This window comes from Malania oleifera, chromosome 8 (assembly GCF_029873635.1).
Source record: "Malania oleifera isolate guangnan ecotype guangnan chromosome 8, ASM2987363v1, whole genome shotgun sequence".
In the NCBI taxonomy this organism is placed as follows: Eukaryota; Viridiplantae; Streptophyta; class Magnoliopsida; order Santalales; family Ximeniaceae; genus Malania; species Malania oleifera.
This window is the reverse complement of record NC_080424.1, coordinates 93,927,346-94,071,524: the sequence shown is the minus strand read 5'-3', so window position 1 is coordinate 94,071,524 and position 144,179 is coordinate 93,927,346. Positions and strand designations below refer to the sequence as shown.

At 35.7% G+C, this 144,179-nt stretch overlaps 4 protein-coding genes across 6 annotated transcripts; 1 reads left to right on the top strand and 3 right to left on the bottom strand.

The window, feature by feature from the left end:
- Positions 1-36,789: 36,789 nt before the first annotated feature.
- LOC131162275 (uncharacterized) lies at positions 36,790-45,361 on the top strand. The gene is made up of 17 exons (XM_058118582.1): positions 36,790-37,389; positions 38,516-38,872; positions 38,979-39,119; positions 39,368-39,500; positions 39,629-39,742; positions 39,841-39,914; positions 40,003-40,077; positions 40,362-40,454; positions 41,188-41,248; positions 41,579-41,911; positions 41,999-42,125; positions 42,509-42,608; positions 43,104-43,173; positions 43,264-43,416; positions 43,545-43,640; positions 44,029-44,348; positions 44,606-45,361. The coding sequence occupies exons 1-17, from the start codon at positions 37,297-37,299 to the stop codon at positions 44,864-44,866; spliced, it is 2,601 nt and encodes an 866-aa protein (XP_057974565.1). The 5' UTR covers positions 36,790-37,296; the 3' UTR covers positions 44,867-45,361.
- Positions 45,362-47,831: 2,470 nt separating this feature from the next.
- Positions 47,832-48,962, bottom strand: LOC131161864 (pathogenesis-related thaumatin-like protein 3.5). Its single transcript, XM_058117856.1, has 2 exons — positions 48,838-48,962; positions 47,832-48,744 (listed from the first exon to the last, which is right to left on the bottom strand). Exons 1-2 carry the CDS (start codon positions 48,884-48,886, stop codon positions 48,059-48,061), a joined length of 735 nt encoding a protein of 244 aa, XP_057973839.1. The 5' UTR covers positions 48,887-48,962; the 3' UTR covers positions 47,832-48,058.
- A 14,667-nt stretch (positions 48,963-63,629) lies between these two features.
- On the bottom strand, positions 63,630-86,886 carry LOC131162366 (probable 1-acyl-sn-glycerol-3-phosphate acyltransferase 4). Of its 3 annotated transcripts, none has more exons than XM_058118771.1 (5): positions 86,609-86,886; positions 72,040-72,250; positions 71,297-71,911; positions 70,627-70,757; positions 63,630-64,101 (listed from the first exon to the last, which is right to left on the bottom strand). In XM_058118771.1, exons 3-5 carry the CDS (start codon positions 71,866-71,868, stop codon positions 63,656-63,658), a joined length of 1,149 nt encoding a protein of 382 aa, XP_057974754.1. In that variant the 5' UTR covers positions 71,869-71,911; positions 72,040-72,250; positions 86,609-86,886; the 3' UTR covers positions 63,630-63,655. The 3 variants fall into 3 exon arrangements, with proteins under 3 accessions (XP_057974754.1, XP_057974753.1, XP_057974755.1); XM_058118770.1 differs by having other exon boundaries at positions 72,040-72,364; positions 86,609-86,860; XM_058118772.1 differs by having other exon boundaries at positions 72,040-72,216; positions 86,609-86,860.
- Positions 86,887-117,469: 30,583 nt separating this feature from the next.
- Positions 117,470-119,366, bottom strand: LOC131161866 (elongation of fatty acids protein 3-like). The gene has a single exon (XM_058117858.1). The coding sequence runs from the start codon at positions 118,986-118,988 to the stop codon at positions 118,065-118,067; it is 924 nt and encodes a 307-aa protein (XP_057973841.1). The 5' UTR covers positions 118,989-119,366; the 3' UTR covers positions 117,470-118,064.
- Between the last annotated feature and the right edge of the window lie 24,813 nt (positions 119,367-144,179).

Genomic DNA, 144,179 nt, shown 5'->3' with positions numbered 1-144,179 from the left:
TCCAAAAACGAGACGTTGAGTTGGTTTATGTTCCCACCGAAACCAACTTGCCGACATTCTAACTAAGCCTCTCAATGAAGAAAGATGCCACAAAATTCGACATACCCTAAGAATGTGCACTCCTTCAGACATACTATAGGATCCTCATGTCAGCTCCTACCCCTTGGTCTTGCTCACCATACTCTTAAACTTAGTTTTTCCCCTTCATCTCTGTTAAATTCGTCGATGAACACAGGGGTCTCATCGTTGAATTTGCCTTAAATTCGTCGATGAACACAGGGGTCTCGTCGTCGAATTTTCCTTAAATTCGTCGACGAACATAGGGATATCGTCGTCGAATTTGCCTTAATTTCGTCGACGAACACAGGGCCTCGTCGACGAAAACTGTCAGGATACTTATTTCTTTCCATTTCAACCAGCCAAACCCTAGCCCCTTCTCCTTTCTCTCAGCCCTGTGTCCCTCCTCTAACCCACCTTGCACCACCTCCTACCTCTCTCGCCACCACGCATGACTATATCTCCACCACATCCTCACCTCATTCCCTTCCTCGGCTCTCCCATTTCCCCAGCTCTCTCATCCTCTCAGCCATCCCAGCTCTTTCCATCCCTTCGTACCTACAATGGCTCCCCGTCCAAAACGCCGCCACCTCCAAACCGAAGCTAGCGAAGGTTCATCTCATCGCCCTACCTCCGGTCCTCCCACGCCTGCCCCAGCCAATCCCGACCCCCGGTTCATCTCTCCCGAAGCCGCCTACCGCTATCAAAACGAAATTCTCAAGCGACACCTAGTCTACGGAAAAACCGTGCCCTCCGATTTCCCTTATTGGTTGTAGTATGCTTGAAGTAAATCCCCTACAAATGGACAAAGATATATTCATTTGATAAAATGATTCTCAATGTTGTATATATGCTTAAACTTTAAAATTTTTAAATACAACATACCTTGTCCATCACACAGATTAGAGGTTTAGGGCATTAATACTATATATATCATATTATCCTAAACTCATCCTTGAGCTCAAACAATAAAATTTTTTATGATAAATTAAATTTAAAGATTTCATAAGCTCATCCCCATTTTAGAGAATACTAGTCATGCCAAATATTGTTAATTGAACATAAATCCTTGGCTAAAATCTTAATGATTTGACTGCATAATTGAGGGGAAGTAGCCTTGCTTAAAATTCGTCCAATAAACATCTTAAATTTGTGCTTATACTTTTTGGATGATTTGTTGTTGAGCTGAATGCAAATATCTATTTGTGCTAAATGAATATATTTTCTGATGGATGAATATTTTTTTATTTGATTTTCTTTGAGTTGAATGCCTCTATCCATCACTTGCAAAATGAGTATATTTTCATATGGATAGTTTATATCATATATGAATTGTTGATGTAACTACTGAATTGCATGTTTGTACTAAATGCCTCCTACATGACTAATGCAGTGATGTGAATTGCATGTTGGTAGTGGATATAGGTTCTCGCATGCTCAAACTGAATTACTATGATTTGCCTACTTGAATCTATCAAGTTTTAGTGCATAATTTTTTTAGAAATGTCCTATTTATAGACGACATGCTGCCGAAATTTTGGTAGACTTTCCCAACATAGTTAAAGAATATAAATTATGCACTAACAAGATAATGAGTTAATGCATGCTAAGATATTTTTGAAAGGATGAGTTAATAATAAATGGAATATTAATTCTCATCGTTAGTTGAAAATGCATGCACAAGAACATATAGGGAAAGACTGCACTAGTTACATGATAAAATGTTTTAATAGATAACTAGTGTAATTACGTTAAAATGAGTGTTTATACTGTCTGGTGTACTTAGTGAAATTAATTTTTGATTAGTATAAGCAACACATTTCCCTTCCTAGGATGCACAGTAATTGCATAGGTTAGTACATATAAAATCCAAATCGCTAGATATTTTGAAGACATGTACACATTTTTTTGTGTCTTAGGATGAACTTAATTCATGGAGACCATTTGGTCCAAATCTTTGGGTTATGTACTCTCACTCGGGACCTAAATGGTAAAGCACCATCATTGAAATTAAACGTCGCATGCTCTGATGATGGTCCATAAACTAGGGGAGTTGCATGACTTAGGGGGAGTTTTTCATTTTGCACACACTCATTGGTATTGTGAGTTGTGCCATCTTTATTTTGATCCCCTATTGCATACCTATTGAGTATATTCTCGATTGGCTATCGTGCCTTAAATTGAAATGCAATAAGCCATGCTTGTATGTGCTAAAAGGCCTATATTTGCTACATGCTGAATTCATTTGAAAGGATAAACATATGATTAATATTTTAAATGACTATCATCCTTAAGGTAAAATTCAAGTAAGCATGTATACAAATATACAGGGGGAGCTTAAGCCCCACTTTTAGGAAAAAACGAATAAGAACTTAATGCCTAAAATCTCTTACATGTTAAGTAATATTAAGAAGAATGAACACATGTTGAATGTGCTTAATTGAAGCTTGAGATTATACAGGGGAGGATAAGCCTCAATCTTAAGTAAAATAAAAATCACCTGTCCCATGGACTCACACTATTATTGTTTCCACTTTTTAAGTCCGAAATTCTTTTTGGAACCTTGAACATCATATCCTTCACCTATTGAATCAACATTTGATATGGATTGTTCTTGAGGCACAGAACACGGTACATGACTTAAAATGTTAAAACTTCTGGTGCATAAGTGTTCTAAGACTTATACTGTTCAATTGCTTAACAAATTTTCATTATTAATAAACTGTAAGGACCCGAACCCGAATGGGTTCCTACATATAAATTTTTCAGCGGATGCAAATAAAGTAAATCATTTTTATTATTAGAGCACTAATTAGTTTTATTACAAATATATGTCTAAACTATTAAAATGTAAAATTTTAAAATATACAAACATATTCTAAATTGTATTACACTAATTTTTTTATTCTACTCTACTCTTTCTACTTCCGTCCATGCACTTACTACTCCAGATTTCTGATACGTTCCTCAAAATGATCTGAGATGTAAAATAATAATTATGGTGAGACGACGCTCAGTAAGTAAATAAAATTATTATTAGTGTGTGACCAAAATGAGCTTTCAAAATATTTTAATTTCGTAAAATAATATTTAATACTATAACTTTAAAACTGCTTTAAAAATAAATGTAAATTTTAAAAAATCTGTATAAAACTTTTACTATTAGTAAAATTATATAATAATATACTATAGCTGTTAACTGAACTTTTTAACTTTTAAAACTATAACTATAATACTAAATCATGTATATATATAAATATAATTTTCCTTACTAAATCATTATCTAGGCACAAAAATGCTCCCGTTTACATAAACAAACACTTTTCCTTCAATTCATCAATAACTCTGTATACGTAATTAAATATGTATATACACATACTGTAAAAACCACCCTTAGACCTGTTAATCGTAAGTCATATTTACCCCCATGACTAGGTTGTGCGGTCCGAAAACTAGACTTAACTGGCTGGCCGGACAAATTAAATCAACGTACATCATCATTAAGTGAGATTTTCCCTATTAAACTCTGGTCCGACCCAGGCGTGCACTCAGGAGAAATCCACTACTATATAAAACCACTCTGTAAACAGTGTGGATGCACTTTGATCCGTTTAAACTTTAAGTTGCGGTACCGAACATCTGTAACTTTGAACTTTCTTTGTTATAAAGGGTTTTAAAAATATTTTTATTATATAATTTGTACAATTAAAATAATATCATGAAAATCTTATTTTTACTCATATTTTCGTGAAATATGTAACGTAAAAAAAAAATCAATTCATGTAATCTTAACTCATATTTTCGTGAAATATGCAACGTATAAATAAACTCATGCTACACAATTTTCGTATTAAAAATATTTTCTTGAGTAGAAATTAATGATGTAAAATACTCGAGGGGTTTAGAACATTTAACTCAAAAATAAATACAAGTATATTAAAGATAAAACTAGTATAATTAAATATGCGTAAAAATAAACTCAAGAGAATTTTATGAAACTAATTAACATAATCGAAATTTACTTACAAATAAACTCGAGTATGAATTTTAAATAAAAAATCTAATATAATCAAATTTACTTACCTCTTATTTTATCTTGTGCTACGAATACAATGAATATTTCTAAGAAATGAAATCAGAAAGAGTGGGCGAGTGAGAACTTACTTAAAAATTCTCTCTTCACCACTAATTCTTTACTCACTAATTATTCTCTTCATTTGAAATTTTTTGTGAAAAATGAAGGTTGAGAGCTTCTTATTTATAGGAAAATTTTTGGGAAGAAATAAAATTTATAAAAGTGTGGGGAGAGGTGTGAAATTATAATTTTTTTAAAATTAAAGAATGGGCAAGGGATGGACTATGTATGAGTTGAGTATATAGGATAGGGATGGAGGTCATGTGGGAGTGCTTGCCACCACTCCCCTTTAATTAATTTTTAATTAGTTATTTTATTTTTTTTAAATCACTATTATTATTATTATTATCATTGTTATTATTTTTAAGTCATGTTTTAGTATTATTTTTTTTAAAAGAATTAAATTAGAATTTCGAAAACTCATGTGGGCCCCACCTGGTCTTGTGGGCTCCACACAACTTCGAAACCCAAGTGAGTCATACGTAACTCCAATAGTTCTCACATGGTTTTATGAGACTTACATAACTTCGGAACTAATGTGGACCCCACACAGTTTTGTGGGCCCCACATAAGATACCTAGATTATTATCATTATTATTATTTTACCATGTATTTTTACAAATTATATCTCTCAATGTATATGTACTTATTTACGTGTACAAACAATATCTATCCTGTTTATCCTATGAAATTCCATTTTGATCAAGCCGACCTCCAAAGAACGACTAAGCCGCAATAGTCTCTGAACACTCGCTAAGATAAGGTCTTTCTTAGGCATCAAATATGGAATCAAGGATCCTACAGAAAGCACTTCTGTATTGATATTAACTTAATGACCATTTTTATTATTTTATTACTATTATTATTATGCTTTAATCGTATATATATTTTTGGGTCATCATATTCTCCCCTCCTTATAAAAATTTCGTCCTCGAAATTTCTAATTTAAAATAAGTACTGTATAATTGGTTGCGCTATTTTGACAGAGCAAATTGATGAACGATTTGACTAAGTCTTAGAATAGATCGATGGTCAATTTGGCGAAATATTTTATTTTGGGAACTAAAGTGTGAATCGTCGGTCTAATAGGGGTTGAAATGGAAAAGAAATTCAGAAGACGTGGAAAAGGATAATTATATACATATACATATATATATATATATATTATTCATGTCCTAAAAATTAAAAATATATATAAAATGAAACGAAATCTGGCCTTTAGAGCCTTAGATCAACGTCAACATCTATCGAAGTGCTAGCGGTGTCACTGCTAACTGTCTGGGTTCTTTCTTGGTGGAGTTGATCTCTTGTAATGTCGTCGACTTGGGTCGGAAAAAGGGAAAGGGAGAGAATGCCCGTTTGTTCGGAGAGGGAGGAAAAGCTGCCCTTTTCCCCTTATGGCCTTTGGTAGGGATGATCATAACGAGTCATCGGTGGCCCGTACATGAGTCTCAATGTGTATTGGATGTCTTTGCAATGGTGGAGTAGGCCAGCATTATCCGAAACCCTTAGTGTGGTGACTACGATACTGCCATTGTAAGGGGTATGACTCATTGGTGTGATGTTAGTTGTGAGTTTCATAAATGGAATATTGAGGGTACAAGTGGTTGGAAAAATGGCAGGGGCGCTGCTCGGGGCGGTAGTGGCGAAGAAGGTATGATGGATAATTGGTGGGGCAGTAGTTGAGATAGTTGCTTCTTTAACTGATCCCCCCCTACGCCTATGATTCTCAAACCAAAAGCGTACTTTTCTCGACTCGATTGGACCATACCGTTGGAGTTGTGTTGCAAGCAAAAAGCCCACTCCACAGAAGGGAGTTCCCCTTGACTGTTGTGGAAGGCATACTTTAAAATCTCCAGTTATGCCTTATTGGGTTTCCATCTTTGGATCGACGATCTAGTGCTACTCTTAGCAATTTGGGGAGTTGGGTGATTTGACAACATTTTCGAGTAATGAGACAACTAAGAGACAAGTTGGGAAGAGCTAATCTCTGCAAACCAAAATGTGATTATTCAAGATGATAGAAAGTTGTGATGCTTAGAGTTCAAGGAGGGCAGATCCTTTTTATAGGGGAATGGCCACGTGTTGTGGAAATTCAAAGAGAGAGCGACGTGTGCCGTAAGAATCGAGAGAGAGTGACGCATGTCACGGATATTAAGCGACGCGTTTTGCGCAAATCGAGGGAGAGCAACGTGTGCCACGAGAATCAAGAGAGAGCGACGAGTGTCACAGATATCGAGCGACGCATTTTGCACAAATCGAGGGAGAACGACGTGTGCCGCGAGAATCGAGAGAGAGCGACGCGTGTCACGGATATCGAGCATGTGTTTTGCACAAATCGGGGGAGAGCGATGTGTGTCGCGAGAATAGAGAGAGAACGACGTGTGTCACGAATATTGAGCATGTGTTTTGCACAAATCGAGGGAGAGCGACGTGTTCCGTGAGAATCAAGAGAGAGAGCGACGCGTATCACGGATATCGAGCGACGCGTTTTGCAAAAATCGAGGTAGAACGATGTGTGTCGCGAAAATTGAGAGAGAGCGATGCGTGCCTCGAGTGACGCATTTTTCAAAAATAAAGGCAGAGCGATATGTGTTGCGGAAATCGAGAGAGTGACGCGTGCTGCGAAAATCGAGCGAGCGACACGTATTGCAAAATTTTCGGACTCAAGGTTCTGTTCATGTTTCTACATCTTTATTAATGTCTTAACTATAATTAATTTCATACTCAATTCACCACTTGGGTAGGTGGCCTAGTGGTAAGGAATCGGTCGTGCATCCATGTGATCACGGGCTCGAATCCCCACTATACCCAAGTGGTCTTATGCCCTGACCTTACTTCAGGGGAAAGTGAGTTATAGCCGATGATTTCCACCCATAAGGCTATTTTTTTTTTTTACTACAAGAGTACCCATTTTATATACATATTTATATTCCAATATTATTATTATTATTATTAGATCAAACATATATTGGGTATGTTTGACCGATCGATGATTTGACATTGGTTAGTTATTTGAACAAGATTAGTTAACTTTTATATTGCTTTCATTAATGAAATTTCTTTTTCTATATAAAGTTTTTTTTAAAATTTTATAATATAGTAAAATTTAAGTTGTATTTATTTTTATAAATTTATGCAAAATAAAAATTAAAGATTTTGTGAAAATTTGTACTCCTAAATCACACTAGAATACTTGATGGAAATTGAATATGCAATGAAAAAAAAAATACATATTCATATTTAACTTGCACATGCTAAGGGATTTTTTTTATTTAAATATAATATAGTAACATTTAAATTATATTTAATTCCTTATAAACTAATAAAAAATTAAAATTAAAGATTTCTTCAAAATATATATTTCTAAATTAAGCTTGAATGTTTTGATGAGAACTGAATATGCAATGTAAAAATACATATTCATATCCAACTTGCACATATAAAGAAATTTTGAGTAAATATAGATTTCAGAATAAATCGTTTGTTCATATCTATTTGTATGTGTAGCACTTCCAAATCTAGTAGGGTCTTATGTGCTACTTCTTTTATTTTTAGTGAAAATAATAACAGTGAAAATAAATAAATCTCGGATATTATTATATTATTATATATGAAAATTTTAAATTATTAATGCATATGATCTATCAATTAATTATGAGTCATCAATATGGATACGTATTTCTACAAACATAAATAACATATTTAACTTAATTAACCTATCTTCAATAATACTACCATTTTTCTTAGAGAATATAAGATTGTTACTTGTCCTTGGGAGCCTTCATGTTAATCTAATTTCCTCCAATGTTACTGTCTTTAGGATCCATTATTAAACAATGATCAAAAGTTATTTTAAAATCATAAATCTATAACAAACTAAAATAAATATTCTAAACTACTCAATCCTACCCAAATCCTAAGCTCTGGTAAAATCTTTATGCTAGAGTATGCAGAACCTATATCATATTCTCTGATATCAATTGTAAGGATCCGAACCCGAGTGAGTTCCTATATATAAATTTTTCAGCGGATGCAAATAAATCTAAATCATTTTTATTACCAGAACATTAATTAGTTTTATTACAAATATATGTCTCAATTATTAAAATGTAAAATTCTAAAATTCTAAAATACGTAAACATATTCTAAATTATATTACGCTAATTTTTTTATTATACTCTACTCTTTCTACTCCCGCTCATGCACTTGTTATTCTAGATTTCTGGTACGCTCTTCAAAATGATCTGAAATGTAAAATAATCATTGGATGAGACGACGCTCTGTAAGTAAATAAGATCATTATTAGTGTGTGGCCAAAATGAGCTTTCAAAATATTTTAATTTCGTAAAATAATATTTAATACTATAACTTTAAAATTTCTTTAAAAATAAATGTAAATTTAAAAAAATCTGTATAAAACTTTTACTATCAATAAAATTATATAATCATATACAATAACTGTTAACTGAACTTTTTAACTTTTAAAGCTATAACTATAATACTAAATCATGTATATATATATATATATATATATATATATATATATATATATAAATATACTTTTCCTTACTAAATCATTATCTAGGCACAAAAATGACCCTGTTTACATAAACATACATTTTTCCTTCAATTCATCAATAGCTCTGTATACGTAATTAAAAGTGTATATACACGTACTGTAAAAACTACCCTTAGGCCTGTTAATCGTAAGTCATATTTACTCTCATGATTAGGTTGTGCGGTCCGAAGACTGGACTTAGCTGGCTGACTGGCCAAACTAAATCAACGTACATTATCATTAAGTGAGATTAAACCTTGGTCCGACCTAGGTGTGCACTCAGGAGAAATCCACTACCATATAAAACCACTCTGTAAACAATGTGGGTGCACTCTGATCCATTTAAACTTTAAATTACGGTACCGAACTTTTGTAACTTTGAACTTTCTTTGCCATAAGGGGTTTTACAAATATTTTTATTATATAATTTGTACAATTAAAATAATATCATGAAAATCTCATTTTTACTCATATTTTCATGAAATACGTAACGTAAAAAAAAAATCAACTCACGTAATTTTTACTTATATTTTCGTGAAATATGCAACGTATAAATAAACTCATGCTACACAATTTTCGTGTTAAAAATATTTTCTTACGTAGAAATTAATGATATAAAATACTCGAGAGGTTTAAAACATTTAACTCGAAAATAAATGCAAGTATATTAAAGATAAAACTTGTATAATTAAATATGCGTAAAAATAAATTCAAGAGAATTTTATGAAACTAACTAACATAATCGAAATTTACTTACAAATAAACTCGGGTATGAATTTTAAATAAAAAATTTAAATAATCAAATTTATTTACCTCTTCTTTTACCTTATGCTATGAACACAATGAATATCTATAAGAAATGAGATCGGAAAGAGTGAGTGAGTGAAAACTTATTCAAAAATTCTCTCTTCACCACTAATTCTTTCATTCACTAATCATTCTCTTCTTTTGAAAATTTTTGTGAAAAATGAAGATTGAAAGCTTCCTATTTATAGAAAAATATTGAAAAAGAAATGAAATTTATAAAAGTGTGGGAAGAGCGGTGAAATTATAATTTTTTTTAAAATTAAAGAATGCGTAAGGGATGAGTTAGGTATGAGTTGAGTATGGGATAGGGATGGAGGTATGTGGGATTGCTTGCCATCACTCCCCTTTTATTATTTTTTAATTAATTACTTACTTAATTAATTATTTATTTTATTTTTTAAATCATTATTATTATTATTATTATCATTGTTATTATTTTTAAGTCATGTTTTAGTATTATTTTTTTTAAAGAATTAAATTAGAATTTCGAAAGCTCATGTGGGCCCCACCTGGTCTTGTGGGCCCCACACAACTCCGAGACCCAAGTGAGTCATACGTAACTCCAATAGTAATCACACAGTTTTATAAAACTTACATAGTTTTGACACTCATGTGGACCCCACACGACTTCGGGATTCATGTGGGCCCCACATAAGATACCTATATTATTATTATTATTATTTTACAAATTGTGTTTGTCAAAATACTATTTTATGTATATGTACTTATTTACATGTACAAACAGTGTCTATCTTGTTTATCTTATGAAATTTCATTTTGACCAGGCCGACCTCTAGGGAGCGATTGAGCCGCAATGGTCTCTAAGTACTGCTAAGACAAGGACTTTCTTAGGCATCAAATATGGAATCAAGGATCCTACAGAAAGTACTTCTGTATTGATATTAACTTAATGATCATTTTTATTATTTTATTATTATTATTATTATGTTTTAATCGTATATATATTTTCGGGTCATCACATAAACAGTATAAGTAATTAACCGGATCTAAGCATATATTCAAATTGATAAAGAGAGTCTTAACTAAAATTCTATCTTGTTATGCTCACCAACACTATAGGCTTAGATATGTTTTGAATTTATTGTAGCATGTGTTTAAATGTGATGTTTATATCAAAAATTGTTTGAATTAAAATGATCATTGGCCACAGTTCTTTGTTTTGTCATATGATCCCTATTTTTAAATTTATTTAATATCTTTAGATCTATTTGGATGCTTTTTTTTGGTACTTAGTGATTTGTGCTTAAATCATATACCAGAAGAACATTATTTGCTCGAACTTTTATGTTAAAGTTTTTTTTTCAACAAGCATTAGTATCAACCTCCAGTATTTATCAAAAATTTTAAGGGGATATATTTATATATATATATATATATATATATATATACATTTATAAAAGCAAGAATTGAACTTATATAGAATATTTTTATATCTTACTTATGTGCTTAAATGTTTTTATGACTGTACTTGTATTGTATTGAAATTTTATGTCATGAAATTATATTGTTTATAAATTTTTTAAGGGTGTTGTATAACTGGTTCATGGATCATATATGAAATGCATACGAACTAGTTAAATCATTTTTATGCTCAAACCAATTTTTATGTGCCGCATGCTTTTAAACTCCAATCTTTTGCGGGATCTTATGTCTTGTTTAAATTGTCATGATTTGTGGATAATTCTGATCTGACCTTATTCATCATGTCATTTTTATCTTTCAGATGACCAGTTAAACTGATTTGTGCGCTTAATTCTTTTTAAAAAAATAGTTCAAAATTTTCTATGCCCAAATCTTATATCAAAAAGAGAGAGTGTTTTCTAAGAAAAATAAAAGCTTTCTTAAAAAAAAAAAGGAGTTCTCTTTGCTAAATCTGCTTTTAAATGAAAAAATTATTTTATACTTAACCCTTTTTGCTAATGCCAAAAGGGTGAGAACTTTGGGAGTAAAATGTTTATAACCACAAGGGAAATTTTTTTTAGGGCAAATATTTTGGGGATAATTTTCTGAGTTTGTGCTTTAATGTAAAAATTTAAATGCATAATTATTTATAATGTCTTCTTTATTGAATATGCTTGTACTACACTGTTTATTTTTTAATTATGCATATTCTTAGGGGAAGCCTTTTTAGGCTATACCCATTTTTCTCTGGTGCGTTTGTCATCATAAAAAAAATAGAGATTGTTGACTTTTTGAGTCTGATCCCTATTTTGAGGCTGATAAAGCACATATTTCTTATGTGTGTATTTAGTAATTGAATAAGTTATAATTCAACACACACATAAAGAGACTGGTAATGGAAGCCTTGAAGGACGTAAAGACTATACACTCAGGCGCATTCCATGATGTCAGAAGAGCGAAGAAGAAGACATATTTGATTTAATTTGTATATGCATTTAGGGTTTTATATTTTGGTCTGTAATAAATACATACATCCTGCATGATATGACTTAATACTCAATGACCATAAATTGACTTTAGATCCCCATAAATACTTTATGAAAAATCCCTTATAACTTAAAAGTTATACCATTATTAACAAAGGTGAATTCTAATAAGAATAAGGACATAAAGTGAACTTTAAAAGGGCTTCGACCGACCGAACATAGGGTGTTAAAAATGCGTTGGTCGACCGAACTGGTAAAATGTCAATACTTTGACTTGGTTCAGGCGATCGGTCCAAATTTGAACTAAAATTCCATGGTCGACCGAACCTTGAATGTTGACACTTTTTATCAGTCCCGGCCACCCGAACCTCTAGTTCAAAATGATCCCAAGGGACCGAATAACTAGAACTGGAAACCTGAACCAAGCTGTAATGACCCGAATATTAATGATATTTAAATAATAAAGAGAGAGGGAAATGAAAACAGAATAGAAAGAGGCAGCAGACTTCGTCGACGAACGCTTTGCGTTCGTCCACGATGTTGCACTTTGGGCTCGTCAACGTGGGTGAACTTCTTTGACGAGTAGATACAGAGAGGATACCTGGGTGACTTTGAATTTCATCGACAAGGGGGGGAAGTTCATCGATGAGTTTCCTTCTTGACCTCATCGATGAGGTGACATGGCTCGTCGACGAAGGTCAGTGTATAAATAGTGTTAAATTAGGATTTTACGCAAATATTTTCAACAAAAAAACCCTCTCTCTCTCCTTTACAATTCCTCTCTCCTCTGTCTTCGATTTCGGTCCTGTTAGTCGCCAGATTGACAATCTGAGGCCACCATGATGCTCCTGGGAAAGTTTTCTCCAAGTCTGCCGGAGCGGATCGTTGGTGGGATGGAGTTGAATTTCATCCCAAGTTCAGGGTAACGTCTATTATGCAATATTTGGCTTTCCAGCAGTTATAAAAATTGTAATAGTCGAAGAAATAGTGATATTTCATTCTGGTAAATATTGTTTTCAAGATGTTAAGTGGGAAACCTTGTGGATGTTGGACCCGCCACAGTAGGAGATTTTAGCAAGAGTCAGGTAAGAGAAATATGCAATGTTAGACAATTTTGTTATGATTTAGTACAAAACATATGATTTTGGCAAATTATTATTCAGACCCTATATATAGTTTTCAGAGCCTGATAATATTGATATTTAGTTGTGTGGCATGAGTTTAAAATTAGATCAGTATAGAATTTATATAATTTCCAGAATACCATGATTTATAGTAAACGTACAGAAACTAGTATTTTACAGTATTTTCGGAATACTATGTTATACAAGCCATAGAATCATAACATTTAGCTAATATAGTTAATCAGATATTTTAGTTATTCAGTTATGTAGATATCTTAGATATTCAGTTATTACAGTTTATTCAGGTCGGTTTATATAATGTTATGATTATTTTAGTCATTACAAAATCATGGTAAAAGCGGTATTTTAGAAATATCAATTATTTATATATAATATCAGACCCTGATGGACCATATTCAGCTAGCAGAGCACGGTACCGTAACTATATTCAGTTCAGAGTGCAACCACTACTCAGATAGTATGTGATATTTAGAAGTCAATCGTGCCTATGTGTGGACAGACTTGTGACGGCCTGCTTAATTTTCCACATTTTTTTATATAATAATAAAATCAATATCACATATTCTAGCTCAGCAGATCATAATCCACCTGGACCCGTGGGTACCAAAGATACATCAGAACACAAAACGGAAGCCTAAGTAGCAGGAAACATACAATCACAATATTATAAATACGGAAACATTCATCACATTACTATAAATACCAGAGTCATTATATCCACTGTATTTCCATATATATACATCCCAAAATAAGATTTAGGGACATTTCCCACAAAATCTAACTGTTCTTACATAAACTTACCCTTCACAAAGGACAGATAAACGACACTAGATCAGTGGGGCTTTTCCCGCTCTCCTATCTGGGGCTCCTAAAAAGTTTATAAAATTTTGGGGTGAGACACCTCTTAGTAAGGGAAATAAACTAATACCAGTGTGTGGCAACATGAGTATTTCGTGTTATACATATACCATACATAACATATTCAGTAACTGTTTTGTCAATTTGGGAAAACATATATATATATATATATATATATCATCAAAACATGGCAGAACATACTACATTTTCATAAACATATCTCATCTCATATAATAATAATAATACAAAACATTCCTGGTAGGTTAACTGGCTGTTGTCATGTATTACCCCCACATGACTAGGTTGTGTGACCCGAAAGCGGTACTTGACAATGGTTGGTCAACCATTGCCAAGTCAAAAATACAGTCTGTAAGTCTGATGGGTCTGCCTGACCTGGTCCGTACACCAGGGGCGATCACACACTTCTTAAAAATCACATCGACCATCCAATATCACATCACTTCGTACAGCGGCGTTAACACAGATATCATGATCACGAAGACCATGGACACATAGCAATGGTACCGTGCAAATGCTAGCTTAGACCAAGCCAACTAGGTTCTGATATCATATAACATATACTGAAACTGTGATACATGGATAACTCATATCATTAATTATCAGATCAATCATATCATTTTGCATATGTACGTATATCATGAAAAATCATTGGCCCGTACGCCGGTATTTCACATTTTACCATAGCTCGGACCGTACGTCGGCAAATCATAGCACAGCCCGTATGCTGGCAAATCACATCCATAGCACGGCCCGTAGGCCAGGAAAATATATCCATAACTCAACTCGTACGCTGGCAAATCATACACATAGTTCGGCCCATACGTCGGCAAATATATATAAAAATCTCGGCCCGTACGCTGGTTTTCCATTATCAAAATCTGTATCATAATCACATTTCCAGAAAACAGTATTTCATAACATTTTATACTCATGCCACACTAACAGATTTTTCACATATTCAACATACAATCATTTTCACAGCATTTTCCTAAATATAAATCATATATAAAAAATTTTTATTTTCCTGAAACCAAATGCTATAACGATATACATATTTTTCATAAAAATACTAACTTAGTTTATCCCCTTACCTGATTCCTGAAAAAGCCCTAAGAAAATCTGTCCTGCACCTGCAAGGTTTCCTACTCAACACCTTGAAAACAACATTCCTCAAAACTAAAATTCAGTATTTCTACGTGTATAACACTTTCCTTAACTGTCAAAAATCCAAATACTGAGTAGAAAGTCTTACCCTGGATTTGGGATGGTTTCCACCTTACTTTCACCAACGATCCGCTCCGGCAGATTTGGAAAGAACTTCCTCAAGAGCGTCGTGGTGGCTTCAGATTGTTGATCCGGCGTAAATTTAGCCCAAAATTGATGAAAGAGAGAGAGAAAATGAGTTTGCTTAGTTGTGAAGTAACAAAAATCCGGATTTTTATATTTATAGAACTGGATTCGTCGATAAGCCACATCATTCGTCAACGAATCCTTTAATAATTTTGTCAACGAAATTCAGTCCTCGTCGACGAATTCTCTTAAACCCTCGTCGACGAATCCCCTATATTCGTCGACGAAGTCGACTTCCTCCTTCTGTTACTGTTTCTATTTCCCTTCCTCTTTATTATTTAAATCCTGTTATTATTTGGGTCGTTACAAGACTCCCCATCATATATGGGTGAAAAGGGCCGATCTGACTGTCGGAGTTCAGTTGACTTACTCTAGTCGGCCAGCTAGGTTAGGTCCCGCCTTCGGGCCGCACAACCCTGTCATAAGGGGTTAAATCATGACTCTCAGTTATCCATCTAAGAAATTTTTCAGTTATTATATAACTGTATGATCAGATTTACAGAAAGTAGTCATACCTATAGATATTAGCAGTATTATGAATAAATATTCGAAAAAATCAATTTATGTTAAGCAACATAGGTATGATTTATATTGCAATAGGTATACAGGTTTGACTCAGCTTTGTTAGATATGGTATTTTCCTAGTCAAGATTTACAAGCATGTAACTCACTTGCCACACACTAGCGATAGCATATTTCGTCTTACTGAGCGTTGACTCACCCCATTATTTTAACATTTTTCATGTGAGCCAGTTAGGCAAGTGGATCAGGCTCGTAGGTAGAGGGGCTACTGTACTGCCCTATTAGTAGGGTGAGTATTTTTGGGGGATTATTTTGTATAGCCTCAGTTTCAATTGAGGGTATTTTTGAGAATAGTGTATATGTATATTTTAGGGATATTCTGGCACCTTGGTATTGTATATATATATATATGGTTTCAGTCATATGAATTCGGCTTCTCGTTGCTTAGGTCGATAATTTCGTTTGAATTAAATGGTATCAAAGTAGTGTAAATTTCAATATATATAAAATAAAATAGTAGGAAGCAGGTCGTTACACAAGCATTAGGTGCCCGAACCTACGAAGGTTGGGAAATCGCCTTGGCTTTAGCCGACCGGTCATTGCCCACGGTCAACCGAACCCGAAAAATCACTTTTACTCTTTATAAGTGTTCGGGCGACCGACCCTAGGCGTTGGGCGATCGAACCTCTTGGGTTGGGCTTATTTCCAGCTCTTAAACACGCTTAATTTTTAATTAAATATTTTTAAAAATACCGAGCGTGTCCCTAACGATCATAATTTTTAGAAAAATTATAAATACCTTTTATTACTCCAGATTAGCAACTTTGATTATCAAACTTTTTCTCTCAAATTTTTTACTTAATCAAAGTTCCCCCATCTACTCTTTTATTTCAAAAATCATTCTGGGGTTAAATTTGTCATACTCTCCAACTCTCTTTGTTACATTCTTTGAAGTATTTTTTAAAGAGAGTATTTTGTTTGGGTATTTGTTTTTAATTGTATATATTGCAATATATTTTTGAGCTTAAAATCCCAGATTCTTCAAATATTTTTATTTTCAAAAATCTTTATTGGAGAACGTATTTATCATATATATATATTCACATATATTTTATTTGTGCAAAAGCTATTTGAAGAGCGAACCCTAAGTTCTCCTATACTTGTATTGAAATATATTTTTGGGAGAAGATTTTAATAGGGTCACATCTTTGAGTATTTTATCATACACATCATTTCTCAAATATTGAAAATATTGTTTTGAGAAAACAGCCTTTCTCTACTGAGCATTACTGCATATCATATTAGAGTGCTTGTATTGAGTTTAAAATTTTACATCTATGCTTATATTTAGAAGCATATATTTTGTACAAAAAAATATTTTTAATGTACTGGTTGGGTTCAGCTCGTAAATTAAACTGGAGAGTCTCAGTCTCGTATGTGAAACCGATTGGGTTTAGCCCGAAATTGAACTAGAGAGTCTCCGCCTTGTAAGGGAGACTAGTTTGGCTCAACTTGGTAATCAAGCTGGGGTTTACCTCGTCCCGCAAGGAGAGGTTGTAACGGCTTTTGTTTCGCCCGTTTAAGTGAATAGGGATAATGTAATCCTTGGGGGGTATGCCCAAGGTGGGGACGTAGGCTAGTTTGGCCGAATTTCGATAAAAAATATCGCGTGTCTCTCTCTCCTTATCTCATTTATTTTCTGCACCTAAATTTCCATATATGTATGCTTGCTTGTTCACTACTATAATTATTTGCATGCACACATTTAATTTAAATGAGATATGTAGCACACGTGCATGTCTGCACTGATAACTTAATCATTTTACATACACATTTTTAATATTGAATGGGAAATGCATTGTGGTGAATCGAAATGTTTTAATTAGTTGAAAAGTATTTAAATATCCAATTCACCCCCCTCTTGGGATCACACCAACTCCAATAGAACGTTAACTGAAAGAGCCAGAAACATGTGTATATAGTCAGGCTTACCAAAGCAGTTCTAGATAGAAGCATTTAGCACAGTAGCATACTTGATTAACAGAAGTCCATCAGTACCACTGGACCACTGTCTACCAGAAGAAGTATGGAGTGGAAAAGAGGAGAGACTTTCACATTTGAAAGTTTTTGGTTGTGTTGCATATGTACATATTAGTGATCATGTCAGAAAAAAGTTTGATCCAAAGTTTCGGAAATGCACCTTTGTCAGTTATAGTGAAGATGAGTATGTGTATCTCTTTTGGGACGATGAAAACAAAAAGGTGATCAGAAGCAGGGACATGATCTTCAACAAAAAGGTGATGTACAAAGACAGATACAAAATAGAATCCATAAAATCGGTTCAAAATGAATCAACCTATGTAGACAAGGATGATGTCCTAGAAGGTCCAGGGACACAACAGCAAAATGTTGAGAATCCTCAGGCGGTGGAACCAATGGAGCAGATTGCGCACCACCACCTCATACTCCAGCTCTAGAGCTTAAGAGATATTCTCAACCCCATGTACCAAATAAAAGGTATATGGATTATTTACTTCTTACAGATGGAGGAGAGCCCAAATGTTATAGTGAAGCATGTCAGGTGGGAGATTCGAGCAAGTGGGAGCTTGCGATGAAGGACGATATAAAGTCCCTAACCTCCAACAAAACGTGGGAACTAGCTCAATTGTACAAAGGTAAGAAGACTCTTCATAACAAGTGGGTGTACAGGATCAAAGAAGACTATGATGGCTCCAGGAGGTTCAAGGCCCGATTGGTAGTCAAAGGCTTCGAGCAGAAGGAAGGAATTGACTACACCGACATCTTTGCACTAGATGTGAAGCAAACAACCATCAAATCAGTCTTGAGCATTGTTACCTTAGAGGGCCTACATCTCGAGCAGTTGGATGTGAGGATGACATTTTATTACGTTGATTTAGATGAGAAAACATACATGCACCAGCCAAAAGGATTCTCAGTGAAAGGTAAAGAGAATCTTGTGTGCAAGTTAAAGAAGAACTTGTACGGTCTCAAACAAGCTCCCAGGCAATGGTACCGAAAATTTAACGACTTTATGCACAAGAATGATTTTCAAAAGTGCAATGCTGACCATTGTTGCTACTTTAAGATGTATAGTCTAGTTATATCATTCTATTGTTATATGTCGATGACATGCTAATTGTAGGACCAGATATAGAAGAGATTAGAAAATTAAAGCAACAATTGTCAAAGGAGTTTGACATAAAGGACTTGGGTTCAGTGAAGCAGATACTTGGAATGCAGATCTCCAGAGATAAGCAACAAGGAACGTTGCAATTATCTTAGTCAGAATACATTAGCAGTGTTTTATAAAGATTCAACATGAGTAGCGCCAAAACAGTAAATACACCATTGGCCGGATACTTCCGCCTATCCAAGGATTAGGCTCCCCAGACAGATGAAGAGAAGAACTTCATGACTAAGGTACCTTACGCCTCTGCTATTGGAAGTCTCATGTACACCATGATTTGTACCAGACCAGACATTGGCCAAGCAGTGGGAGCTATCAGCAGGTTCATTGTAAATCCAAGGAAGACTCACTCATAAGCAATGAAGTGGATCTTGAGGTACCTAAGTGACACTATTGATAAGTGCTTATGTTTCGGCAAAGGAAACTTAAAAATTAAAGGGTATGTAGATACTGATTTTTCTGGTGAAGTTGATCACAGTAGAAGCACCACCGGATATGTGTTCACTATTGGCACAGCAGTTGTTAGTTGGATGTCGCAGATACAAAAGATTGTTACCCTATCCACTACAAAAGCTGAGTATGTAGCAGTGATAGAAGCCAAAAAAGAGATGATTTGACTTCAAGATTTGTTGACAGAGTTTGGAATAAAGCAAGAGATGAATGTTTTGCACAACGACAGTCAGAGTGCGATACATTTGGAAAAAAACTCTGCATTTCATTCCATAACCAAGCACACTGGATTTCGTTATCATTTCGTCAGATCTCTATTTGGGGACGGAGTGTTGGCCCTTAAAAAAATTCAAGGTAGCAGGAATCCAACAGACATGTTGACGAAGGTGGTGACTACAGAGAAACTGAAGTTGTGCTCAACTTCAGTTGATCTTCATGCTTAAAGACAGATATGAGCACATCATTTACCTATACACTAGTTGAGATGGTATCTCCGTCTCCAAGTAGGAGATTGTTGAGTTGCAGAAGGTGGAGTCGTCGGTAGCCACCAACCCATCTGCTTTTGTTGAATTTGGAGACCGGCGGCCACCAACCCTGCCCACCTTCATGGAAACTAAACCAACTACTATTGACTTCCACCCCGAATCCATGGCTATAAATGAGATGTGTGTGTGTGTGTGTGTGTGGAATTGTATGTGCAGAACAAGGCTGCATAAAAGTGTGTGTGAGGAACATAGCGTAATATGTGTTGAGAGAGAGAGTTGAGTTGAGCAGTGTCTCCTCCTCCTTGTATTTATTCTTCCAGTTATAGTGAGATTGGTGTGCTCCGTGGACGCACGTTAGATTGGACCGAACCACGTTAAATCTGATGTTCCATTTTTGTTGTTTATATTTACTTGTGTGTGACTATTATTTCTAAATCCCCCAACATTTGGTACATGTGATGATTATTGAAAAGTCTCGTTCAAGTAAAAATTAAAATTTTAAAAACTAAATCGTCACGATTTATACTTTGAGAAGCACAGTGCAAATAAGTAAAAAAAAAAAAAAGTTTATTATTAATTTATTTTTATGTTGTTTCTTAAATTCATGTGCTTTTGGGGGAGGCATATATTATCGTCTCGTCCACATCAAGTAACATGCAATGGATTGACGATTGTTACATCCCCAAACACGGCCTCGTGAACCTTTTATTGCCTTTTTTCTCTGTAAAATGTACTTTTGATACGTGGAGACCCCTTTGGCCTTTGTTCAAAACAGCCTCCTTAAATTGCATGTTGTACTGCTCCACATTAATTATCACCGAAAGATACTGAAATTTTGTGTGGTCACCACTGACCATGTTGGTTTCGTCTTCCCCACCTTTTCAATTTTCATGCATCTACTAAATCCTAGACTTAAATAAATTAATCACAACTAGGGTGATTATAATTATGTAAAGAAAGATTGAAAAAAAGTTTTTTATTGATCTGTCGAGGAGAATTAAGAGTTGAAATTAAGTACTTTAAATCCCATTTGATTACTGATCCAAGATTTCCGTGTTGATTTTTCGAAAATGAAAATGTGATCGTGTATGATGTATTTTTTTATTATTAAAATAGGCATTTGGTTAGCTATTTGCGAAATTATTTTTTGACATGAAAATTATGAAATTATCATGGATTAAATTTAATCCAAGTGATAATTTATTATTAAACTAATAATTATTATTATTAGTAGTATCATAATCATTATCATTAATGTTATTATTAAAAATTATTAATTTATTAATGTTAATTTTTAAATTGTCAAATTTGATTTTAACTTTATTAAAATTGTTTCAATTATTAAATTATTAAAAAAATTAAATTTCATCATTTGTTAGCTATTCACTCTTTTATTCCATTTAATTCTGAGATTGATGATAAGAAGCGTTACAACAGGCAAAACAAATAGTTACATAAACAAAAAAACAAAAAAAAAGCTTAGAGCACTAAATGAAGCGTATATGCATAACATAAGTTCTTTTAAGCCGAAAAAAGTGTTACATCAACCAAACTTCCCTATTTATTTACTAATTTTAGAATTTTTAAAGTTCATTTTATTGCATATTTGAAAAATTATGAAATGATTCGTTATGATGCAGAGGAGATGAATTTTCGTTTGTTTGGGGTTTTTTTTTTTCCCCTCAATTTGTTAGTTATTTGTGTGTAGGGTTGCAAATGGGTTGAATTGCTCTTGAACTATTCGGCGTCCACATTAATAATGGTTCGTTCAAATTCATTTATTAAGTTAAATAAGGTGAGCTCGAGCTTAAATTTTGAACTCGTCAATTAAACAAGCCGAGTTCAAGTTAGTTTATATTCAACTTATTAGGCTTGTGAGCCGACTCGTTTAACACTTCATGAGTTGGCTCATTTATCAGCTCCTTTATTAGTTTTTTAGTAAATCATAAATTAACTCGATATTAGGCTCATGAACAAACTCAAAATTAATCACATTAAATATTTAATTTTAAATTTTTTACTTTAAAATACATTTTTTCTCAAATTATATTTATTAATTATCAATTAATTTAATTAGTTTAATGGTTTGATTTGTTTATTAGTTTAAAATGAGCTTCAATCGAGTCGAGTTTGAGCTCAAGCTTGACTCATTTCTACGTAAAATGACCTTTAGTTGAGTCGAACTTGAGCCAAACTCAAGTTATATATATGCTAAACAAGTCAAGCTTGAGCTCACCACAACTCGGCTAGTTTGCAGCCCTACTTGTGTATAGTGTTTGGTCAAGCTTTCACTATAGGAACTGGGTCTCTTTGAATGAGTTTATATATTTTTTTTATGAGCTCTTAGGCATTTTTTATTAATGTTGCATTTGGGAGCTTGAATTTTAGATTTTAAATTTGGATTTAGTTGGGTTTGAATAAATTTCAATATAATTCTATATTACATATCATTCAAATCCAGTAATAATCCAAATTCAATGTCTCTCCAAACATAAGGTAAATGAATTGGTAGTCTCTTTGAATTTAGGGAACATTAAAGTTGTATGCAATTTAAAGCACATAAATAAGCTAGGGAAAGAGGGTGTTCAATGTTGGTTTTTTTTGTAAAAATAAGTTGATAATAGGATGTAGATAAAGTGACCAGAGTAAACTTACCAGCTAAGGTATGTATAACAAGAAGGCTCGATGACATGTACTGTCAATATACAACAGTCTTTTTTAAAGATGATGTAAGAAATCTAAATGTTGCTATTAGATAAACATAAGATCTTCATTAGATAGGACCAGAAGAACCCATGGGTGGGCTTGATACACATAGGTGAACACCAACTTGACCTAAAAGCTTAAGCTTATTGGGTTTTGGGTCCAACCATGTATACAAGCACCCATCATCCACTCTAATTTTTCAATGTGGGACAAGCTCACAAGTGGAATTCTCAACAATCTCCCCCTCACTTGTGAGTTGTAATTGCTCCCCTTTGAATGAAAATCATCTCCCTTTTGGGAGTAAGCTTAATTCTCCAACAGTTGCTCAAGTGGGCCTTACCACTGACGCCTTACGTGCGTCAGATTGCATTCCACGTGCCTCCGAACCAATCCTACTTCTCACGTCTTGACCCTATTCGGATTCATCCGCAGCCTAGATGATCCTTATTGGCCTCAGCCACACACTTGGTCCTCCAACTATTAGCACGTTCGGAGAATTAGCTTCCCGTCTCGACTTTTATGACGTCACTCACCTAGAGTTACGAATCATCGGCTCTGATACCACTTGATAGGACCAGAAGAGCCCATGGGTGGGCTTGATACACATGGGTGAGGAGCACCAACTTGACCCAAAAGCTTAAGCTTATTGGATCTTGGGCCCAACCATGTATATAAGCACCCATCATCCACTCTAATTTTCCAATGTGGGGCAAGCTCATAAGTGGAATTCTCAACATCATCATCATGATCTTCACATACATGTATAATCTATAATATGAAAAACATAAAGTATACATACCAGGATCGTTCATGGCAAATATAAACTGATAAGAACACTTGTAGAAACCATAGAAATCGTTTGTCTCGCTTCACCCTTGTTACCCCCCGAACCCGGAAATGAGACCCAGGGGTGAAAATGTAATCTAACCTGTCCCTATATATAATAAAACATCCAAAGATACAGTACAAAGGATGAGGGTTCGACCCAGAGGGGTGCCCAGGCACCCTAAACACATCCAAACACAACAGAAAATACACGGCGGAAAAGGTCATTCTATATATATATATATATATATGCAATACTATACCAGATTCTATACAAGAGTAGAACAGGCTCTATCATACAACGTACAACTGGGTACCCAACACATCCTAAAATGGCAACCCATCAAAATACAGTCCTAGTACTTACCCAAGTGCTAACCGCAGTACACTGGCCACTACGCTCCCTACACTAGGACGCTAGTTCCGATTACTCGAAGGACCTGTAAAAATGTACTTACAATTGGGGTGAGACACCTCTCAGTAAGGAAGAACACAGGTTATATCGGTGTGTGGCATTTGAGTGTTATCATGATGTAACATACATGCAATTAAATGCAGTCCAGTACTAATTTTACACATTGCATACATGCACACAACACACATGATCAGCAATCCCGGTGTCGTCACACCCATCGGCTCAAAGCCGGCCCGCGACATACGATGTTGTCCTGTAGCCAACCCGCGTAACACGACGCCACCGACACATGGCTAGTCCCCGACTCCCATGGCATCGTACCGGCGCTAACTGGTGGATCCACACCCTTCGGTCTAATCTGCCGAAATAGGCTCACGCCCTTGGATATAGAGCCGAACCTCTGCCAATCTATGGTTAGCGATTTCATACGCCCTCGGATATAAAGTCGGACACTCTCAGTACCTGGAACAATTCGGAACCGCGTTCCTACTAGCATTTCAACATATCATACACACATGCATGTTCATATAACCAAACAACCCATACCCATTTAGTAATCTAAAATCATGGTTTTCCAACACATACAGTTTAAAACAAGTCAATACATGATCATCCCTATAACACATTATAAATCAACATATACATAGGTTTTCAACAAAACTAGGGATGCAGCCCGTCGCCCCCTTTTTTCCAAAACTGTAATCATGAAAAACTCATAGTTTTCCCCGTTAGATCCCCTCAAATGAGTAGCCAAAACACACACAGGACCGTGAACCACATTTCTACCGAATCCGATTTAAAAAATAACCGATATAAACACAATTCCCCTTACCTTTTTCCCGAATAGCCAATCTCGAACTCTAAGTTCCCTAAACAGTGAACTGAGTTTCCAAACCTACAATCAACAGTATAGAATATACTCACAACACTGTTCCCTACAAAACTACCAAATCAGAATTGAAAACCAAGCCTTATCTCGATTTTAAGCCGAAACCCGAAAATCTCCGAAACAAGATTCCGATTTGTAGAACTTGTAAAGAATCCTTCCACGATCCTCGTGGTAACTTCAGATTCACGATTCTAACGACGAACGACGAAGAAATCTAGAGAAAGGAAGTGTAGGGAGAGTTCTATGGAGATAGAGAGAAGATGTTTGAGTTTCTTAATGGTTAAGCAATGAGAAATAATATTTATAGCCCTTTGACTCGGGTAAACTCGTCGACGAAATGGTGTCCTCGTCGACGAGGCTATATAGTCTTCTCGTCGACGAGACGGTGGATTCGTCGACGAATCCTGATATCACTGGTTTCTTGAAACTCCTCGGCTTCTCCTCGTCGATGAGCCTTTGCACTTCGTCAATGAGAGATGCATGGCCTTCATCGACGAACTCTGACTTCGTCGACGAAGCCTGTTCAAATTCCAATTTTACCCCTCTTATTTATTTAAACCCATTTATCACAGTTCGGGTTCTTACAACCCTAATCTATTTCCGTACTCCACCAGATTTAAGGGAAAATGACTGATGAATAGAGAGCTAAGGCAGAGAGAGGACATTTGTTATATGTCTTACTTTTAATCTATTCTATTACTTTGCAGAATATCTTAACTATCATACTACTTCCCATAACAACAGCAATAATATGGATTCATAGGAAACTCTTCAACTTCCAGCCATTATATCTCACATTAGTTAATCCATAGATAAGACTTTTCATTTTAGATAAGACCTTTCATTTCCCTTATCATATGGTGCACTTATCTTTCATGTGTTATTCATGTGGGACATAACCTTTGGGATATAACTCAACATTCTCCCACTTGGCCCATATGAATGACTTTAATTTAGATTAACCATATAACCATCATATGTGCACAATTGTTAGCTTATACATACTTTTAGTGAGATTACCATAATATCATAATTAAACAACCTTCTAACACAAGTCATGACGGTAAATATCATTAAAGTGACATCTTCCCTTCCATGTACTACTATGCTAGCAAATCATTTAACTATAATTCATAATAGGAAGTAACCATAATGTCCCTGTAATGCTTTTGTCAAAGACCATTCCTGTCAACAATGATTCATCTCCATAATTACGTAATTGAGGGTAAATAGGAAACAATGTTCAGAAACACCATTAGTGATATCAACATACATGTTATAAAACAAAACATAAAGATCCACAATTATACATCAGACATTACAACTAAGATCCATGTGATCAGCATGTTCCCTAAATGTCTTTGGTGCCAATCCCTTAGTAAAAGAATCTGCTATCATGAGCTCAGTCCTAATATGTTCTATAACCACAGTTTTTTTTTTTTTAACTTCATCCTTAGCGGCCAAATATTTGAGCTCCGTGTGTCTATCAGATCTAACAATTTTCACTTTTCTGTCTAATTGCCTTTCAACTTCATTTACATAAATCTCCAAAGTGTTTACCGCTTGAGATTTATCATGTAGCAAGTAGACATATCCGTAACGTGAAAAATCATCGTTAAAGGTGATGAAATATCTATCATTACTGAAGGTATTTATGTCAAAGGGTCCACATAAATCAGTGTGTATAATTTCTAGAAGTTGAGTGCTCCTTGTGGCTCCTTTCTTTATGTGTCTTATCTGCTTTCCTTTAATACAATCTACACTAATGTCAAAGTCAGTAAAATCCAAATCTGGAAGAATTTCACTCTTTACTAATCTTTCCAGCCTTTCTTTGGAAATATGACCTAACCGTTTATGCCACAAGTAAGCAGATCATTCATTCACTAAACTTCGTTTAGTGCCAATACTATGATGCGAGGTTAAAAGTGTTTCAGCATAACGATTATCAAGTTTTAACTTATATAATCCATCACAAAGCATACCACAACAAACCATACAAGCATCCTTAAATAAACTGAAAAAAAAAATAACTTTATTAAAATTACAAGTGTACCCAGAAACATCCAATTTAGATAATGAAACTAAATTCTTAGAAATACTAGGAACATAAAAGTCTCATATAAATCCAACCAATAACTAGTATCTAGGATTAAACGATAAGTCACAACAACTTCAACTGACACTTTTATTCTGTTCCCCATGAAGATAAACTTCTCATTCGGGTTTATGTTTCAGATTGTAAGAAATCCTTGCATCATATTAGAAACATGAGTTGTACATCCAGAATCAATCCACCAAGTATTATAAGGAAATTCAGCTAAATTCGATTAAAAACATATATAAGCTGTAGGCTTACCCTTCCTTTCGAACCAAGCTTTCTGTTTCAAGCAGTACTTCTGGTAATGTCCAGGTTTTCTATAGAAACAATATTTGTCCTTACTTGATACCTTATTCTGGATATGAGAAGAGGATTCATTATCTTTCAAAGATCCTTTCCCCTTTCCATGCTTCTTTACTTTCTTTTCAACTCCTTGATTGTTCACATAATGAATAGAGTGAATTCCTTTATTGTTCAGTCGTGTTTTTTTTCTTGAACTAGCATACTGTGCAACGTATGCACATTCCTTTTATCTTTCATGGTGTTATAGTTCATTTGAAACAGTCCATACTCAGTCGGTAATGAGTTTAAAATGAATTGAAAAAGAAAATTTTCATTCACATCCATTCCCAAAGTCTTAAGTTTTGCTGCAATATTTGTCATTTCAATAACATGCTCATGCATAGTACGCGAATCATCAAACTTCATGGTGGTTAACATACCCATTAATGTCCCAGTAAGAGACTTATCTGCTGTTTGGGAATGCTCTCTCACAAACTTTAAAAACTCTTTAGTACTTTCAGTTTTGGGAATAACTGTCTTGATGTTATTTGCAACACTCATTCGCATAAACATCAAACCTATCTTATTTGATCTTTCCCAATTATTATAATAGGTTATTTCTTCAGCACTACTAGAATCAGTAATACTAGCAAGCTGATCACTTAAGAGTGTCAATTCAAGATCCAATACACTGGTGAAATTGAACTTGTTTACTCCAATTAGCAAAATTCAACCCATTAAACATTGGAACGGATGAAGCATGCAAGTGTAATGATCTAGGCACAGGTATTGCAAAAATTAACCATACTTAATGCTTTGAATGAAACATTTATGAGATCACAAACATAAATATATTAATGTTTTCCTTTGGGAAAACACTAATGTAAAGAGCTTTAAAATGATGCTAATTAAATTTTAAATTTTTAACATTACTTTGGTAACATTATATGCACTCATTATAAGTATTTATTATCTTTGGATAAATAGATAAATAATAATAATAATAATAATAATAATAATAATAATAATAATAATAATAATAATAATATTACCGAAACATTATCCTTATATTATAAGAACAATTAATCAACCTTTGGGTGATTCTTGATATCTTATAACAATTTAATATCATTCTAACATCAAACATATTAGTACTTTATTTAATGATTTAATCACTTTGGTGATTAAAATCAAAATACTTTATAACATCAAAATATTAAAATATTGTGAGTAACGTAAACATGTTAATATCATTCTATATATTTACTATCACATCAGACATTTTGTGTCATCATTATTATTACATAAAGAAGTATCGTGGTAGAATAGAATTAAACACAGTACACATAAAATAAATTTGGAGATGTGCTACATCAGGAAATTTTCTTGTGATTGTTCTGCAATTGGTTCAATGGTGATATTTTCATTACGAAGTGACACATCACCAGATTCTTGTTCAATGTTATCATAATGTTCAATAACTGAAGGAACAATAATATCTGTTAAAGGTCTTGATATCGGAATAGGAACCCGAGTCTCTTTAATGACCACATATGTGATATATCACTCCCACTAATTTCATCATTCTCAAGGAACTTTGAATTACCAGTTTCAACAATTCTCATACTGTGATGATGCCTTTGGCTGAGGTGATGCTGATGACGTGGCAGTGGAGCCCAGTGATGATTGTGTTAAATTATACTAGGTCAATTCGAACGTAAGTGGGGAGTCACAATGGACCGCTTAAGTCCCACTTTCCTAGATAGAATTTTCCTTAGATACGTAATTAGCACAATATACCACAGAATCGGCCATAACGTAAACGATCGGCCATAACGTAAACTAGTCTTTAAAAGTAGATAATTAATCATACGCGCTTAGATACAATTATTCACCCAACTATAAGAATTTTACATGCGTACTTTTATGTAAAATTCGACAATTCATGCATGCATAAATACAATTGATCACCCAATATGAATATGTAAGTGACCCAAAGCCAAGAACCATGCATTTTTTTTTCCCCAAAATTCTCGCATTAAAGCATGTGATTCAACAATAAGACTTTATTGAGCAATTGATCATATCTTTTGTTCAATTCACAACTAACTTAATTTACTCCCCAAAATACTAGTAGAATCCATCCGTAAGTATTGAAATTACTACAAATTAAAATTTTAAATCCGCTAGAAAATAAACACCCAGTAATCACTTTACATCTCGGGTAGCGAGATTTAGAGTCATGATATTAAGAATATAAAATCTCATAAATCCAACAAATATCATATACATTTTTTGTTTAATAATCATATGTTATATTAATTTTTTTTCGATTCCATAAAAATATAATGAACACAAATTTTTATACGAAACAATAACTAGATCGTAAGGGGTTAACGAAAACAAACTTTATCATGCAAGGAAGATCACAATAATTCCAACATGTCTCTGATACCACATGTAAGAAATCTAAATGCCGCTATTAGATAAACACAGGATCTTCATCATCATGATCTTCACATACGTGTATAATCTATAATGTGGAAAACGTAAAATATACATATCGGGATCATTCATGGTGAATACAAACTGATAAGAACGCTTGTAGAAACCGTTTCTCTCGCTTTACCCCGATCTCTTTTCATACTCCACCAGATTTATGGGAATATGACTGATGAATAGAGAGCTAAGGTAGAGAGAGAACAATTCCTATATGCCTTTTAATATATTCTATTACTTTGCAGAATATTTTAACCATCATACTACTCCCCATAACAATAGCAATAATATAGATTCATAGGAAACTCTTCTACTTCTAGCCATTATATCTCACATTAGTTAATCCATAGATAAGACTTTTCGTTTTAGATAAGACCTTTCATTTCCCTTATCATATGGTGCACTTATCTTTCATGTGTTATTTATGTGGGACATATCCTTTGGGATACAATCCAACAATGCACTCATGGGTCGAGAGAAACTTGATAATCTAGAAAGACAAGAATAATGATTGCTAACGATGACAAACATGCAATCAAACGAAATTGTAGTCTACGATCAGGAAAAAAAATCAAAATAAAAGTACGGAAACAAATATCTAAATTGATCTCTCACTACAAAGATAAAAACCTAAATCGGTGTAAAAGATAAACGACTGAGATTAGGACAAACACAAGGACCTCTCTATTTCAATTGTAAAGCAAGTAATCCAACTCCCCAAAAACGAATGGACAAAAGCCTTGCTTAATGTTCGCATGGGTGAGTATAGGTGCTTAATTATTCACAACTCCACATAAGAAATCCCATAGATTACGTTTTATTAAAAATTGATGTACTCAATCAACTCTTATTATCGATAATAAGAAAAGTATTGACTTTCCAATTTGCTCGTAATGATGGAGTGTTGATATATTCTTTGACACACCATCCACTTAAAATAATTCAGATATTCTCTCATCACAAAATTAAGTTTTGTATGTATACAAGTTATAGGTCAAATTAAAAAAAATTATTTTTCATTGTCATTGATCAAAACATTAATACGAGCAATGACCGCATGAACCGTATTTGTAGACCACTTGTTACGTAAAAGTAGAGTCTACTGCATTGTACGTACTCACACTACTTTAGGATAAATTATGAGTATATATATACATATTATTTTGTTCTATAAAAAAACTATTTTGACTTTTTTTTTGCTAGTTATATACTATTTTGACTTACTCATAACATACACTAAAAAATTCTTGGAATCTAGATATGAACCAAGTTTTGATACATTCTATTCTAATTTTAACTCTTTGCCAAGTAAAATAGGGTTTTTCAAAATTTAGAATTTTAACTTTTCCCTATTTGGTATTAAACCGATAACAAATATTTCAAAAATATTTTAATTTAAAGTTTAAAATAAAATTTCAGAGACAAGAAATTATTATTTTTCTTGAGCAAATGAGATTAAACATTTTAAAGTCATTTTCTTCCTTATAATTTTAAATATTTTTCATCGAATCAAATTAAATTGTGTGCGCGCGCTCTTATCAACCCCATGAATGTAGCCAAGGACCATGGAGTCGAATAAAGAATAATGAACACTTTGTTCTCATTACTAATAAAATTTATATAATAATTATATAAGTAGGCATGCACAAATTTATCGTTGCTGTAGGACCGGTAAGGAAACAAAATAAGGTTTATAGCTTTACGAATTATATATAGAAAATTTTTACTTAGGGCAAGTCCTAGGGATTGGCACAGTGGCAGTGACTGTGTGGGAAAGGACTGAGAGATCCTGAGCTTGAGCTCCCTCTGAGTAATCGCATAAGAAACCGTACGATGTGTACCTGAATCAGAGCGTGTGACAGGGACCGACCACTGCTCTCCAGGTTTGATGCTGCCCGAGAAGGCCCAAAGGGTTTGCCCAAAAATAAAAAAAAAATCTCTTACTTAGAGCACCTTTTAATTATATATATATATATATATATATATTTTATAGAATTACAAATAATTTAAATTTTATAAGAAAGTTTGTATCATTTAAATTTTGTAGCTTAAAAATTATCTTTGATATATCCAAAATATATTACCTACCTAGAGGAAATCAGAGCGCGACATTAATGAGGAGAGTCATTGCCCAAGTCCATGTCGGAGCAATTGATGCTGACTTTATAATGACCAGAGTGATCTACACTAACAAAGTAATAACAAGAACGATTCACGTTCACGCCATAACTCACCAATAAATAGTGTATCACCCTTGCGTCAAATTCCTTCATTATAAATAGGGTTTTGAAAAAGAGGTTAATGTATCTTATTTTAAATTTTACTTTACTGTTGCATAAAAATCTCTTAACCTAATCCTTAACTTAGGCATCGGAGAGATCTCCCGGAATACACTCCGAGTTCTTCAAGTCTTATTTATTTATTTATTTTTCAGATGAGAATCGTGAAAGTCGTTCAATTTTTAATTACAACAGTTATCAATCTAATAATCTTGTCAATTTTATATAATAACTTCATTAACAAAAAAATATTTATCATGTCATAAATATTCACTTTGAATGTAGTACGGTAGTCAAACATTAATTAAAATATAAATTTATAATTAAGAAATTAAATAGTATTTTTAATTGGAGTATGTACATTTTTATATATGGAATCACAAAAATGATTAAATATAAATTAAAATCTAAGAAAGATCAACTGGCCCTACCAATTTTAAAACCCTGCCCTACCGCCGCTGCATTAATTAATTATCAAACAGATATACAACACAAAAATAATTAGGGCAAAATATGCAACATTGTTCACGGTGGATGAGCTGTCCTCTTGGCAAATATTGGTACGCAAGCACATTTGACGATAGGGATGGATTAACCTTGGTTACATCCAATGTGTAAATTAATCAGCTTTGACAAAATAGGAAAGAAAGTCGAACAACATTGATCAACATTGATATCACACACACACACACAGATATATATATATATATATATATACATAATATTTAATTAAATAATTTATTTATTAAGCCGCAGGTCAGCCACAATACCAAACCCATCTGCCCCCTCTTACCTTATTGAAAGTCATCACCAGTTAGGGTTTCTTTCTTTCTCTCTTTTCTTTTTCTGGGATTATCTTTTGCTTCTTCCCATCCATGATCTAACCTTTTTGGGGTTTGACCTTGAATTATGTGATGGGATATAACCCGTTTCATCTCTCTCTCTCTCTCTCTCTCTCTCTCTCTCTCTCTCTCTCTCTCTCTCTCTCTCATTATTATTATTTTTTAAATTTTGAATACAAAATTCAATATAAAAAACTTAAACAAATATTCTTTCTTTTTTTCTTTTTTTATTCTTTTTGAAATAAAGTAAGAAAGTGGTGGAGGAAATTAAATTTGAAAATATTTAACGTTTCGAAAGTGATAGCAGAAATCTCCAACTGACTCAAGAATGTACCATAGATTTGAATGTAGCCCCGCCTCTCTGAATTGCTAGAACACACATAGATGCCACTTTCAAAAAATTTAACATGATTGAATTAACATATTTTTATTGAAAATTTCCATCTTTAAGGTTGAAATTTGTAAAATTTTAATAGATGGTTGCTTGAGAAATATCCTAATAGTAGTTAGTGCTTGAACTTTTCTTAACAAATTTTGAATTCAAATATGAAGAAGAGATGGAAATTGAGAAAGGTAAATGGACTATCTTACATTGTATAACTTAAATGTACAAAGTCTCTAATTGATGCACTCAAAGATGTCTAATGAATAAAATCAATGTTGATATAAGTACATACAAATATACATATATGTATATATATACATATTATAGTATAGTCATATAAATGTAATATTATAGATTAATTCAATAGTTGAATTGAAATGATTAACATATCTAATTAAGTAGGGATGATGCTTGATGAGACCAAATATCATAAAGTAACCTGACACATTTGCTGTATTTTTTGTTTTGTTAAGTTTGTCGATAGGCTCTTTCTTAGCTAAGTATAAGCAGAGCATGGAAAGTGAACTAATGCTCACTTGTAATTGCAGAAACTTAATTATATCAATGCAATTCCATCAAAAGAGATTTTTGAAAAAAAATATTTAAATTTCCTCATGGAAAAGAAAATCTAGGTTGAAACTTAATCTTCCATGTATACTAAATAAGTGCATATAATATGTATAATTTTTTTTTTTACTTGGTTTGAAGAAAAACTATTATAATTCTCATGCACAAAATAAAATATTTTTTAATAAATAAAAACTAAAATAGACAAAGAGAAATAAATTATATTTAAATTAATCTATTTAGTCGATTCTATTTTCTTTTGCTATGTATATTGCTAATGGAGTTTAAATTGTACATACACAGAGTGCACATATATACATACATATATATATATATATATATATATATATATATATAGACTAACTTTTTTAAAAAGAGTAAAGACAATTTTCATATGTGCTCTTGTTTGTTTTATCTTTTATTTTAGTAAAAGAAAACTTAAAGATTTGTATACGTGGTTACTTTGGAAATAAAAGTAAGTTCTTGTATACCATAAAATGAGTTAAAGTACAAATTGTCGGATGTATTTTGACTAGTTAAATTGTATATATCTTGACTACTTAATTTTCTCAAAAAATAGTAAAGGTAATTTTCTTAAAACACACTATTCTTTGTTCTACTTTTTTTTTTTTTTAGTCAAAAAATCTTTTAAAAAATATAATATATCTTTGCATTGAAAACAAAAGCACGCATTTCAATATTATAAAGCGAGTTAAAGTACATGTTTTCGAATGTATTTTGATATATGCTCAGGTTTTTAAATAAAATAAAATAGAAACAAAATAAAACGTTCTCGGACGATACTTTAGCCTGCAACAGTAAGAAAATTTTCCCTAAAAAAAAGCTTCTTTTTAATAAATTATTCAATATGATATAATGTTGTTAATGGTAGCAAATGCTAGTTATAGGAGCATGTGCTTGACTCTTTTTGTTAATTTATTTGGAAATATTTTGAACCTTTTATTGAATTTTTGTTGTAAAAATTTTTAAAAAAACATTTGCATCTTTTTAGCATTTGCAACTTGACATAAAAATCATATTTTTTTTTAAAAAAAATGTATAAGAAGTCAAAATATGTAGTAAATAACTTTAAAAGTTGTATTTTTTTTTTTTGGATTCTCGTGATTTGCTACACGTAAGCATAAACGTATTTGTATATGATATCATAATAAAAAATAAAACAAAAAAAATAAAGATAACATAATTTAATTTATGTTAACAAAAGTCTTCGTATACTATCGGAAAAGAAAACAGTACAACATGGTATTTGTATTTTATATTATAAGATCATTGGTTGCCAGGTTGGTTACATAAACGATGATGTAATATAAAAGGTTGATTACTACATTACACCATTTTTAATTTGATCAAGTGACGAAATGTTTTCAAAAGTGAAAAAATAAAAATGAATATATTTTTTTGAAAAAAAATAGTTGGCATGGTGAAAAATTAAAATAAAATTAAACATGAAGAAAATATGCCTTTGGAAATATATTTATTATTTAATTTATTTTAATAATTATTATTTTCTAGTTCCTCAAGATATCATCCTCGTAAACGGGATAATTCATACACTATGAATTCTACATAGTGTCACATTTGGTGAGAAGGAATCAAAATTGTGTCATTTTTTTTATTTTGCTTTTTAACATTATTATAGCAATCTGAAAGAAGAATGAGTATTCTCAGTCACCTTGTTGTGAACACCCGATTTTGAAAAAATTATTAAAGAGGATAGTTAAAATTGTGGCATTTATTTTTCATTATTATTATTCTTAATGACTTATTTTTCCTAAGTAAAACATTGTACAATAGTTTAAATGATAAATGAGAACTCGAACTATACCGTTGAGAGTAATTTATTGAGAGAATTAGATGAAGTATTTGTTGTTGCTTTGTCATTAAATAGAAAGTCACTTATTAATGATTAGAGTATAAAATTAATACAAAATTTTATTGAAAATTTGTTTTTCTTGTGCTCTCCAGTGTAAAATAAATTGCTTTGGATATCCTACATGTAAAAATAGTGTTTTTTTTTTTTTTTTTCCGGTCTCTGAAACTCAAACTAGGCATCTAAATCCTTCATAATAATTCATGACTCATAATAATAATGACTATAAGATGAAAAAGTTAAGAACTACATATAATTAGAACAATTTAAACAACTTTTATTCTAAATATTTGATTTCAACAACAAATCACTTTCTTGTACCAATTTTATATTCAATATTAAGCCAAATTAAATTAAAATAACTTAAATTTAAATATATTTGTTACTCCAATTATTGCAGCAACTGCATTTATTTGTTTGTTTTTTGAAGAGTAAGAAAATAAATTTAAAATTGGTTCCTGTTGTTTTCATTTTGCTCCATCAGGATCGAGTTTCATTATACTAAATTGAATTATTAACTAGCAAGTAATTTTAAATTTGAAATATTTTAGGTAATTTGTCTTATTGCATTTAATATGCGATACTGACGTAATTATGTGATCTCTTCCAACCATTTCTTAATAATTACTTTAATAATTATAATTTTTTTTTAAAAATAAACAAATTACATAATTTTGTGAAATACATAGTAATAAAAAATAATTCTTTTGCTAATATTATGAAAAGAATCATGATAAAAGAGTATCAAAACGGCTATTACCATAGATAAAATCCATCCCTATTTATGGGTCTGCCTATTTTCAAAATACGGTAAATATTAATATTTTATTTTCGCAATAATAATAAACTAACATTTGAATTTTAATAATATAATAACCTTCTTTTGAGTTTTGACCTAGGCACGCATTTTCTTGCCTATTTAGTATTTACTATTGACCGTGAAAAAATATGTAATTCCCATGAAAAAGACTTTTTTGTGCAGAGAAAATTTAAAAAAAGAAAAGAAAAAGTTGGAATAAAAAGAAAAGAAAGGGGTATTTGGAAGTGAAGGGGAGGAGCCGAGGGCATTTATTATAATGGCTCCGCGATATTTGATTTCCGTAATCTTTTATATTAAGGGAAAATTATCACCGGTCCACCTCCTCCACCACCACCACCACCACCACCCACCACCACCGAATCTGACTCGCTTTTGGCCCCACCTTAACCCCTCTCTTCGTCTTCATCTCCTTCACTTCTTACTGTTCTAATGTTTGTTTTCGTTTCTCTTCTCTCCCAGAGCACCAACGCCTTCTCATCCTTTCCCTCCCTTAAATTTTTGTCTCTCAGCCGCTCCCCTGCCCCCGCTCCCGCTGCCGTCGCTGCCTGAACTGTACATAGATAAACGTATCTTTTTGGGATTTTTTCTACTTCGCCGCCTGCTGGAGTATACTATCTGCTTGAACGGCTGTTCGCCTTCTGTTTCCGTTTGTTTTGCTTGTGAATTACTGGTTGAAAGAGCTGAAATGCGCCTCAGCCTGCGGGTTTTCTTGGTCTCGGAGGGGATCGGAAAATCACCGGCGATCTGATGGAAACGACGTCGCTGGCGTTCTCGCCAAACACCGCCATTCGATGGAGGTGAACGGTCGGACTAGTTCATGTTTTGCTTCTTCTGCACTCAGGTTCCGGCCTAAGAATCGATTCGCCGCCGTCGTCATTTTCGAGGTAACTTCTCGGATTTCGGTATAAACTTTCAAACGTGTAGTGGGGTTTTGGGGTTTTTAGTTGTTCAAATTTTTTAGAAGAAAGTAATTCCGTGGTTGAATATTTGGGGAAATCAAGTCCGAAAGAAGAAGTCTTATGCTTCGTTTGGATTTTTAAGACTCCTTCAACCAGTTGGTCCAGTTCTCAGATTTCCAATTCAGCACTTCATTAAAAATAAAATTGGGGCTTAGGGTTTATTTAAGGTATTTTCAGGAGATATGGGATGTCTTTTGGACGTTTAATGGTTTCCTTATTCTTCTCCTTCTCTATCTTTTTCTTTCTCTCTCTCTCCCTCCCATCCTCTGGAAAACTATTAGGAAAGTGCTGAAATTGCGAGAGCGACCCTAGTTGCATTGATTGTCAAATTTTTTGCTTCGATTGTTAAATTTTTGTTGATCGCTTTTCTTCGTGAAAACTAGTTGGCGTTCATGGTCCTCGTGGATCTAGGCTTTAGGTTTCACCATGGTGGTACTTAGGTTTGGTTAGATTCAAGAAAATTTGGGTCAACAAGTAGCACTCAGTAACTATTTTTTTAGGTTGAGGTCAAATTAGCTTATGGAGTTCAAAGATTTCGCCTTTTGCTTGGTATGGGCTGATATGATTTTGAGTTCATATATATAAGTACTAAACCTGCCCTTTTTCTGTTGGTAAATACTTGCTGGAAATTTTCTATTTTTCAAAAAACTTTTTTCTTCGTGCTTCCATTAATCTCTATGCATAATTTGCTTTGAATGTTTGGGGAAAATTCGTCATGTCTCTTACATTGCTTCATTACGCAAAAAGCCTCTCTACTTCTTAAATTTATTCTTGTTTAAAGGAAAACGTTTTCCTTAAGTTGTGTTTAGGAGTATGAATTTTAGGCCTTGGATTTGGATTTGTGTGGATTTGGATGAAACTCAAATGTGATTATACTGCATTTTGTCCAATTCCTCATCAATTCCATCCAGGGTCCAAATTCCAAGCTTTCCAACATATGGTAAAGGTATTGTTTTGAGAAGTCTAGAGGGAATTCCTTTATCTTTTGTGGAACCATAAAGTGGGATGCTTTTTGATTGTGCTTACAGAAGCTTTTATTTTTCATGTTTAGGTGGTTCTGCTAGTGGTATGCTTTAAAGCTGCTAAAGCAAATTTGCAAGAACATCGATTGCAATGGCAAGGCCAGGAAAAAGAAAGTGAAAACATTGCTTCACATTCTTGCATCCACGATCAGATACTTGAACATCGGAGGCGACCAGGTCTGAGGGTGTATTCTGTCAGTCCACAAGTGTATGAGGAGTCTGCTGTCTTGAAACCCTTACACCGCAGAGGAAGGACATTGCTTGAAATTTCAAAATTTCCAGAACTACAAAAGGATGTAAAGCAGCCCATTAGAATATATTTAAATTATGATGCTGTCGGTCACTCATCTGAGAGAGACTGTCAAAATGTTGGTGACATTGTGAAGGTGAGTGTTGACAATCAATCTATAATTTGTGGTCTGTACCCAAGTCATCGTGGAGCTAACATCGGCTTTGTGTTCATTTTTATTTTTTATTCTTTTTTTACTCCAGCTTGGGGAGCCTCCTGCCGCTTCCTTTTCTGGTAAACCTTCTTGCAATCCTCATCAAGATCCTCCAATTTTTGCTGACTGCTGGTATAACTGCACTGTGGATGATATAGCTGGGGAAGATAAAAGGCGTCGCCTTCATAAGGTTTTATTCTAAAATATTTTCTTCTTTTATGATGCTGTGCAAATCCACATTAACACCATATGTTTGTGCATCTCTATGAGGTCTTAGCTGAATGCATGGTTTGGCATTCTGACCTCATAACTCAAAATTAATGCTGCCTAACAAAACGAACTGAGAAAAGAGTAGCTCGTTTTGAAATCTCCGAAGGTGGTACTTTATGGTTTTCTTGTCAAAAATTGATGCTAATGTTTTACAGCAACTTAACACAGGCTTTAGGACAGACAGCCGACTGGTTTAGAAGAGCCTTAGCTGTCGAGCCTGTAAAAGGGAACCTGCGTTTGAGTGGATATTCTGCATGTGGACAAGATGGAGGTGTACAGCTTCCACGTGAATATGTAGAAGGTAACTTTGTTATGTCACATTCATCTGTATTGCTGACCTATTTGTTGTAACCATTTGGCCGTTTAATTATGCTTTTAATTATTGTTTATATTTTAAAACTAACATTTAAAAAAAAAAAAAATCATCAGAGGGTGTTGCTGATGCGGATTTAGTTCTTCTGGTAACTACAAGGCCAACCACAGGCAACACTCTTGCATGGGCAGTGGCATGTGAGCGTGATCAATGGGGCCGTGCAATTGCAGGTAATCTTATGATGGAGCATTGTATGATATGAATCATTATTGTGTCTGTCATGCATCATAGCCTAATATCAACTATTAATTTATTATTACATTTATAGGACACGTGAATGTTGCTCCTCGCCACTTGACTGCAGAAGCTGAGACCTTACTCTCAGCTACACTCATTCATGAGGTCAGATGGTTTCTTAATGCAGTAAAATAAAAAAAAAAAATATAAAATACTTTTCTTGTTGTGATTGGTTCTTTTTCCAATATTCCAGGTCATGCATGTTCTTGGTTTTGATCCCCATGCCTTTGCACATTTTCGGGATGAGAGGAAAAGAAGGCGCAGTCAGGTAATCCATTTGAAATTATGATGCAAAACCATCCCCCCCCCCTGCCCCACAGTATGATGTTCTTTTTTTAAGAAGTTATCAGAAGATAAAATGGATTACTACGTAGAATATTAAAAAAGTAAAACGCAGATTTTTGTGAAATTAAAATTTTATTTTGCTTTTAATACTATCTTCCATGTTTGTCAGCTCACTTAAGCATAGTGTTCATCAATTATTTAGCATTCACACGAAATTTTTCGTTGCCGTCAGTTTGGAACTTGTGTTATGTGGATCTCTGTTTGTAGGTCATTGAACAAGTAATGGATGAAAAACTTGGGCGGATGGTAACACGAGTGGTTCTTCCGCATGTTGTCATGCACGCACGATATCATTATGGGGTAACTGAATGCATCTTTGCTATGCTGCAACATTTTTTATTGTAAAAAATTCAGTTTTAGAATTTTTTTTACATTGCATTTGGAAATTGGAATTTGAGGCTAAGAATTTGAAATTGTGTGAATTTGGATAAAACTCCATATTATGTATTAATGTTTGTCTGAAACCAAACATTTCAAATTTTTTCAGTTCCAAATTCATATTCCTAAAATGCAATGCTGAGGTCCTGTTTGGTTAAGGTTTTGGATGCAGTTTCTATATCCTGAAACACGGGATACAAAGAATTCACAAAATTCATGTTTGGTTTAGTGTTTTCAAAAAACTGTTTTTTGGAAACGCATCCAGAAACACCTTTAAAAAATGTAGATTTTTAGGAATGATCTTAAAGTGTTCCCTTGTTTTCAGATAAAGTTTTCCATATGCAATGAAGACATGGGTATAACCCATTTTTAAATAATAACCGTAATTATTATTATTATTATTGACAAATTGTCACTTGGATCAACCTCAACTAAGTTTGGCTGTTTTCATTTTTGGGTGCAATTTGTATACAACTAACCAAATGTGTTTTTTAGTGTAAAAAAAACATGATACAATCCCCTGTTTTCATTTTAAAAAATAAATGAAATTTGTTTTTGAACCCTTAATTAAACGGGCCTTAAATTTTTTATGTGGTCATGATTTCCAAAAGCAAACAGACGAAGAAACCACTCTTAATGAGTGTTTTTCTGGCAGGCATTCTCTGAGAATTTCACTGGTCTAGAGCTAGAAGATGGGGGAGGCCGTGGCACATCAGGTTTTCCTCCTCTTCCTTTATTTGTGTTGGCTATCATTAACTATTAGATTTTGTCACTGACGCATGTACGAGTTGTGTTAAACTGATTACATGTTCCATAACATGATCTATTGTGATTTTGGGTTAGATGATGCAAGATTAATTTGTAGGCAAAACTAATATCTAGAGGCAAAATATGAGAAAATGAAGCAAATGCATACTTTTTTATACTTACATTTTGTGAAATTTATTTTGAGTGGTGAACACTAGCATTTGTTAGCGCTTGACAAATTCTTTGTGGCAGCATTAAGCAGTTTAATAGTTGCTGTGCAATTCATAATATTCCTGCAGGATCCCACTGGGAAAAACGGCTTCTGATGAACGAGATCATGACCGGATCGGTTGATACAAGATCAGTCGTTTCAAAAATGACGCTGGCTTTATTGGAGGACAGCGGATGGTATGAGGCCAATTATAGTATGGCAGATCGTCTTGATTGGGGTCGCAACCAGGGAACTGACTTTGTTACCTTGCCTTGCAATCTCTGGAAGGGTGCATACCATTGCAATAGCACACAGTTGTCTGGCTGTACGTATAACAGGGAGGCAGAGGGTTATTGCCCAATTGTAAGTTATAGTGGCGACCTCCCTCAATGGGCCCGGTATTTTCCACAGGCTAACAAAGGTTTGCTCCTGATGTTTTTTACCTTCATTTCAAGTGATTTGGGCCTTTACCCAATCTTGCTTTAGCTTCTGTAACATGCTGTTGCAGGTGGGCAATCATCTTTGGCGGATTACTGCACTTACTTTGTGGCTTACTCAGATGGGTCATGTACAGATGCTAATAGTGCCCGGGCACCTGACAGAATGTTGGGTGAAGTGCGGGGGAGTAGCTCCAGGTTAGATATGTAGTGGGAACTTCTTATGGTAGTAATGTGCCACCACATGATGCATTGATAGATTATAAACATTGGTATTAATTTCAGTTAAATTGATTTGCGACACAATATAACAATATAGTTTTAGTATAAGGAGAAATAGCCATGGCTAGAGGGAAGGATGTTTTGGTAGAAGTAACCAGTGATACTATTTCCTCAATATCCCTCATCTAAGTGGATCTAGAGAATGCCTTTTGGAAATTTTGGCTTAATTGGGACTTTGGAGGGTAGCCACCTAGAGAAGTAGGTAGTTGATGTTCTTTTTCTATACCATTGTAGATCTAAGGTACGGTATTTCTATAATTTTGTACAATTTTGCTAATGGTTTTTTTGTAAATATGTAGGTGTATGGCCTCATCATTAGTGCGTACTGGATTTGTACGGGGCTCCATGACCCAGGGAAATGGTTGCTATCAGCACAGGTGTATAAACAATTCGCTAGAGGTATTGGAGCTCTACTATTTTTATGGTTTCTTTTAGGGCTTTAATCTGTATCATGCATATTGATTGTTGGACTTGCTTCCTGGTTGATTTAACATGAGCTAATGCATGATGCTATGAGCTTGTGCTGAAGTAAGGTGGCCACAAACATGTCAACTGTTGGCATTTAGTGTGTGACGGTGACCACCCTAAGGAAGCGCTATACTACCTAAACTTAGGGTCCAAGAATTGCTAGGCACACTTGCAATGTAGATTAAAGCAGGCTTGCCTGTCTATATTGAGGTTATGCTTATAATTTTTCTTTATTTGTTAAAATATAAATAATATGTCAAGTGAGCGGCTATCTTTAGATATCTAAGATTCTCTGACCGTGGTCAGGCAGGATGTTCTTTTGCTTGTCTTAACCAAGCAAGATGAGTGCTCTTCTGAAAATTATAGCGATCCTCTTTATATGCTGCAATTTTATTTATAATATAATTCTGATCATGTTCTTGTTAGGTTGCTGTGGATGGTATTTGGAAAGCATGTCCTGAAGCTGGTGGGCCAGTTCAATTCCCTGGCTTCAATGGTAACTCTGTTGTTTGATCTGCCCACTGTTGGTAGTATTAACTTCTCCCTCTAGATCTTTATACATTCTTCTTTTTTTCTCCAATTGTAGGTGAACTTATTTGCCCGGCTTACCATGAACTCTGTAGCACGGCCTTGGTTCCTGTATCTGGGCAATGTCCCAATTTGTGTAGTTTCAATGGGGACTGCACTGAGGGAAGGTGTCATTGCTTTCTAGGGTTTCATGGGGATGACTGTAGTAAACGTGAGCTCTTATGATTTCCCCCCAACACATTCTATACTATTTTAGTTCACTGAGCATTATTTTAAGAAATTCAACAGAAAACTATTTTTTTATTGTAAAATTCAAACTGTAAACTTTACCATGTGCAGGTTCCTGCCCTAGCAATTGTAATGGACATGGCAAGTGTCATTTGAATGGGATCTGTCAATGTGAAGATGGGTATACTGGCATTGACTGCTCTACAGGTAAGTTATATATTAAAGGTTATATTGCTGTTCAATGAGTTGTACTTTTGGTATTCTTTTGTTGTGATAATGGTTGAATAGCAGTCAACTGGTTTGTTGATGCTGAAAATATTAATAATTAAGTTACTAGCTTGTAAAGCGAACTTTTTCAATTGTTGTGTTACCTCACGGTGAATGGCATCATTGGCATGTGCATGAGGCTACATGTTAGCTGATCCTAAACTCTGAATATTTTTTAAGCTCGTCTTTTAGACATCATTGTTGATAATGTAAACTAACTGGCCTTCTCTGAAATTGTGCCTTGCAGACGCACGTATAAATATTAGTTTAAGTGAGTTATTTGTAGTTTCTTTTCTCATCCTGACATTGTGCTTGGGGCCACATGCAGCTGTCTGCGATGAACAATGCAGCCTTCATGGAGGGGTCTGTGATAATGGAGTTTGTGAGTTCCGTTGCTCTGATTATGCAGGGTACACATGCCAGAACAGCTCCCTTCTCCTCAATGGTCTTTCAGTCTGCAAAGATGTGCTGGAGGCTGATCTCTCGGGGCTGCACTGTGCCCCTAGTGAACCAAGTACATTGCAGCAGTTGGAAGATGTTGTGGTTATGCCCAACTATCATCGGTTATTCCCAGCTGGTGCTCGGAAGTTATTTAGCTACGTTGACAATGGCTACTGTGACACTGCTGCTAAGCGGCTAGCCTGCTGGGTAAGTTGCCTGTCTCTTACTTGACCATTTCTATTCATTACCATAATTCCATTTCAAAGCTAAAATTTCACACCCCTTCTTTAAATGCAAATCTGATTCTGGAAAAAAAAAAAAATGTACGCTGCAAAACTCATTACCCGCTTCAATCACCAACTAAGGTTAGAAATTATTTCCATTCAGTGGAATGATCTCTCCAGGGACTGTTCTTTGTCGTTGTAAATTGAATAAGAATAATTATTTCTATCCATGCTTTCCAGATCTCAATCCAGAAGTGCGATGGGGATGGTGATAACAGGCTGAGAGTATGCCATTCGGCGTGTACAGCTTACAACTTGGCATGTGGAGCATCACTTGACTGCTCAGACCAAACCCTATTCAGCAGTGAAGAGGAAGGCCATGGTCACTGCACCGGCTCTGGTGAGATGAAATTACCCTGGTTTAGTCGCTTGTGGAAAGGGTTTGTTCCTTCTAGGGACAGTTCCTTTAAAGGAACAGATGTAAAAAGTCGGCAGGTCTAGTTTTTTTTTTTTTTGTCTTTTTCCCATCTCCATTTTGCTTGTAATTTTTCTAGTTTTTTCCTCTTGATTATTGTCTTAGGAAAAGTTGGCACGTACTATATATGTGCCTGTAGGTGTAGTTTTTCTTCCACCCGGTCTTGAAGTGCATTGAAGGAGAAGAGGATAGGGTGGGGCTGTTTTCTGTGTTTGCACTTTCGAAGATGAAAGTCAAACTGTAGGGGAAGTTGGCAATGTATGGAAAATTCGTCAATTAAAAAAAAAAAAAAAAAAAAAAAAGCGGAGGAAAGAAATTAATAGAGGTTTATTGAGATTAATGGATATCAGATTTGGCCAAAGGCTCCCAAGAAAACATAAGGGAAAGCCTCGTGTTCTTGTCATTCTTCCTCATCTCATGTTGGGTTTGTGCCTTTCCCTCAGTTTTAAATGGGAAGAGGGCGTGCTGTAGAAACTCAGTCTAAATGCAGTAATGGTATGGTATGGTTCTATTTGTTGTAATGCGTTTTGGCTGTTGGTCGCTGACTAGTGAAAAGATGGATATTATAGCTAGTCCAGTTTCAAGCCCAATGTTGTGGAAATATATACTATTTGTACCTAGGCATGAGACACACGGTGGGCAGTCGATCGGGCCAATCCAGTTTGCGAGTTATTTGCAATTTAAGGTTGGCTCAATTTCTATGCTGGTTCTCTGTATAATTTTACCCCCCCGAGATCGAGCCCAATTGGGAATGAATGTGTAGGTTTAGCCCAAGTATGCCTTTGATGATCACATCACCCATTCAGCCTATATTTCTTGACATTTAACTTGTTGAACTTGCCAAAAAGAAAGAAAAAATTTGCAATTCATTCCTGACTAACAATTATCCTAAATTTTGTGAGTTCACCATTTATGGGTTGATTAGTAGTAGAGTTCATTTTTGTGGTCGACCCAATTCTTATTGGAATGTTGTTCATTTTTAGCCTTTATATAGGCAAAATATCACAAAATCAAGTGTAGCCAACAAGAAAAAAAAGAAGAGCGAGGGCAGTCAACAGTCAAGTATGAAATTGCAATTTTTTTTAAAAAAAAAGTTATGGCAATTATGTGCCACGGTCCATGATTTGAATGAAGCATATGTAAAATTATATTGGGTTTTCTTCAAATCCACACTAATTCAAGTAGAGGTTTGAAATTCATACTCGTGCATAAAATAAATTAAAATATAATTATGATAAATGTTCATAATTATGGGATCAAGAAAACCATGATAAGGTATGGTCTAGTGTAGGTAACATTAGGAAATGTAAGATCTGTTTTTGTAATTATTCTGAATAATTAGAATGGTGTGGCTTCGGATTCCTTAATAATCGCACCTTCCAGGAAACTCTTAAACCTAATTACCTCCAAACAAGTAGGATGGGAAAAGTTAACAATCATTTGAACCGACAAAATGTACCATAAAATAACTTGCTAAGCCAATCCAATTGTTGATTGATGGATTCGCCCAATTATGGCAATGCTTAAGACTCCTTGGAGCCACATGACATTGAGGCAGTGTTTGGTGTGAAAGCAAGCAAACTAGGAAATAGCAAAATGGTGAAGAAAGAAAATGGAGGAAAGTGTGGTTTTAGTGTAGGTGAACAAATGAAGTGATCATTGCTCAATTTCTTTTTTAAATTGTTATTCAATCCATATTGAGGGAGAAGTGAGACGGGTATATTCGAGTTGGGTCAAGTTTATACAGTAAAACACTCAAACTTGACTCAGCTTTAAGTTATTAAAACTTGAGTTTAACTTGATTAAACTCAACTCAATTATAAATTAATATTAAATACAAGCACAAATATGTGTAAAGTATATACAATAAACTTATTTATAAAATAAATATTATATGTCTTGTTAATAAAATTAAAAATCTTGATTAGGCTTGAAACTCGACTTGAGTACTATTACCAAGCTCGAACTCAATTCATTAAAATATTTTAGTAGCTTGAACTTGACTTGAACTTGAACAAAATTGAGCTAAGTCGAGTTAAGAAACGAGTCGAATCTGAATAGCTCTTGAGTAGACTTAACTCACTTATACCTCTAGAAGGGTGTGAGATGAAAGATGTGCTATCTCTCATTTTGTAGTCCAAGTTCAACGAGTTTTCAATTAACTAGAAAGGAGCCCCCGTAACATTTAGGTTGTATTCAATATGAAGTAAGGAAAGGCAAGGAAAGTAGATAAAAATCTCCGCTATATTTTGTTAACAACTGCTTTGTATTTTTTATCCTCAATTAAAAATTTATATGTAGCCCAAATAAAAACCCTAAAATATCTTAATCCAGCAATTAACTATATTATACCCTAATTCAAAATAATATGTTGCAACCTCTTAACTCTATTGGGCCTTTGCACGTAGTGGTTTTAGGTAGATAGCAAGACTAAAAGTATGCTCTACACTTGTTTGGTGAATGAAGAAGAAAAATAAATGAAGTGATTATTGCTCAATTTGCATAATAATTTTCTTTTGCTTGCTCCCATTTTTGAGGGACTGGTTTATTAAAATAGGGGAAGTATTTTTCAGGATTTTTTTAAAAAAATTTCGTTTGGTAAAGAATTTTTTTTTTTTTCATTTATTTCAATTTCCTCTTTTTCTACACCAATCACGGTGTCAAGAGAGCAATAATATTAAAAGAATAAAAATATTAGCACAATGATGTTTTCTCCCATAAAAAAAAAAAAAAAAAATTAAAATAGGGCACAAGCCCACATGCAAGCCCAATATTTCACCATTAATAATTTGACGTGTAAGCTAATACAATATATTTTTTACACACTATTAACAAGTTGTCGTCTAAATATATTAGTTTTAAAAAAATGTATTGCAGAGACATTGAAAAAAAGAAAAAAGAAAAAATAAAAAAGAGATGTGTCACTCTCATAGAGTGTATCGAACTTTGCAAATTTTTAATAAATAAATAAAATTTAAGCACAACAAAGTATTGCATACGAATACGATATTAATTAATTCCTACCAAATTAAAGAAATATTAATCTTTATCGACTAACCCATTACAAGAAACCAATTATATGAAAATCCAATCAATAAATCCCCGCAATCCAAGTATGAGAAATTCAAAACTACCCTAAAATTCTATTAAAAAATATATATATTTATAAGATCTAAAACATACGAGGAAGATGATGGAAAAATTACGCCAATCATAAATCATGACGACCCGATCGGGCAGAAAGTGATCAAGTAATCCGACCCGCTACAAGTACGGGTACTCGAGGCATCGTCATAAGCATAGCTATAAGCCTTCGGGCACGCGCTCTTGAACATCTCCGAGTACTGCGTCGGCGCGCACGTCTGCGGCGTCGCGTGGTCGCCGGTGCAACAGAACTGCGGCGCTTCAAACGCCGCGCACGCGCTCTTGCACGCGACCACCGAACCCGAATACACGACCCGAAGTTCAGGCGGGCAGTTCTGGTTCAGATCCGCCACGCAACCGGCGTACTGGCAGTCGCCGGTGCCGCCGGCGGCGCTCACCCCCATTCCGACATTGTAGCCGTCGACGAGGCTCACGTCGTAGAAGTCCTTATCCGCGGCGCCGGAGGCTATGGTGAACTCCGCGAGCGTGACAGGCGGGACGCCGCCGCCGCTGCACTTCAGGGCGCCGCAGTCGCCGGTGCTGCAGTTGCCGACGCCGGAATCGTCGAAGTTGCAGCCAGTGCGGCCCCAGAACCGGCCGGACCACCCCGGCGGCGACTGGAGCTGCACGGAGGCGCCCGCCGGCAAGGCGAAACCGCCATTGCCGAGGACTGCGACGCCGTTGCCGGATAATGTGCCGGGCCAGATCGTGTAGCTGCAGCGGTTTTGGACGGTGAACACCGTCGCCGACGCAAAATTACCTGCAATTAGCATACATTTTAATAACACATTGGTTGTTTAAACCCAAGATTAATCAATAAGAATAGATTACTTAAAGGGTAGGAGGAGATTACCCAGGAAGAGAAGAGAGATGAGGAGAGAAGCCATCTGCAGAATCGCCATTAAAGGAGTGAGAAGGAAGTGTGGGAAATGGGGAAGAAGGAGAGAAGAGGGGACAACGGTTAGGGTGGGTGTAGTTGGGGTCGTGGAAGTTATTATAGAAAGTTGGTATTTATAAATAAGCCCCCACACATTTTGGGCATTTCTGATCTTCCCCTCTTTTTTTTTTTCCCATTTATTAGCTTTCGTGTCTCTTGGGATGTGGATTTCTTATAGCAAGCAATGGGAGATCAGAGATCTTGCATGATTTGTAATTTTGTACATAGATTGTGTTTTCTTTTCTATTTTTTTGGGAAAACATTTTCCCCGGTATGCTAGGTTTATGTGCAAGGAGAAAATCAGTAGTACTAGTATGTTTGTTCGAGAGAAAATAAGACTTCATAAACTTATAGCATTACGACAAAAATGTATGAGATATGTAAATATCAAATTTGTAAAAAATCTACTATTAGGGACAATGACACTGTAATGATAGTTCTATCTCATTCACTTATTATTACGGATTTCATGCAAAGTTTATGTGGGTTCCACAAAATAAAGGGTTGTGAGAAGGCTATTAATGTGACAACGGTCGATTATACTTAGCATTATTTATGCACAAGAATTTCTAGCATATATGTTTATTCACTAGCTCAATCCCATTTTTCTTTTTTAATTTTTTTGGGTCAATGTCTAGAGTAGCTTAACTATAAAGTTTGATAATAATTAGAGTTTGGTGGCTAAATATTTGTCTTCTCTTTTTCCTACATGCTGAAACATAGTCTAAAAATAGTTCCACGCGCTCCATAGTATGAGAAAATGAATTAGTCAAATCTCACTCCTAGAATGTATTTTGGCTTTAATATATATTAGTAAAATTAATTTGCGCTTTACCCCGGACATACGTACTCTAATATCAAATTTTAACACATTATTTTCTGTTATTTGTTCAACAGAATTGTCAGATATTAATAAATTTATATGAAAAAATAAAATACTTATAAAATTGCATGTTGTACATAAAATTTTTAAGACGTTTAAAATTTATTTCGTAACAAGTTAAATATAAAATTAATTGAGAAAAATAACTTACAAATGTAGACCATAGTAATATTAAATGAGAATTTAAAATGTATAATTTAAGTAAAGTTTAATTTTTTATTTTATAACATATGGGAAGTCGAACATTTATTAAATTTACATATGTATATATAAATATATATATATTTATATATTATTATAATATTGTTTTATTGGAAACTTTTGGTGGAAAGAAAGTGAGAAAAATTGTATTGCATTATATATATTGTATTGAGTATTTTAAAAATAATTCCAATCATTTTTCTAATTTTAATGTATATCATGTGTAAATAGAAATGTAACACGGTATACATATTTCTATACTTTTTAATAATAAAAAATAAAATTAATTCAATAATTTTAGTAAATGTTAATATAAACCAAAGATTAAAAAAAATAGGAATTAATAATTTATATGAATTTTATAAATATAAAAAAATTGAGAAAGAAAGTGGTGGAAAGTGGCTGACTTGGGATCTATTTGAAAAAATAATAATTTTGGTGGAATTCATTCATGTTGGGATTTTTAAATTTTGTCTCATAAAAGTTAATGGAGCCAAATGTAGAGAGAGAGAGAGAGATAGGAGCGGAAGGATTTTAAAAAATAAATAAAAATGATTTAAAAAGCTAGTAAGACCTGTGTGGGACCCCTACCTTTGTTAAAGAGAAAAAAAAGAAGATAAAAACTAAATATTTAAAAATTAGTGGAGCTTGCATGGACCCCTTCCTTTGCCGAGAGAGAGAGAGAGAGGACAATTTTTTTTTTAAAAAAAAAAAAAAACCTTGGATGAAAATAAAAAAACCTCAATCCTGAGTTTGACCTATGCTTAAGGATTCATATATATATATATATATATATATATATATATATATATATATATATATATATATATTATGGAAAGTGTTAAAAGATGCAGACCTGTGATACCACTGGCTCACACGATAGGTGTTTAATGAATACAGCAATGTGGGTCTCACATTTCTACACTTACTAAACATCTGGTACGTGAATCCGTGTCATCACAAACTCGCGATACATACCACTACTCATATATATAATATTAGATTTGGTGATGGATTAATAGTGTTGAACTTTAGTCCATATTTTGGAGCAAAATCAAACACTTATCAAAATATTGTTTAATCTACTTTCCCACTTTCATAGATTAGCCATATGATTAATTATTCAATCTCTTACTTATTTGCATGTAGCATAAGTTTGCTTTTCTTTTTTATCACAAAATTTAAAATAAATTTTAATTGGACCTTATACATTTTCACTATGTCTTTGACACTTGTTCTTTGATAAATTCTTAGGAAATATTATTTACACATGACCTGAATGTTCACATAGTTATGTTGTAAAGATTTATGATTTTAAATTAAACATTAAACATTCATGTAAGATGTTTAATGTTCAAATTATAAAAAGAATGGAAAAATATTATAGTAGTAACACATTATAATTCATTTGATTATTTGAGATAACAAAGCACGAGAAAATTTTTCACAATACAAGTGTTAGCACACAATAAATTGAATAGAGAACAAGTGACCTTTCCTTACTGCATTAAGACACACCTGAGTCCTTCCTGAGATATATCACTGTAGATTACAAATTCACCATCTCCTGATGGAATGGTCAACACTGGGGTAGTAACTAGTCATTGCTTCAGTTTCTAAAAACTCTGTTTGCACTCACCAGTCCACTCGAACTTCATGTTCTTCTTCATAAGTCGTGTCAAAGGACCCGATAGTCTAGAAAATTTCTCTACAAATTGGCGGTAATATCTTGCTAGAACCAAGAAATTTCTAACCTCATGTACGGTCTTTGGACTCGCCCAATTAACTACCGCCTTTATTTTGCTCGAGTCTAGTGAAACACCTTCCCTGGACACTACATGTCCCAAAAATGCAACTTGTTCCAATCAGAATTCGCATTTCTTGAATTTCGCAAACAACTTTTTCTCTCTAAGTACCTGAAGTACCAATCTCAAATGAGCCGCATGTTCCTTAGGACTTCTTGAATAAACTAAGATGTCATCGATGAACACAACCACAAACTGATCTAAGTACTCGTGGAACACCTTGTTCATCATGTCCATAAATGTCATAGGAGCATTGGTCAATCCAAAAGGCATAACCAAAAATTCGTAATAGCCATACTTAGTGTGAAAAAGGTAGTAAGTACGATTGTGCCTACCCTATACCCGGAACTACATCGTGGGGGTCACTTGGAACTACATCAGGAGGGGTCCCTAGAACTACATCAGGGTAGTACTGTACCCAGGCCAAAAATCGACTATCCCGCATCACACTTCTATCCTCATGTGATTGCACTCACTGGCCAAAACATAGGTATGATACTGTGCTCATAACATAACATCTGATCCCCAGGGTTTTTAAATTATATATGACAATTTACATAATAAAAACTGTAATCTTACTTTACTTTCATAAATTCATAATTTATAACTGTCATATACTGTCTCGGTATAAAATCGACATATCAAAACTCGGCATCTAGTTGTCATATCACATATCAGCTTATAGGCGTCACATCACATATCAACATATATCCGTCATATCATAACTATATAAGCATTCTGTTCGTTTATGCCATTTTAAACCATTCTTATGCCACACAATTTTTATCTGACAAATCATAAATATAATAAACTGTCTGGGAAACCTACAAGTTGCTGAAAATAGGGGTATGAGCATCTCCAGGGTTTTATTTAACTCAAACTATATATATTTTAATGAAAATAGCAGATGTTCAACCCACTCACTTTAGTTTTCCCCAAAAATGTATAAAAGTCAAAACGACCATTTTCATATGCCTGATTCGTTTAGAAAATCATATATACCGTTTCTATAAACATATATTGCAATTTAATTGGTTTATATTTCAAAAATAACTAACACAATCTAATTCCCTTACTCGTTCCTGAAGAAACTACCTAGCTAAAACCTTCAGAAATATGAAACCCAACTGTTCAAATTTGTCGAGGATCAACGACCTACGTGGCGAGAGGAGGGTGGGAGGATCGGAGAGCACATGGAAGCCTGAGAGAGCCTTAGAGAGAGAAAATATCAAAACCCTAGGAGAGAGAGAAAGAGAGAGAGAGAGAAATTATTTTTCTAAAAAAAAATGAACTCCAATCTATTTATAGGCAAGCATGGTCGGCAGAAAACTGTCAACGGTTTTCTGAAACCGTCGACGGTTTGGCCATTTGCCAAACCAACTTCCTTCTCAAATTACTCTCAGTAGTTTGCCTGCAGGAAAACCGTCGACGATTTTTTCGGGCTCCCTAAAACAGTTGATGGTTTGGTCCTATTCCAAACTAACTTCCCTCTTTTCTTTCCCTTTCTCTTTTTTTTTTTTATTTATTTCTTATATTTTCTTGATTCGGGTTACTACACAAAGGCTATCCAAATAGTGATAATTTAATTTTTTGGGAGAATTTAGTTAACTAAATTTGTTTAAAATTTTAAAGGCCGAAATAGTTATAATTTAATTTTTTGGGAGACTTTAGTTCACATAATCTTACAATGTCTCATAACATCTCATTCTCATGTTTATAAATGTGCGGGCGAACATCTTAAACATTCTTAGAAATAAAAAAGTTCCGCAAAATATGGACAATTCATTCCCACCCTTCCTTGTAAGTAAATTTTTCACGAGCATCCTGCTTTTTGAGACCAAATTCCACACTATTTTGGTTGGTTTGACATTAATGTCCTACAAATTAGTATAAATACATGCTATTATTTATTTAAAATAATAAATTATTAATAAAATTAAAAAGATCTTATTAATGTTATTTGTTATAATAATATAATATTCTGGTTAATATTTAGATCAGACAAAATTGCCTTAATTATTTTGTTTTTTAATTTTGAACTTTTTAAAAATTTATGATTATTGAAATTTTAGATTGTAAATCTAATTAAATTAAGTAGAAGTCTTTAGTAAGATTTTATGTTGAAAATATAATTTTTTTAATATATTGTTTATATATATATATATATGTATGTATATATATATATATATATGTATGTATGTTTGTGTGTCTATATATTTATATATATTGTTAGCTTTAGAGTCAAGTCTAGAGGGGGGTGAATGGACTATTTCGCGTATTTTCGCTTTTCTCTACAAAATATAAAATCTTTACAAGATACAAATGATTATATCATAAGATATAAAATGTAAATCATGCAAAAGATATAAAGGAAAGAGAAGGGAAGAAAAGCTCAACATCGATGTTAATGTGGCTCGGCCTCTTGCCTACGTATAAGCCTTGAATCACACTCAAGGTTTCCACAATCCACTAAATCACCTCCTTCGCAGGCGGAGAAACCTTTACACACAGGAACAAATCTCTTTCGCTCACCCAGAGCCTTTCGGCAAGGTTCACCAAGAACCCTTGCAATTTGGTTCACCAAGAACTTTCACATGGGAACCAATCTCTTTCGCTCACCAAGAGCCTTACAGCAAAGTTCACCAAGAACCCTTGCAATTCAATTCACCAAGAACCCTTTTCACAACAAATGGAAAAAAAAAAAAAATTTACTAATACAATGCTTTATTTAGATCCTCACACAACTCTCTCAAAGTAAAATCTCGCACTAAGATTGAAGAGCAAGAGAGAAGTTGAGCATAAATATGATGAACTAAATGAAGTGTGCTTGCAAATGATATGTAACTATTTTTATCAATCTTTAAACAAGTCTTTGGACTTATAGGCAAAATGAGCAACTAGCCATTTTATGGCCGTTGGGCTAATATTTAATTTCTTTACTTTGAAAACTAGATGTTTATAGTCGTTAGGTGTAGATTTCCGATGCAAACTGTTGACGGTTTCCTCATGTAAAAGTTCAATTAGCTCTCTGCCCCAAATCGTCGATGCACCTGGGCAAACCATCGACAATTTTATCTTGTTTCTTTACAAGCTTGATTTTCTTGTTTACTTAGGTGCATGGTTTTGGTTTTAACCCAACCGGAACCAAGTATATAAAAGATTTACAACACTAGGATGATTTAAAACTTGTCCCTTACGAAAACGTAGTCAGTATATGATATTTATGTAAAACTCTTTGTTTTGTTCTTTGAAAACTCATTAAGTTTTGTTCTAAGAGTTTGGTGATATTCTATATACTTTATAACCTAATATGAAATGCATTTTTTTTGTTGGTAAAAGAGGGTGGCACCTCCTAACTTTATTAGAAAACCCCTCACTTATGGCGAAGGAAAACCGTGGTTACAATTTTGAGACTTTGGGACAACAAAAGCAAATTCCAAAACCCTAAAACTAACTTAACCAACATAAACCAAACCAAAAAACCAAACACCAGCAACCAAAAAAACTAAGAAACTAAACCACTAAAAGTGTAATAACACAAAACATCATGAGCGCAAAGAAGAAAAACCCAACAAGTCCAATCGAATCATTCCCCTAACTTGTTGAGGAAGATCATCTTGGCAACTATATGATCGAGAAATACCAGATTCGCCCTGTTTGGCAAAGAAATCTGCACTTTTATTCGCCTCCATGTAAAATGTTCTACTTTGAACTGTATGTCTCTTAATGCTAGCATAAGTTCTTCCCACAAATCCCATAAGTTCCAAACCGAGCACTTCCTAGAATTTATCCACTGAACTAACAAAGCAGAGTCACATGCAATCTCCACTTGATCAAATCCGAGATCTTTGCACAAATTAATCCCTAAAATAATCGCCTTTAATTCAGCCATATTATTTGTTCCATAACCCAATAATGAGGAAAAAATTGCTTTAAATAAACCTTTTTCATTTCTTATCACGCATCCACCACCACAATTCCGTGGGTTACCTCTACAGTTCCCATCCACATTCATTTTAACCCAACCTATCCCAGGTTTACACCATCTGACAACACGAGGAAGACGAACCCCCACATTTTTTACTTGAATATCCAAAGCACGTAGGACTGCAATATCCGTGCAAGAAGCAAGTGCACATTTATTTAACTTGTCTGAAATGGATCTCAGCCAATATTTAATGTCCAGCCACACAGCTCTCACCGAATCATGAATTGGTTCCATCCTGACTCTACATCGACGAGTCCAGAGTCTCCAGATGATGAGACTAGGTATAAGACCTACCAAAATACCTAATTGTGAGGCCTGTCTTGCACAACTAAACCAGACATTAACTTTGCCTTTCCAAGTACTCGTTGCCATACAACTAACACCCAACGCCACTGTTGCTTTTTTCCATACCTCTTGAGCAAAAGATCCGGTGCAAAACACATGGTCTAGAGATTCAATCTTGGCATTTGAACAACAATCACATCAAGAGGCCATCTGGACACCTACTTCTTTAATACGAGTATCATCCGGAAGACAAGCAAACCAAGACTTCCACATACAAATTAACACCCTTTTTGGCAACATAGGATGCTAGATCCATTTTGCAACTGAGAATTCCTCTTTATGCTCCCTTATAATTTCCCAAGCACTTGCCGTGGTGAATTTCCCATCTGTTGAAGGTTCCCAAATTACTTTGTTTGGACCCTCCTTGCAAGAAATAGCAAAGTTCATTACTTCCTCGTCCTGATCTTCACCCAACAAATCCACTAATAAATCAACATTCCACCTATCTCTATCCCAACAATCTCGAGTTCAAAGTTTATGGTTATTGATTTCCTAAACTTTAGCACAAAGGGGGCCGGAGGCTAACCAACGATCAAACTAGAAAGAAGCCGACCCTTCTTTAATTCGAACACAGACATGCTCTAAAACTTCATGAATCACACGAACAATCGATCTCCAAAATCTGGTTCCTTTCTCTAGTTTCATTTCTCTCAAATGGTGTTTCTTATACAAATACTTGGCTTTAAAGAATTGAGTCCACGGATTATCCATAGTTAACAATCTTCACACAAACTTCATATGCAATGATTTTTTTACTTCCTCCAAATCCCTAACACCCAAACCACCCTCACAAACAGGCTTACATATATTAGACCAGGAACACCAATTCCTTTTCTTTTTGTCATTTACTCCACTCCAAAAAAATTTCGATAACATAGAATTTATCTTTTTGAAAGACAATAGTAGGAATGTCCAATACCGCCAATTGATGAACCGCCATTGATGATAATACATGCTTAATTAAAATTAGGCGCCCCCCTTGAGATAAAAGCTTAAATTTCCAACCCGCTATCTTTTACCTCAATTTATCAACTAGGGGCTCTAAAATTCGGGCCGTAAGACGACCCGATACCAAAGCAACACCCAAATATGTAGCAGGAAAACCTCCTTCCGCAAAGTCAGTCGTCCTTAACAGAGATCTCTTTCGAGCAAAAGCAATTCTCTTTGACAAAAAAATACTTGACTTTTCTTTATTTATCAATTGACCAGACCAATCCTCATACTTCTTCAAATTGTTAATAAGCATTCGAATGGAACTTCTCTTGCCATTGGCAAAAATAAGAATGTCATCCGCATAGAGAAGGTGAGATACCAAAGGTGCCCCACGAGGATGATAGTAAGCCCCTATCTTATTCTCCATAAATTTTTTCTTTAGAAGCCGAGAGAGAACTTCCTATAAAATAATAAATAGATAAGGAGATAAAGGATCTCCTTGGCGAAGCCCTCGAGATGGTTTAAAGAAACCTTTATAAGTGTCATTCATCATAATTGAGAACCAAGGAGAGGAAACACATTCCGCCACTAAACCACAAAATCTTCGTGAGAAACCAAAGCTTTCCAGAACCAAGTTTAAAAAATCTCAATCGACCCTATCATATGCCTTAGCCATATCCACTTTGATCATTATATTTCCACCATTAGACTTCTTATGTAGAGAATGAATCATTTCTTGTGCCAAAGAAATATTTTCAAATATACTTCTACCAGGAATGAAAGCTCCCTATTCCGGAGAAATCAAAGCAAACAATAAACCTGTCATCCTTGCAACAATAATTGTTGAAAAAATTTTGTAGATAACACTACAAAGACTAATAGGCCTAAACTTGTCAAAACTCTGAGGATTCTGAACTTTTGGGATTAAAACAATGTAAGATGCAGAATAAAATCTAGGAAAAGGGGACCGAGCAAAAAAATCTCTAGCTGCATCGATCACGTCTTCTTTTGCAATATCCCAGCAATCCTGGAAAAAAGCCGAACCGAAACCATTCGGACCTGGGCTACCATTTCTCGGGATAGAAAGAAGAGCATCCCTTATCTCCACCTCAAACGGTTCACGACAAAGATCAATATTCTCCTCTTCATAAACCATAGGAGATATTATATTAACAAGGTTAGCTGTTCGATTGGTTCCTACACCTATTAAGAAAGTTTGAAAATACCTTACTACGCCCTCATGAACAGCTTCCATAGAATCCAACACTTCTCCATTTGGAAGTTTTAATGAATGAATCATAGTCTTCTTCCTCCTTTGGTTCACAAATGCATGAAAGAACTTCGTATTGTTATCCCCCACCTCTAACCATTTCTTTTTGGCTAGCTGAGAAATACGAATCTCCTCCCTCTTTTCCCATGCTTCCAGCTCGAGTTTAGTAAGGAAAAAATCTTCCTCCATTTCTAGCGAATACCCTTCCTGAAGCTGAGCCTCTATAGCCTCCATACTTTCCTCCAATTTTTTAATGTTCTGTTGTACATGTCCAAAAACTTGTTTGTTCCAGTTTCGAATTGCAATTTTTGTATGCTTCAATTTACCAGTAAGTCTAAATAAACTCGAACCATGAAACTCCTCCCTCCAGGCTTCCTCCAAGCAAGACTTAAAATACTGGTGCGTGCTCCACATATTCTGATACCCGAAGGGAGAAGGACCATACCGATGCAGATTTCTATAAAATCGAATAATCAATGGGTTATGATCTGAAGTCCTCCTCTTTCCATACTCAAAATAAATATTTGGCAAAACTTGGAGAATGCATTTGCTCAACTTTTACTTAATGATCTTGCGTGAAACAATACCGCAAGAGTTGCAGTAGTTCCTATCTCAAACACTCTCTATTATACTAAAATTTTGTTGGATGTGCTCGAGTCCTTCTAAGCAATTGTCTGCTTTGATCTTTCTTACTTGAATATCCACTCGATGTGATATTTACTTTTGATCTAGTACCTCTATATAATTATCACTTGTACCTGTACTGACTTGATCTGTAAAGATAGGCTAACTTGAAACTACAATTAGGTTAATATAATCAAAATACATCAAATATGATTATAGAACTAGTAAGGCTAACATATATATATATATATATATATATATATATATATATATATATATATACACACACACACACACACAAAGAGTATAATGGTCTTTTTTCTTGAAATGCCTATAAGGATTTTGTATTGAATGAAGAATTGGTAGAAGAATAATGTGTTATCGAGATATTATGATTTGAATCAAACAAAAATATTTTTATTAGGCAGACAACCCACTACTAAGAATGTGATTACTAAACTGTTTATTTGGGCAATGTTTGGTTTAGTTTGAATCAAATCAAAATTGAAATTAGAATAGGAATCCATTTGAATCGTAAACAGAATGTTAGATTCCTCTATCATGTTTGGTTTGACACAAAATCATAACCAAGATTATAATGTATTATTTGGTATATTTAAATATAAATATTTAATAGTCCTGAATTTGTCAAAAGAAATTGTCTATGATCACATATATAAACATAAGAATAAAAAATGAGCCTACTTTATCAATTATGATGTTATAGCATAAAAAAATTATTCTATTAATTTAATATAGAATAATAATATTATAAATATATAATTATTATATAATATTGTATAGTTTTATTAAGTTACTTAATTAATATTTTCTTAATAGTAAATCAATTTGATAATAAAGTCTTTGATTATACTTTGTATATAAGATTTTATCATTTTTTTGTTATTAGTATTTTGGTCCTAAAGTTAATTTATAATTACCAAAAATCAACTTATAAAATATTTTTTATAATATAAATTAAAGGAGCATTTAAAGTTGTTGGAACAAGAGTACGAATTTTAGAATTAGTATGAATATAAAAATTTAAAATCAAACTATTAAGTAAGTTAAAAACTTAAAATTAAGGAGTGAAGCAAAATTCAATAAAATTTGGGAGCATGTGGTGTAATTGTGCATAATAATAATAATAATAATAATAATAATAAGAAAAATCCATCTATCTTATTCTAATAGGATGAGAGAGAGAGAGAGAGAGAGAGAGAGAGAGAAAGAATGGGGGAACATGGCACGTGCAAAACGCACGGAGTCACGTGATGGGGAGTTATTTTTTATTTATTTTTTCAAGCGGACGAAGCAGAGGAGAGGACGGCAGAGGGCGGGGAGCTCGTCGTTGGTGAACGGTGTCGTCAACCCTTTACTGAACAGAAGTACAGGAGAGAGAGAGAGAGAGAGAGAGAGAGAGAGAGATTTAAATAACATTTAATATAATTTTAATTACAAGTTATTTATTATGTTCGTATAAATTTAAACTTAAAAGTCTCTCTTAAATAAAAATTTAAGAAAAATGAAATTATACCAACTTATATCTTTTGATTCAATATAAATAGCATATAATATAATGTAATATATATATATATATATATATAGACATACATCCGTGTGTGTAACTGCTAAATTATTATTTTATCTCATAAACCCATAAACTTATTATTGTGACGTAACCAACAAAGTAAATGCGCCCAGAAAAAGACCAAAGCCGTTGGAGACATTCAAATGAGTTGATTACCCTCAAAACTCCAAAATTAGTTAGACCCAATAGTGAAACACTTCAAATATAAACAATACGTGTGTATTAGAGGTAACAAAATAGGTCAAAATTCGACAAATGATTAGTCATCCGTTTATTTAGACCCGATTTAAATTTTGGAGGATACAATTTATTTATAAATGGGTCAATTCAAACTCAACTTGTTTGATAAACAAATTGGACGGATTTGAGTCCAGTACACTTATTTACATTTACTTCTATATATTTATTATTATTATTATTATTTGTTTTTGGGCCCTCTAGTCTTTGGATCGTTCACTTCTAGGCTAGTTTTTTGAAGTGAGGTAAATTAAGTCAATTTTGATGACATATTAAAGAAAAAATATAAATAAATAAATTATATTTTTAAACGGGTATTTAATGAGTATTCATTTATAATTCATTTATTAAATAGACGAATTTGAGTTTATAAATTAGTCATCCACTAATAAATGGATCAATCTGAAGTCGAACCCGTCTAACCTCCACCTACTTGTGATGCGTTCAAATCTGAGCCATCAACCTGTTATGCCACCATGACAGTATCCTATGCAAGTATGTATAGTATATAGCCTACTCCATCTTAAACTACCTGATTACCTCATCAAAAACGCGTTCTAGGTGAGCTTGCTTAACCTACCTACCTACCTCAACGTATATAAATTATGAACATGTGGGTTGATTTGGTCTGCTGTGATGGTTCCTCACTCCTTACTGTGAACAAATTAAATGTCATGCTGTAAAAGCTAACCTACTGCTACTATTTCGCTTTCTTAGCTAAACCAAGTTTGAAAAATACGCAAATCTATGGATGCGTATTTAATTTATACAATATATTTACAAGTTCATGGCATGATTTAATTCGTATAATGTAAATACTTAGGCATGAATTACATGTATCAATTCATACAAGATTATTATGATTAAATTCATACAAATATGTGCAAATATTGTTATATCTTGCTACCATTCTTCGCATGAAATTTTAAATAAAAATAATGATGCAATCAAGTGATAAATTTGATTTGATTTGATTTGATTTTCATGTACTAAACATGTGTTTTTTTTTTATTATTAAATAATAGTGAATAAGATCATTTTGGACACTCGACTAATCAACCGAAATAATGAGTCCACCCTTCCATCATTTATCACTTAAATATTAAGGTATTATCTTAAATGCAAGTCTATAAACTTCAAAACTTGAACCCTAATTATTTCATCCAGAGAGTATTGATTTTACTGACACCAAACATGCAATTAATATGCAATATTATTCACTGATGCTTCCCTTATAGGTCTTGCGTTGGCAATGCACATGTATTTACTAAAAGAAGAAAAAAAAAAAAAAAAAGGGCCAACAGGCATGCACATGATCCGTGCATGGAACAGAGAGGCATAGTAGTATGACTCTTACGAGCTGTAAGTATGGGAATGTGCGATTTTTCGTCTTCATTTTTTTTTTTTTAAAGAAAAAAAATTAGCTGCTCTGGTGTTAAATGACTGCTGGCCTCGCCATTCTGCTTCTGCTTGTTTTGCAGTCTCTCATTTTTAGCTTATTAGTCCCAAAAGGCCTTGCCCAGTTGCTCCTCCCACCTACCTACCTACTGCTACTTGCGACTGCTACTCTTAGGAATGAGTGCTATTCTATTCCGTTTAAATTGAATTAACTGTTGAAAGTTGATCAATTTGGTATGTATTTTGTAATTTTTTTTTTATAATTCAGTTTTTGATTTAGTGTAGGCCTTCTTGTATTCGGTTTAACTGAATTAATATGCATATACACAATATTTCAAAATTAACATTCAATATATATATATATTAGAGAGTAAGAATGTCTAAAGACCCAATACCTAGTAGTACATTTCTCACAATTTAATTAAAGTGAATTACATTCTTTAACTAACTTAACCGGATTAGCAATGGGGCCTTTGAAAGAATTCAATTTGAGCTGATATGAAGATTTTTTTCAATAAAAATTTTCAATTATTTTCCAAATAATAATTAACAAAAAAATGAAGAAGAAGGTGCAATCCAACCACATGGATGCAGAAAGTGTTGACAAGGGTTTTAGTCCGACAAAATGTTTCAACCCAACTTCCCTCACCACCACCCCACCATCCATTGTCTTTCAGGCAGATTTTGCCGACACCCTTTTCTCTTCCTTCTGTTTCTATCATTTTTTTTTTTCTTTCACCGACAGGATCACATGGGCCATAAACTCATATCCCACCTGCACTTTTTACTTCTTTTATATATATGCTTTCATCATTTGCCCACATTTGCTCTCAACAAATTTCCAATCCCTAGTTTGGACGTAAACATCAAAATTAAATTTGAATGATGTAACAGTCTTGGACCCAATTCGAATGAAATATTATCCACTTTGTCCCATTGACTTCATCAATTTGTCATATAAAAGACATCTCATATAATTGGAGTTTAAACTATCCTTATAAGTCCAAGATTTTTCTAATAAAAACATTTGATGTGAAAGCATGACAATATCACCAAACACACTACAAGCATTAGAAAGTTGCATTGTCCTTTTGTTTTCTCCAAAATCAAAAATTGAAATCTATGTTCTCAAACATTATATTTCTTCCCTATTTGATCACAATTAATCACTTGCCTGTGTCGGGCTCAGGAACCAACTTTCACTATTTCCTGGCATTAACACAACTTCTCGGAAGAAGAAAAGGATCCGGCCACATGGACCTTTGTCATTAAGCATTTTCCTTGCTTTAGTAAGCATAGCAAGACTAAGACCTCAGAATGGGAAACAATTCACGGTGATATACATTCACCCCACTAAATGCTCAGAAAGCATTCCAACAACAAATAGGAGGATTAAAATATTCTGCAATAAACAACCATTTACTACAATCAACTTAGAAAATCAAGTAGCAGAAATTGCTCATTTCTTGGTTTTCTTGCAATATAACATTGCTTTTACTATGTCTACAACTGGCAATGGTCTAAAGTTAAAATAGGTAGCCGAAGCAAGATATGCACAAGATGCAGCAACGTACAATTTAAACCAAACAGATGAGAAAAAAGTTAGAAATATGAATATGCCAGTTAAAGCAATTACTACAATAACATTTACCAAGCACTCCAACGTAGAAAGCTCTCCTTCTGTTCCTTGATGAGGGAAATAGCCCTGAGCATTGAAATCTGAGAGCAACTGATCCTTGAGCTGGAATGTATTTATCAACCACGCAGCAGCCTCATCTTCAGATGCCGGAACCTCCTCAACAGGGATACGTCGAACATGAATGTGAACTTCAGAAGGGTCCACACCAAAGACATTGTCCAAGAAAAGAGGGCATTGGTGCTTGTATGCAACGGTCAGATCATAAACTGCAGAGAAAAAAAAACAGAATTATGCGTATTAGGGAGACCATAAGACAAAATATGCCTGAAAATTAAAAACAGAGACTGTTCAGGATGTGGTCTCCTTTCTAATGAAATAGCAGCCATGAGTAAATTGATGCATGTGCAAAATGATATCTGTAATCTGTTGCGAAACGCAAAACATGTAAGAGTTAAGAGTTGCATTCCAATTTCCAAACTGTCATTTCATTCTAAATCAAATATTTGTATATCTCTCTCTTCTCTCTCTCTCTCTCTCACTCTGACACACACAAAGCACACGCATCAGCCAAAGTAGTTGGTATCACACAATTAGAACTGCCCAGCAAAGCATTATACACTCCATGACTATAGCATAATATAGAAAATTAACTAGAATACAACATTTTTAAACTTGTAAGTCATCTGAAACAACACAAAATTGAAAGTGCAATAGCTATCATTCTTAAATCAGCATGCCATACATTGCCTGCGAACAAGCTGATTTGGTTCTAAGACAAACCATGGAAAGTTGAAATGATGACGCATCCCTCAATTAGATACAAAGCAGCAAAATGTGGAATGGATTAAGTAGAGCACAATTTGAAAAATTCAACCCAATGTAAGAATTGACCATCTCCTGCCTTAAGGTTTCAACTACAGAAAGATTTGTTGATTAACTATTTTACTAAGCATTGTTTTGAAGGATATTTTTGAGTGGTGACATCAGTGGTTAGGGGCAAGGGTAGGTAGGAAGAAGTCAAGGAATGTGTTTTCAACACCATTATGCCCTACTGATGGGCTCAAATCCTCAAGAACCCAGCATTTCAACTTAATGTGGCGTTTTGTTTGTGGATTTGACCAAAGAAATCTGAATTGGTTCCCTGGTATCCCCAAGTTTGGTTCATGTTTTGTGATTGGAAGCCCCATTCTTTCTCAGAAATGACACAAGTTTTAGCATCCCTATTCCCATTTTAAAAGCTGGGTATTCGGTTTCCTAATATGAGAAATCACCATATATATTTATATATATATATATATATATATATATATATATATATATATATGTTAAAATCCAAAAACACTCTCATTTATTTACAACCTTTATAACCAATTTTCATTACCAAGTTGAAGCTTTCTCCCCTTCAGATGCATGCGTATGAATTGCCTATTGAAGATAGAATAAATTTCTGTATTTCTTCTCATTATGTACATCTCAATCTAACATTATATAATACAATCAACTATTCTAAACAAGGAAATAATCCCCCTACAGAATAATATATAATCTTCTATATTTACCCACTTTCCTAATTTACTTATTATTCAAAAATATACTTGGGATTTTAACACTCCCCCTCAAGTTGGATCATAGATATTAATCATCTCCAACTTGCTAATGAGATCATCAAAGTTCTGTCATGCCAACCCTTTAGTAAAGATATCTGCAATTTGTTCCTTGGTGGGTACATAAGTCATACAGATAGTTTCTTCTTCAACTTTCTCTTTGATAAAATGTCGGTCTACTTCCACATGTTTAGTCCTCTCATGTTGAACTGAATTGAGAGAGATACTAATGACTGCTTTGTTATCACAATAGAGTTTGATAGGAAATTTCACCGGGACCTGTAGTTCTTCCAAGAGTTTCCGTAACCACAATCCTTCACATATTCCTTGAGCAACTGCCCTGAACTCAGTTTCGGCACTACTACGAGAAACTACATTCTGTTTTTTGCTTCTCCAAGTTACTAGATTTCCCCAAACAAATGTGCAATAACCGGTGGTGGACCTTTTATCTTCCATTGATCTTGCCCAATCTGCATCTGTAAAGATCTCTACTTCCTTGCTTTCACATTTTTTGAAGAAGAGTCCTTTGCCCGGGGAGCCCTTGAGATATCAAAGGATCTTGTACACAACATCTAAATGAGCTTCTTTTGGTGAATGCATTTGTTGGCTTACCACACTAACTGCAAATGCAATATCTGGTTTGGTATGTGATAGGTAGATTAGCTTACCAACCAATCTTTGATACCTCTCCTTTTTAACTGGTATTCCACAGTCTTCGACCCTTTTTACTGTTTCAATCGGGGTTTCACTAGGTTTGCATCCAAGCATGCCAGTTTCAATTAGGAGATCAGTGATATACTTTCGCTAAGAGACACTAATACCCTTTTTCGTTCTAGCAACTTCCATGCCCAAGAAGTACCGCATTTGTCTTAAGTCTTTAACTTCAAATTCAGTAGCTAGAACTTTCTTCAATCTTTCCATCTCTACTGTATCATCCTCAGTTAAGATTATATCATCAATATACACTATTAGAATTGTTCTCTTACCCCATTCAGACTATTGGAAGAACAGGGTGTGATCTAATTGCCCTTGTCAATATCCTTGGTTCTTTATTACTTTTGCAAATTTGTCGAACCATGCTCTGGGAGATTGCTTGAGTCCATACAAGGACTTCTTGAGTTTACACACTTTGTTTTCTTCACCTTTCTTACTAAAGCCTGGTGGTATTGTCATGCAGACTTCTTCTTCTAACTCGCCATTTAAAAATGCATTCTTAATGTCAAGTTGTTGTAGTGGTCAATCTAAGTTGGCTGCCAAAGACAAGAGGACCCAAACTATATTCAAGTTTGCCACCGGTGCAAATGTCTCCATATAGTCAATGCCATAAGTCTGTGTAAATCTTTTTGCAACAAGTTTGGCTTTATATCGTTCAACTGTCCCATCAGATTTATATTTCACTGTGAAAACCTATTTACAACCAACTAGCTTCTTCCCTCTCGGCAAATTCATTACATTCCTAGTTCCACTTTTCTCCAGGGCCCACATTTCCTCCATGATAGCCTCCCTCCATTTAGGTATTTCCAGAGCTTCCTGAATATTCTTTAGAATTCTCATCCTATCAAGGTTAGAGGGAAAAGCACGATATCCTGTAGATAAGCTTTTATAAGACATGTATTTAGACCGGAGATATTGAGTACATGACCTGGTTTGTTTTTTGACTTTAATAGGTAAATTGATGTCATCAGGTACAGGATTATCAGAAGAGAGCTCATGACTATCTATTACTAGATCGGGATTAGGCATGGACTCATGGTTGTTCGGAGCCATCACTAGTTCCAAAGCTCTTGGTGCCTCTGGTATGAGATTCTCCCTGTTCTTTGTGTTCGGCTTTCTCGAATAAACAAGTATGTTTGTGTTGTTTTGCTTTCCTGCATCTCCCCCTGAGGTTAAGTGCTCTTTTGTGTTTGATAGGTCAGAAAATGAAACAATGGGAGGCTCAGTAGATGGGTTAGGGAATGAAGCAATGGGAGACTCAATAGATGGCACAGATTCGGTAGTAAAGAAGTCAAAGAACTGATTGTCACTCCATTTCTCCCCCTGAAGAGAGGTCTTTGGGAAATAAGGAGTGGTTTCAAAGAATGTGATATCAAGGATAACAAACATCCTTTTTGAGATAGGGTCATAGCATTTGTAGCCTTTCTGGATAGAGGAGTAACCAATGAAGACACATTTAACGGCACGAGGATCCAATTTATCCCAATGGTGAGCATGAACATGAACATATGCAGTACAACCAAAGATTTTCAGCTGAAGACTGGAGGGGAGTCGAGAGGTAAGAAAATGTTTCTGGAATTTCTGGAGAGGAATGGCAAAGGAAAGTACTCGACTCGGCATTCGAATAATGAGATGTGTAGCTCTAAAGATGGTATCTCCCCAAAAATATTTTTTCATGTTTGTAGTGAACATCTATGCCCGAGCTACTTCAAGTATATGTCTGTTTTTTTGTTTAGCAACCCCATTTTGTTGAGGGGTATCCACACAATAACTCAGATGAACAATACCATTTTCTTGAAAATAAGTTCCCATAATATCATTAAAATATTCTGTACCATTATCAGTACATAAAATTTGAATATGAGTCTGGAATTGTATTTGAATCATGGAATGAAAACAGACAAAAATGGAACAGACCTCAATTTTATCTTTCAACAAGTAAACCCAATAAAGACGAGTATGGTCATCAATAAAAGTAACAAATCATTTCGTATGGGTGCGATTCAGGGATCTTGAGGGTCCCCACAAATCACTGTAAATCATAGTAAATGGGCGGGATGGTTTGTATATGGATGTTGGGAAAGAAGTACGCCGGTGTTTTGCAAGCTCACACACTTCACATTGAAACTTAGATGACATTTTATTTGAACAGATAGATGGAAACAAACGTTTTAAATATTGAAAATTTGGGTGACCCATCCTAGAATGCCATAACAAAAGTTCACTATCTCTAGAAATAGATGCAGAATCACAAATTGCAGTAATACATTGTTCACTCAAGCTTGCCTCCTCAAAGAAGCAGAGTCCTCCATACGCCTTAGCAGTGCCAATCGTCTTCCCCGATGATAGGTCCAGAAAAACACAATGAGATGAAACAAATTTAGCAGAGCAATTGGAGTCTTTTATTAACTGGATGATGGAAAAAAAATTGCAAGATAACTTGGGAACATGTAGGACAGATTTTAAAGTTACAGATTCAGATATGCAAATACTTCTTTTACCGGCAACTGGTGAGAGAGAACCATCTGCAATTTTGACTCTCATATTTCCAACATATGGTGAATAGGTTGAAAATAATTAATAAGAACCAGTCATATGATCAGATGCACCTGAGTCAATTATCCGTGGTGATTTGTAACAAGATATAGTATTTAATGCTGACAAATAATTACCTCGGTGAGCCAGAGAACCTGTGGAAGACTGACCCGATGTTTGAATTGAGGAAAACATTTTATATAGTTGATCCAACTGCTGAGGGCTAAATGTACTACTTGGAGTGGTATTATTGGTTTTTTTGCTTTGTGATTTTTCAGTTGAACTATCAGTGGTAGCCTAATACCCACGATTTTTTTGATATTGTCTCGGCTTCCAATCTGTAGGCTTTCCATGAATCTTCCAGCAGGTATCTTTTGAATGGCCTGGCTTGTGACAATACTCGCACCATAGTTTCCCTTTATGTGTCCTTTGTCCTGTACCCGTAGAATTTCGTGAGATTAGGACCGGTACCTCATTATTTCATGAGTTGAGGGCTGATATTTCATCCTTTGTATGTTCGATCGAAACCTTTGTCATAACACTGCGATTTCTCGAGAGTAGGGCCGATATTTCATCCCCTATGTGTCCGGATGGTCCTTTCATCATCATGCTGCGACGAATCTCTTCATGCCTTACCTCTGCGAATACCTCTCGGGTAGAAGGAAGGGGGCATCGGCCAAGGATCCTCCCTCGCACATCGTCCAGGTCACAGTTGAGGCCAGCCAAGAACTTGAAGACTTGTTCATTTTTGAGTCTCTTCTTATAGTGAATGCTGGCACCAGGGCATTCCCACTCTTCATCGACGCTTAGGTCAAGCTCCTGCCAGAAAGTTGTCATCTCCATAAAGTAATCGGTCACATCTCTCTCTCCTTGCCGCAGCTGCCACAATCGAGTCTTTATCTCAAAAATCTGGGAGTAGCTTTTGGCATCGGAGTACGTCTCATGAACAACGTCCCAGACATCCTTCGCCGTTGGTAAAAACAAGTAAATCTTGCCGATCAAGGGCTTCATCGAGTTTACGAGCCACGCAGTCACCATGGAATTTTCAAATTTCCATTTTTGCAGAGCGGCTACGTTAGTTGAGGCTGGCTTCTTCCTTTCGCCAGTAAGGTATCCCAACCTTCCTTTATCTTCAATCACTAGTATGATGGACTAAGCCCATTCACGAAAATTTTTTTCGTTCAATCTCTCCATTGAGAGTGGGAAGGCTGAGTTGTCTAGCCCATTCGAACCCACAATGGAGGTAACTTCAGAGTCGCCGTCGAGAGTTGCAGAGGAGCTCGACCCTCTGCTATTCTAAACAAGGAAATAATCCCCCTACAGAATAATATATAATCTTCTACATTTACCCACTTTCCTAATCTACTCATTATTCACAAAGATACTTGGGATTTTAACACCTATTATTATTATTATTATTATTATTATTATTATTATTATTACAGTTGCACTATTGATTGTTCTCAATGAGTTGGGTAATTTTTTAGTGTTCTATTTTATCTGTCAAGATTGTGCTAAAGTACTATGTACAAGCATTTCTTTTTAATGGCGAAGTATCACTTGTCTAGGTAATAGATTCTCTGGGAATAGAATGTTATTTTATTATCATGCCTAGGAATTAACCAATGCCCAGGAATCTATCAATAATATGTTTCCAAATCAAACATGCGAACCACATTCCCAAGAATCACGTATCCCAGGTATCAAGATTTCCAGGAATCACCGCCATGCTGAGGTCATTTCAGATGCCGTGAACCAAACACCACATAAAGCTTTTCTCCTTCCCATCTCCCTCAAACCAAACTCCCTCAACAACCAAACCGCACTCTCCTTTTCGATTGGGAAAAAATTGGAAATTAGATAACAACATTAGCACAGTATACGGGGATTATAAATTGCAACGTATATAGATTAAAATAGCAATGGCGTAAGAACAACCTGCATCCACAGAGCCTCTTAGAGCTTCCAAGCAAGCATAGAAACCCTTGGTTTTTGGAAGCAGCACATTCTTCAACACTGGCAACCCATTTTCAGTGGCAAATTGTTGACTTCTTAGGCACTTCTGTTCACTGTATAAAATGCAAAAAAAGAATCTTAACTTATTGAATGGATGGTGTGAAGTGAATGTAATCAACAATTGTCACAGATTACACTAAAAAAACAAATTTATGTCAAACATGAATTAAAAAATGCAGCTTCTTCAGGAAAACTAGGAAAGTAGTTGCATCAGGAGGGTACAGCCGTGGATTTGCCTGTACTTTAAAATTTCTATATTTTCTATTGCCACTTAAAAACCCTAAGAACCAATAGATCAGCCAATATCACTCCATCATCGAACAGAAATATGCCATGCACATTGAATATTATTTAAGTAAAAAGGAAATATAAGGATTATGGGACTAAAAACAGTTCCTCCTGAGAAAACAGCAAGGCATGGGAGATACCATGATTAGGTAAAAATTGGAAGTGTGTGCATATATTTTTAGATTTGTCTAATTGCCAACTACACATAAAAATTTAAGAATCAACGAGTAAAACAATATCACATTATCAAAGATGTCATGCACATCGAATATTATGGAAGATGAAAGAAATATAAAGGCATTACGTAAAATCAGTTCCTTCTGGGAAAACAGCAAGCCACAAGGGATCCCGAGTATTAGTAAAAGTTGAAAGCATGTGACGCAGTATTGGTTCATCAATTTCCCACTTCCTCTCTACGGAAATGAACTCGAAAATGTGAAATCCCCAACCAAACACTGGTAGTTTCATCAAACTGCTCTTAAGGACATACTTTATGTACCCAAGGCATCCTTTCCGCAATGCGAAATCCCACAAATACATCCAATCAACCTCAGTTCTATGGTTGGCAATAAGCAGAACACGTTCCCTTGCTGGAACTTTTTCTCCAGAAAAAACCACCTTAGTCTTGTTTATCTTTTCAAATAGAAATGGCCACAAAGCTAGCCAAAGACCAAAAAGAAAGGATGTCACTTTCCTACTGTAATGTACGCTGAAAAATCGTAGCATGACCACAGCAACAGGTCCAAAGTACACTAGGAACAGAAATGCAGTTGAAAGAAGAACCACCAAACACACCAAACCCCTTAAAACCCTAAAAAGGGTCAGAGGACGGTGCTTTAATCGATTATTAGAACTGAGGGGCTTACAGACTTCCATATTTTTCCAGAATCTTCAACCGTCCAACCTACCCTCAGCACAGCTGCAACATTTAAAGCAAGATTGTATGCCTCAAAGTCATGATATGTATCTCAAATCTAGAATTGAGAGAGAGAGAGAGAGAGAGAGAGAGAGAGAGAGAGAGAGAGTAAATCCAATGTATAATATTACTTTTCTGTGTGGAGGAGGGAAGAAAAGTTGGCTGAGTCCCTTATGAGATGGCAAGGATGTTGTAGTACGAAGCTTCCATACGAAGCTTAGTGACAAATAGGTGCAGCAAGACAAGCGCTCTTCACAGGAAAAATCAGGAAGCAATAGTGGGGGATGAAAATGGGCAAATCATCTGCTCTGCAAAAATAAACTTACAAGAACCTTTCGCATCCTGTTGTATAGAATGAATCAATATAACAGCTATTACAAACCAACTTGCCACCCACATAGCAAGAACTCTTGAGTTAAAATATCCAATATAATTAGAAGAACCATTAGGATGATCCTGCACATAAGAGAATTTTAAAAGAAACATGTGTAATTAAGATATATTATCAACTATCCTTTCTGAGCTTAACAAGCACAAAAATCCTTATCTTTTCTGAGTTTAAAAACAAATAGCAGGCTGGTTTTAACAGAGGCACAGAAAACATCATCAGGACTTTGAACTCTGACCAAGGAATTTTCATAAATAACATTATAGCCCAAATTTCATGTCCTCAAATCAGTTTTCTAGATAAATGAGCAAATTATCAGTTTGTGTTGATGTGAAATATAGGAGATTACAACTTTTGTATTACAATATCTACAAATGAATCTGAGAATTTTTTCTAATTTGTGTAGAAGCCTTTTTATTCAATATATTCCTATGAACTTTGTGTCTTAGCAGACTCAAAGGAGCATCAGTTGTTGAAACTTCAGGGAGAGTAAGGTTTTTTTGTTATTTGAGCTCAAAGGATGAAAGGAATCACCAGTTTGGCTCTTGAAAGGGACTTTAGAAGACAATATGTGTGTATTGTATTCCTGAAGGGCTTCAGTAGTCATCTTGGCAGAAGTTTGGTTGATATGTAGAAAAATCTTTTGAGCAAAGTGCCTTGGAGATCATTACCTTTTGTGAGCTTAATAACAAATACAGGATGTTCTTAACACAGAGGCACAGTATTAACATCAGCAGGACTTTGAACTCTGATATAGGAATTTTCATGATTAATATTGTAGCTAAAATTTGATGTCCTTTAATCAGTTGGACTAGAAAAATTGGCAAATTATCTATTTGTACTGATGTAAAATATATGATATTACAACTTCTTGTGTTGCAATATCTAATGAAAGACTCAGAATTTTTCTAATTCGATCTCCAAAGATTGGTGTAGATCCAAAAGTGTAGAAGCTTGTTTTACTCAACATATTCCTTTAAATTTTTGGGTCTTAGCGGATTTAAAGGAGGATCAGTTGTTAAGGCTTCAGGAAGACTTTAAGGTTTTTTATGTTATTTGAGATTTAAGAGGAGCACCAGGCTCTGGCTTTTGAAAGGGATTTGAGAAGACAATACTGGTATGCATTGTATTTATGAGGGCTTAAGTAGTAGTGGATGTTTAGAAAAAGTCCTCTCTTTTTTTAACCAAGTGCCTAAAATACAGGCAATCGGTCTTTGTATCTTTCAATGACTATTCCAAGTTTAATTTAATCGTGCTTATTGTTCAAGCGGATTCAAAAGAGGAAAAACTGTTCAAGCTTTAGGGAGAGAGTTTAAGGGCCTGTTCTCTGCATCTTTCAATGAATCAAGCGACAAGATGTCACCTTGCCTCCTTACTACATTTTAACTGTTAAAAAGAGTCATATCACATGGTCTCTTTAAGTGCTCGGTGTATAAAGGGAGCTCAATACAATTGTCATGACCATATAATAGTAAGGCCTAATAGAGGCAGAATTAGAACCTTTTCTCAGTGAGTGCAATCACTAGTAATATCGGTTTTTAAGTACAATCCCTGGAACACTCTATAGCTTGGAAGAGTTAAAGTTTGACCCACACACTTTCAATTTGAATGGATTTTTTGCAAATCTACAGAGGCTCCTATTTAACATACACATAGGCGGGAGAATTTTCAAATCTCAGTGGATGCATTCGCCCTCAGTGGGAGACACACAGTGATGTAGGACAGTAACAGGAACAGAGAGAGAATTGAGGGAGAGAAACAAAGCAAAGAAGAGAAGAAAGAATAAGGGAGAAGAAGAAACACTGTTGCAGGATGAAGTTCGGATTGTCAAGATGAAACTTGTTGGACCAACAAAGAAGTATTAGCACACTGCCCAAAAAACCTCCCAGCAGCTAGATGAACCTTCCATTAACTAGTGAGAAGTGATGAGACAGCAGTTAAGAGAAGTATCTCCCTCCTTCCTATAAGAACCAAAAGTTTCGTGAGCTCTTGAACCATCAACAAACCACCACTATAGCCATCTATATTGATGATTTGAAGAGCTTTTCTTAGGAGTGGTATTATGGAGGCCATACGTTGCACAATGAGCAAGTTCTTTAATGGTCTGAAGGAGATGTTAGGAAAGACGTTTAAGTCTACTATATTGACGATTTGATAAGCTATACCAGGAAGCTATTGCCACTGAAAAATACCTCAAGTTTCCTCCTAGGTCATCACTTCAGGTGAGTAGGTCTATCATTCCCCAGTCTACCCCTAGAATCTTTGAGGTTGCTTGTGAGGCCTTTGGGGTAGGTACAAGTGGAGTTTTTTGAGTCAGGAGGCACATCATATAGCATTTTTGAGTAAAAAAAACCCTCAAGAGGCTAAAACGAAATACAACTCATATCACAAAGAATTTTATGTTGTGGCGAGATCCCTGTAAGATTGCCACATTGGAGATATTATTTGTTACCCCAGTGGTTTTTACTGTTTTTTTTTTACCACTTTGGTTTGTGATCTTTCCCCACCTGGTGGGACTTAAGGCTTCATTTGTTGTTGTTGTTTGGTTCGCAATATTTGAATTCACAAAAGAAGCTGAGTGCTAAGCGCAGGATAGACTTTTTTAATGAACATAACTTTGTTCTTAAGCACATTCCTGAGTTGAGAGAATAAGGTAGCTGATGGCCTCAAAGTAGCAGTTATTCTCCATGCCATGGGTGTTGAGGTCATTGGAGGATTTGATAATTTGAAAGATGAGCCTTCTACTTGTCCTAAAATTGGCTCACTTTTTAGGAGGTGAGGAGCAACATGGAGGGTTGTAGAATTTATCATCCATGAGGATCACTTATTTAGGGGGTACTAGGTTATGCATTCCCTGCACAACGTTTAGAGATTTATTTTATCTAGGAGTTGCATTGCCAATGGGTTAATTGGTCATTTGGGAAGGAATAAAAAAAAAGTCTTATGAAACAAGACTTCCAATGACTGTCATGTGGCTAAATTGTTCTTTAGGGAGGTAGTCAAATTGCTAACTTCCAGAGTGTCTAATAGGGATATCAAGTTCTCTAGTTACTACTGGAGGACACACTGGAAAATTTGTGGTTCTCACTGTTTTCTTCTGCTTGCCACCCCAAACTAATGGGAGAAAAACAAGGCAATTACTACCTACTATTGAATATGCTTCAACTGATTTTGAGTATATATTCAGTTACAAATTCTATGCATCCATTGATCTTGTTCCCTTGCCACCCGATGCCTGTATTTTAGAGCATGCTACTCCTTTGTTTCATCACATCCATGAGTTGCATGCTAAGGTTAAGCCAAAACTTACAATGAATCATATAAGTTATGAACTTGCTACAGTTGTGCATCTTGACTATACAATTTAATGTGGGTGGTGGTGTTGTAGTTTGCATTAGGCCTAAATGCAACCCAAAAATTCCTTTAAAAAGCTCCATGCCTGTGTGTTACAGGTTGAACACTTCACACTTTGTGAAGGGTCGTGCTGCACTAGTTATAGCACTCTTAACTAGTTATTAACTCAGTAGCATACTACTGTTTCCATACACGAACAAATTCTTAACCGTCGAATAAAAAGTCAAGTAGAAAGCAGTAAACAAGTAAGCAGGTAGACAAGAGCCACGTGGTAAACAGTAAAGCAATATAATTCATTCTTAACAACTCTGTAGGCAATGTGCATTTAGCTAGGAAGGAAAGTAGGCCAAACATGTTCACAAATGCCAGCGAGTTTTACAATGAAAAATGAACAATTACCCCTTTCTATGCATTATAATTTGGCACTAACGTAAAACTGATTGAGGAGTCATACTCTTACTTTACACAACAGCATTATCACACTCGAAGAATAAAACCTATACTACAATTTATATCAGTCTTTTAAAAGGCGAAGGCATAAGGTGAAGCGTTCTAACCCTTAATTGGTGAGGTGTAAGACTTAAAGGTGTTGGAGCGTGAGCCTTCAAAGATTTTTATTTTTAGATCAGCTATGCTATATGGATCGGAATGTTGGGCGACGAAGAAACATAATATCCAAAAAGTAAAATTTTCCGAGATGAGAATGCTTAGATAGATGAGTGGTATAATGTTGAAAGATAAATTAAGGAATGAACATATTCACGGTAAGTTAAGTGTAGCTCTGTAAGCGGAAGTTTCTGAAGTCTATTGAATTAATTCTTCATATGTACATCACAATCTTTATATAATACAATTCCCTATTCTAAACAAGGAAATAATCTTCTTCCCGAATAATATCAAATCCCCCACATTTACCCACTTTCCTAATTAATTATTTACAATAATACTTGGGATTTTAACACTCTCTCTCAAGTTGAATCATAAATATTAATCATCTCCAACTTGCTAATGAGATCATCAAAGCTCTGTCGTCCCAACCCTTTAGTGAAAACATCTGCAATTTGTTCCTTGGTAGGTACATAAATCATACAGATAATTCCTTCTTTCGATTTTCTCTTTGATAAAGTGTCTGTCCACTTCCACATGTTTAGTCCTGTCATGTTGAACTGGATTGAGAGAGATGTTGATAGCTGCCTTATTGTCACAATAGAGTTTGATAGGAAATTTCACCGAGACCTGTAATTCTTCCAAGAGTTTCCGTAACCACAGTCCTTCACATATCCCTTGAGCAACTGTCCTGAATTCCGCTTCAGTACTACTACGAGCCACCACGTTCTGGTTTTTGCTTTTCCAAGTTACCAGATTTCCCCAAACGAATGTGCAATAACCTGTGGTGGATCTTCTATCTTCCACTGATCCTGCCCAATCTGCATCTGTAAAGATCTCTACTTCCTTACTTTCACATTTCTTAAAGAAGAGTCCTCTTCCCAAGGATCCCTTGAGATATCGAAGGATCTTGTATATGGCATCTAAGTGGGCCTCTTTTGGTAAATGCATGTATTGGCTTACAACACTGATTGCAAATGCAATATCTACTCTAGTATGTGATAGGTAGATTAGCTAGCCAACCAACCTCTGATACCTTTCCTTTTCAACTAGTATTCCCCAGTCTCCAACCCTCTTTACCACTTCAATCGGTGTTTCACTAGGTTTGCATCGAAGTATGCCAGTTTCAATTAGGAGATCAGTAACATACTTTCGCTGAGAGACACTAATTCCCTTTCTCGTTTTTGCCACTTCCATGCCCAAAAAATACCACATTTGTCCCAAGTCTTTAACTTCAAATTCAGCAGCCAGAACTTTCTTCAATCTCTCCATCTCTACTGTATCATCACCAGTAAGTATTATGTCATCAACATACACTATTAGAATTGTTTTCTTACCTCTTTCAGACTGCTGGAAGAATAGGGTATGATCTAATTGCCCTTGTTGATAACCTTGATTCTCTATTACTTTTGCAAATCTGTCAAACCATGCTCTGAGAGATTGTTTGAGCCCATACAAGGACTTCTTGAGTTTACACACTTTGTTTTCTTCACCTTTCCCACCGAATCCAGGTGGTATGGTCATGTATACTTCTTCTTCTAACTCACCATTCAAAAAAGCATTTTTAATATCAAGTTGTTGTAATGGCCAATCTGCCAAGGATAAGAGAACCCGTACTGTATTTAAGTTTGCCACTGGTGCAAATGTCTCTGTATAGTCAATGCCGTAAGTCTGTGTGAATCCTTTTGCAACAAGCCTAGTTTTATATCTTTCAACTGTCCCATCAGATTTATATTTCACTGTGAAGACCCATTTACAGCCCACTGGCTTCTTCCCTCTCAACAAATTTATCAACTCCCAAGTTCCATTTTTTTCTAGAGCTCGCATTTCTTCTATGACTGCCTCTCTCCATTTAGGTATTTCTAGAGCTTCCTGAATGTTCTTTGGTACTTTCACCCTGACAAGGTTAGAGACAAAAGCACGATATCTTGTAGACAAACTTTTATAAGACATATATTTAGACCAGGGGTATTGAGTACACAACCTGGTTTGTTTTCTCATTGCAATAGGTAAGTTGATATCATCACGTACATGATTATCAGAAGAAAGCTCAATTACCAGATCACGATTGGACATTGACTCATGGTTATTTGGAGCCATCACTGGTTCCGACGTTCTTGGTGCCTCAGGTATGAGATTCTCCCTGTTCTTTGTGTTCGGCTTTCTTGAGTAAACAAGTAAGTCTGCGTTGTTTTGCTTTCCTGTATCTCCCCCTGAGGTTAAGTTTTCTGTTGTGTTTGGCAGGTCAGGAATTGATGCAATGGAAGACTCGATAGATGGGTCAGGGAATGAAGCAACTGAAGGCTCAAAAGATGGTACGGGTTTAGATGACACAGAATCAATAGTATAGAAGTCAAAGAACCGATCTTCACTCCATGTCTCCCCCTGAAGAGAGGGCTTTGGGAAATAAGGAGTGGTTTCAAAGAAAGTAACGTTAAGACTAACAAACAGCCTTTTGGAGACCGGATCATAGCATTTGTAGCCTTTCTGAGTAGGGGAATAACCAAGGAAGACACATTTAACGGCACGTGGATCCAATTTGTCCCGGTTGTGTGCATGAACATGAACAAACGTAGTACAACCAAAGATTTTTAATGGAAGACTGGATGGAAGACGAGAGGCAGGAAAGTGTTCCTGGAATTTCTGAAGAGGAGTGACAAAGGAAAGTACTCGACCTGGCATTCGATTAATGAGATGTGTGGTTGTTAAGATAGCATTGCCCCAAAAATAGTTTTTCATGTTGGTAGTGAACATTAACACCCAGGCTACTTCAAGTATATGTCTATTTTTCCGTTCAGCCACCCCATTTTGTTGATGGGTATCCACACAAGAACTCTGATGAACAATCCCATTTTCTTGAAGATAGGTTCCCAGAATAGTATTAAAGTATTCCGTACCATTATCAGTACATAAAATTTGGATAATAGTCTGGAACTGTGTATGAATCATGGAATGAAAATTAATGAAAATGGAGCGGACTTCAGTTTTGTCTTTCAGCAAGTAAACCCAACAAAGGCGAGTATGGTCATCAATAAACGTAACGAACCATTTTGTATTGGTGCGATTGAGTGAACGTGAGGGGCCCCACAAATCACTATGAATCATAGTAAATGGGCGAGATGGTTTGTATATGGATGATGGGAAGGAAGTTCGACGGTGTTTGGCAAGCTCACACACTTCACATTGAAACTCAGGAGACTTTTTATTTGAACAAATAGACGGAAACAAACGTTTTAAATATTGAAAATTGGGATGACCCATTCTTGCATGCCATAACAAAAGTTCACTATCTCTCGAAATAGATACAAAATCACAAATTGCAGTATTACATAGTTCGCTCAAGCTTGCCTCCTCAAAGTAGTAGAGTCCCTCATGCGCTTTAACAGTACCAATCTTCTTCCCCGATGATAGGTCCTAAAAAACACAATGAGATGAAACAAATTTAGCAGAACAGTTCGAGTCTTTTGTTAATTGACTGATGGATAACAGATTGCAAGACAATTTGGGAACATGTAGGACTGATTGTAAAATAATCGAATCAGATATGCGAATACTTCCTTTACCCGCAACTGGTGAGAGGGAGCCATCTGCAATTTTTACTCTCAAATTCCCAACATATGGTGAGTAGGATGAAAAACATTGATAAGAACCAGTCATATGATTAGTTGCGCCCGAGTCAATTATCCATGGAGATTTGTAATAGGATGTAGTATTGAAAGCTGTCAGATAATTACCTCGGTGAGCTAGGGAACCAGAAGACTGACCCGATGTTTGAATTGACGAAATCATTTTGTACAGTTGGTCTAACTGTTCAGGACTGAATGCACTACTTGAAGAGGTATTGATTTTTTCTCCTTGTAATTTTTCAATTGACCTGTCAGTGCTAGTCTGGTACCCACGATTTTTTTGGTATTGTCTCGGCTTCCAATCTGCCGGTTTTCCATGAATTTCCCAGCAAGTATCTTTTGATTGACCTGTTTTTCGGCAATGTTCGCACCATAATTTACCTTTTTGTGGTCGTTGGCTAGATCCCCCTAGGCCTTTTGATACAAAGGCCAAGACATCAGGCCCATTAGTGTGCCCATTTAGATTTGGGGCGGATACGGGTAGGTCCAACCCGACATGGTCATTTTGGGGTCTCAGCATTACGTGCCTTTTGCTTTCCTCCCTCCTCACTTTTGCGAATACCTCTCGGGTTGAGGGAAGAGGTCATCGGCCAAGGATGCATCCCCTCACGTCGTCCAGATCCCGATTCAGACCAGCAAGAAACTCGAAGACCCTTTCGTTCTCGAGCCTCCTTCGATATCGTGTGCTATCGCCGGAGCACTCCCACTCCTCATCGGTGCTTAAGTCGAGTTCCTGCCAGAGATGGGTCATCTCCATGAAGTACTCAGTAACGCCTCTCTCCCCTTGCCGCATCTGCCACAGTCGGGTCTTGATTTCGAAGATTTACGAGTAACTCTCGACGTCGGAATACATCTCACGAACAGCGTCCCAAACATCCTTCGCCGTCGGAAAGAACAAGTAGATTTTCACGAGTGACGGCTGCATCGAGTTGACGAGCCAGGCGGTGACCATGGAGTTTTCGGACCTCCATTTTTGCAAGGCAACCATGTTGGTAGAGTCGGGTTTCCTCCGTTCGCCGGTAAGATAGCCAAGTCTCCCTTTTCCTTCAATCACCAACTTTATGGATTGAGCCCACTCACGATAATTTTTCCCGTTTAATTTCTCCACTGAGAGTGGAAAGGAGATGTTGTCAAGTCCATTCGAACCCCCAACAGAAGTGGCCTCTGAGTCGCCGTCGTCTGCACCCTCTGCTGTTGATGGTGCCGTTGGCTATAGTTAGCTAAGGTTGAGAAACCCTAGCTCTGATACCATGTAAGCGGAAGTTTCTGAATTCTATTGAATTAATTCTTTATATGTACATCACAATCTTTATATAATACAATTCCCTATTCTAAACAAGGAAATAATCTTCTTCCCGAATAATATCAAATCCCCCACATTTACCCACTTTCCTAATTAATTATTTACAATAATACTTGGGATTTTAACAAGCTCTTATAGAAGATAAGATAAGGGAAGAACGACTCAGATAGTATGGACACTTGCAACATAGGTCACATAGTATACCAATGAGGAAGAGTGAGTCAGTTATTGTGGGGGGCAGTAGAAGGGGTAGGGGTAGACCTAAAATAACTTGGGAAGAGATAGTGAGTAAGGATTTAATATCCCTGAATTTGTCAAAAGAAATGGTCCATAACCACATAAACTGGCGGAAAAGGATTCATATAGCCGACCTCACCTAGTGAGACTTAAGGCTTGGTTTTGTTGTTGTAGATAAATATGTAAATAAATTACATATATTCTACAAATAAAAAAAAATTAAGAAAAACACAAAAATAATGTTTTAAAAAATCAAGTATAATTTGTAAAGCAATTGTCAAACAAAATTACTAACTTGAATTCATTACATAAATCATGACGAGAAATAATTATAACATTACAAAGTTCAAATTGTTTTCACAATCTAAGACAGGACTCGCAATTATTTTGGAAAGATTGAGGCTCAAGAGTTTTAAAAATCACCTCATATCATGGCATTTCTTTATATATACACAAAATTAAAATTTTCTTGCTAAACCTAACTCTAGAATCACATACCCAAAATGTGCAGCCTCAACTAAAAAGGTGCAAATGGTGTGCCACTTGTACTAATGTGTCAGCCTTAGCATGTAATGTGTAAGTCTTTTTAGGATTTGGCGTTTTAGATTGAGCCTCAAGGCATTTTAGGCATGCCTTGCCTTGAAACGAGCCTCAAGGTGAGCCTCGATTGAGCCTTTTTAAACATTGATTTATATGGTGGTTACTCATCCCATGTGCACAAGACAAGTAGTCACAAACAAGCATAATTCCTTGAACTAACTCAGCTCATGACACCGTTCCATTGACCATGTCTCCATCCTCATGAAACTTGGATCTTATGCATATAATACTTGATTTTCTTAATCATATTACCATTAGTCCATTTTATTAGTGTGAGAGATTTGACACCTTACTAAGGCCCCTTTGAATCTCCTCCTTTTTCATCTAGTACTCACGTAGGGTTAGCAGTTCCTCAAGCTCCTTCAATTTCTCAATCACTTCCCCAATGTATTCTATTCTGGATCAGAAGATCATGCCTTATCCTTAAGGTGATTTTCGAACCATATTTGGTTTAATGTAGAGGTGCCTTGCTTCAAATGCTACATGGCTCACTAAGGATGTTCTTCACTGGAGTGCCTAAGAGTGATGCTTATAGTTGCACTTTCCAGAGCTGAGTTCCTTTCAGCTGGGGTGGTATGATGGAGGACCATCTACATAATCTAGGCCGCCCATTTGGCATACTTAGTTTCAGTGTAGATTTAGGAAATTATACAGGTATTATATTTTTTATTTTTGATGTATAATTTTCTCATGCAGCTCTCACCCTCCCCTCTTCTTCTTCCTCCTCCTTAGTCCCTTCTTCCTTCTCCTCTTTATGTCTCTCTGTTATGTTTTTCTTTTATGTTCTATCCAACAATAGTCTCTCTTCTTTTCTTTTTCTCTCTGTTTCTCTACTTCGATCTGTTTCTGTTTCTAACTGCCCTACATCACACATATTCACCAATGCTTGTGATGTTAGGGCCACGATTCAATGTGGCTATGCTTTAGTGAACCCCTATGTCTAAGGTGTCAAATTTTGACTTGAAAATTAATTGATGGTTACAAAAAAATTGCTGCCTATATATTCTCAATCTCATAAATCAAATATAACATTGCAACTAAAGTAGGCGTTTTAACTACACAATAGTTTATCATAAAAATACTATATATTTCCCTCCAACCTATTGATCCTTTTCCTCAGTTCCTCCAAATGCATCATTCTTACAATTAAAATTTATAAAAATAATAATAAATAAATAAGTCCCAGCAGCAAGAAATTTAACTATAAAAATATGGAAGTCATTATTCAGAACACTTTTGCAAACAGAAACAGCATCTCTTTATCTGCAGACTCTAAAAGAATAGTTTGCAAACGTGTAAACACCCCCAGCATACTCAGATAAATAATCCAATCTTTATAAATTTTTATTTCTTATTTAAAAAAAATCCTATGCCAAATTTATAAGCAATTCCCTATGCTTCCGAGTATACCATTTCCATAGCATCTACGGGACTTATTACAGCTTTTAAGTTCCTACGCTGAGCAAATGATATAGAATTTACGGACATAATAATATCAAAATATAAATAGCAGCACATGCAACCAAAACTAAAAACATGTTAAGGAGAATAAAGCCAGCAAAAATGATCTAAAAGAATTCTAGGACTTCTCAGCCTCAGTCTGAACTCTGAACTCTAAAGTGCCATTGCAGATTTGTATGACATTATGGGCATAATAAGTTACGCCTCAACTCCTATGCAAAATGACTAACTGCATTTGGACCTAAAGGCTCAACAGTCCTTTAACAGATTTGAGACATCAAGAATGCCATGACAGTTGTGTCCACACAAAATCTGCAGACTATACGTATTCTTGGCTAAGATTTGAAAACAAAGGAGAATCTCACGTACTGTTCATAGAAAGAAAATTAAATGCCTACCAATCAATTTATTTCTTCAATGAAGGAAAATACTATTTATTTATCATCATATTCTCATAATCTTGCACTCTAGTGCAAGATATGAAACTCAATGCTTAAGCGTAATGAGGGACAACACTGTCCTACATAAAAAAATATAAAGAACTGCCACGTGAACAAATATTGCAACCACATTTTTGGTAATATGGCATGGAGCCTTGGGCAGTAGGTGTTGCAGTTTTTTAGCATTTGGGGATTTAAAAGGCATAAACAGGAGTGCCATGTCATTCCCACTAAAATTCTTAATTTTTTTCAAGAATAAAACCACACCTTTATGGCATACAAAATCAACTCCTATGACTCAGTTTTTCTAGTAAAATCTCTATACATCTGAAACCTATTGACAAGATATGTAATCCTCCTGTTGTATATAAACTCATTCATTCATGCATAAAATATATCTTAAAGGGAAATTTTGTAAATGTGAAAATATATGTGCTTATAATCATAACGTTGTCCACTTAAAGAAAGAAAGAACTGTTCTACTTAATAAGTTTAAAGAATTGCCACACAAACTAATATTGCAACTACATTTTTGTAAATATAGCATGGGAGCCTTGCACACCAGGTGTTTCATTTTATGGCATTTGGGGATTTAAATAAAAGCAAAACCAGCTATGCCATATCATTCCTGATATAATAAATCTTTTTTCTGAAGAAGAGCACCACGGCACCACTTCTCTGTTGCAGACAGAATCAACCCTTGCAAATCAGCCACCATGTTTTTAGTAGATCCATCATAAAGGGTGGTCTTCATCCCAAGACCACCGATATTTACTGATCAATTAAGACTATTACACACACTATATTTTCAATAGTACAAATATTGAATACTATGAAGTGCAGATGTAGACAAGGAAATGCAGCAACTAAGCTTACTCTATGCAAACATATTATATGTGATAAATATTAGGGTTCTAATATTTATTTGGCACTATATATCTAAAAAAAGTTGTTGATGTATCACTTCTATCGTAAATGTAGCCAAGTTTACTATAATTATTTTTTGAGTAAAATAGAAAGTAAATCCAATTACTAGATTCCATTTATTCTATTTAAAATGTGTATAAAATTAAGAGGCAGAGAGAATTTTCCCAACACTACGACGCAATGTGATTTGAGAGGATGCAAGCCAAGTCAAAGTTATCTTTGATTAAATGGAGATAATAGTATGGCAATGGGTTTCAATCCCTTCCTCTTCCCTCAGGAGCGGCTCTTCACAATATGGGGCCCTACGCGAATGATTAATTAGGGGTCCTTAATATTTTATTTAATTTTTATTTTTAGGTACATCAAATAATTTTATCTGCACTGCTTGTGCACTCCATCCACCAACACGTAAATTCAATAAATATTGTTAATATTATCATATTAAAAAAAAAATTTGGGGCCCCCAAAAATAGCAAGCACCTCAGTTGCCTTAATGAAGAGCCGACCCTGTATTCCCTCCACCCCCGCCCCAACAAAAAGAAAAATCCTTGGTAAAGTGTAAGTGCCCATTGTTTAGTTGTGGAAAATAATTTTCATTTTTTATTCCAGTTTTTTAAAAAATTAAAAAAAAAAAAAGATAGCTTATTTTTTCAATGTAGCGACATTTGTATAAAAAAAACAAAAAAAAAAATGATCAAATGTTTTGACACTATTCAAATGTGGAAAACAGGTTTATTCTCCATTTTCAAAATTTCAAATTATTAAAAAAAAATGCCACTTTATTTTTTAATTTTCTAAACTTAAATAGAAAAGCTGAAAAACATCTCTTTTTTTTCTGAATTTTTTATTTCATATATAATTTCAGGAATACTAGAAAATAAGGCATGATTCTTGTAATTTTTTAGAAATCAGTAAATAAAAAATAAAAAATATTTTCCACAAGTAAACAAATCATTTATTCTCTACCTTTTTTAAATACAGATCTGGAAAATTTTAAAAATAAACTGATATTTCTATAATTCTTTAAAAAGCTAAAATGAAAAATAAAAACGGCTTCCACAACCTACCCGGCCCCGACTGGCTCTTATTATCACATAAAGAAAAGAAGAACTTTTGATTCAAGGGCATTCTTCTGCACTGGCTAACATTTCTTCGCCGGATTTCTTGGTTCATCTCTATCTCTCTCTTTCTCTCTCATAAACACACACACACACACACCCCACCCCCCACATTTCTGGAAATTGTAGTAAATCTAAGAGTGTAATGTCGGAAACCTACCAATTCAAGGTATGGAGAAAAAAAATACGGAGACAGTAGAACTTAAAATTAAAGAAACCGCAATAAAATATGTAAACAAATGTTAAATTAAACCCAAATCTTGAAACACACGCTGTCCCATCTCCAATAATATGTAAACAAAACCTAAATCAGTGACGAGGTACAGACTTATTCAAAATCCAAATCAACTCATACCAAATAGGCCAGGCGGCCCAGGACCCCATGTAATCCAAAAAAAGAAAAAGAAAATTTAATCCAACCAACCAACAAGCCAACAACCATATCAAAGAATCCCTAACAACTGATATAAACAAATGATTACGAACCCAAGAAAGCGCTATAAAATTTCCTTATTCAGAACAACGAATTGATCTATCAATAATAATAATAATACATTAATATCAATAAAATTAAATCCGAGAAGAAAGAACACACAATGAGAAGCACAGTAGAGAGAGAGAGAGAGGGTTTCTTTCTCACCTGCGTCTTCCAAGAGTCTTCGACCTCCGGGGAGAAGGAAGATAAATCCTAATCTGGAGGAACGGCCAATGCAACAGGGGACTTGGCCAGCTGCGAGTCTTTAATAATATGAATTGAGTACGAGCAGTGATCAGGCGCGCTCGAGTCCACAGATCTCCAGCTACGTCGAGGGCCACGCGGATCACAAGGTCCGCAGGGTGGCTTGTTGATTGGACGTTTAATCTTCTGAATCGGTTGGACGCACAGGTTTTCCTTCTTATAATAATAATCATTATTATAATAATTATAATTGGATTGTGTATTTATTGAACTGAATAAGAGGGAAGAAGTATCTGTTGAGTACAGAGTGTGACAGCGGGATCCACAACAAACGCTACGGCCCAAACGCGATCTTGGTGTTGTCATTATGAAAAATAACTGAGGACAATTTCGTATTATTGTCAAAAATTTTAAAAATAAAAAGTAAAAATAAATATAAATAATTAGAAATCAATTATTTATTTTATTAACATTTATAAAACTAGTACAAATTAAAATTTTAATTAAAAATATTTATTTTCATCTCCAAACTAAATAATATTATACAAATATGATTAAAATAATAAATTACAAAAATTAAAAAATCACTATAATAAAAATAAAATTTATTATTATTATTTTACTGTTCTACTTTTAAAATTTACTTTCTAATAAAAATTTTATCATACATGACAATTGATAATTAATAAAAATATTTTGTAATTAGCTTTATTATCATGATTTTGAAATTTATTTATATTTTTCTTTTAATTATGTTCAAACTCATGTGATCATTTAATTTTGATTTTAATTTTAAAATATATATAATAAATAATTTAATCGAAACAATTATTTTTGGATATTAAAATTTCTGGTAATAGGTTGTCAAAATAACTGAAAATTATAAAATATGATTTTCAATTTTTTGACAAATAGTTAAAAATGACAACAGAAACAAAAAACTAACAATATAAATAAATACATTTTTTAAATTTATTTCTTTACTATGAAGAAATAGAAACAGAAAATAGCAAACAACAACCTTGTAGTTGTTGGCGAGTAGGGCGCCATGCAACCTAGTTTCTTAGTATTTTTCTAAAAATAAATATAATATGAAGCTCCCCTTCTTATAATAATAAGGTACGACTATGACTTTCATGTTTTGGTGGGTCTCCGAGATCCTTTCGATGACCTATGTTATGTTGAAGGGATATCTATATGATACGATCGATAACGTAAATCTCACGGTGGCAATAGAACTGGGGAAAATCGAGAGACGATCTATTCAATTTTTAACTATGTAGGGGTTACCGAAAATAAGTTCTTTCTTTTTGCGTTTTTTCTATATATATCAAACAAGTCCTAATCAACTTGGTGTGGACATTATGTATTTATGTGCCTTGATGATGTGATCTTGATACTTTAATTTTAATTTAATATTTTAATTTATTTGTCATTATTTGATCACGATAAAATTTAAAATAGAAAAAATCATATCACGTCATTTATATCATCAATAAATATCATAGGGTTTTTCAATCATTTTTCGACCTTATTACTTTTTTTTTTTTTAGTTAAGGCTCATCATTTATGCCTCAAACGTAATCTTGTTTTCAATTTTTCTATTTTGTACTTTATTCCCTCAACTTTTTTTTATTTTTCTTTTCTTTAGGTTTAAATATATTTTTAAAGGATTTTATTAATCTACTATCATAGTTTGCAAATATAAAAGTATGATTTTTTAAATTTATTTATAAAAATTTATATTTTATTTAAAACTATAAAATGCAGATACTATTATGGTACCACATAGATAAGAGACAAGAAAACCTTAAAAAGTGCAAGATATAATATTAGATTAAATATTAAATTTTAATATTTAGGTATATTATAGACAAAATTTTAGTAAATAAATATATTTTTACTATTTTATATTTGTAAAAAAAATCTTCAAATAAGACTTCTTTTAATGAAAATATTAATAGCTAATTCAATTTCTAAATTGTGATTCGCTACCTAACTTTATAATTATTATTATTTTTTACGTAATGATCAACTATGAGTTTTTTTTTAAATTTCAATTAAATTCAAAATTCATTATTTAGGGCATTTTTAGGTCTACAAGTTTACGTTTAAAATTTATTCTCAAAAGCTATATTATTACTTTTCTTAAAATGATGTTAGGCATTTTAAAATATTTTTAGAAGAAATCAGAAAATTTCACCTTCCTTATTTTGGATTATATATTTTATTTGATATTAATAGTACCATTAAATAAAACTATATGTATTTTTAGGTCAAATCTCAACTTATTTAAATTAACATTCATGTACGTAAATTTATATAATTTTATTGGATTTATCTATATTTTACTTTTAGAAGGTTATAATATATATATATATATATATATATATATATATATATATTGCTTATGGATGATTTGCACTAATCGTACTTTTATAATTTCAAATATTTAAATTTTATAAAGTTGTAATGACAAAATTCGTACCTTGAAATTAAGATAGGAATAAACTGTATAAATATTTAATTTTTGAAACAATGGATACAATCTTTATGGATTTTATAATGAAAAGTAGGAAATTCCTCTAATTCAATCTCCTTAGTATTGGATTTGCCAATTCGTCAATGAGTGTATCTCTAAATATCAGAGAAATATACACTTTTCATTTAAAACAATATATACTTTCAATTTTTTCTCATTCTCTTATGTATATATACCCTTATAATCCTAATCCTTGTATTATGTGTGCATCAATAGAGAAAAAGTCCATTCATAATTTAACATGGTATCAGAGCAAAACCTTTTTTTTCTTAATCTACCTTGCTGCCGCACACCCAACAGGCTTCACGCTGATCCTTTTGTCTCCGGCTTCTCTAGTTCATCTTCGTACTCTCTTCTCTCTCTGTTTTTTTTTTTGCCTACTTGCAATCTTGGTCGTCTAGTTGGCCGTATGGTTCTCTCTATTTTTTGTTTTTGCCCATCTATTAGTCCCAGTTGTCTGGTTCTTCTCCGCTCGGCCGCTGGTTCTACGTCGTTGCCGTCGTCATCGTCTGGGCGTGGTTTTTTTTTTTCCAACCGATTTGCAATCCCTCAGATCGTGGCCGAAGCTCAGGTTCTCCGTCGTTCTGCCATCCGTTTTCTGTTGTCCGATTTCTCCGGCATTCCCTGCAAGTTGTTTCTCCATCTCCGGTAGTTTGTGCTCATTCGTCTCTTCTTCTCCGGCAGTTCGTTCAGCACTCCGAAGGAATCCCAGCTCTCAGCAGCATCCCTCGGTTCGTCCGGTCGTCTCTCGTATTTTCCAGCATCGCCTCAGACTCGATTTGTTTCTCTGGCCTCCCTCCCCGTGCTCGCAGCATCTCTCGGCCAGTTAATCTCCAGTTGGTTCTCTAGCCTACACCTGCCACCGCTGGCTCTAGTCCACAAGGCACGACGTCCCAAGCAAGGCAAGGGCGTTTTCTGTATCTGCTTCACAACATCCTGCAAGCTAGGATTTTCAGGTTGGTCGTCGCTCTCAGTGCACTTCCGGCGTTTTGTTTTTCTTTTTTTAGGCCGACTTGCAACTCCCAATGCCTCTCTATTCATCTTCTCTGTTTTTTTGGTTTTCTTTCTCTGGAGAAGCACCAGTTTTTCAGCATGGTATCTCAGTCTCCCAGAGTTGTTTGTCTCAGCGTACCGCTTATCTCCGACAGTTTCTTATCTTCTCCGGTTGTCTCCCAATTTCGCATCTCTCCGACATGTGTTCGGTAGTACTCTCCTTTCTCTTAGTTCTTTCATCGTATCCGATATTTATGTCATGCCCCGAACCCACATATGGATCCCACGTGTGAATATAGTAACCTAACCTGTCTCTGTATCAAATAAAACATACATGATACAACATCAAGAGAGGGTCCGACCCCGTGGGGTACACGGATGCCCTTACAATCATAATGTAATGACCCAAATAATAATAATGTAATTTAAATAAAGAGGAAGGGAAATTATCAAGGCCTCGTTGACGAACATAGGGGATTCTTCGACGAGGGGTATAAGAGGATCTCGTCGACGAAGACAAGATTCGTCAATGAGAAGATACCGAGAGAGGGTTTTGGAGAAATCTGAAATTCGTCGACGAAGGTGCAGGTTCATTGATGAACTTTCTACAGGACTCATCAACGAGGTGACGTGTCTCGTCGACGAATCCAGTCCTATAAATATCAAAAACCTGGATTTAAACATCAAAATTAAGAAATCTCTCACTCTTTCTCTCTCTCTCTCTCTCTTTCTCCCTTCGGCTCCCTCCTCTTCTCCCTTCGATTTCGAGCCAAATTTTCGCCAGATCGACGATCTGAAGCAACCACGATGCTCCTGGAGAAGTTCTCTGCATATCTGCCGGAGCGGATCATTGGTGGAATTCCGTTGAAAATCATCCCTGAGTTGAGATAAGACTTTTTAATCCAAATTTGGTCCTACTGTAGTTATAGGAAATAATATTCGCATGAAAATACTGAAGTTTAGTACTGGGAGTTTTCATTTTCAGGGTATTGATTAGGAAATCCTACGGGTGTGAGTCCAGAATTTATAAGGGTTTTCTTAGTAGTCAGGTAAGGGAATAAACTGAAACAGTTATTTTCTATACAAATTATTATTATGTATGAGTAAACTTATTTTCAGGAAAGTATGTATTAAATCTGTATATTACAAAGGAAATGCATGTTTGGAAAAATACTGCTATTATGTTGAAATGTATATATATGTATGAGATGTCAGAAATTATGATTTTTAGAATACAATGTATGACTTTATATAACAAATGTGTGGCGTGAATATTATTTTACGTGAAAAGTATTACGATATGAATTTGTTACGAATAAAGCATATTTTCAAGAGTATGAAATGTTACAGTACAAAATGATGTTGAAAATACATGATAATTGATTTATTTTCAGAATGATATTTATGAAATGATTTCGGCGCGAGGCTGTATGTATATATGAAATAATTTTGGCGTGAGGCCGTATTTACGAAATGTTTGGCACGAGGCCGTATATATGAAATAATTTCGACGCAAGACCGTATTTACGAAATGTTCGGGGCGAGGTCGTATTTATGAAATGTTCAGTGCGAGGTCGTGTTTATGAAATATTCGGCGCGAAGCCGTATATATGAAATGATTTTCAGCGCGAGGCTGTATTTATGAAATTATGAAAAATGCTATAATATCATGTATTATATGTTATCAGAATCCGGATGTTAGTTTAGTTCAATTTAGAAGCACGGTACCGTAGCTTACAGATCAGATATCTATGATCAGATTGGTGCTAACCACCCCACGAGGGGGTGGGAGATGGATAGTCGATGTGGCTTTCAGTAGAGTGTGGATGTCCACCTGGCAGTCCGAACCCCATCGTACTTACAGACATTTTTGACTCGGCAGTGGTCGGCCGGCCATTGTCAGGTCCCGCCTTTGGGTTGTACAACCCGTCATGGGGGGTAATACATAACATCAGCTAACTATTCATCCTTGGTATGTTTTTAGTATTATCAGTTATAACAGACGTTTTGTGAACGATATGATTTATTAGCAACTAAAAGTATATGATTATTCCACCATGTTATAATGTATGTTTTTAGATATATGAAATGTATTGAGTATGTATAACTGCAATAAATATTCATGTTGCCACACAGCTGTATTTTGTTTATTTTCCCTTACTGAGAAGTGTCTCACCCCCGAACATTAAATGATTTTCAGGAAACCCAGAGAGACGGGCGGGTCAAGGCCACTGCTGAGTGAGTTGAGCTTCCCTACTAGAAAGGTAAGCGTTGATCTAGGATCAGGAGATTTTTGTTGTATGATCCTAGGGTTATTTTGATATTTTGGAGATTGTATATAAATACAGTATTTTGGTGATGTAGTGAACTCTGTTATTAGGTATATTATGTATTCTATGGTTTTGAGAATGTGATTTATATTTACTGCTGTTTAGATTTCCGCTGTGATTGACAAGTGTCCCCGTTACTCACAGGTTCGGGTTGACTTTTTTTATTTATTATGTTTCATTTTATATTAAGATTTTTGAGGTCGTTACAGTTTGGTATCAGAGCCTAGGATATTAGGTTCTGTAGACTCTATAGTGCAGTAGTAATAATACCAGAGTATAGGATAAGGGGATTTGAGGTCTGGTTTTGTAGTCTAGATGCAGGACTTCCGTGGTGGTTTGTGTGATTTTCCTAGGGTGACAATTTCAGGAAATTCATGGTAAACTATTATCGAGTTGGGTATCTAGGTTGCAGGATTGAACCTTAAATTAAGATCAGGAGAGATGAATTAATTAGGAGAAAATATTATATGAGTTGGATGATATGTATAGAGAAGGGGGGTTCTAAGTTAAGTTACTTGTTTTTCAGGATGGACTCTGATGAAAATAGTGCCCATGCTAGTGGGAGTGAGGGTTCTGGACCCTCAGGCACTACGAGTAGTGATTCAGATGTCGTCTTACATAGCGTGGCATAGCAGGTTATGGCAGAAATTTCCAGGAGTTCGAAGGAACAGGGTGGTCCATCGACAGGCCACGGTAGCTCGATAGAGAAGTTCATAAAGATGAATCATCCGGCTTTCTCAGGAGGAACAGATCCTGCAATCGCTATAAACTGGGTGTAGGAGATAGAGAAAATATTTGCAATGCTGCAGTGTTCAGAGGCGCAGAGGGTGTTGTTTGCCACCTACAGACTGACTGGGGAGGCTGAGAGATGGTGGTCGGCGGTGAGACTTTTAGAGCAGCAGAGGACAGTACATGTGGGGATGATGTGGGAGCGGTTTAAGGATACATTCTTTATCTCACTTCGCCCCGTACATCATACCAGATGAAGCAAAGAAGGTACGACAGTTTGAGAGAGGCCTGAGGAGAGAAATTTATAAGTAGGTGTCGATTCTGAAGTTGCAGGATTTTGCCGAGCTAGTGGATAGAGCCACTATAGCGGAGATTGGGGAGCGGTTGGAGGTTGAGGAGCAGAGGCGAAAGAAGAGATCTGCACCTTCTGGTTCCCAGCAGGGAGTCGGCCGTGGTTCGTGGAAGAGATGTGGCTATTATAGAGATCGGAGACAGGAGACCGAGAATTTCGGTTTCCAGGATGTGCAGCCATCTCCAGCTTGCCCATCTTGCAGGAAGAGACACATGGGGGAGTGTCATGTCGGGCGAGGTGTTTGCTACAGGTGCGGGGAGCTGGGACATATGATGAGAGAGTGTCCGACACAGATTGGTGCTGCTCCTACTCCTAGACCTGCTCGAGGAGGCTACTAGACTCCACGTGGAGGCCAGCAGAGGAATATGGCCCTAACTAGGGTTTTCTCTTTGACTCCGGGCGATGCTGAGGCGGTTGGCGACGCGGTAACAGGTACAGTTAATATGTTTTCATTTAAAGTTATTACATTTTTTTATTCTAGTGCCACACACTCGTTTGTGTCCTTGGGGTGTGTTAAATTGTGTGGGATTGAAACACAATCATTAGATGTCGGGTTATTAGTGGCTACATCGACCGGGGCAGTGGTGAGATGTAGTAGGGTACCCCGTGGTTGTCCAGTTGATGTTCAGGGGAAGATTCTACCTGCTGAGTTGGTGGTGGTGGATATGCACAGGTTTGACATCATCTTCGGCATGGATTGGCTAGCAACTAATTCTGCTATTATAGACTGTCGTGCTAGAGAAGTGATATTCAGACCTCCAGGGAAACTAGAATTCGGATTTATAGGGTCATAAGTGCAATCTATACCTCAGATGGTCTCAACTGTTCAAGTGAGGAGGCTACTCCAGAATGGTTGTCTGGGATTCATGGCTTTTGTGAAGGAAATGTCAGAAAATGAATTGAAGCTTGTCAATACGCCTGTGGTGAAAGAATTTATGGATGTGTTCCTAGATGAATTAATAGGTTTGCCACCTGATCATGGAGTAGATTTTCCTATTGATCTACTTCCAGGTACAGCACTGATCTTTAAAGCACAATACTGAATGGCGCCAGCAGAGTTGGAAGAACTGAAAGATCAGTTACAGGATTTGCTTGATAAAGGCTTTATATGACCTAGTGTATCTCCGTGGGGAGCTCCAGTGTTGTTTGTGAAGAAGAAGGATGAGTCTATGAGGATGTGCATAGATTACAGGGAGATTAACAAAGTGACCATCAAGAACAAGTTACCTCTACCCCGTATTGATGATTTATTCGATCAGCTTCAGGATACACGGGTATATTCTAATATTGACCTCAGATCAGGCTACCATCAAGTAAATGTGAGAGTAGAAGATATATCAAAGACGACTTTTAGGACCAAGTATGGGCATTACAAGTTTCTTGTTATGTCATTTGGTCTGACAAATGCTCATGCGATATTTATGGATTTGATGAATAGGATTTTTCACCCATATTTATATCAGTTTGTAGTTGTTTTTATTGATGATGTATTGGTCTATTCGAGGAGCTATGAGGAGCACAAGATACATTTGAGGTAGATTTTGCAGATGCTCAGGGAGAAGAAGTTGTATGCAAAATTCAGTAAATGTGACTTCTGACTCGAAAAAGTTATGTTTTTGGGGTATGTTATCTCAGGAAACTAAATTTTTGTAGATCCTAATAAAATTGAGGCGGTAGTGAATTGGGCTAAACCGAGAAACGTCCAGGAGATTAGGAGTTTCTTGGGGTTAGCCGGATATTACTGTCGTTTTGTCAAGGGGTGCTCAGATTTATCAAGGCCTCTGACACAATTGACTAGGAAGAATGCCAGATTTGAATGAGACGACAGCTGTGAACAAAGTTTTCAGGAACTGAAGCAGAGGCTAGTCATAGCGCCAATACTGATCATCCCGTTTGGGGGTGAGGGTTATACTATTTTCAGTGATGCGTCCTTAAAGGGACTTGGCTATGTATTGATGCAATATGGCAGGGTGGTGGCATATACGTCCAGAAAGTTGAAAGAATACGAAAAGAACTACCCTACCCATGATCTTGAGTTGGTTGCAGTGGTACACGCATTGAAAATTTGGAGGCATTACCTATACGGCAAGCAATGTTAGATTTTCTCCGACCACAAGAGCTTAAAATATTTCTTCACCCAGAAGGAATTGAATATGAGGCATAGATGGTGGTTAGAGTTGATTAAGGATTTTGACTGTACTATCAGTTACCACCCAAGGAAAGCAAATGTGGTAGCTAGTGCATTGAGCAGGAAATCTGGGGAATCAGCATTAAGGGCTATGGAGATCCAGCATCCGATCATAATGGATCTGGAGAGACTCAGCATCGAGTTGGTTGAGAGTGACCCATAGGTATATATCGCCAGTCTAGTGGTATAGCCTACTCTGTAGGAAAGAATTAAAGCTGCTCAGAAAGAAGACCCAGAGTTAGTAGAGGTGATGGACAAAGTGCAGAGTGGTCAAGGGGAGGAATTCATTATTTCAGATGATGGAGCTTTACGGTTCTGTTCCAGACTGTGTGTTCCTACTGATGCTGGAATTAGGAAGACTATTTTGGAGGAGGCTTACAGATCTTTGTATACGGTTCATCCCGGCAATACAAAAATGTACAGGGATCTGTGAGAGTTCTACTAGTGGAGTGGCATGAAGAAGGAAATTGCTAAGTATGTAGCCCAGTGTTTGACGTGCTAGCAGGTAAAATCCGAGCATCAAAGGCCGGCAGGCCAGTTGCAGCCGTTATTTATCCCAGAGTGGAAGTGATATCATATATCCATGGACTTCATTTCAGGGCTGCCGTTGACATCGCATGGCCAGAACGCGATTTGAGTGATAATAGACCAATTAACTAAGACCGCCCATTTTCTTCTTATCAATCAGCTATTCCCTCAGCCAATTAGCAGAGATTTATGTTCTAGAGATAGTTCGTTCTCATGGGGTGTCAGTATCCATAGTGTCAGATCGAGACTTGCATTTCACGTCACGTTTCTTGGGAAGCTTACAGGAAGCTTTAGGGTCTCAGCTATCGTTTAGCACGACATTCCATCTTCAGTCAAATGGACATACTGAGAGGATGATACAAATACTATAAGATATGCTCCGAGCATGTGTTTTAGATTTTGGGGGTAGTTGGACTCAGTTCATGCTACTGGTAGAGTTTGCATATAATAACAGTTACCATTCCAATATTGGCATGGCATCGTTTGAGGCACTGTACGGTAGGAGATGTCGATCTCCTTTGTATTAGGACGAGATGGGTGAGCAGCGAGTTGGGGGGCCAGAGCTGATACAGTAGGCGTACGATAAAGTTCGACTTATCAAGGATAAAATCAGTGCAGCTCAGAGCCGACAAAAGAGTTATGCCAACAATCGCCGCAGGAATTTGGAGTTCGATGTGGGTGATCACATATTTTTAAAGATAGCTCCGTTAAAAGGAATCATGAGGTTGGGTTGGAAGGGTAAACTTAGCCCTAGGTTTATCGGTCCGTTTGAGATTTTAGCGAAAGTGGGGCCGGTGGCCTACAGGCTAGCTTTGACACCTACACTATCCAGGATGCACGACATATTCCACGTATCTATGTTGAGGAAATACGTCCCAGATCCTTCTCATATTATCAGTTATGGTGAGTTAGAACTCAATGATTCACTAGTCTATGAGGAGATACCAGTGCAGATTCTGGACAGAAAGGAACAGGAACTACGTAATAAGAAGATTCATCTGGTAAAAGTTCCATGGAGGAATCACGCAGTAGAAGAGGCTTCTTGGGAACTCGAGGAGCAGATTAGACAGAAATATCCGCAATTATTCCAAGAAGTCCATATGTGATTAAGAAATGTGAGTAAATATGTAATGTTTTTTTTGCAAGTACATGTAATATTCTAGTAATAAGAGGTATTTTAGTTTTGGGGGAAATTTTATTTGGTATATGTAATCTTTCAGGACTTGAAATGTAACCACGGTATTCCTCTGCCATAAGTGAGGGTAAATAATAAAATAAGTAAACCATTTTGCCTTTATGGGATGATAGAAGGAAATATAGATAGTAAATTTTGAGGACGAAATTTTATAAGAAGGGGAGAATGTAATGAGCCGAATAATAATAATGTAATTTAAATAAAGAGGAAGGGAAATTATCAGGGCCTCGTTGACGAACACAGGAGATTCGTCGATGAGGGTATAAGAGGACCTCGTTGACGAAGATAAGATTCGTCGACAAGAAGATACCGAGAGAGGGTTTTGGAGAAATCTGAAATTTATCGACGAAGGTGCAGGTTCGTCGACGAACTTTATACAGGACTCGTCAATGAGGTGACGTGTCTCGTCGACGAATTCAATCCTATAAATATCAAAAACCCAGATTTAAACATCAAAATTAAGAAATCTCTCACTCTCTCTCTCTCTCTCTCTCTATCCCCCTTCGGCTCCCTCCTCTTCTCCCTTCGATTTTGGACCGAATTTTCATCGGATCGACGATCTGAAGCCACCACAACGCTCCTGGAGAAGTTCTCTACATATCTGCTGGAGCGGATTATTGGTGGAACTCCGTTGAAAATCATCCCTAAGTTGAGGTAAGACTTTTTAAGCCAAATTTGGTCCTACTGTAGACTTTTTAAGCCAAATTTGGTCCTACTGTAGTTATAGGAAATGATATTCGCATGAAAATACTGAAGTTTAGTACTAAGAGTTTTCATTTTCAAGGTATTGATTAGGAAATCCTACGGGTGTGAGTACATAATTTATAGGGGTTTTCTTAGTAGCCAGGTAAGGGAATAAACTAAAGCAATTATTTTTCGTGCAAATTATTATTATGTATGAGTAAACTTATTTTTAGGAAAGCATGTATTATATCTGTATATTACAAAGGAAATGCATGTTTGGAAAAATACTGCTATTATGTTGAAATGTATATATCTGTATCAGACGTCAAGAATTATGATTTTTAGAATACAATGTATGACTTTATACAGCAAATGTGTCACATGAATATTACTTTACGTGAAAAGTATTACGATATAACTTTGTTACGAATAAAGCATATTTTTAGGAATATGAAATGTTACAGTACAAAATGATATTGAAAATACATCATAATTGATTTATTTTCAGAATGATATTTATGAAATGATTTCGGTGCAAGGTCGTATTTACGAAATGTTCGGCGCGAGACCGTATATATGAAATAATTTAGGCCATATTTACGAAATGTTCGGCGTGAGGCCGTATTTATGAAATGTTCGGCGCGAAGCCGTGTTTATGAAATATTCGGCACAAGGCTATATATATGAAATGATTTTCTGCGCGAGGCCGTATTTATGAAATTATGAAAAATGCTATAATATCATGTATTATATGTTATCAGAACCCGGATGTTAGTTTAGTTCAGTTCAAGAGTACGGTACTGTAGCTTATAGATCAGATATCTATTATCAGATTGGTGCTAACCACCCCACGAGAGAGTGGGAGATGGATAGTCGATGTGGCTTTCAGTAGAGTGTGGACGTCCACCTGGTAGTCTGGACTAGGGTGTGGCGGGCCCATCGTACTTACAGACATTTTTAACTCTGCAGTAATTGGCCAGCCATTGCCGGGTCCCGCCTTCAGGCTGCACAACCCATTATGGGGGTAATACATGACATCAGCTAACTATTCATCCTGGGTATGTTTTCAGTATTATCAGTTATAACAGACGTTTTATGAACGATATGATTTATTAGCAAATATGAAAGTATATGATTATTACACCATGTTATGATGTATGTTTTTAGATATATGAAATGTATTGAGTATGTATAACTGCAATAAATATTCATGTTGCCACACAGCTGTATTTTGTTTATTTTCCCTTACTGAGAAGTGTCTCACCCCCGAACATTAAATGATTTTCAGGAAACCCAGAGAGACGGGCGGGTCAAGGCCACTGCTGAGTGAGTTGAGCTTCCCTACTAGAAAGGTAAGCGTTGATCTAGGATCAGGAGATTTTTGTTGTATGATCCTAGGGTTATTTTGATATTTTGGAGATTGTATATGAATATAGTATTTTGGTGATGTAGTGAACTCTGGTATTAGGTATATTATGTATTCTATGGTTTTGAGAATGTGATTAATATTTACTGCTGCTTAAGTTTCCGCTGTGATTGAAAGGTGTCCCCGTCACAAAACTCGTACCTAAATAGGCACTAACAGCAGCTAATGACACCCTCGCTTCCAACTGCTAGGATGCTAGTTACGGCTACCTCATGGACCTGAAAAACATTTGTACGTACATTCGAGGTGAGAGACACCTCTCAGTAAGGAAGAAAGCAGGTTATATCAGTGTGTGGCATACCAGTGTTATTTTACATAAAACATAACACCATACAATACGATACAGTTCGAAACATTTCCATACAGTTCCAGTATTTTCACAAATTCATTCCAGTACATACGATACCCAAACATATGGTCAATGTCGTCACGCTAATACGCAACTACGCTATGAAACCTGAAGCTTCATAGCGATTACATTGCCAATACGATGTAGCTCACACTAATACGCAACTACTCCATGAAACCCAAAGCTTCACAGCAATTACATTGCCAATACAGTGTCACTCACATCCCTCGGTGACCAGCCAGGATACATGGTGATATTTCACACCCTCGGATATAGAGTCGGACACTCTTGCCCATGGTTTTGACATCGGTACATGGTGCAGCGTACGGTAATTAGCCACCACATAGCTATTTCAGCGTACGGTAATTAGCCGCCCCTAACCGATTTCACAAAACCTAGAATCATTTTGGAACTCACGTTCCTATACTCATCAGCGTACAGTAATTAGCCGCCACATAGCTATTTTACAAAATACCTAGAACAATTACATATAACCATACATTCCACACTTATTTGGTTTATGGCAAATCATATCGTTTTCCAATTCAAGTATACAACTTATACAAATATAGATAACAGTCATCTCAATAATACAGTTTAAACAAAATAAACGGTTTTCCAAACAAAGCAGAGATGATACCTAAAATCCCCAATTTTCCCGAAAACTGTAACCCGAAAATCCCGTACTTTACTCGATAGATTTCCCCAAATAAGATACCAAAACATACATACCATCGTAGCCTACAAGCTTACCAACCCTTATTTCGAAAAGTAACTGATATAAACTGAATTCCTTTACCTTAACCCGAATTCCAACTACGAACTCTACGATCCCAAAACTACGAACCGAGACTCCAAAACCTACAAACCACAGTTCGATACATGCTTACAATCATTACTACTATACATATTCTGAAATAGAAATGAAAACCAAGTCTTACCTTGATTTTGGCCCGAAACTTGAAACTGCTCGAAACGAGATTCTGATCCACTAGAAACGTAGAGAATCCTTCCCTAATCCTCACAGTAACGTTGGATTTACGAATCAGGCGACAACCGGTGAAGAAATTAGGAGAGAAAGAGAGCTTCGAGTTCTAGAAAGAGAAAGAGAGATTTTTAAGCTAACTTAGCTTGGAAGCAACTTATTTGAATATTTATAGCCCTTTGACTCGGGTGGATTCGTCGACGAATTGGCGTCCTCGTCGACGAGTCCGCCATTACCTTCATCGATGAGACGGTGGCCTCTTCGATGAGCTGAGGTTCCAGATTTTCCAAAATCCCTTGGGATCTCCTCATCGACGAGACACTGAATTTCGTCGCTAAGAACAGAAGGGACTTCGTCACATACTGCTGGACTGATTACTATCCTGTTTCAGACTCAGGAACTCTTCCACTTTAGCCTCCCTAATAGCAGCTGGGAAATATCTATCAAAAAACAACTCTTTAAATCGATCCCAAGTCATGACTACCGGCGTAGTCCTTTGCTGCTCCAGAAGCCTCACAGCAACCCACCACCTCTCAGCCTCTCCTGTTAGTCTATAGGTGGCGAAGAGAATCCTCTGTTTCTCAGTACACTGCAACACAACCAAGACTTTCTCGGTCTCATGCATCCAGTTCTCAGCGGCTGCAAGATCGATTCCTCCCGAAAAGGCCCGAGGATTCATCTTCGTAAACTTATCGATAGTGCACCCATGGCTAACTGACGGACCACCCTGCTCCCTCGAGCTCCTAGCGATCTTAGTCATAACCTGCTGAGCCACGCTACGAAATACCACGTCCTGTCTCGCCTGCACCTGATGGCCCTACTCCATCAGTGCCACTCGCATGAGCACTACCTCCTCTTGGATCCATCCTAAAAAATAACAATTGCAACTCAGTAATCCTATCCTTATAATTTACCCACTTAACTTAACCTCTTATCTCAACACTCTTAACTTATTTTTAACCCCAATCCTACATTCTAGGAACATAAGCCGACAATAGCTTACTATGATTTTCCTAAAATCGTCATCCCAACAAAAACACAGAAACTACCACGGAAGTCCTGCCTCTAGATTATAGAACAAAACCTTAAATCATTTCCTATACTCTGGTATTGTTTCCGTTACATTCTAAAGTCTACAGAACCTAACAACCTAGGCTCTAATACCAAACTGTAATGACCAGTTTAATTTTCATATTATTTTTTTTATAATACAATAAAACCAATATAATATATCCAGCAAATCATAATCCATTTGGACCCATGGGTACCAGGGATAAAACAAAAACACATAACGAAAGCCTAAGCAGCAGGAAACATAAAATCATCATATCATAAACACAAAACCATCAATCACAATACCAGAGTTACTACATCCACAGTATTTAAGTATATACATCCCAAAAAGAAAGACCTAGGGACATTTCTCACAAAATCCAACCGTCCCCACCAAAACTTACCCTTCAAAGAGGGCAGATCAATAGTACTATATCAGCGGAGCTTTACCCGCTCTCCTATCAAGGGCTCCTGAAATATTTATGAAATTCGGGGTGAGACACCTCTTAGTAAGGGAAATAAACTAACACTAGTGTGTGGCAATATGAGCATTTCTATGATATATATAATCATGAACATAACTGTGACGACCTGCTTAATTTCCACATTTTTTTTCCAAAATATAATAAAATCAATATCACAAATCTCAGCAGATTATAATCCACCTGGACTCGTGGGTACCAGGGATACATCAAAAACACATCATGGAAGCCTAAGCAGCAGGAAACATACAATCACAATATCATAAATATGAAAACATTTATCACATTACCATAAATACCAGAGTCATTATATCCACTGTATTTCAGTATATACATCCCAAAAGCAAGATCTAAGGATACTTCCCACAAAATCCAACTATCCTTACTAAAACTTACCCTTCAAAGAGGGCAAACAAACAACTCTAAATCAGCGGGACTTTTCCCGCTCTACTATCAGGGGCTCCTGAAAAATTTATAAAATTTTGGGGTGAGACACCTCTCAATAAGGGAAATAAACTAATACCAGTATGTGGCAACATGAGAATTCCATGTTATACATATATCATATAGAACATATTCAGTAACTGTTATGTCAAATCTGGGAAAACATATATAACATCAAAACATGACAGAACATACTGCATTTTCATAATTATATTTCATCTCATATAATAATAACACAAAACATTCTTGGTAGGTTAGCTAGCTGTTGTCATGTATTACCCCCACATGATTGGGTTATGTGGCCCGAAGGCGGGACCTGACAATGGTTGGCCGACCACTGCCAAGTCAAAAGTATAGTCTGTAAGTCTGATGGGTTTGCTTGACCTGGTTCGTACACCAGGGGCGCTCACACACTTCTTAAAACCATATCGACCATCCAATCTCACACCACTCCGTACAGCGGCGTTAACACAAATATCATGATCATGAAGACCATGAACACATAGCAACGGTACCGTGCAAGTGTTAGTCTAGACCAAGCCAACCAGGTTCTGATATCATATAACATATACTGAAACTGTGATACATGGATATTTCATATCATTATTTATCAAATCAATCATATCATTTTACATATATACGTATATCATAAAAATCATGAGCTTTTATGTTGGTATTACACATTTTACCATATCTCGGCCCGTACGCCAGCAAATCATATCATAGCACAGCCCCTATACTGGCAAATCACATCCATAGCTTAGCCCGTATGCCGGCAAATAATATCATAGCACAGCCCGTACACTGGTACATCACATCCATAGCTCGGCCTGTACGCCAGCAAATCATATACATAGCTCAGCCCGCATGCTGGCAAATCACATCCATAGCACGGCTCGTACGCCGGTAAATTATATAAAAATTTCGGCCCGTACGCAGGTTTTCCATTATAAAAATCCAAATCATAATCACATTTTCAGAAAACAGTATTTCATAACAATTTCTACTCATGCCACACTGAACAGGTTTTTCATATATTCAACATACCATCATTTTCAACAGTGTTTTCTCAAATATAAATCATATATATAAACATATCTACTTTCCTGAAATCAAATGCTATATATACATACATTTTCTTAAAAGAACTAACTTAGTTTATCCCCTTACCTGATTCTTGAAAAGCCCCTAAGAAAATCTGTCCCACACCTGCAGGGTTCCCAACGCGACACCCTGGAAACGGCATTCCCCAGAACTAAAGTTCAATATTCCTATGCGTACTATGCTTTCTTCAATTGTCAAAAATCCAAATATTGAGTAGAAAGCCTTACCCTGGATTTGGGATGGTTTCCAACTCTACCTCACCGATGATCCGCTCCGGCAGAATTGTAGAGAACTTTCCCAAAAGCGTCGTGGTGGCTTCAGATCCTCGAACCGGCGAAAATCTAGCCCGAAATCGAAGAGAGAAGGAAGAGAAACTGTGTAAGGAGAGAGAGAGAGATTCGGAGCAGGAAAAATGATTGAAAATCACGTTTAACCCTATTTATACAGCGAGATTCATCAACGAGCCACGTCACCTCATCGACGAGTCCTGCAGAAAGTTCGTCGACGAACTTCAACCCTCGTCAACGAATTTCAGGCTTCCAAAAATCCTCTCTCGGTATCTTTTCATCGACAAATCCTAGCCTCGTCGACGAGCTCCTGTTATACCCTCGTCAACGAGTCCCCTGTATTTGTCGACAAGGAGCTAAAAAATTCCTCAGGATTTTCCTTTCCAAAATGCAACGTCATTGACTGCCTCCTCCTGTTTTCAATTTCCATTTCCCTTTCTTTTATTATTTAAATACCATTATTCTTCGGATCGTTACAATAACAAGTAAAATTGTATATATATTTCTAGGAAAAACATGTATAATCACAACATGACAGAACATACTGTATTCTCATAGCATAACTCATCTCATATAATAATAATACAAAAACATTCCTGATAGGTTAGCTGGCTATTGTCATGTATTACCCCCACATGACTGGGTTATGTGGTCCGAAGGTGGGACCTAATAATGGTTGGCCGACCACTGTCAAGTCAAAAGTACAGTTTATAAGTCCGATGGGTCTGCCAGACCTAGTCCATACACCAGGGGCGCTCACACTTCTTAAAACCACATCGACCATCCAACCTCACGCCACTGTGTACAACAGCGTTAACACAAATATCATGATAAATCATGAACACATAACATCGGTACCATGCAAGTGCTAGCCTAGACCAAACCAACTAGGTTCTGATAACATATAGCATATACTGAAACTGTGTTACATGGATATTTCATACCATTAATTATCAAATCAATCATATCATCTTGCATATATACGTATATAATGAAAATCATCGGCTCGTACGTCGGTATTTCATATTTTACCATAACTCAGCCCGTACGCCGGCAAATCATATCTATAGCTCGGCTCATACGTCGCCAAACATATCCATAGCTTAGCCCGTACGCCAAAAAATCATACACATAGCTCAGCCTGTATGCCGACAAATCATATCTATAGCTCAGCTCGTACGCCAACAAATCATACACATAGCTCGGCCTGTACTTCGACAAATCATATCCTTAGCTCGGCTTGTACACCGGTAAACATATCCATAGCTCGGCTCGTACGCCGAAAAATCATATAAAAATCTTAGGTCGTACATCGGTTTTTCATTATAAAAAATTCATATCTTTATCATATTCTCAGAAAACAGTATTTCATTATAATTTCTACTTATGCCAAACGAAATAGGTTTTTCGTATATTTAACATACCATCATTTTCAGCAGTATTTCCCAAATATAAAACATATATAAATATATTTATTTTCCTGAAATCAAATACTGTAATAATATACATACATTTTCATAAAATAACTATTTTAGTTGATCCCCTTACCTGATCCCTGAAAAGCCCCTAAGAGAAATAATCTTGCACCCGCAGGGTTCCCCACTCAACACTCTGAAAACGATATTCTACATAACTAAATTTAAATATTTCTACGCATACTACGCTTTCTACAACTGACAAGAAGTCAAATATTGAGTAGAAAGTCTTACCCTGGATCTGGGATGAATTCCGAACTCAACCCACCAACGATCCACTCCAGCAGATATGCAGAGAACTTCCCCAGGAGTATCGTGGTGGCTTCGGATCATCGATCCAACTAAGAATGGACCTAGAAAACTAGAGAGAAGGTTTGGAAACTGAAGGGAGAGGGAAGGGAGGATTCTGCGTTGAAATTCTATCAAAAAATCGCGTTTAGAACTATTTATACTGCGACCTTCGTCAACGAGCCATGTCACCTCGTCGATGAGGTCATGAAGGAAGTTTGTGGACGAACTCTGTTTCTCGTCGACAAAATTCAGAAATTAGAGGTTTGCTTTTCGATATTTTCTTGTTGACGAAACGTACACTCGTCGACGAGCCCAATTGTAACTTCGTCGACGAACGCATATCTCTTCCAATTTCTATTTCCTCCCTTTATTATATTATTTAAATATTATTGACTCACTTCTAAAAATGAATAGCACTAGGGCTATCCCAAGTACAGGAGTTACGTCGTGTAATAATTAGCCTAAATAGACCAAATCGTCTCCACGGGGAATGTAGATTAGTTCTAAACTAGCGCGAAATAGAGAAAGAAAATGAGAAAACAAACTTTACTAAACATGGTTCATATTCGAAATCTTAGGATTTTTTTTTTTGAAAGTTTGTGGCAAAATTAAAACATATTAAAACCTAAAACAAGAACATAATGTAAACTACTAAGCTAACCTAGTACAATCCATTCAACTATCCAAATAAACGATAACCAAATCAAACAAGCAAAATGACCAACTCCTCAAACATTAATCTCATAAAGGCATTCAACAATTAAATGAACCTAAACAAGGGTCTAAACAAAAATGAATTAAACCTAAACAAAGGCCTAACAAGGATAAACTATACCTAAAAAAAAAAAAACACGAAAATGAATTCAACTTAAATAAATTCTTAAACAAAAATGAACCACACTTAAACAAAATCTAACACTCACTTAAGTACTTAAACAGATTAAATCCACATTAACTAATATTAAACAAAGCAAAATTAACCCAACAATATTAAGTTCCATTAAATACTAAAATGACATTGAAGTCTAAGCAACTAATTAATTAACGTGAAAAGAGAACTAGAGATGGAATGAAACAATAAAATGACTCAACTTAACAATGAAACCAAGATAAAAAAAAAAAAAGATTCTAGATTTGACAATAATAATAAACTCAGCTGAATTTTTAAACTAAATTTAACAATAAATTAACTCAAGATGAAATTGAATTAAATTAATAAACAACAAGTTCCAACAAAGTAATTTAAAATGACATTAAACCAAAATACTACAACTAGATGACAATAAGAAATTTAAATTACATCAAAATAACATAATACAAGTAAATAAATATAAGGACAAGAGAGAGAATGAGAGAGGGAGAGAGAAGAGAGTTGGAATGGAGATGGAAGGCCGTGAGGAGCTTCAGCACAGCAGCATAGCTGTTGTGTTTCTTCTTTGCTGTGGGAGTTCTTCCTTGTACAGCAGCCCGCAGCGCCCCCCCAGCACTGCTCTCTTGAAGACCTCCAAAGAAAACCTTTTAATAACCCTCCAAAAACCCTAGCCTAAAACTAGCCACCACTTTTTGACTTTTCTCTCCTTACTTTTCTTTTCTCTCCTTTTCTTGCCCTCCATCCCACTTCCTTGCAGCAGCCCCAGCCGTAAACCCTCCACGAAATCCTACTTTAAACCCCACAAGAAGCCTCCAATTGTTGACTTTTCAAATGCATTAGAAAAAAACAATTTTTTCAATTCCTTTAAGCCCTCCAAAGCCCATGGCCCTCCTTGATTTGTTTTTCTTGAGTGCACGACCCCTTCATGTGTTTTTAGTCCAGCAACCCACATTGAAGCAACCCATTCATTTAATTTGCTTTTATTTCATGGCTCACATGTAATATATTATGCCCACACACTTCCTTGTCTTGTGCAGGTACAACAACTTCAAGCTCAATTTTGATCTCCTTAAACCCGTTTTTCGCAAAACTCAAAACATGAAAGTTGTAGATAATTCTTTCCTCTTTCTCTAGAAATTTGAATCGTCTCGATCGGAGTTCAGATGAAAAAGTTATGAGCGAATTATGGACAGGTGCCGGTTTACTCCAGTGAATTTTTCTGCGATACAAAATTGACAAAAAATCATAAATTGTGCAATAAAACTCAAAAAATGATAAACAAGACACTTTTTTAAAATATTGGACGTAATTGGTTATTTAATTAAAAATATAAGTCGTAAAGTCCGGGTTAAGATGCCTAATTACGCAATTTTAGCGCGTAATCAATTATAATTATTCGGGTCATTACATACCTCATAGTGGCCACTTGCCTCAGTTACCGGTGCATTAAAGAGGATGTCTCATTCCCAGGCGCCGTCCTACCATGCTCATTTTTTCCAGGTAATGCAGGGTCCTCAGGCTGATTTTGAATATGGTCCCCGAAACCAACACTTCCATTAATCAATCTTTTCCGTCTCTTGATCACTTAACCTGGCCCGAAGAATACCAACATTGTCGATAATGGTGCGTGAATAAAAATAGACGCTGATAATTGCATTTTGTATCGCCTGGAATTACTACTCTACTACTACTCCTCGACGAAGAGCCTCTGTATGCGTCAGAATTGTTGCAAGGTGCCTCCATTTGCATCGATCCCCTAACCCTAACCATCTTGATTATCAGTCAAGAGCATTAGCAAAACAAGTCCAATTACAACATGAACAACTTTCACAGATAAAGAATTCGATCATAAAATATGATACATGGACAAACAAATCGATCGAGATGGATTAGGGAGAGTCAAGAGGGAGTTGGTGTAACGACCTGAGTAATAATGGTATTTAAATAATAGAGAGGGAGAGAAATGGAAACAGGAACAGAAGGGGGCAGTAGACTTCGTCTACGAACGCTTCGCGTTCATCGACAACATCGCACTTTGGAGATAATGATAATTTCGAGGAATTTACCCGGGCCTCATCAACGAATACAGGGGACTCGTCGACGAGATGACGTGGCTCATCGACGAGATGATGTGGCTCATCGACGAGATGACGTGGCTCATCGACGAATCCCGTAGTATAAATAGTGAAAACTCGGATTTTTATCATATTTAAGCACAAATTACCCTCTCTCTCTCTCTCTCTCTCTGTCTCTCTGTCTCTCTCTCTCTCTCTCTCTCTCTCTCTCTCTCTCTCTCTCTCATACGGCCTCTCCTTCTTCTCTCTTCGTTTTTGGCCCCATCAGTTGCCGGATCGACGATCCGAGGCCACTACGACGCTTTTGGCAGAGTTCTCTGCAAGTCTGCAGGGTAAGTATTCATCCCAAATTTAGGGTAAGGTATTTTATTCGAAATTTGGATTTCTTTCAATTGTGAGAAATGTAATAGACATAGAAATAGTAATGTTTTGTTCTGAGATTTATGATTTTCAGGGTGTTGAGTGGAAAACCTTGCGGGTGTTGGACCCATTATAGTAATTGATTTTTAGCAGGAAACAGGTAAGAGAAATATGTTATGCTAGGCAATTTTACCATGTTTCAGTATAAATTATACGTTTTTATTAGATGATTATTCACGATAGAAATTTATACAGTTTATTATTTATGTATAATATGTTTAAACTTCTGTGTGGTTTGAGGATATGTGTATAGAAAAGAAACATGTTTTATAATATTTTCAGGATAGGATTTACAGAATATATAGCCAGTGGTTATTATACAGTTTACAGTACCGTGATTATACAATTTACAGTATCATGATTATACAGTTTTCAGTACCATGACTTACAAATTATAGTTCAATTCAGAAATACAGATGATATAGTTACAGTTCATTTCATTGTCATGGTTAATATAGTTATTTCAGAATCATGGTAAATCAGATAGTCGTATATAAAAATGTATTATATAGTATTAGACCCTGTTGGACCGTACAGTTACAGAGCACGGTACCGTAGTTACATACAGTTTACAGAGTGCAACCACCTATTCAGATAATACGTGGCAGTAAGTCGATCGTATAGTGCCCTAGACGTGGACAAGCTCCTCATCAGATATAGGTTGAGGAGGGCAGATCAGACCGAGAGAGTATAGTGGTTTACCCTGGTCGGCCAGTCAAGGTAGATCCTGCCTACGGGCCGCACAATCCTGTCATAAGGGGTTAAATCATGACACACTGTTATCTACAGGGAAAGTTTTCAGTTATTATTGTGTATGTACAGATTTACAGAGACAGGGAATATACTTATGTACATTAGAAGTATTTTGACTAGTAACTTAAATTACTGATATGTTAAGCAACATGGAAAATGAGGATGGTTTCTATTACTTGTACTGCATTTACAGATCTAGTTATACATGCTTATATAGTAACAGATTTTCATAATATTGTAACTCATTTGCCACATACTAGTAATAACATATTTCGTCTTATTGAGCGTTGGCTCATCCCAGTGTTGAATCATTTTTCAGGTGATCCAGGTAGGCGAGCAGACTAGACTCGCAGATAGCGGGGCTTCAATATTGTCCTGACAATGAAGTGAGTATTGTGGGAGTATTTTTGTATAGCCATTGCCAGTTGAGGGTATTTTGGGGAAACAGATATATATTTATATTTTGAGGATACACTCTAGCACTCTGATATTGTATATATTTTCATATGGTTATGTTTATGTGATTTTTGCTTCTCGCTACTTAGATTGATAATTGGGTTTAATCAAATATGGTATCAGAGCATGTTAAATGTTATAATATATATATATATAAACTCATTTAAATAGCAGGTCGTTACATTATATATAAATCCATTCAAATAGCAGGTCGTTACAGTTGAGGTCATTCCTACTTTATATTAGAATTAGCATCTCTCATCTTATAATAGAATCTCTATTCTCACTTTTAGTGGGAATAAGCAATCCAAGGAAATGAGTGCTTTCACTTTAAAAAATATAGTCAAACATGGAAATCAAAATAAAATCTTCGAATGAGCACATTCTTATGTACCAAACATAGTATTATATTTTCAAATGCTTATTCTGAATTTGGCTGAAATAAACTTTCCACAAAGAAAATAGAAAAATAAGCAACAAAATTAGTGACAAACTATTCAAAACTAAATAGGTTTTATGCTTGTGATTAGAAATGGTGAAAAGAATATCCCAATAAATGATTCCAAATGAAAGAAACGTGCAAGGAACAAACGAAAAAGCATATCCCAAAACAAATGAATGTTCACATGACATTTTAAAACGTAATTTTCTTAATTAATATTTAATGGTTTAATTTGTGTGTGTGTGTATATATAATCAGTCATAATTAGCTTTTACCTTTTTTTAATCAGTTTGATTTTAATGAAAACAAAGTAGATGTGGGTCCCTAATTTTTTAGAACCTTCTGATTGAATCATACCAACCAAACAGTCAAAAAAATGTCTCAAAAAAAATTCTAATGGGAATTTTAAATTATCTTAATTATTCTATAAATTTAGTGCATTTCTGGAATAACCTTTTTTTTTTTTTTTTTTCTAATCCTATGATTTACCCAGTCTCTCTAGAAGATGATATCATGTGGTGGACATTGGAGAAGTGTGTAAATTATAAAACAAAAAAAAAATGTTGAAACCCATAAAATAAATAAATATTAGGTCCACATAGCAAAATCATATTATATTATATCTGTAATATGATTTCGTCATATATAAGTTTATGATTTTTTTTTAAAAAACTCATAGTGCATGCTACAGACCTTTGGTTTGTAAAATTTTTATTTTTAATTCATGAATTTAAAAAATAATTTTGATCGCACTATCTTCAAATAAATTACATATTGTTCATATATACAATTTAATGACAGTTTCAATAACCAACCAACCATGTATATTTTGTATCTTTCGGAATGAGACGTGTAAATTTTTAAAGTTAATTTTGATACTGACCGAAAAATGACTCAAAAGGTCGGTTAATCAAAATTTGATTAAAGGTTAATTAAATTATGATTAACCATATGAATTAGTTAAGCTTCGATTTTTATTTTTCGTAAATCAAAATTTTGATTTGATTAATGGTTTAAGTAATATTTTATTTATTTACTTTTTTTTCCTAACTTGATTACTCTTTATATATTTTTTTCTTGTTTTTTCTAACTATTACTTTGATTGTGAATTGTTTTAGACATTTTCATTTTTTTTTTTTTGCAAATAAAAAAAGCCTTTTCTTTTCATAATAAAATAATGATTGTAAAGAAAACCAAATACGAAAAAAAAAATAAAAAGGTTTAGAAAAAATATGGGCCTACATTGCTAATTTCAAGTGATCTTATAAATACGATAAAATTGTTAAATTTGTCAAAACAATAAGGCCGTGTCTATTAAAAAGCGCGAGGACTTCTAGTATATAAATTGAAGAAATATTTTCCGCAAAACACGAAAAAGGAAATATTTGTTTTGTTTCTTTGGCATATTTTTTCAATGAGAAAAGACAATATTTCTTGGTATTTTTTTAATCATGACCAACTGACCAAGAAAAATGTGCATTAACAAATCAAAATTTTGGTTTTTTTTTTGTTTGTCATGAAAATTATACAATTTATTTCATTTTGAATTTTTTTTCCTAATGAATATTATTTATTAAATGCTTGGAGAGCATACAAAAAATAATTTTTGATTAAGAAAAAGGAAAGATCGTGTCACTGGAATTGACTATTATTTATTAAGAAAATTCAATAAATACCACTTAAAATAATAAGAATGAGCCTTTCCCATTATTTGAGGGATATATTTAATTTGAGGTATAAAAAATAATGTAATACGATTGTTGGTAACTATGCAAAAATTAGAAAAAAAAATATTCTTAATTAATTATATATGAAAAATTTTATCCCAAATAGTATTTTTCTTTCAAACTATTCATATCCTAACCTAAAAAACAATAACATGACACATCCTATTTATAAAAAATTATTACCATATAGAGATTCTAAATTAGCATAAATATTTTAGCTCGACTTTTTAATCATACGCAACCTCCACTTAACATATGAAAATAAAATAAACAATACTTTATCGAGCGATACAATTTAAAATCAAATTGAAATGAGAATTTTTTATTTTTTATTTTTAAAAAGAACCTTCTTATGATAGAATGAACACAAATATTATCCTTCTCGAGTGGAAAGATATGAATCTTATGTCATCTGAGTTATTATCAATAGTTTGACAAGTCATGAGTTATCAAGTAAAACAACCATACAATCAATCAAATGATTAAAAAAAAACAAAAATGTAGAGATAATCTTAAACCAAGAAAAATTATGTAATACATCATAGTAAAATGTTTCTGAACAATCTACGTTGAACTTCAATGGCTTTTTTCCAGAAGGGGGTGGGGGGAAGCTGTCTGCAATTCTAGAAAAGAGACTTGATGGAGATGACATTGAAGAGTGCGGAAAGGATAAGGGTTGAATAGGAGCGAAGGTCAAATCCTATTAGGCAATGTTAATCATTCATTATAGGTCTACGTAACATAAGTCGATGATGGAGGCTTGACACCCCACCACATAAGTGGATGATGTCAAGAACCTGTGAAGCATTTTTGTATTTGAGTTAATAAAGATAGATGAGCAAAATCGCTCTGAACTGGTTTACCATCTTATAGTTATATTAAAGTATAAACAGGATGCTTATGGCGCTTATTAAAAATGGAACAATGTCCCAGTCTTTAGCTTCTAAAAATTTCAATTCTCCATTCTTGTATTTTTAAATTTAAAATTTTAAAAGATAATAACAACCAATCATAATTTTTCTATGTCATCAAATTAACATAATGGTCCACTATATTGTTGTTAATAGTGGATCCTTACATCAAAAGTTTTTTGTCAAAAAAATACTGTGTTAAAATTATAAATATATATATTTTTACAATTCAGTGCATCAAATTTAGTTCAGTTCAACACAAAATATATATATATATATATACACATTAAGGATTCAAATATGCTCTATTAGCTTATTTAATACTGTATCGATTTTGTTGTCTTATAAATTAGTAACTATCAACTTCTCGTTATGTGGCGAGTTTCATTAAAAAGGTTTGAAATTTTGATATATTTGCAAATATATTGAATAAGAGCTTTTAAATTCAAATTGACTCGAGGTAACGACTCAGTACAAGTCAAAATGACTCATATTAAGCCGAAAAGGTGACTTTGCAGAAGCCGAAATGGCTTGGCTAAACGGCTTGGACGAGGCTGATAATGCCTCGTATTTGGCCGAGAAAGTAGCTCGACAGAAGTCAAAAACAACTCATAGTAAGCTGAGATAACAACTCACATTAAGTCGAGTAGGCAGCTCATCAGAAGCCGAAACGGCTCGGACAAAGTCGAACACAACTCAGGCTGAGTAAAAAAAAAAAAAAAAAAGAGCTTGGCAGTTTCTTAAGACATTCGATTTTTGGAAACTAGTTTCTAAAATTCAAAACCAAAGGGAAGCAATTGATATACCCAAAAATATCTTTACTAAAAATGAAGAATGGTTATGAAACATCATTAATTCTCTTTAATGTACACACATTTATGAGAGAGAATGATTACAAAACTATACTTAAAATTTTCACATAAATGTCCATAAAACCTCTGTAAGCCCCAAAAGTGCAATAAATGCTCATCAATGCCAGACTGAATGAGGATCAACCTCCACCACTATAAAAAGAGACTTGGAGAAGAGATAAACATCTAATTCATATCCACTTCTTTCTACTGTTGCAATTCATAACCTCTTATTAGTCTCTTACTTATGCATCAGAGTAATCTCCTGAAGTATACCCCGAGTCCTCCAAGTCATTCTTACTTGATCTTTTTCAGGTGGTCGTGATCGGGGAGTGATTCACAAAGATATTTCGATTTTTAGACAGCAACAACTTTTAAATTTAAAAAGTTGTTTTTCTAACTATATAATTAAATAATATCAACTACGGTTTCAAGGAATTTTCTTACAAAAATATGTCACCCAAAGAAATAAAAAAAAAATTTTCTTATTTGTGAAATGTAGGTGTACAATTGGTGGAAGTAGTTTTAAAAATGTAGTTGGTAATAGAATTACTTATATGGGCATTCTTAAATGTATATTATAAATTTTAAATAAATATAATAAATAAAGAAAGAGATTTCATAAAAGGTTATTGAAAAATATTATGAGTTTTTAGTTAATAAATTTTATGAAATATAATTTCATAATCATTCATACAATTTTATTGCAAGTTGTATGTTTAAAACACATAAAATTATTTTAAAAAATAGATGATTAACTATTAAAAAGACTATAAAATTGACTTAGTTGTAAATAAGCTAAGTCAATATAATTGGATTATTTTAATTTTTTAAAAATATTATAAAATTATCATTGCATTAATTACATTTTTTTAAATACACAAATACTTTAATTATTTTAAATATTTTTTAATATGACTACAATTTTATTTTTTACTGAACACTAAAAAATAACATTTCTTTTCTATATTCTCTTTCTTTATCAAGGAACGGAATTTACTACTATATTGGAAGTTACTCCACGCATCCCATAACCTAAAAGAGAGGGTGGATTTGTTTCTATCTTTTGTTGAATTTTTTCACGACTTGATAGAGAATTTGATAAGTTAATAAATTTTTTTTTTTCATGTTTCAAGTGTGACATGAGTGCGAAAGGGGTTTAAGAATTTGTTTTCTTTTTATAAGGGCTAAAGGCTAAAATTATTTATTTTGACTTTTTTACCTCATATTGTAGGGTGAATCTAGGTAGAACACCTCGTTTACACTGTGCCAAAGTTTTTCGAGGGAGCTCGACCTTTATACAATCAAGAGAATTTATCTTATTGAGAAATCAAAGTCTTACTCTAAAAAATATAAACAAGAAGTACAATGTCTCAGTACTTTTAAATTTAATACTAAATTTGGTTTAAAAAATGAGTATTCCTATAAATAAACTAGTTAAAATAAGTTAATTATAATTAATTCTGCAAAATAATTATATTGATACCATAAAGCAAATAATTATATTAGTTAAGACAAGAAATAACTATTTTCATATTTTGTCATGCTAATATCTATTTCTTTTTTTACATGTTAAATGAAATAATAAAGAATATAATATGAATAATTATTACTTATATTTATAAATGTGTACTATAATCATTTTTATTCGAAAGAATAAAACTATTTGACGAGTAAATGTTTAAATGATAAAATAGTCATAGATTTGACTTTCTAATTATCTAAATTTAGAAATTAAGCAATGATAGTAATTTTTTTATATCAAAAGACAAGTACGTTACTAATTTTAAATGAGTATTAATAATTTCTAAATAAATATTTAATATTTTTTTTTTACATTTGAAATTAATGATATCTCGCACGTGTATCTTTAATAATGATAGCAATAATAATAACAACAATAACACCCCCAGGGTGTGGTTCAGATGGTAGTGCGGGTTGCGGGAGTGCTTCTCACGAGGTCAGGTGTTCAAACCCTTTCGGATCCGTTTCCATCCCTGGACTCCTGAATTTACCATCCCTTTGGAGTTGTGAGATTAACTTCAAGGGGCACGGGATTAGTCATGTGGACCGTAAAACGGACACGTGGATACTCGATGCGTAATCTAAAAAAAAAATAATAACAACAATAACTCCCAAGGTGTGGTTCAGGTGGTAGTGCTGGCTGTGGGAGTGCCTGTCACGAGGTCAGGTATTCAAACCTTTCCGGGTTCGTTTCCGCTCCTAAATTCTTGAAATTTACCTCCCTTTGAAGTTCTGGGATCGACTTCAAAGGTGCGAGATTAGTCACGTGGATCGTAAAACGGACACGTGGAAACTCAGTGCGTAATCCAAAAAAAACAACAACAATAATTAAAATTAATACAAATCCCAAATCAAATCAAGAACTCAAATAGCAATACTAAACCTAATTATGCATCATTTTCAATGTGATTCCTGACATGACTTTTGACAATTTGGGTTTAATAAAAGCAGGAAACCACAATTTTTCTTCTTATGTCATCATCCTATCCTTTGATTTTAATTTAATTTCTAGATAACTACGTCACAATTACACAAAAAAGAAATTGGTTTTAAAAGCCTCATTCCAACGTATCAATTTATACTGTGAACTCCCAAACACGACCTTGCATGTTTTTTCTTCGTACCCACTTAGTTTATTAATGACTTTCGTAGGCTTTAATTGTAGGATTTCGTTAACGAAGACTGTAATCATTACAGTGTTTAATTTTTAGAAGGTGGGAATTGTGGAAATAAGCAGGCAGTTCTAATGATGATTTCATTTGAACAGACCGAGGTTATTTAATCCTCCTCTCTTCTGCGCACGAAAAAGATTTTAAGCGACTAATTAGACCGTTGAAAGTTTCAAAAAGTTCAGATTTGAAGAAGCTTCCTTCTCATTCCGGAGGCAGAGCCCATTGATAAAAAAATGAAATGGTTTGATTTGTGTGTTAAGAAAATTGAGGCGATATAGATGTATTTAATTCAACTTTTAAAACTGAAAATAAAAAAATATCGGAGACATAGGAAGAACGCTGTCGACTTCAACATTTCTCCATCGTTGACCACCAAACCCAGGCGAGATTAAAAGCCTTAAACCCTTCCATTGGGTCTTCCATGGTTGTCGGTACTGGTAAATGTACAAGAGATTAGTTTAAAAAGAAGTATGGTGTCATGGATTATCATCACCTTCATCGTACACATCGAATTGCTCTTTACACAGTTATACGACTTTCCGGTGTCTTCCCCGGCCCGCCGTGAAGTTTCAGGCATTGCTACGCAGCTCACCGTCCCCAAACCAACGCTGCACAAAAAAAAGGCTGGCCTTTGCTCTGTTTCTTCCCCAAAATTGACATCAGAGGCGGAAGACTAAAACCCAAAAGATTTAAAAGAAAAGTAATTAAGAAGAAGAATTGAAGCAGGCTCATTTCATATTTAATTCTCATGAGAATTAATTGAAATCTCCTCATCTAGCTAGCTAGACTTCTCCTTGAGCTCCACCGGTTCTCCCTCTTTCTCCAAAACGGAGGGACAGGAACGGCGATATCTCGAGGAAGACGACCCTCCATCGGCTTCTGCGCCATCCCTTCTCTTCCTCAAATAGAAATTCAAGAACAGCAGCAAAATTGCGCCGTTGAGCACAGAATTGAAGATCCAAGCCCCGATCCCGTTGCACCCACCTTTCAAATAATGCAGCAGAAGGACGCCAAAATGGCAGAGGAGATTGCAACCCAAAGACGCAATTCGGCAATTCACGACGAATGGGAAGCAGGCGCCCCTCAATCCAATCGCGGTCCAAAATCGGTAGCCGTAGACGAGAGAGTAGATGAGCGTGGTCGACAAAATCGCCAGGACCTGAAACGACTGCGAGAACTCGAGCCAGAGGAAGGACATGCAGATGAGGATGGACTGGTTGAAGATCTGGAAGACGGGGAGGCGGCGGCGGCGGAGGATGCTGCAGAAGGTGCGGAAGAGGTGGAGGAAGCGGGAGAGGTAGAAGGCGTAGGACCAGAAGAAGACGCGGCCAGTGGGGCGAGTGCCGAGGGGGAAGCAGAGGAGCCATTGGAAGGGGGTCTTGGAGCGCCGCCAGATCCAGCCGGTCTCGCGGATCTCGGAGGCGGCGGAGGAGAGGATCCCGACGAAGATCGCAGCGGAGATGAGGGCCATGGCGAGGCTGTACACGGCGGGGATGGGGCCCAGGGGGACGGGGCGGCGCCTTCGGAAAAGGGTCAACGTGAGGTGGAGGACGACCGCGGCGGCGATGTAGGCGGCGATGGCGGTGAAGAGGAAGGACCAGGTGGAGCCCCACGATTGGGCGTGGCTCCACCGGAACCCCACGATTGATGGGTGCTCCGATAGCCAGTACCTGCTGCTCTGTATCATCTTCGCCGGTCCCATCTCCGATCGAACCGCACCTAACCGTTCTTCTTTTCTTTTTTGCTTTTTTTGTTTGTCTGATAATTGAACCTCCTCTGCGCGAGGCAGAGACCAAAGAGAGGACCTTAAAAGGGAAATTGAGAGCAAGAAATTAAATGGGTAAAAAAAGGAAACTTTTGAAATTGGGTTGTTGATTTCGGAAGAATCCAAAAACAGGAAGAGTTGGAAATAGAGGAGGTATGGAATTGGCGAATTATGTTTGGATCGTGGGAATTAAATTCACAGAGTCACCAAATAAAATGGAAATAAAACTAGGTGCGAAAGCAAGGTTTTATAACAGAGGGGAGGGGTGAGGGGAGTGTTTGGGAGATGGGATTGTTGAACGCAGTCGCTTTCTAGATTTCTTCTATATGTTCATTTTAGTACTCTATATATATCTATGGTCAAGAATCAGATGTACCATTAGGCGTGTGGACTGAAGCTTTTTTTTTTTTGTTTCACGTGCCAGCGCCAGCGGTAGTCAACTAGTCATGCATTCGGAGCCTTCTTTAATCTTTATTTATAACTCCCACCATAATCGTGTGGCATGCAATGCATAGCTTTTTTCTATAAAAAAATTCTCACCGCCAAAGTTCTATACAACTCAAATCCCACATGCTAATTATCAGCACCGGTGGTGGTTTGATACTTTGATTACCTTCATCCAACCTTCAAAATTGGAATCCAATTAATGTTTTGATTTAGCATTCTTATGAACTGAAATTAATTCAAAATTTTCAATTAACCGATCATTTGCTTAATCAATGATTTAGTTCAGGTATTTGATTCGAACCGGTTTATTTTTAGAAGATACTAATTTTTTAAAAAATAAAATAAAATATTTGCAAATACTATTTTGTAACTTTAAGATATATTATTTACATTATTATATAATTATATATATCAGTTCGATTTGGGTAACCATCGGCTCATGAATATAAAAATTAAAATCTAATCGATAACCAACATAACATAAAATAAAATTAAAAATTGAAACCGAATCAAATGAATCGATTCATCGAATTTTTGTTTCAGTTTAGATTGGATTTTTGGATCAGATCGATTTTCAAAGATTTTTTAAAAGGCCTAGTGGTTATAGTATATTCAACTCATAAGTTGGTCCCTTTGCAAATTTACAAATGCACCTCATGGTGGTTGTGTTTTGATATATATATATATATTTAATATTTTAAATTTAAATTATTGTAAATTTGACCAAAAAAATTAATATAATTTTATATCATAATTTATTTAAATCTATATAAAGTAAAAGCAAAAATCTCAAAATTTACATTCTTAATTCTTAAATGTACGTTTCTTTTATTGTTCTTAGGTATTCTTTTTTTATTTGCTTCCTTATTCATTCTCGCTCCATGGGTAAGTGGGGTAAAGGAATCATGGGATTTTATTGCACATATTTGCACAAATTTACACTGGTGGCTTGAATATTTGAATTGTGACATAACGAGATTAGTAAAAAGTTATTATGACTAAATTAAAAAAATTGTTATGAAAAAAAAATATATTAACTTTTTTAGGGACTATTAAAAAAAACATAAATCTTTTTTAAAATTTCAAAAATTAAGACTTGTTAAGTTAAGTTTGACAAAAAACTGTAAAAAGACTATTAAAGTTTCAAACAAATAAAGATCATTTAGAATTTTTTTTAAAACCTGATACTTTTAAGATACAAATCTCAACTTTTAAATATGGGGATGATGACTTTACGTAAGAATTATTTTTAAAATCTTTAGTTTTAATTTCAGCAAAGTATTAAGCATTTGTTTATATTTTTGAAAATTATTTAATGTCATGCATACTTCTCCTTAGAGTTGTATAATCGATCGGTATGGTAACTTTGGTGAATTAACTAAATTCATAAAAAAAAAATTCGGTTGACCATATCTATTAACCGAGCCGAACCAAATTAAAGAGTATACCTAAACCCTTACCCGACCGAATTTTTTTTCCCTTAATTTAGTAAATCAAAATTATGATATCCTTCCAATATATATATATTATTTGTATATAATATAAATATATAAATATTTGTAATATATATTTATAATTTATATATTAATATTTATACATTTGATCGATTAATTCAGTTAATCAAAAAAATTATCTTAAATTGAACTGATCACTGAATACCGAAATTAAACCAAATTGACCAAAATTAATCAAACCGATATAATCAAATATTTTTTTCCCGGTTGGTAAATTTGATTTTCACTTAATATTGCTAAGTACTACCTCCCATGCAAGACAAAAAGGAAGACTTTAGACATCATTATCTATTATCCTTTATCATTTCATAAAACATGCAAAATAAAATAATTAATTCAATAATAAATATAATGCACTGTAAAATATATTAGAAAGTTCATAACTAATTAGGAATAACACAAAAATATATAAAAATTAGTTAGTTGTTATAAAAGATGTAGAAAATAAATAGAAAAATTAAATAAGACGAGACATAGATTTTACATGGTTCAAATATACCTACTCCACGGGCGGATTAGATCAAAACTTCATTATTTCAGAAGGAATTATAAAATGATATGGATATGCCCTTTTACAAAATCTCTTTCCTTATTTCTTTTATATCTCTCCTCTTTCTTTCTACTTCTATCTTTCTCTTTTTTTCTTCTCTTACTCTTCCTTTTTTTTCCATACTCCATTGGCTATATAGGAGGATGTATTTATAGCTTTCACAAGTTAGCTAATGCTAACTTTATTAGTGCAAACATATGTGGTAGGTTCACATGAGGACATAATTACTGCAAACATATGAGATAGGTTCATAAGAACATGAAGAAGTGCAGTTTTATGGGGCAGGTTCATATGGATATGAATTAGTGCAAATATATGGGGCAGGTTCATATGGACATAAATTAGTGCAGATATATGGGGCAGATTCATAGTTGATATGGGGAACATCTACCTATATTTCATAACACTTCCCTTTTGATGTCACCCATATATTAACTACTTCTGTTAAGATCTTTAAGATGCTTCATTTCGATAAGACGAACTAATTTCTTGAATGTTGTAGTAGACAAAACTTTGATGAACAAATCTACTAGATTATCACTTGATCGGATCTGATGAATATCCATATCACCATTCTTCTGGAGTTCATGGGAATAAAAGAATTTTGAAGAGATATGTTTCGTTCTATCACCCTTTATGTATCCTCCTCTCAATTGAGCTATACATGCAGCATTGTTTTCATATAAAACCATTGGAATATCACTGATTGATTGAATGCCATAATTTACTTGGATATAAAAATTCATTTATCTGAGTCACACGCAATCTCTACTAGCTTCATGGATAACTAGTATTTCAAAATGATTGGAGGATGTTATTATAATCATCTGCTTTACTGACTTCCAAGATATAATGGTTTTTCAGTAAAAAAAATACATATCCAGTTTGAGATTTAGCATTATGAGGATCAGATAGATATCTAGTGTCACGACATTCTTGGACGCAAATTGTACGAGGTGGTAAAAGGTGGTTTTAAAATGATATTTTCGTGGAAAACATGGTGTAATGAAGTCGTCACTAACCTTTTTAGTATGGTACAAACACTTGATTTGTAACGCCCTAACCTGGGTCTATCAGGAAGCACTACGTCTCTCCTCCTCCACCTGGACCAGACAACAGGGGGTGGGCCTTATCGGACTAATAACTAACCCCACAAACCAACACGTGTTCTTTATAGTGTATTTTTATCCTCACTCACACACTTCCTGAGAAAACTTCCCAGAAGGTCACCTATCCGAAGATTACTCCAAGCCAAACACACTTAACCGTGGAGTTCTTATGGGAAGGCTCTCAAAAAGAAATGTGCACATCGTTGATATGGGTAGTAACATCTAATCCTTTTAAGCCTTTCTTCCATGAGGTATCACATCCCCCCCCCCCTACAGAACACAATATCCTCGTTGCGAACTCACATTTCCAAACCCAGGCAATGTGAATCTCATTACACTTTTGGCTGGGTAATTGCTTTGATACTATTTTGTAATGCCCCAACCTGGGTCTTCCAAGGAGCTCCTCCTCCACCTGGATCAGACAACAGAGGGCGGACCTTATTAGACTAATGACTGGCCCCACAGACCAACACGTGTAATTTTTCAGCTTGTTTTTGTCTTCACTCAAACACTTCTTGAGAAAACTTCCTAGAAGGGTACCCATCCCAAGATTACTCAAAGTCAAGTACGCTTAACCATGGAGTTCTTATGGGAAGGCTATCGAAAAGAAATGTGCACCTTATTGATATGGGTAGTAATATCTAATCCTTTTAAGTCTTTCTTCCACGAGGTATCACACAATCACTACCCAATTAAGGGTAGAATCGATCTACGTTACTAGAGTCGGGTTCAAGAGTTTGATTACACGAGGCAAAGGTATTAGCAGCCCCTACACGCCTATTCTACGAATGGTACCTAATTAATTGAAAATTATCCCACAAATTAAATCTAATAAGCCTTTAAAATTACTCCCTTTCAAAAAGTGTAAATAAATGCACAAAATAAAATGCTATATAAGTATTCCCTCAAAACCGAGGCAAATCATACTCTGAAGAGCTCATGCCTCCCTTTTAAATCATTGAGATCGGAGAATCGAGAAAATAATTTGAAAAATACACCCACAGAATTTTTGAAATTTTTATAAAATTTTCAAGTATGAAAAATGATATTCTGTGAGGTCTAGGAATTTATTTAGGATAGAAAAGAGTATCAAAAATTATTTTCAGGTCTCAAAATATTTTTCCTGATTTTTCTCTATATTTCTAAAATTTGTTTTATATTTTTCATATTTTTTCCTAAATTTTGAAATAACAAAAAAACAATTAAAGCTAAATAATGAAAATTAAGTCTAAAAAATATCTTTACAATTTTCTCCTGAGTTTTCTGAATTTTTATGATTTTCTAAGTATGAAAATATTTTCCTAAATTTAAAATGTATTATTGTGAATTTTCTGCATTTTTTATTTTTCTCAGGACTTTTAACATAAGAATTATTCTAAGGGGTAAAAACAATGAAAACTGGTTTGAAAACAATTTTTAGAATTTTTCCTTTTTTTTTTTGTAATTTTTCTGAATTTTTATGGATTTTTTTATGAATTTAGTTGAATTTATTTGAATTATTAAAACAAATAAAAAAAAATAAGAAGAGCGAGTGGAAACTGGTTCAGGGGGGAAAAATCGGTCAAATGTTGACCGATCTGGGAGGAATCGATTTAAGGTCTGGTCAAGACCATACCACGTGTCATGTCCTGAGTGGTTGGCCATTTAGAGACGAGGATTAGTGAGGTGGGACAATCTTGAGCGTCTGTTGAGGAGCAAAGATCGGACGGATGGGAGATGGCTGCGTAGCCTTTGACATGTGTGGAGGATTGGAGCCCCCCGCGTTGCTCATCTGCGAGGATCAAACACCACGTGTAATGAACCTAACGTCCCAACACTTGAGATATTTAAACCAAATTTTTTCGGTTCTTCCCATTTTCGTCCTCCCCCACTCGAGACGCTCTTCTCTCTCTCTCTCTCTCTCTCTCTCTCTCTCTCTCTCTCTCTCTCTCTCTTTCTAAGATCCCCTCGCTTTCCTTCGGCAGGCGAAAACCTCAGGGTTTCATCAACCCCCTTCTTTGCAGTCTCTTTATAACTCTTCCTCCAAAGGCTTCAAATGAAAACCTAAACCCTCTCCTTCTTCCTTCAATTCTTCTCGTATAAGCTTCAACTCTTCTCCAGAAATCCTAACACCTCGCAATCTTGAAACCTATACCTCGTCTCACTTTGTTTGTCTAAACCCAAAGCAAAACATGATTCTCAACCCATCTGTTTTCTACCCCTCCGATCGAGAATCCTCTAAAGTTCCAACCGGTCATTTACCAAGTTCTCGCCTCAGCAACTCCCTGAAGAAACCGAGATTTGAAACTCTCTCACCTCACGAAATGCTTAAGCTTTCAGCTTTCAGAGGCACTCGCGAGATAATGAACATGGTGGTGAGATCCCCGAGGTGGCTCGGCCTGATTTCGAAGCTAAGTTGCCTCCTTCCACTTTTATTTGTTTTTTCTGAAAATTATTGGGAAGGTGTATGATTGTGGGTATGAGTGGTGTTGGTGTGTCCGTGAGTGGATGAGGCTGTGTGTGAGTGAGTGTGCACGGCTGTGCGTGAACAGTGTTATGTGTGAGTGGTGAGAGTGCTCGCGGTGCTGGTGTGGCCGTGAGTGGGTGAGGATTGTGTGAGGTTGCTGTCGTGAGAGTGTTGTGTGTTGTCGTGAGAGAGGCATAATGGGAGAGTGGGTGAGTGTGCTCCTGGTGCTGGTGTGGTGGCTGAAGATGGATGTAACGACCTGCTTATATAATAAAACATATTTAATAATATAGTCAACCTGAACCCGTGGGTAATAGGGACACCTGTCATTCACAGCAGAAACCTAAGCAGCAGTAAATATAAATCACATTCTCAAACCATAAAATACATAATACCATAATTAACTATAATCCAAAACACTGTGTTTATATACTGTTAGAATTGGTGTATTCCCAAGAGGGGGGGTGAATTGGAGTTTTAAACTTTTTCTTCTAGGTTAATATATCCAACAACAGTATATGCACAACCTAGGGTCTGTCTATGCAATTTCCAAATGTGTAGATAAATATAATGTGGAAATTAAGTCATACGCATCATTCACCCATAACATACATGTGCGGTAAATATAAAGTGCGGAAATGTAAGTGAACACATGATATGTTATCGGGGTTCAGCCAACTGTGCCTACGTCCCCGCCTTAAGCTCGCAAGTTAGAGGATTCCACTAATAGCTCACTTAAGGGTGGAGCATCACCGTTTACAATTAGGTCAAATTAACACAGGGTTGACCTCAACCTTAACCAGGTCAATTAGCGGGGCTGACCTCAACCTACACGCCTTAACAAGACGACGCACCTAGCTTTCCTAACCGGATCTAAGCCAATCCGGGACTATTCCAGGGCTAGTTTCCCTCTTCAGGCCCGTGCCTAGAAATATAACCAAAGTGTATTACAATCAAATGGGACAGTAATTGTGCTTTCGTGTAAAGCAGATATGTACCCAGATGCGCGCAATAACATACACCACAATATGATTCAATATGTAAGCTCAATGTGGTCTAAGATGTCAACTCTCAAATAGATTTACTATCGTTGTAATGAGTGCGTGAGAGTGCAAACGTAAATGATCTTTGTATCATAGGATATTCAATCTAAGTGCTCAAATAAAGATATTATCCAAACTTCATATATTTCAATCAACAAGTTTTCTCAATATATATATGTATATGAAGCTCTAGCAATGTATAAGTTTGGTTTGCAAAAAGATATTCAATCTTTGTATTCAGCAAAGGATATATGAGTTAACGAGTATTGCAACAAAGATTTTATCACATAAGCAAATATCTCATCAAATATTTTCAAGATAAAAACACAGTAGTTATTTGAGAATGTTTTTGCAACCAAAATACAAATACAAACTTCTTAAGACATTGTAATGAATATGCAATACTCAGAAGTTCTATATAAGTCTTCTTAGGAGAGACTTATTAATAAAGTCCCCTAAGAATACTTAAGGTTTAGCTCTCAAAAAATAAGTCAAACAATCCAAAGATAGGAGAGCAAACCAATCAATACAAACACTCAAAAATCAACTTACAAATGATGTAGGCAATATGGGAAGGTAAGATTGAATGTGTGGAGCTTGGAAATTAGTATTATAGGGTTTTGATATTTCAAGGAAGTTTCTCTAATCAAAGTGGCTAATCTATTTAATCTTTGCAAATGAACACATATATATAGTCATGGAAGGAAATATGACCGTTGGGGACCTATTGGGTATTATTAGAAAAGTTTAATGACGTTTAAGGCATTTTAACCCTATTCAAAAAATATTAAATGCGGTAAAAAATCAGGACAACTCGAGAGGTCCGGTCGACCAGAAATGGTTTGGTCGACCAGGACTCAAATGGCTCAGTCGACTAAGGGTATTTTGAATTGAGTGGTCAGTCGACCGAGGCAAGGCGATTTTCCAAATTTTCGAGGTTCGGTGGATCAGGCCATTTTGAACTGGCTGGTTCGTTCGACCAGACTGCTGGGAATTCTCCCGAGGACCCTCCGGTCGATCAGGTAGTTGGAGTACAAAAGTGGTCGGTCGATCGGGAAGTCAAATTGTTGACTTTTATGTGGTTCGGTCGACTGGCAAGAAATGAACTATGAAGTTCGGTCGACCGGGCCTTGGTCAAACTGTTGACCCAGGGCCTGTTCGGTTGACCAGGCCAAAGTGAACTGTGCTGGCCGGTCGACCGAAAGTGCACCAAGTGTGCATTTCAGTCCTGTATTGAACCAAACAAGTCCTATTCAAGTGCCTAACAAACATATGTGTAAATGTGTGTTTCCTATGGGCACTTGGGGTCCAAATTGAAGACATCGAAAAAGTCCGGTATCGGTCGACCGAAGGGTACACCCTAAGGTCTTTCTAAGGTCCTTTCTTATTCATGGTTTGTTTGAGCTTACGTAGTAAATCATACATGTGATGTGTGTGAGCTTATTATAAACCAAATACTTACTTACTATTATAGACCAATATAAATACATTACAATGAATATGATTTGGTCTTCAAGCTTTTCTTACTTTGTGCACATCTTGATCTTATCACCCTTAGTTCCTGCACAAAACTTCAAACACTCATTAGATACAATGAGTATTTGTCATAATCAAAATCGGGCGTAACCAATAAGGTTAACATATACAATCTCCCAAAAATACAAAAAATAACTCTAGGATCCCATGTCAAGATCTCTTGATCCTAGTTCAAACTTATCCTCTTAATAGAGTAGTATCACACTATCTCAACGGTAGTTTCAATCCGCTGATTTTTCTGGGTTTCTTGAAAATTATTTAAGTTCAAGGGTAAGACACTTCTCAGTAAGGAAAAATAAACTAAATATAGTTGTGTGGCAACATGAATATTTAATGTTATAATACATATACAGTACATTTAATATGCTGCTAAACATTCATCATATCATAATGGAATAATCATATACTTTCATAATTTCTAATAATTCATACTGATCATGAAATGTTTGATATAACTGATAATACTGAAAATTCACCTAAGATGAATAGCTAGCTGATATCATGTATTACCCCCCATGCCGGGTTGTGCAGCCCAAAAGCGGGACCCGACAATGGTTGGTCGACCACTGCCGAGTCAAAAATGTCTGTAAGTACGATGGGCCCGTCACACCCTGGTCTGGACTGCTAGGTGGATGTATACAACTCTACACTAAAAGCTATATCGACTATCCATCTCCCACCCCCTTGTGGGGTGGTTAGCACAAGTCTGAACAAAATATCTGATCTGTATAGTAATGGTATCGTGCTCCTGTAACTAAACTGAACTATCATTCGGGTTCTGATAATACATAATACATGATAATATACAGTTTAACGTAAATAGATTGATAACATGTTCTGTAATAACGTAAAAACATACGACCTTACGCCGTTTACTTTCATGTTTGTGGCCTTGCGCCAAAATCATACATACGGCCTTGTGCCAAAATCATATATTATACACGGTCTTGCGCCAGCTATCAATCACGACCTTGCGCTGAACATTTCATTAATATTGTTCTGAATAAATAATTCATTCATCATGTATTTTGAAGTCATAATGTACTGCATTATCTCATAATCTGTAAAAACATGCTTTATTCGTAAAATTTCCATAACATAATACTTTTCAGGTAAAGTAATATTCATGCCACACAATGTTGAATAAACCGTACATTCCATTCTAAAAATCATATTTCCTGACATATCATACTAATATATATATATATATATATATATATATATATATATATATTTCAACATAATAGCAGTAATTTCCCAAACATACATTATTACCAATCTCTTTATATATATATTATACATGCTTCCTGAAAATAAATTTACTGATAAATAATAATAATAATAATAATAATAATAATAATAATATAGTTTGCATGGAAAATAATTGCTTTAGTTTATTCCCTTACCCGACATTGAGAAGAAACCCCTTAAAAATCCACTCGTCCTACACCCGCAGGGTTCCCCGTTCAATACCCTGAATCCAACAATTCCCAAAACTAAATTTCAGTATTTTTTCATGAATAACATTTCCTATAACTATGGGAAGACCAAATTTTGCATAAAAAGTCTTAGCTCAACTCAGGGATGAATTTCAATTCAATCCCACCAACGTTCCGCTCTGGCAGATTTGGAGAGAACTTCCTCAGGAGTGTCGTGGTGGCCTTAGATTGTCAATCTGGCGAATGACGGAGCCGAAATCGAAGAGAGAGGAGAGAGAAACCATAAGGAGGAGAGAGAGAGAGGGATTTCTGCCGATTTTTTTGTGTAAAATCCGAGGTTTGGGCTATTTATACTAGGGGCTTTGTCGATGAGTCACGTCACCTCGTCGACAAGATCAAGAGGCAATTCATCGATGAACTCTCCCCTTCGTTGATGAAATTCAGAGTTGCCTAAAATCCCCTCTCGGTATCTTCTCGTCGACGAAGTGCACCTTTGCCGCCCTTTTTTCTAATTCCATTTTCTTCTTTCTTAATTATTATTTAAATACCATTATTCTTTGGGTCATTACAATAGATGCTTGGTGTGTGTGTGTGTGTGTTTACTGTGTGTGCTTGAATGGGTTAGGTTTGAAACAATTTTATTGGGCTTGGGTTAAAATGAAAAATGGGCCTCTTGTTTTGAATTTAAAAGAACTGGGGCTGACGCTAAGTTTTAAAATAGGTTTGGGGCGATTTTTCAAATGGGCTTGGAGTTAGAATTTTAAAATGAGCTTGGATAAAATTTAAAACAAGGCCCAAGTGTTTTAGGAAGAAAAGAAAAGAAAAGAAAAGACAGGCTCAAGGGGATTTTTAAAACAGGCTTGAGTTGGTTTGAAAAAGGTTGCAGACCAGGGAGTTTAACTCTTCAAACGGGCCTGGGTGAATTTTAAAATGAGCTTGGGCCCAGGGTTTGATTTTTTAAAACAAAAGTGGACCGATTTTCAAAACGGGAATTGGGCCACGGAGATTTTTAAATGAAAGCTCAGGGGTAAAAGTTTTCAACGCAGGCTTATGGGGTTTTAAAAATGGGGGCTGGCACAGGGAAAAATTTTTAAAATGGACCTAGTTTGAATTTGAAACAAATGGACTATTTAACAACTGAGTGTTAATGAGCTTGGGTTTGGTGGTTTGGTTTTCGGGTTAACACATGGCTTGAGTAGGGAACAAGTTTCCGATTTCAATTCGGACCAGGGAATCCGAACTAAGTTTAGATCTAGTGGGTATCAAGGAATTCAAACCCAAGCTTAGGTTCGGGTCACTTTGGAAAACCTGAGTTCAAGTTTGAGTGAGAACCAGAAACCGGAGGGGATGTTAGAATTGGTATATTCCCAAGAGAGGGGTGAATTGGAATTTTAAACTTTTCTCCTAGGTTAAGTTAGAATATTTCAACCTAGGGTCTTTCTAAGCAATCTCTAATGTGTCGATAAATATAATATATAGAAATTTAGATTATGCGCATCATTCACACCAAAATATATACGTGCGGTAAATATAAAGTGTAGAAATATAAATAAACACACGATATGTTATCGGAGTTCGGCCAACTGTGCCTACGTCCCCGCCTCTAGCTCGCAAGCCCAAGGATTCTACTAAAGGCTCACTTAAGGGTGGAGCGGCACCGATTACAACCAGGTCAATTAGCACAGGGCTGACCTCAACCTTTACAACCAGGTTGATTAGTGGGATTGATCTCAACCTATACACCTTAACAAGATGGCGCACCTAACTTTCCTAACTGGGTCTAAGCCAATCCAGAACTATTTCAAAGGGCTAGTCTCCCTCTTCAGGCCCGTGCCTGGAAATACAACAGTATCTTCACAATAAATGAAATTGGTACACTGATTATGCTTTTATATAAGGCAGATATGTACCCAGTTACGTGCAATCACCAACACCACCAAATGATATAATATGTAAGCTCAGTGTGGTCTAATATTTCAACTCTCAAATAAATATTTGCTATCTATGTAATCAGTGCGTGAGAGTGCAAACCTATATGATCTTTGAATCACAAGATGTTCAATCTAAATTCTTAAACAAAGATATTAGTCAAACAATATATATATATATATATATATATATGTATATTTCAATCAGCAAATTTTCTCAATCGTATGATGCTCAAGTAATGTATACGTTTGGTTTGAAAAAGATATATAATCTTTGTATTCAGCAAGTGGTATGCAAATAAATATTGCAACAAAGATCTATATTACAAACACAAATATCTTCTCAAAAGTACATCAATATAAATCACACAAGATATTTAAGTATGTTTTGAAAATGCTTTTGCAACTTAAAGACAAATACAAGCTTCCTAAGATATTGCAACACAAATGCAATACTCAGAAGCTTAGGCAAGGCAAGTCTTCTTAGGATAGGCTTATGAACAAAGCCCCCTAAGAATACTTTGGTTTGGTTCTCAAGAAAATTATTTTAATCAAACAAACAAAGAGAGCAAACCTTTCAAAACAATCACTCAATCAACTTACAAAAGACTTTTGGCAATAAGAGAAGGCAAGTATGAGTGATTGGGGCTTAGAAATGAGTATTATAGATTTTGAGAATTTTAGAGAATCTCTCCTAATCAAAATGACTAATCCCACTTAATCTTTGCAAATGATGGACTATTTATAGATGTTGGAAGAATTATAGTCGTTAGGACATGTAAGGTATTATTAATATTGTTTAAAATCATTTTAACCCTAATTAACCCTATTTAAAAAATTAATCATGGTAAAAAATTCAGGGCAACCCGAGAGACCTGGTCGACTAGAAAACTTTCGGTCGACCGAAGTTCATATGGCTCGGTCGACAGGGCCAACTTTGAACTTCAGGGTCAGTTAATCGGATGACTATGTCCGAGGCTATTTTTCCAAATCAGCGAGATTCGATCGACCGGGGTGAAAATGAACTGACTGGTCAGTCGACCAGAATGGCATATCTAAGGCGATTTTTCAAAATTAGCGCGGTTCGGTCGACCAGGGCTAGAATGAACTAAGTTTGGTTGGTCGACCAAACCATTGGGACAACTCTTGAGGACCCTCGGTCGACCAGGTTGGTGTCATACAAATTTCGTTCGGTTGACCAGGAAGTCAAACTATTGACTTCAAGGGTATTCGATCGACCAGACTGCGATTAATATGTTGATCCAGACCTGATTCGGTCGACCAAGGGCAAAATGGCTTGTATAGATCGATCGACCGAAAGTGCATAACTTGTGCAGTTCGGTCTTGTTTTATTCCACAGTCACCCCATTCAAGTGCCTAACACATACAAGTGCAGTGGTGAGTGTCGTAAGGTCCTTTCTAGGTCTTTTTGAAGACACCGAAAAAATCTAGTGTCGGTCGATCGAAGGGTATTCCCTAAGGTCTTTCTAAGGTCATTTTTAGTTTACGATTGGTTTGAGCTTACCTATTAGATCATGCATGTGATGTGTGTGAGCTTATTACAAAACAATCCCTATTTACAATTACAGACTCTTTGCATAGAAATGAAATACAATACAATCGTAAATTGGGTCTTCAGCTTCAGTTCCTCTTTGTGCTGTCACTATGATTACCAATTAGAATACCTGCACATCAACTCGGCAGACATTAAATACCTGAGTATTTTTCATAATCAAAATAGGATATGATCTATAAGGTCAAAAGGGGAGTTGTACCTGCATTAATACTCACACACAAAATCATAGTATGAATTGAATAAAATAGTTTAAGAGTGATACACATTTTACCTTCCTCTTCTTTCTCCTTCGGTTTTCTTATCCACTGGGCGAGTGCTCGAGTGTTTGTTCAAAAAGACTTTTGAGCTTCTGTCTTTGTTTCTGAACTGCAATACTGCTCTCATTTTCTGAAGGGCCCCTCTGTACTCCTCTCGCTTCTCTCTTGCTTCTCTCAATTTCGGCCGAATTCTCCCAAAACTCTCTCTGATTTTTCTCTCAAATTCTGTAGAACCTCCCTTCTCTAATTCTTTCCCTCTCAATTTTTGCAGGGTGTTTGATACTCTAATTGTGGGTGTTCTTCTACAAAGCGAGCCTCCCTATTTATATGGAGGCTCGAGAGTGATTTGGCGCCCAAAATTATTCCTCCCCAACAAAATTCCTTGTGCTAGCAGGGAATATTTTATTCTCCTTATGTGATTTCATTTTTATTTTCTTTAATTTTTGAATTTATGTTGCTAACTAACTGTGTTATTTCTCTCTTCCGTGCGCTAGTGATTTGAGGGATGCATGGTTTGGCCAGGTGGCAATCCAAGAATGAAGGGCATGTAATTTTATTTTGTTTTTTGTAATTTTCCTTTTGGATGTGGATGTACCCCTGACCCCTTTATACTGTAGCTTTTTTTATGCACTTTTTATCTCCCTATGTATGCTTGCGTATTCCTGTACTTGGGGCACGTCCCCTTCTTTCTCAATAAAGTGTGATGTATATTTGCAATTTGACCAAGAAGAAAAGTCACAGTTGACCAACTCCCCCTTAAGAAGCAACAGGTTAATAAAATGTGACTTTAGGACTTAACCAAAATCCCTGATTTTAAAATTGACAGACTCACTTTGGCAACTCAATTCAAAACTCAAGTTAAAACTTTGACCAAAAATTTTGAAGGACTCAAATTAAAGATTTAAGAAACTCAACTTTCAAAATAAAAGGACTTTATTTAAGGTCTAGGACTCGAGTTTGAGAAACTCGATTCTCATTTTTGAAATTCGACCAAAGGCTTAGGAAAGACAAATTTTAAATATAAAAAGGACACAATTTTTTTTTGGAAACATGAGTCAACTTTGAAATTCAAACCACAATTAGAAGAATCCAATTTTCAAATTAAAATTTTAAAAATGACTCACTTTTTGAAGATCTAGGAGTTACCTTACATAACCTAGACTATTTATTTTTGAAATTACGGGATCTCAAAAATGAAAATTTTGAACAACAAGGACTTGAACAAGGACTGCAAAAATGGGACTCATATTTTGAAAATGACTCAACGAGATTCCAATGACAATTGCTCAAACTTAAGGCCAGTTTCATTATGTCGGGTCTTCTTAGGGTTGCCTGGTTAAAATTGGGGTGTCTACATCCACCATCTGCATATCCTACTAATTGAGATTTGGAATCAAATGAGTAGAATAAACCTAAATCAGATGTGTGATGACCAGAAAATTTTCATTCAATTTCTTTGATACCACTTGTAATAACCTGAATATTTCATATTATAATAATCATAAAGACAACAGAGTCAAATGCTAATTACCAAAGTACTAAACTATCTCAATATCACATTAAAGGTCTAAACTTATCAAATAATGGATATCACAATAAAGCTCTGAACTCATCACAATACAAATGAAATATTAACAAATCTAAACAAGACCTTCTATCCCACCCGTGCTTCACTGCGCTACTCTGATCACTATTACATTCTACATGGCATTTGAAAAATATTAGATAATCATGGGATCAGACACTTCTCAGTAAGACGGAAAATATTATTATCAGTGTGTGGCAAATGAGTTTTAGTGTACACATGATTCATCCCTTAATTAACTTAAATGAAATAGCAAATTTAAACTATACTCGTACCTATACAATTTCATAGCACATATCTCTTTTCAATTCATAATTTGGTTCAAAAGCCCTACACATAAAAACTACAAGTCATATGATTTGCACACATATTAAACCTTTGTTGAGATTGAGGTGTTTCATTCCGCTGTCCCCTAATCGGCCATTCATAGCAAGCACTTGTTGTGATTGAGGCGTTTCATACAGCAATCCCCCAATCATCTATTCATAACAAACACTTACTAAGATTTAGGCGTTTTGTACTACCGTCCCCTAATCAGCTATTCATAACAAATACTTACTATGATTGAGGCGTTTCATATCACCATGCCCTAATCAACTATTCATACTAAGCCCTGAGTTAGGCTTGAAAACTCATCAGCCTTCGCATCACGAGTGGAAGTCGGGAAATATCTCTCGAAAAATACCTCCTTCAAATGGCTCCGAGTCATACTAGATAGACCAGCTCTCTCTACTTCTCAAGGAGACCCACGTCCATCCACCATTTTCAACCTCTTCTGCTAGCTGAAAAGTAGAATAGAGAACCTTTTTCTAATCAGTGTAGTGCAGAACTTCCAATATCTTCTCGGTCTTCTGCACCCAGTTCTCTGCTACTATCAGATCGGGTCCTCCCGTAAACGTCAGAGGGTGCATGTGGGTAAACCTATTTATGGGACAACCCATGAAAGTAGGAGGATGCTCACTTCTCCTAACACTTTGCCCAATCTCTCGCATAACCTGCCTCGTCAAACCCCTACTCTACCCATTTCCTACGTCCTATACTCTGGTATGTACACATAACTACGCCTAACCAAGTCTACAAGATCTAACAACCTCGTTAGCTCTGATACCAAGTTGTTACGCCCCCGAACCTGCAGATGGGTCCTAGGTGTGATTTTAGTAACCTGACCTGTCTCTATATCATTTAAAACACTCATGATACTACTCTGAATGAGGGTACGACCCCGTGGGGTACACGTAAACCCTATACACAATCACATACATATCTATACACATCAAATATGCAGCGAAAATATTCTTTCTAATACATACATCGTACCATACTAGAGTCTATACATTACCAGAGTCTATGCTCCAAAATACCGTACATACCTTGGGTGTCTACAAAACCCAACAACAACAACCGGTTACAAAAATTTAGTACTTACTCAAGCACTCTACGTAGGTAACCAACACCCACGCTCCTGAACGCCAGGACGCTAGTTTCGACTACCCAAAGGACTTGAAAAAAATTTGTATATTCGGCGTGAGACACCTTTCAGTAAGAAAGAAAACATGTTATATCAATGTGTGACATACAAGTGTTATTTTGACGTAAAATATAACACAATACAATTCCAGTATTTTCACAATCCAGTTTTAGTACATACAATTAGGGGTGAGCATAATTCGAGGAAAACTGAATTAACCGACCGAAATTGGTCGGTTCGGTTCGGTTAAAAAAATCGGTTTGGTCGGTTTGGTTATGCATTTCAATTTTTCAGGGAATCGGGTTTCGATTTGGTGAATAGAAAACATTAATTCGGTTAACCGATTAACCGAATTAATAATTAATTAAATTTTAAATTTAAATTAGTAAATGAAAATCCTGTTATTCTATTATCTATATTTCTAATTTTCTATTCCCTCTCACAGTCTCACTCCTAGTCTCACACTCTCAAACTCTCAGTGCTCTCAGAAGTCAGAAGGCCCTCCCTCTATCCCTCATTGCCTCTCCCTCGCTCACCCGAGCTCAATCCACCATAGTTCACACCACCATCTTCACGCGACGGCGATGCTATCGCCTGCGCCCATTGCCATTGTCGTCGCTGGCAGAGCAGTTTGCGCACAGAGCAGTTCACCGAGAACCACCCCGGCTCCTCCTCACTGGCATCAAGCTCGCCTGAGCCCAATCGTCTCCCTAACCAACCACCTTTCCTCCACATCGATCTCCACTTCTCAGTACTCCGGTTCTCCCTCTTCGCGAATTGCCTCTTCCTGGCTTCGCCTGAGCCCCTCTTCCAATCTTCCCAGTTCGTGACCCGTCCCGATCCCGAATCCCTCTTCAATCGGCTCTTCCCTCGCGTGGGCGTGGTGATGGATCTACACTCAGTGACTCAGGACTTCAAGGCTTCAACCTTCCCCCACCTTCCCTTGTTTCAGTTTTGATACACATACACTGACAGTGATACACCTTCCCTCCTTCCTAGTTTCGGTTAAAATGGTTAACTGAATTACCCGAAAAATAAATTCGGTCGGGTTCGGTTCGGTTCAGCCAAAAGGTTCGATCGGTTCGGTTAACAGTATTTTTTAACCAAAATTTTTGGTTAATTCAATTAATTAACCAATTTTGGCAGAACCGACCGTTTGCTCACCCCTACATACAATACCAAACATACGGTTAGTGTTGTCACACTCAAGCACCCGATACCCTGCAATAACCGAAGCCTCACAATCGATATCATGCTAATACGGTATCCACTCACACCTATCGGTGATCACCAGGAACAAACAGGTGATATTTCATACCTTCGGATATAGAGCCGGACAACATATGATAATTAGTCGCCCTTAACTGTTTTACAAAACCTGGAACATTTTACATACAACATTTCATTCCACACTTATTTAAGTATACATCAATCATATCATTTTCAATTTGAGAATACATTTTAATACAAATACAGGTATGGTTATATTGTTACTACAATTTTATACAACATACGATTTTTCAATAGAAATAGAGATGATGCCCGAAACCCCTAATTTTTTCCAAAATCGTAACCCCAAAAATCCTGCATTTTCACTTGATAGATTTTTCCAAATAAGTAGTCAAAACATACATACAAACGTAAACTACATGTTTACTGATTCCGATTTCAAAAATAATTGATATAAACAGAATTCTTTTACCTTTTCCAGAATACCAAAATATGAACTCTATGGCTCCAAAACTACGAACTGAGTTCTCAAAACCTAAACAACGAAGAACAATACTTCCTTAAAATACTATTCTCTACAGATCTTCCAAAACGAAAACGAATTCAGAGCCTTACCTCGATTTTAAGTCAAAATCAGAAAATCCTCAAAATGAAATTCTGATCCGCTGTAAATGTAGAGATTCTCGTCCTGATCCACATGGTAACGTCGGATCATTGATTCCAGCAACAGGCGGCCCAAAATCCTAGATAAAGAGAGAGAGAGAGAGGATTTTGATTTCTTCCTCATTTAAGCAATGCTAAAAGATATTTATAAGCAAATTGACCTGGCCAGGCTCGTCGACGGGCCGCAGAAGCAAGTTCGTCGAGGCCAAGGTGGCCTTATTGACGAGCTTGAGATTTCAGTATTTCCCAAAATCTCTCAACATCTCCTTGTCGACGAACCACTGATCCTCTTCACCGAGCTACAAAAGGGACTTCGTTGACGAGACGAGAAGCCCCGTCGATGAGCCCTGTTGATTTTTACCCTTTTAAATTTTCGTTCTCTTTTCTTATTTATTTAATACACCTATCTCGAGTTGGGTTCTTGCACTTTCCATCCGCATCTGTAACATTCAGTTTCATGTTGCCTGAGTCGCTTATTTTGATTATTAACCTGCTTCTGGGGGCCATCCCTCTTCTAGGGGATTACAATTTCACGTTGATGCTAGTGATTTTTTTTACCACAACCACGACCATGCCCACACCCACAACCATGCCTGCGGTCTCGTTCTCGACCACGAGATGTATTCATATTCACTTCAGGAATGGGGTCGAACCAGTTGGACGAGTTTGGTGTTTTTTCATCAAAAGTTCGTTATTTTGCTTAGCAACAAGAAGACATAACATTAGTTTAGAAAATTTGGTAAACTTCCTCTCCCTCTATTGCTGCTACAGGAACACATTAGTGGGATGGAAAGTAGTAAAAAAAATTTCTAGCGTGTCTTCATCGGTAATATTTTCACCACATAATTTTAGTTTCGAGCTAATCTTATGCTGGGTTGAGTTATATTCACCAACTGTTTTGAAGTCTTACAACTATTTAGATCGAACTTTTGGTAAAATCACAGTTTTATGGTTGTTAAATCTATCCTTTAAATTTTTCCATACGATAAGTGAGTCTTTGACAGTGAGGTATTTAGTCTTTAATTTTTCATCTAAATGATGACGGAGGAAGATCATAACTTTTGCGCGAACTTGTAGGGATGCAATATTTCCATCTAAAATAGTGCTTCCCAAGTTCATTGCATTTATATGGATATCAACATCAAGAATCCATGATAAATAATTGTTGCCTTTGATATCAAGGGTAACAAATTCAACTTTACTTAGGTTCGACCTATAATTAAATTAACAATAATATGTCAATTTAGAAAATAAAATGTAAAAACTAAAATAAAACTAAGATAATAATATAATACTATTTCCACCATTCTGGGGTACTTTATGTTTCTTCAAGAACATTATATTATTTTTCTCAATTTATACTCTTCAGAGTATGATTCCAATTTACAATATTAAATTGGGCGATAATTTATTCTTTCATCTGGAAGTTAAATATACTATCTCATATGGAGGATAAACGTTTCACCTGTTCAAGAGGTTAAAAATATACCCTCTTCAGGAGGTAAATATTTACCATCTCTTATAGAGATTATATATATAACCTCTTCGGGAGGTATCTTTTCGGGAGATTTAAATATATAATCTCTTTAGGAGGACTATCTTATCATCTCTTTAGAAAATTTGTACTTTTTAAACTTTAAAAGACATATTCTCTTCTGGAGAATATTATATTCTTGTGGAGTAAAACTTACAAGAAATGAATAAATTAAATAAGAATTAAAGAAATAATTTAGTTGGTTAGAGACTCGTGCTGATAACGTGTTATAAAAGATGCAAAAAAATAAATAGAAAAATTAAATAAGACGAGACGAGAATTTTACGTGGTTCGAACATACTTACTTCACGGGCATATTATATCAAAACTTCACTATTTCGAGAGGAATTACAATATGATATAGATATGCCCTTTTACAAAATATCTCTCTTTATTTCTTTTATATCTTTCCTCTTTTCTTCTACTTCTATCTTTCTCTCTTCTTCTTTTCCTACTCTTCCTTTTTGTTTTTTTTCCATACTCCATTAGCTATGTAAGAGGAGGTATTTATACCCTTCACAAGTTAACTAATGCTAACTTTATTAGTGCAAATATATGGGCTAGCTTCACATGAGGATATAATTAGTGCATAAAGACATGAAAAAGTATAGATATATGAAGTAAATTCATAGGGACATGAATTAGTACAGATATATATGGGGCAGATGTATAGTTGACATGAGGACGTCTACCTATATTTCATAACATTAGTAAATAACTCATAATTACAATTTTCTTGTGTCTATTATGAAAAATATTTCGATAAATCTTTAATAATAATTAAAAATAAAATATTTTGAAACTTCTTCCATGTATTCCAATCTCCACGTCTGTTTATTTTTTTCTACGCCTCTCTGTTTCCCTGATGTTCAATATTCTCAAATCTCAATGCCTCCTTTCCGTCTTCTCCTCTCCTCCCAATACAAACTTCTAAGCGCGATTCAGCATGTTCAATACTTTAATTATAAATTTCTCAATTTAATTTCTTGAAAATTACATAGGAATGCCGCTTTGCTCTATTTTTTCGGATTCCCAATATAGATACTCATGCAATGCTTCGTTCATTGCTCCATAATTAATTTGTGTTTCTTGAGAAAGAAGGATAGAAGGAGAAAGGGAAACCAAGAAGAAGAAGAAGAAGAACGATGATGATATGGATCAGCTGCAGCAACACTTTACGAATCCAAATCGATTTTGCAGAACACAAGACAACAAAATAAGAAGAAAAATTATTAAAGCAATATACCCTTTCCATATAGGAAAATATACAGTTTCCATTTTTTCAATTATCTTATATATATACCCTTATATCTCTTGTAAAGGGCGTGTGCATCAATAAAGATTTTATCTTTCTCCTCCAAATTTTAACATGGTATCAGAGCAGAAAAAATAAAACAAAAAAACCTTTTTTTTTTACCCTAGTCTTTTTCTAAACCTTCTTTTCTACCTCGCCGCCGCACACCCGCCGGCTTCACGCTGATCCTGTCTTCTCCGACATCGCTCTCTTCTCTCTCTCTTTTTTCAATTTTTGGCTGTCTTGCAATTCCAACCGTCTGCTTCTTCTCCGTTCGTGGCCGAAGCTCAGATAGTTCGTTCAGCACTCCAGAAAAATTTTGGCTCTCAGCAGCATCCCTCAGTTCGTCCGGTTGTCTCTCGTCCCTTCCGGCGTCATCTAAGTCCCGATTCGTTTCTCCGGCCTCCCTCCAGTGCTCGCAGTATCTCCCTTTTCTGGCGGCAGTTTTTTGGCATTGTCTCACATTGCATTGCGACTCTGCGAGTTGCCATTGCCAGTCACGCCACCGCCTCTCGTTCCTCTCCCTCAGCTCCAACTCTCGGAACCTTTGTCGCTGCCGTCGTCCGCTCAAGAACTTCAACAGCAGCAGCACCCTCGTCAATTTCCTGGCCATCTCTCAGGTCTCTCACCTACTCCGGCGTCGTCCCCGTTATCTCCATCTTTTTTGACAAGAGCAGCAACGGCAACCCTCTCATTTTTTTATTTTCCGTAGAAACAGAAGTCTCTCATCTCTTCCCTGCAGGAACCTCCTCATCCAAGGCTATCTCCCTAAGCCTGTCACCCGTGGCCAGATGTTGCTGCATCTGCTGTTGAATTCTGCAGGTATGGAGCCGCAGACAGCTGCAACAACCAGCCACCATCTTTGACACTGGAGATGGATGGCCACCTGCTCTGCAGGCTTTGTTAAATTTGCTAGCCACCATATTTGATTTTTACTCCCTCTCATGTATATATATATATATGTGCTGTGAGTTGTGAGATATGTGAACTTTGTGAGCTGCGTGAGTAGAGGTGTGCTGTGTACTGAGAGTGCAGAGAGAAGTGTAGAGAGCAGAGAGTTGTGGTGAGAGAGAGAGTTGAGCAGTGGCTCCTCCGTGTGTTATTTCTCCCAGATTATAGTGCAGTGGTGTGCTCCCGTGGACGTAGGTCAGTTTGGACCGAACCACGTAAATCCAGTGTTCATTGTGTGTGTTTGAATTTTTCTTTGTGCATGATTATTACTCCAGGTCGGTTTATTCCCCAACAATTGGTATCAGAGCTTTGGTCGGAGTAAAAATCGCCAGATCAAGAAAAATCCCGGATTTTGAGCCCCTGTCCAGTAGCTCAAAATTTAATTTTGAGGCGACCATCGAACTCCTCTCGGCGAGACGAAGCCAACGGCAGTAACCGGAGCTCAAATAGAGCTCAGAAGAAGCCGCACGCACCCACACGCGTCGCCAACGTCCAAAGGACGTTCCCACGCGCCCCCACGCGCCGGCGAACGTCCGGCGACCAGCGGAAGGTTGAAGACGCTGACGTCAGCGTCCACGTCAGCGCCGCGTCAGCTAGGGCCCGCCACGTCAGCGCTGCTGCGTCAGCGCCAGTCAGCTGCCACGTCAATCGCCACGCCCCACGCCACGTCAGCAGTGGGCCCCACAGTGCCACGTCATCAAGTGGGCCCCATAGTGCCACGTCAGCAGTGGGTCCCACAGTGCCACGTCAGCAGTGGGTCCCACGTGCCACGTCAGCAGGTTTGACCGAAAGTTTGACTTGGCTTTTTGAAGCCATTTCGGGTCCGTTTTTCGAGCGAATTAAACCATTTCTAGGGTTTTCGGCCGTTCCGGATCCAACCGTGCTGTCCAATTAAGCTAATTCCATCACTAGATTAGCGAATCGAGATGTCGAACCAGAAAAGCTCTCACATCGAGATGTTTGACGGCACGAACTTCGGTTTCTGGAAAATGCAGATCGAGGATTTCTTGTTTGGTAAGGAGTTGCACTTACCACTGATGGAGAAGCCAGAATCCATGAAGGAGAGCGAGTGGGAGTTGCTTGACCGAAAAGCCCTCGGAGTTGTGAGGATGACGTTGGCAAAGTCTGTTGCCTTCAACATCAAGCACTTGACAACCACCAAGTCCCTTATGGATGCGCTATTGAACATGTATGAGCAGCCATCAGCCGCAAACAAGGTACATCTCATGAAACGACTGTTTACAATGAGCATGTCTGCAGGTGAAAGCTTCAACAGACACTTGAATAATTTCAACGAGTTGTCGGATCAACTCGCCTCGGTCGGGATTACCTTTGACAGTGAGATCCGTGCTCTATTAATTCTCAGCCAGCTGCCTGAGAGTTGGAAAGGTATTGTAACTGCGATCAGTAGCTCTGCAGGAAAATCGAAGCTGAAATACGACGAGGTTATCAGCATGATTTTGACAGAGGAGATCAGAATGCAATCGAACAATGCCTCCACTTCAAGTTCAGCTTTGAATGTGGAAAGCCGAGGAAAGGGAAGCGGGCATGGATGATCTAACAATCGTGGCAGATCCAGGACTAGGAGGTCCAAATCCAGAGATTCCAGAGGTACTCAGGACACAGGTTCTCAGAGCAGAAAAGTTATTGAGTGCTGGAACTGTGGAAAGACTGGTCATTACAAGAACCAGTGCAGAAGTCAGAAGAAAGATACGAGGGCAAAGACAGAAGCAAATATTGCTTCCGAGAACGATGATTTGTTGATCTGCTCTTTGGAGAGCAAAAAGGAGTCTTGGGTGTTAGACTCTGGAGTTTCATTCCATGCCACTTGCAGCAGAGATTGCCTGGAGGAGTATACATCAGGTAATTTCGGTAAAGTATATCTGGGCAATGATCATCCTTGCGACATTGCCGGTAAGGGGACAGTGAAGATCAAAATGAATGGGTCAGTATGGAAGCTGAAGGATATCAGACATATTCCAGACTTGAGGAAGAATTTGATCTCAGTCGGTCAATTGGCAGATTAAGGTTATAACACATCTTTCATTGGTGATGAATGGAAGATTTCGAAGGGTGCATTGACAATTGCTCGAGGTAAGAAAAGTGGCACTCTTTATGTAACTCCTGATACATGCATGTCTATTACAGTTGCTACAGGAAATGATGATAGCAACCTATGGCATCAACAACTTGGACACCTGAGTGAGAAGGGACTCAGGGTGATGCACTCAAAGGGTAAGTTGAGTGATTTACAGTCGGTGAAGATTGACACATGTGAGGACTGCATATTTGGGAAACAGAAAAGAGTTAGTTTCCAGACAAATATCAGTACCCCGAAGAAGGAGAAACTTGAGCTAGTCCATTCAGATGTATGGGGACCAACAACCATTTCGTCTACAGGAGGAAAGCATTACTTCGTCACGTTTATCGATGATCATTCACGGTAGGTATGGGTTTACTTCCTGAAGTATAAATCTGATGTTTTTGATGCTTTTAAAAATTGGAAAGCGATGGTAGAAAATGAAACTGGTTTGAAAATCAAAAGGCTGAGAACTGAT

What these genes read in the sequence shown, in the direction of transcription:
- LOC131161866 (XM_058117858.1), bottom strand. Translation starts at nt 118,988, where the DNA reads ATGGGACCGGCGAAGATGATACAGAGCAGCAGGTACTGGCTATCGGAG.
- LOC131162366 (XM_058118771.1), bottom strand. Translation starts at nt 71,868, where the DNA reads ATGGAAGTCTGTAAGCCCCTCAGTTCTAATAATCGATTAAAGCACCGT. An exon ending in CCAGAAGGAACTGATTTTAC is followed by an intron (nt 70,758 to 71,296) that starts GTAATGCCTTTA and finishes CATTTTATACAG; the next exon opens with TGAACAGAAGTGCCTAAGAA. An exon ending in AAGAGGCTCTGTGGATGCAG is followed by an intron (nt 64,102 to 70,626) that starts GTTGTTCTTACG and finishes TTTTCTCTGCAG; the next exon opens with TTTATGATCTGACCGTTGCA.
- LOC131161864 (XM_058117856.1), bottom strand. Translation starts at nt 48,886, where the DNA reads ATGGCGATTCTGCAGATGGCTTCTCTCCTCATCTCTCTTCTCTTCCTG. An exon ending in CATCTCTCTTCTCTTCCTGG is followed by an intron (nt 48,745 to 48,837) that starts GTAATCTCCTCC and finishes TGCTAATTGCAG; the next exon opens with GTAATTTTGCGTCGGCGACG.
- LOC131162275 (XM_058118582.1), top strand. Translation starts at nt 37,297, where the DNA reads ATGGAGGTGAACGGTCGGACTAGTTCATGTTTTGCTTCTTCTGCACTC. An exon ending in AAAGGCGTCGCCTTCATAAG is followed by an intron (nt 39,120 to 39,367) that starts GTTTTATTCTAA and finishes AACTTAACACAG; the next exon opens with GCTTTAGGACAGACAGCCGA. An exon ending in TCAATTCCCTGGCTTCAATG is followed by an intron (nt 43,174 to 43,263) that starts GTAACTCTGTTG and finishes CTCCAATTGTAG; the next exon opens with GTGAACTTATTTGCCCGGCT.